The sequence below is a fragment of the Oncorhynchus gorbuscha genome, linkage group LG16 (genome assembly GCF_021184085.1).
Source record: "Oncorhynchus gorbuscha isolate QuinsamMale2020 ecotype Even-year linkage group LG16, OgorEven_v1.0, whole genome shotgun sequence".
Classification (NCBI taxonomy): Eukaryota; Metazoa; Chordata; class Actinopteri; order Salmoniformes; family Salmonidae; genus Oncorhynchus; species Oncorhynchus gorbuscha.
Genome location: NC_060188.1, coordinates 40,937,103 through 41,053,951, shown reverse-complemented (window position 1 = coordinate 41,053,951; position 116,849 = coordinate 40,937,103). Strand labels below are relative to the sequence as shown.

The 116,849-nt window shown below is 41.5% G+C and overlaps 3 protein-coding genes across 7 annotated transcripts; all 3 read right to left on the bottom strand.

Annotated features, from left to right (window-relative positions):
* Positions 1-8,686: 8,686 nt before the first annotated feature.
* Positions 8,687-60,333, bottom strand: shroom1 (shroom family member 1). Of its 3 annotated transcripts, none has more exons than XM_046306054.1 (8): positions 60,172-60,333; positions 15,875-18,665; positions 15,650-15,702; positions 11,424-12,041; positions 10,689-11,279; positions 10,320-10,425; positions 9,757-10,029; positions 8,687-9,046 (listed from the first exon to the last, which is right to left on the bottom strand). In XM_046306054.1, exons 2-8 carry the CDS (start codon positions 18,521-18,523, stop codon positions 8,714-8,716), a joined length of 4,623 nt encoding a protein of 1,540 aa, XP_046162010.1. In that variant the 5' UTR covers positions 18,524-18,665; positions 60,172-60,333; the 3' UTR covers positions 8,687-8,713. The 3 variants fall into 3 exon arrangements, with proteins under 3 accessions (XP_046162010.1, XP_046162012.1, XP_046162011.1); XM_046306056.1 differs by having other exon boundaries at positions 10,689-11,276; XM_046306055.1 differs by lacking the exon at positions 60,172-60,333 and adding an exon at positions 24,397-24,607.
* A 1,062-nt stretch (positions 60,334-61,395) lies between these two features.
* On the bottom strand, positions 61,396-98,053 carry LOC123999991 (AF4/FMR2 family member 4-like). 2 transcript variants are annotated; one of them, XM_046306058.1, is made up of 20 exons: positions 97,792-98,053; positions 80,207-80,333; positions 77,186-77,932; positions 76,970-77,014; positions 76,766-76,852; positions 74,107-74,140; positions 73,921-73,987; positions 73,619-73,717; positions 73,262-73,415; positions 72,214-73,086; positions 69,009-69,094; positions 68,660-68,912; positions 68,153-68,250; positions 67,798-67,861; positions 66,249-66,385; positions 65,756-65,827; positions 65,535-65,628; positions 65,312-65,355; positions 64,912-65,123; positions 61,396-64,591 (listed from the first exon to the last, which is right to left on the bottom strand). In XM_046306058.1, the coding sequence occupies exons 2-20, from the start codon at positions 80,327-80,329 to the stop codon at positions 64,464-64,466; spliced, it is 3,417 nt and encodes a 1,138-aa protein (XP_046162014.1). In that variant the 5' UTR covers positions 80,330-80,333; positions 97,792-98,053; the 3' UTR covers positions 61,396-64,463. The 2 variants fall into 2 exon arrangements, with proteins under 2 accessions (XP_046162014.1, XP_046162013.1); XM_046306057.1 differs by lacking the exon at positions 97,792-98,053 and adding an exon at positions 92,109-92,286.
* Positions 98,054-100,305: 2,252 nt separating this feature from the next.
* On the bottom strand, positions 100,306-103,777 carry LOC124000009 (zinc finger CCHC domain-containing protein 10-like). 2 transcript variants are annotated; one of them, XM_046306082.1, is made up of 4 exons: positions 103,384-103,752; positions 102,011-102,172; positions 101,482-101,526; positions 100,306-101,264 (listed from the first exon to the last, which is right to left on the bottom strand). In XM_046306082.1, exons 1-4 carry the CDS (start codon positions 103,572-103,574, stop codon positions 101,048-101,050), a joined length of 615 nt encoding a protein of 204 aa, XP_046162038.1. In that variant the 5' UTR covers positions 103,575-103,752; the 3' UTR covers positions 100,306-101,047. The 2 variants fall into 2 exon arrangements, with proteins under 2 accessions (XP_046162038.1, XP_046162039.1); XM_046306083.1 differs by lacking the exon at positions 101,482-101,526 and having other exon boundaries at positions 103,384-103,777.
* Between the last annotated feature and the right edge of the window lie 13,072 nt (positions 103,778-116,849).

The following is a 116,849-nucleotide window of genomic DNA, read 5'->3' as shown; positions in this document are numbered from 1 at the left end:
AAATAATTTGAAAAATATGCTGACTTGTCTTGGGAGGTGGGCTCAGCTAGCCTGTAGTCGTCAGCACATTATATAAATGTTAGCCTACTCCAACATTATTCAACGGTTAGCCAACAAAAAGTTTGAAAAAAATACAGAAAACACTAGGGAGTATCTGACCATTCACATACCTATTCCACACATGCATAGTATGCATTGATACATTTAAGTATTACAATATTCTAGGCAAAGGTGATGCAATGTTTCAAAAACAGTAGAAATGCCAGGCAACACTGTTTCAATACCAAAGACACAGGGTGTATTCATTACGCCGATTCTGTTGCAAAACATTTAGTCTGTTGCAAAAGTAACCTTTTACTCCAAACGGAAAATGTTTTGCAATGAAAACGAGAGTTTTGGACAAATTCAGGTTGGTCCCTCCCATTGATGGTCCCTCCCCATTTCGTTCTGTTTGTTCTGTTTGCTTCTGTTTGGGTCTTAAAGGCCCAGTGCAGTCATATATTTCCACTCTTTGAGATTTAAAAAACGGTGTTATTTTGGATGCAGTATTCGCAGCATACTGCAGTTATACTGCACTCTAACTGCAATCTTTAATCGTAAGGAATTAGTTCTGGGATTTGTCTCCCAGGAAAGATCTAACAGTGGACATAAGGAGAGATGAGACAAAACTAGCCAATTATAGAATAATGTGTTGAAGGACAGCTGAGCTGATTAAAGACCACTTAGGCTTGTTGATATTGTTTCCACGGTAACAATTGACATGACGTGATGAAACTTTGAAAATAAGTTGCAAGCTACTTTCGTAGCAAGGCGCTGTAAAACAAGTGTCTTATGAAACACTTTCCAGACACTGGGTCTTGCTATCTTGCCATAACTGACTTGACAGAGAAATATTAGCTAGATAGGATGGCCAAGAACTGAAGAACAAGGACATTGAAAATATAAATCTGGCTTGTTTTTTTATGCAGCGGCAGAACAGAATGGCAGCGTCTCGTAAACTCATGGGTGGGGGAGTGTGTCTCTTTGTTAATAGCTGGTGTGCAATCTCTAATAGGTTCTGCTTGCCTGAGTTAGAATACTCACTCTATCACAATTCGAGTGGGTCAGAAGTTTACATACAATAAGTTGACTGTGCCTTTAAACACATTGGAAAATTCCAGAAAATTATGTCATGGCTTTAGAAGCTTCTGATAGGCTAATTGACATCATTTGCGTCAATTGGAGGTGTACCTGTGGATGTATTTCAAGGCCTACCTTCAAACTCAGTGCCTCAGTGCTTGACATCATGGGAAAATCAAAAGAAATCAGTCAAGATTTCATCTGTTCATCTGTACAAACAATAGTACACAAGTATAAACACCATGGGACCACGCAGCCGTCCCACCGCTCAAGAAGGAGACGCATTCTGTCTCCTAGAGATGAAGGTACTTTGGTGCGAAAAGTGCAAATCAATCCCAGAACATCAGCAAAGGACCTTGTGAATATGCTGGAGGAGACAGGTACAAAAGTATCTATATCCACAGTAAAACAAGTTCTTTAACGACATAACCTGAAAGGCCGCTCTGCAAGGAAGAAGCCAATACTCCATAACCGCCATAAGAAAGCCAGACTACAGTTTGCAACTGCATATGGGGACAAATATTGTACTTTTTGGAGAAATGTCCTCTGGTCTGATGAAACAAAATAGAACTGTTTGGCCATAATGACCATCTTTATGTTTGGAGGAAAAAGGGGGAGGCTTGCAAGCTAAAAAAACACAATCCCAACCATGAAGCACAGGGGTGGCAGCATCATGTTGTGAGGGTGCTTTGCTGCAGGAGGGACTGGTGCACTTCACAAAATAGATGGCATCATGAGGTAGAAAATAATGTTCATATATTGAAGCAACATCTCAAGACATCAGTCAGGAAGTTAAAGCTTGGTCGCAAATGGGTCTTCAAAATGGACAATGACCCCAAACATACTTCTAAAGTTGTGGCAAAATGGCTTAAGGACAACAAAGTCAAGGTATTGGAGTGACCATCACAAAGCCTTGACCTCAAACCTATAGAAAACTGAACTGAACTGAAAAAGCATGTGTGAGCAAGGAGGCCGACAAACCTGACTCAGTTACACCAGCTCTGTCTGGAGGAACGGGCCAAAATTCACCCAACTTATTGTGGGAAGCTTGTGGAAAACTACCCATAACATTTGACCCAAGTGAAACAATTTAAAAGGCAATGCTACCAAATACTAATTGAGTGTATATAAACTTCTGACCCACTGGGAATGTGATGAATGAAATAAAAGCTGAAATAAATCATTCTCTACTATTATTCTGACATTTTACATTCTTAAAATAAAGTGGTTATCCTAACTGACCTACAACAGGGAATTTTTACTGGGATTAAATGTCAGTAATTGTGAAAAACTGAGTTTGAATGTATTTGGCTAATGTGTATGTAAACTTCCGACTTCAACTGTAGGTGCTGCATATCTGACAGGTCTGAGAAGACTTTTCACTTTCGGTCGTTCGTCCTTAATTTACATTTTTGGTTATAGGGCTCCTAATGGATTTGACTCAAGAAGCTATTATCTTACTGTTAATAGAAGGAGGTGGGTTGTTGAAGAATTCCGAGTTACTGTGTAAGTTCAAAGGTTTCCTGAACTGCGCTGATCCCTCAGAGAGGAAACAGCACATAGATCTATTCTAGTTCAACACTGTTGCCGTCGTGAAAGTAATTGAATATGTCAGGTATAAAAACAAAAAAATCAGCAGTTGTTTACGAGAAACAAATGATGTACATGTTATAAAGTCTGTAAGTGAAGAGGACCCAGAGCCAGGTGAATCCTCACCTGTATGGAACATCAAGCACAGTGCACATTCTCAAGGTGGAGGTTGTGAGACTTCAAGTCCTGAAAACCTCCAAGAACCTGTTATTCCAAGTGTCAGTGAATGCGTCTCAAATGACAGTGATGTGCATTCACCTATAGATCTGGAATTAAAAAAGGTGGATATCAAACCTTAAAGGCCCCTGAATTTCAACATAGACCATATGGCTGATGCACAGAGAGAATATAGCCCCTCAGGAACGACTGTGTATCCATGGAAGATAGAGAACCCTAATGTGCAGAAGCCATTTGCACTGACTTTACAAATGCCTCCAAACTTAAACAGAATGGAGATCCATAAACTAAAATCGGAAGATGATGATGACCCTCCAAGGAGAGGCTCACCTGACCAAGATGCCTTCAGCTCTTCTAGAACCAAGAGAAGACCATCCACTGACAGTGTGGGTTTGAGCTCGGCCATACCAAGGAGGGCTGTCAAGACGACCAAACCCTCAGAGGAGCTTAAGTACACATCCACTGTCCCCCTGGAAAAGGCAGAGCACGAGTGGCTAGTGATATCTGCTGCTGGACATTGGAGTTAGGTGTACGGCCTGCTCCTCAGAAACACACACCTGGCAGAGAAGAAGAACTTCATGTCTGGTTTCGCAGCCCTCCACTGGGCAACAGTGAGATGGTGGGTAAGATCATCGACAAATCCAGGCAAGGTGGAATGGACCTCGACGTCACTGCCAGGACATATGGAGGAGGGTACACGCCACTGCACATTGCTGCATTGCATGACCAGGAGTTTGTGTTGGCCATGCTGGTGCGTGAATATGGAGCGGAGTCCACCAGTCCACCTGGCCATGCTCCTGCTCCAGTTTCAACTGTTCTGCCTTACTATTATTCAACCATGCTGGTCATTTATGAACATTTGAACATCTTGGCCACGTTCTGTTATAATCTCCACCCGGCACAGCCGGAAGAGGACTGGCCACCCCACATATGCTCTCTCTAATTCTCTCTTTCTTTCTCTCTCTCTGAGGACCTGAGCCCTAGGACCGTGCCCCAGGACTACCTGACATGATGGCTCCTTGCTGTCCCCAGTCCACCTGACTGTGCTGCTGCTCCAGTTTCAACTGTTCTGCCTTATTATTATTTGACCATGCTGGTCATTTATGAACATTTGAACATCTTGGTCATGTTCTGTTATAATCTCTACCCGGCACAGCCAGAAGAGGACTGGCCACCCCACATAGCCCGGTTCCTCTCTAGGTTTCTTCCTAGGTTTTGGCCTTTCTAGGGAGTTTTTCCTAGCCACCGTACTTTTACACCTGCATTGTTTGCTGTTTGGGGTTTTAGGCTGGGTTTCTGTACAGCACTTTGAGATATCAGCTGACGTACGAAGGGCTATATAAATAAATTTGATTTGATTTGATGTGAATATAAGAGACAATTGTGGGAAGAAGCCATATCAAAGAAGCCACACAAAGGGATTTCTGCTGAGGTGAGGGAGCTACTTGGTGAACCTAATGTCCAGCCCCAGGATGTTATCCAACTGGAAAGGGAGGAGCTAGATAACTTCCCAGAACTCTCCAAAGGCTTGCATACGATAAGTCACCTCTTCAAAAAAGAAAAAGCACAAGCAAAGACCCACTTTTTATTCGCTGGGTGACGACCCGAGGGATGATAGAAATGAAAGTTAATCCATGCACAGAGCCACCTCCGATGTATTTAAGTGACATGAGTCTGGTATGAACTGCAATAATAGGCTATTATATTTTGCATGAAATCTATTTAATCATGTGTGCTTTTGAGGATTTTGACTCTGATATAGAGATGACAATATAAGGGTATAAGAGGAAGGAACATATGGGGGTACAGTATGTACATAAGGGTTTTATTCAGTTGTGTTGAACTCAACAAGAGCAACCAGCATATCATTCCAGTCCTCTCCCTTCTAAGCAATCAAACCTCAAGAAAACATATTATCAGGATAGGAGGTATAGTAAGTAACTTGTAAAATGTGGTACTCTCTGTTGTGTCATGTACATTGCATTCTTAGTGTACCAAATGTGTCACGTTTTATTTCATATTGAATTAGTAATGCATGACATACTAATGGGATTCAATGTTCATTTCAGCAGATCCTTGTCAAACTAAATCTCTACATGACCATTTCAACAACAGATTAGGAATCCATTTAAACATCATTGTGTTCCTGTATTAAACATCTGATTAAGAGGAGAATAGGGTATGAATATGGCTTCATGCCTGGACATTTATAGTGCCTTCACTCTCAGTGTTGGCGATTTCCATTTGTGTAATAATTTCCCTGTATAGTCGTTTAACTTTGAAATATATTATAGGTCATTTTCGATCGATTTTCTTTCTAAGAAATACATTTGTGGGAAGAGGCTGTAGTGCTGAATAATTGTGAAAATGAACAAGTGTACGTGGCCTAACTGTTCCAAGATTCCTGTAGTATGAATGTGTTATGATGAGTAAATAGTGATAAACTGTGAAAGGGTTGTGTTGGTAAAATGCAAAGACATACTTATGAAATCTCAAATGACATGCCTTTTGTCTTTAATCTGTGTTATTGCTCTCGTACAATACATACTTTACTAATACTAATGTAATTTGCCAGTGTTAGGAAAAAACAATATTTCATGAAGATAAAAACCATCTACTAAACTCTGGCATCCCAAATATCAGTTTGTTGGTTTCGTGGGTTCATATAGGCAGCATGAGATTGTGATTCAGCTAACTGAGCATGTGCTAATGTCAGCCTGGGCCCCTGAGGCTGAAGAGATGAGAAGTGAACAGGCTTACTCAAGCTGTGTCTCTGCCCCTCTCATGATGTCACCTCCTTCGCAGTGAAATGTCTGCGTCAAGCCAATTCTCACCCCAGGGCTGGAACAAATGTTCCCACTGCAGCAGGGCCAGGGGCGAGGACACAGTCACACGAATGACTCGTCACTGTCTTTTATTACACAACACTTTTTGGACCATTACCCACAGTCCCACACTACTGTAGCCTGAATATTCACTGGACCACTACCCACACTACAGTAGCTTGCATATGAGATCTGTATAACACAGGTTTTGCGATCCTTGTATATTGTAAATGTCTCTCAATTGTCAAATCCAATTTAGTTTTATGTCCTTGTTTGCTAAAGTATGCATATGCTTAGCTTGACCTTCTCTAGTAACCTTGGGAGTTAGTTAATGCTGTATTCTGGCATCTCTCTCTTGGTTTCTGGAGGGATTTGCCAAAAAAATCCTGTTTTTTCTCAAACATTCAATGCCTCATAATAGGCGTTTGTTGTTGTTCACAAACAAACTGGGCAGCATTCCATCAGAGCTGCTAACGAGGCCAGAGGACATGGGGAGACGCCTCCCTTCAACAAGCCGATCCAATCCCACTGAATTTGAGCTCATCAGCCTCTCCATATAACACATACCATATTGGTGAAGAGATTAACATCTGCTAACATTATGAATCTGTCATTTCAAAAGATGTTTCAAGAAGCATAAAATGAGTTAGATGTACCTTAGGCCATTTTTATTCAGATATAGCGAACGGTTTGGTGGAAGGAGAATGTTGAATTTATTCACTATATAACAAATGTCATGACAATTTCAAGCAACACATTAAGTAAAATTTCCACAAGGCAAACAAAACAACACAGGGAGGTGACAGTGAGTCAGACACAATGAAGACAGGCAGAGGAAATACAAAGGCCCATACTGTCATCCCAAGACTGGGATTGATTGAAAACCAATAAACGTGTCATACGTTGTGATTATCCTTTTTAAATGCATCCCTTTCCGGATTGCAAAACCCCAAAACATCAGTCCTGTTGTGGGATATTTATTAACACTTTTTGACAAATGGGTAAAAATAAGTGATAAGTTACTAACAATAATATATGTTTATATACATAGCAGGAAACAGCATGGGTCTGTTGAAAGCAAGAATGTCCTTTCTGTTGGTGACGCTCTGCCTCGGTTTCCAGGGACAGATCTTTCGCATGTCTCAGGAATTCCTTCAGGCCATATAAACAACGAGGCTCTGAGGCAGAATCCCACTTCACCTTTGTGGCTGTCCTCTATACAAAGGCCAAAACAAACACACATTTGTTTAGCAAACTGAAATGGACATCGCCGTAAATCTCCAGAGAAATGTGTAGAGTGAGACAGTTGAGAAACATTAGAATATTTTGTGGAAATGTGTATCGTTTGTGTTCTCAATTATTTCGCAAAAAAAAATAAAAAATCCATTCTGCCGATTAACAGTACATTGACATTCTTTCTCCTTCTTTCAGTTCTGCAACCATCATCAGGAAGTCCTCAAACAGAAGATCCACTCGTGGGTGAATGTAATATAGTAATATAGTACACGAGCACATGTATGAGAGCAATAATAACAATACTCATCTGTGAATTAATAGGACTGGGCAAACAAACAAGGATCAAAGAACACAAAGCAAACACACGGTACTGTTACTTAAACAGGAAAAGGTTTCTCTCATCCTAATCCCCTCACAATGAACACATACAGTATCAATCAGAGGGAAGCAGTGATGTAAGTAAGCTCTGCTGGATCATCAATTTAGCACAGGATCATAACAACGCTGTGCTTTCCACCTGGTCAAATATGCAAACAATATTGATCGTAGCAATACAGAAATCAACATCACACAAGGACCAAAGAACACGAAGCAAACATTATTATGCATTCATTTTTTTTTTTTGCATTATTATGCCAAACAAAAGGTCGAAAATGAAGATTTGTGGTTGTGCATTTCCACATAAGTCATGCCTCATGAAGGCTTTTCCTGGGGAATGTTGACATTGAAGGCCACCACAAGGATTCCATTCAAACGATTACTAGAGCGAGAACATATTCACTACTTCTAGAGTACTGTGAGAGAGCCCAATCAACAGTCTAGTGGAAGGAGGTAAAGGAAAGAGAGTTAAGTTCTTGGTCATTTCATTCTTGTATAATTTCAAGTCAGCGTAGTTTGTCAGATACAAAGGATATATATATTTCTTAATGATCTGGAATGGAAATGCTTCATATCTTTTTAAAAAGGTCCACCTCTTTGGTGGATCTTTGTCAGCATGAAACAATAAGACATAACATCTGTAGCCTAAATTGCAGTGGGCTATACTGTACATAATTGGCATCGTTGAATGTCATACATACCACCAGTGGAGGCTGCTGAGGGGAAGACGGCTCATAATAATGGCTGAAATGGAGCGAATGGAATGGCATCAAACACATGGAAACCACCCCAACCATTACCACGAGCCTGTTCTCCCCAATTAAGGTGCCACCAACTTCCTAAACGTCCTATATAAACCAGTTGAAAAAACAACATTGGATGGAGTAAGGCTTAGCTTTTGAATTTAGTGTTTTCAAAAGAAAAAAAAAACAGAAATGTGCAGTTACATATCAAAGTGCTTTTTTTCCATTCACCTTTTTGGTTTTCATCTATAGTGCCTTCATTTTAAACGCGTAAAAAAAAACAAAAAAAACATAAGGAGATTAAATCTACCACCTACTTTGACTGAGATATACAGTATTTTAGCAACCTTATCAGGCTATCCTCACTCACCAGGCTTCAGACAGACACATACAGTACAGTATGATTGATCAACAAGACTACTTCCAGGCCAGAATACAATCTTAAAGCTTATAATGTTTTTCAAAGTCACAGGCGGAGGTGAAAAGGACATAAAATTATAGTGATAATAGATATACTGAACATTCCACACTGTAGTCTTAACTTCTACACCCCTCTAAAGGCACACAAATATTCCTTATACATACATACATATGGACAGATGGAGTCTGAGGGTCTCCTTTTTTTTTTGATGAAGCAGAGGCAATTCAGGGCTCTATAAGCCCAGAGAGTTGATGGACAGCTGGGGGAGATGATATACTAGGATGGGGTCCTGATGGTGGTCCCCAGGGAGGGAGGGTGTTGAGCAGGGACTCCAGCTGCTCTTCCCCCAGACGCTGCCTCTCGTCCAGGTCCTTCATCCTGATGAGGAGTGAGGCCTTGGTCTGGACGAAGTGCTGGTAGCCCTGTAGCTGCTCGGCCGTCAGGCAGCGAGACAGGAAGTTAGACACCATCCTCTCCCGTCTGTCCAGGTTGTCCTTCAGGTCTTTGGCGTCCTCCCACTGCTTGCACAGCAGACGGTGACGGTTGTCCAGAGACTCCTGCCAAGGGATTAAAAAAGGTTGGATTATTCCCTAAATGTTTCAACATTATCCAATGTGTACTAGTAGTGTTTACGGAAAGGCATTTTGTGGTCAGCTGTTATGGAGAAACTGCCAGTCAAGTAAGCTCATGTTGCAGTTCCACAGTAAAGTGATGCAGTATTTCTTTTTGTCGACAGAGGGCAGGACAGATAGAAATTTGCATCGAAACTGGTTTGGAGTTTCGGTGACTCATTGTAAATACCAGCACTGCTGATAGCAGCAGAAAACACAAGCCACTAAAACACGCTCAATACAAAGGGCAGTCAATGTGAAATTCATAGAAATATTTCAACTATGAGCCCATTGAATACAAATATGAAGATCCAGGGAAACAACAAAACATCAGAATTTAGCATGGGCACTGAAGCAAATTTGAAGCACACAAAACTAGAACATTTAGCAAGAAACTATTGTGGAGATAATCAGAGGGGAATCACATGACATCAGGTGATGTACGCTTCAGTCTAATCATAACATCTTATTAGGAATTGACTGAAAAGTACATATCCAGCTGAGAAACACTGTCAACATGTTCATTACAAAACCTAATAAAGGCAATCAATCAAATAAACAACATCAACAATCGCTCTTCATTTCTCACAATTGCTCACATAAGGTGCTTTTTTTCAACCAGCATGTTCGCACGTTGCACGTTTGATCTCTCTCACCTTCTCCTCTTCGTCTGTGTGCTGGTCCACGGTGCTCAGGGCGTTCTGCACGCGGGCCAGCCGAGAGGATAGACACAGCAGCAGGCTGACCACGCGTTCCAGGTCTCCGATGAACAGGCCGTAGCGCTCAAGCTCCACGGGCGTACACCGCTCCCGAACCAGGGCCTCCACTGCCTCGCCCCGCACCCCATTCTCATGCACCTCCACCTGCAGGGCACCACAGGGCTCCTCCAGGGCCCGCAGGCGCTTCTCAATACACACCACCAGCAGCCTCTGTAGGAAGGGGAGGGAATTGGTGAGTTTGAGAGAGAACATTATACATGACATTGTGCTTTTGGGCTCTTTATGGTCAGCTCAAAACAAACAGGAGATAAGATAAGAGTCTGACAGTTTATCTGGCATCTCAATAATCAGGGCAGACTTCATCAGGTGATGCCAAACCTGCTTAGTTAAACTGCATCCAGATGATATTAAGATGACATCATCAGCTGGCAGAGATAAACTAAACCCACTTCTATTACAACAACAAAAAACATAATGCAGAGCTGAAAAGCAATAATGACCTTCTTCTCCGTGACATCCGCCTTGCTCAGTGGCTCTGGTTGGGGTTGGATTTGATCATCGTCAGGAGTTGTGGGACGTGCTTCAGGGTCATCCACCGCTTCAGAGCTTCAGGTAGAGAGAGCGGAAAAAGACACGGGCATGATACTGATGATAGTGATGCATATGGATGAGATTAACCTTGGAAAGATGTTCATCGGCCTTTAGCCATGAGATTGTCTTTTACACGTGTCTCTCAATCTAGTGCAATTTGGAAGCAGATATCTAGGCGCGTTGACATAACAGCAGGTAACATGGCACCTGCTGATCGAGGGTGTGGCCATCAGACACCTGAACCGGTAGAGTATAATGTGTCTAATAATGAGAGTCACCTGTCTGCAGCGTCTCTCTGCTCCTGCTTCTTCTTATAGTGCTCCTCCATCAGCAGAGTGTCCTCCGACAGTAGACGCTCCATTAGCATCAGCGCCGTCTTACGATTGGTCAACGGGTGCAGCACTCGAGCCAGCGATTGGTCCGCTGTGACCACCTCCTCCACCAGCTCCTCCCACTTTGACTCCTCTGTGGTGGGTGTCTTTTCTGGGCTCTCCGTCTCGCCTGCTGGGGTCTCCCCCTCCACCACATTGGTTTCCTTTTTTTCCTCTGGTTGCTCGCCCTCCCCACTCTGGGAAGTGTCAGTGTCAGGGTCTGGTGTGGTGGAGGAGGAGGAAATTGTAAGGGGCTCACAAGCTGCCGGAGCAGGGGCTAGATTTGGAGTTTCTCCCTCGGCCAGATGATCAGAAAGTGCTGGGTCCTCGCCCTCGTCTTTGCTCCCTGGTTCAGGTGGTATGATCCACAGAGTGGGGTCTGTGGTGACTCCACAGCTCAGGGAGACTTCCTGAGGGGACTTGGGACTCACACTGGGCTCGTCCACTGACTGCTCTCTCACCACAGAGTGGTGTAAAGGACGGGCATTCTTCACTCTGCTGGAATGAGAAAGACGTTAGAAAATGGAATTACTCAAATAATATCAACAGTGATAAATAGCCATTTATACAGTAACATTGATTTAAATGATGAGAATATCATATGCTGAATGAGGGTCACTTTATCATTATATGGTCATCTACCTTGAGCCAGTCTTGCTCTCTCTAGTGCCCCTGGGATTTGTGGGTATGGAGGGAGAAGTTGAGGTAGACTTGACCACTCTCTCACTGGACTCCTGAACGTTATGGGACGGTGGGAGTGGGACATCGCAGGAGAGCTCAGTGGTCTCGATCTCATCTTTAACGAGGGGGCCAAAGTCATATGATCTGGGGGAGCCGTCTGAGCGAGTCCTGACCCGAGACGAGGTTCTCCATGCAGGGGAGACAGACTCACTAGACTCTCTGGTGCTTTTAGTCATCTCCTCTTTGTCTTCCTCACTGCCCAGCTGTGGTGCAGATTCCTGCTTGAAGAGGGGCTTCCTCTTGGTCTGCCTCTGGGCTTTCTCCTGGCCCTCGCCAAAGAATGAGACGATCCTCTTCTCCTGGCCTGGTCCTGGGCCCATCTGCCTACTGCAGAGCTGGTCCAGCTGCTCAGAGCTCTTATTGAAGACCAGAGAGTGGCTGACCTGGGACATACCCAGCTCCTCCATGGACTTTCCCCGCTGGGCCACCACCCGGACTCGCTGACCCTCAGGGACCGACATTGCCTGGCCTCTCCTCATTACCACCGTCTCCTCATCTACTGGCCTCTGAGTCTGAGTACTGAAAAAGAACACAGAGATTGTGATGAGATTCAGATGCTTTGGAGACTGACGTGCCAGTTTCCTCTCAGATATGGTATGTTATCTTACCCTAATCATAGCTGATTAAAAGAGAAAAAGACTCCCTGAATATAGTTGTAATGTAGGTCTAATGTTTATCTTGATGTTACGTCTATATACTTCTCAGAATAGAATGTTGGCATGGTATACAGTGCCTTCAAAGTATCCACACCCCTCGACTTATTTCACAATATGTTGTGTTACAGCCTGAATTCAAAATATTTTTTCTCACCCATCTACACACAATACCCCATAATGACAATGTGATAACATGTTTTTAGACATTTCTTTTTATTTGATTGAAAATTAAATACTGAAGTATCTCATTTACATACAGTGCCTTCGGAAAGTACTCAGACCACTTGACTTTCTCCAAATTTTGTTACATTAAAACCATATCCTAAAATGGATTAAATAAAAATCCTCAGCAATCTACACACAATACCCCATCATGAAAAAGTGAAAACAGGTTATTAGAATATTTTGCAAATGTATTAAAATAAAAAGACAGAAATACCTTATTTCCATAAATATTCAGAAAATTTGCTATAAAACACAAAATTAAGGTCAGATGCATCCTGTTTCCATTGATCATCCTTGAGATGTTTCTACAACTTGATTGGAGTCCACCTGTGGTAAATTCAATTGATTGGACATGATTTGGAAAGGCACACACCTGTCTATATAAGGCCCCACAGTTGACAGCGCATATCAAAGCAAAAACCAAGCCATGAGGTCGAAGGAATTGTCCGAAGAGCTCCGAGATAGGATTGTGTCGCGGCACAACACAAACATTTGTGCAAAGCTTTCATCAAGGCAAAGGGTGGCTACTTTGAAGAATATAAAATACAACATATATTTTGATTTGTTGAACACTTTTTTGGTTACTACATGATTCTATATGTGTTATTTCATAGTTGTGATGTCTTCACTATTATTCTACAATGTAGAAAATAGTAAAAATAAAGAAAAACCCTGAAATGAGTAGGTGTGTCCAAACTTTTGACTGGCACTGTAAAATGTGATATTTATTTGTATTATTTTATATTTAATACATTTGCAAAAATGTTTTTTTAAAAAGTTTGTGCTTTGTCATTATGGGGTATTGTGTGTATATTGATGAGGGGGAAAAAAAACGATTTAATGCATTATAGAATACGGCTGTAAAAGTCAAGGGGTCTGAATACTTTCCGGAGGCACTGTAAGCATTCCTACCCCTGAGTTAATACATTTTAGAATCCCCTTTGGCAGCGATTACAGCTATGTGCCTTTCAGGGTAAGTATCTACGACCTTTGCACACAGTGTACAATATTTGCACTATTTATTTTAAATTCTTCAAGTTCTGTTAAGTTGGTTGTTGATCATTGTTAGGCTGAAATTTTCAAGTCTTGCCATAGATTTTCAAAACTGTAACTAGGCCACTCCAGAACATTCAATGTCGTCTTTGTAAGCAAATTCAGTGTATATTTGGTCTTGTGTTTTAGGTTATTTTCCTGCTGAAAGGTGAATTTGTCTCCCAGGGTTTGTTGGAAAACAGACTGAACCAGGTTTTCCTCAATGATTTTTCCTGTGGTTAGCTCTATTCAGTTTCTTTTTATCCTAAAAAAACACCCTAGTCCTTGCCGATGACAAGCATACCCATAACATAATGCAGCCACCACCACGTTTGAAAATATGAAGAGTGGTACTTAGTGACATTTTGGATTTGCCCAAAACATAATACTTTCTATTTAGGACAAAGTTCATTTCTTTGCAGTTCTACTTTAGTGCCTTATTGCAAACAGGATGCATGTTTTGGAATATTTTTTAATCTGTACAGGCTCTCTTTTCACTCTATCACTTAGGCTAGTATTGTGGAGTAACTATAATGTTGTTGACGCATCCTCGGCAACTGAGTTAGGAAGAACGCCTCTATCTTTGTAGTGGCTGGGTGTATTGATACACCACCGAAAGTGTAATTAATAACTTCACCATGCTCAAATGGATACTCAATGTCTGTTTTTTTTATCCATCTACCAATAAGTGCCCTTCTTTGTGAGGAATTGGAAAACCTTCCTGGTCTTTGTGGTTGTATTTGTGTATGAAATGCACTGCTCAACTGATGGACCTTACAGATAACTGTATGTGTGAGGTACAGAGATGAGGTAGTCATCCATGCAACTTATTATATGACTTGAACTACATGGCATTAATATGGAGTTGGTCCTCCCTTTGCGGCTATAACATTCTCCACTCTTCTGGGAAAGCTTTCCACTAGATGTTGGAACATTGCTGTGGGGACTTGCTTCCATTCAGCCACAAGAGCATTAGTGAGGTCGGGCACTGATGTTGGTTAATTAGGCCTGGCTCGCAGTCGGCGTTCCAATTCATCCCAAAGGTGTTCGATGGGGATGAGGTCAAGGCTAAGTGCAGGCCAGTAAAGTTATTCCACACTGATCTCGACAAACTATTTCTGTATGGACCTCGCTTTGAGCACGGGGGCATTGTCATGCTGAAATAGGAAATGGCCTTCCCCCAAACTGTTGCCACAAAAAAACAGCCCCAGACCAATATTCCTCATCCACCAATCTTTACAGTTGGCACTATGCATTCGGGCAGGTAGCGTTCTCCTGGAATCCGTCAAACCCAGATTTGTGAAGCGTGGTTCATCAATCTAGAGAGCGTGTTTCCACTGCTCCAGAGTCCAATGGCGGCGAGCTTAACTCCACTCCAGCCGGCGCTTGGCATTGCACGTGGTGATCTTAGGCTTGTGTGCGGCTGCTCGGCCATGGAAACCCATTTCATGGAGCTCCAGACGAACAGTTTCTCTGCTGACGTTGCTTTCAGATGCAGTTTGGAACTCTGTAGTGAGTGTTGCAACCATGGACAGATGATATTTATGCGCTACAGCACTCGGCGCTCCTGTTCTGTGAATTTCTGTGGCCTAACACTTTGCGGCTGAGCCGTTCTTGCTCCTAGACGTTTTCACTTCACAATAACAGCACTTACAGTTGACCCGGGGCAGCTAGCAGGGCAGAAATTTGACGAATTGACTTGTTGGAAAGGTGGTATCCTATGACAGTGCCACGTTGAAAGTCACTGAGCACTTCAGTACGGGCCATTCTACTGACAATGTTTATCTATGGAGATTGCAGGTGTGGCTGAGAAAGCTGAACCCACTCATTTTAAGGGGTGTCCACATTGTATTTAGGCTTGCCATAACAAAGGGGTTGAATACTTATTGATTCAAGACATTTCAGCTTTTCATTTTTAATTAATTTGTAAACATTTCTAAAAACAATTCCACTTCGACGTTATGGGGTATTGTGCGTAGGCCAGTGAAACACAATACCTCTATTGAATCTATTTTAAATTCAGGCTGTAACAACAAAATGTGGAAAAAGTCAAGGGGTGTGAATACTTTCTGAAGGCATTGTATGTGTTTTCCCTTTCAATGCCGCAGTAAATCAAGTTTGAGCAAGCATCCGTGTACAACACACATGGTTTACAGTAAACATTACAGGCACAGATACTCCCACTTTCCCAATAAACTAGTGAGGGCAACATACCTGGAAGTGTCCAGAGTATTCACTGGTGAAGGATCATTCATGTAGTTGTGACCCTGTAGCCAAACACATACCAATAATCAACATTAATAACACCCTTTGAACATTTATTGTGGTACATTCAGAAAAGTGACATGGGCCTCCATAAAATTCTATGAAATTCTACAAATACCATTAAAGCCTGGTGAGTGAGGCTAGTGTTCTGATGACGATGATGATGAGGCTTACCTGAAATGCGTGGGGAGTTGAGGTGGAACGATTTCTGAAGAACTCAGGTGGTTCAGGCTGGTCCAGAAGACTTTCCACAGAGGCAGACTTCCCCTGAGAGTGGCTGGGTAACTCTCTCCAGCTGGCCTGTTGGGAATAACCTCGGGCCTGGGTGGAGCTGGAGCTGAACTGCGAGTACCTTATCGAGCTGGAGGTTGAGTCCAGGATGCGACCAGCGGAGTGGGGCCTGTGCAGCTTCTTCTTGGGGCCTTCTTTATTCCCAGACTGAGGCCTGGGATCCCAGTCAGAAGGCTTCCCAGCCGTGGAGTGCCTCTGGCTGGGGACTTGAGAGGCTTGAGGGTTGGGCTGCTGGGACTCAGCCACCTTGTGTCCTGTCTTGCGCTCCATGTAGGCCACCAGGGCCTTGTGCTGGAGGTGCTTCAGGGATGTCTTGGAGAGGCTGGAGGCAGACATGGCCCTGCCTCTGGTTTCAAACATCTTTCTCCTAGCTGCCACCAGGCCCTGTTCTCCCAGCTCCCCCTCCTCACTTGAGAGCACTAGCAGGCCTCCTTCACTTTCGTTGCCCAGGGAACGGCAGGCTGCGTGGTGGGAGGGTGTGTCACCCAGCTGGTTTAGATTCTCCGGCTCTGAGTAGCACAGCTTCTTCTGCTCTGGAGTCAGGCGCCTCCTTCCCCTGATACGAGGCACCTGAGGCTGGGCAACATTCGCTGGTCTCCCGTTTTCCTTTTCACTGTCCTTCACCACCACGCTCTCTATCACCTTCTCAACCTCCTTCCCCGTCACCTTTATGTTCTCCTCATCGGTCCCCTCGGAGTGTGATGGGGAGGGGGTGAGTGTGTCTGTTGAGGTCTCAGAGTCCTGTGAAGAGGAGACCGTGTGAAGTATTGTGGGCCTGAGCTCAGGCCTCTGCCTCACTCTGTGGGGCCAGGACAGCTGCAGGTCCCTCCTCTTAAAGGAGGTCTCTCTGAGCACCTTAGACTGGGCGTCCTTCAGTTTCTCCTTGTAGTACTTCGTGAAGGCATCATCCTGGGTGTTGCAGGGGTGGGAGGTAGCCTCCACTCTCTCTTCCTTGGATGTTTCACCCCGTGGTGTCGTATCACTACAGCTAATGGGGGTGGTGTTCCGGCCTGCATCTTTACTTTTCACACTGACCTCAATGTCCTTTTCGGGCTTGTGCAAACTCAGCGCCACCCTGTTGGCTCCAGTGAGGTGGTACAGAAGCGGGGTGGTTTCCTTGTTGATCTTTTCACTGGCAACGTCTCCTAATAGCTGCCTCCTCCCTCTCTTGACCTGTTTGTATCTCTTGTGGTGGTTGGCCTGCTCCATGCTGATTGGTGGAGGGACTACCAGGTTGTGGAAGTTTGATAATGGAGGACAGTTCTCCTCTGGGCCACAGTAGAAGATGTGGTGGTTGGGGCTGTGATGCCTGCCGATAACTCTGCTCTGGACCTTGTGACTTTGTTCTAAGGCATCGAAACTGCGCGAGCCCTGGTTTGAAATGTGAGAGGGGCCGTATGAAATTCTACTCTGAATCAGTTTCTCCTCATCTTGACTCTTGGTGTAAAACTCCCTGTCATTGGTTGTTGCGGTGTCATGGGTGCTGTGCTGCATCTGTTGGGTGTTCCTAAACATGTTGTCCATGGTGTTGTGTGAACTCTCCATCTCCACCAGCCTGTGGGTCTCCACTGGCGCTGGCACAGGGCTCTCACTGCCCGCCTCTGGCACACACAGAGAGCCATGCTTCAGACTGGACTTACAAACACCTGTAACGAAGTAGAACTGGCCCTTGTGCTGGATGCTGCTGTTGACCATGTTCTGTGCCACATGCCAGGGACTGGCGGACCGCTGCTGCTCCGGCATGAGGGAGCCATGGGCCAAGTGCGCCCTCTTGCGCTGACCCTCCAAGTGCCCGCCATCGCCGCTACCGGACTGCTGTTTGGGCTGCTCAGGCTGACTCGTGTGAGGGGGTGATCCACTTAAGATGTTTGCTGACTTTTGTTGCTCAGTGTTATTAACTGTGTGGTCAGGGTCGACTGGGTCCCTGTGATAGGGCTGTGAAGCCCGGTGGCCATAGACTAGGTCAGGCTTGAGACAGGCAGCAACAGAATTATTTGTCTGGGGCCGTGGAGGTGGCATGTCTGCCAGCTGGCCCTCGGAGCCGTGCTGTGCCCTACAGTTCTCCAAGTTCCTGGTGGCTATGAAGCTGTCCATGCGGGCGGGGGGTGGAGGCGGCAGGGGAGGAGGGGGCGGTAGCATTTCCTGATTCTGATCACAGTACTGTGAAGCACTCAGGCAGCCATCGTTGTGGCGGTACTGATTTGAGATGGCCTCCACCGAGCGGTAGAGCTGATCCATGCTCTTGGCGTCAGAGTCGAGGACGTTGGGGTGGTAGATGGCCTTCACATACTTCAGGTCTGTGTAGTGCAGGCTGTGGTGCTGGAGGTCGTCTGAAAGGAGGGGGGACGGATATTCTGGGGCACTGGAGCCCCCAGAGAAGGAGCTGTAGGCCGAGTCGCCCTTGCCGTGCTGGTGGGTGATCTGGTCGATGCTGCTAGTGGACTTGGCTGGGGAGAGCCGACTCAATGGTAGGCTCAGAGGGTGCAGGTCCAGGTTGCTCATTCTCTCAAAGTGGAAATTATAGGAATCCATTTGGCATTGGAAACTGAAGCGTGGACCCAGGTGAATGGGAGTGATACGGACACATTTAGCTTAATCTTTCACTTCTGATAATTCAGGTCATTTTCTGCCTTCTTTTCTAAGCTTCTTCAGTAGTCTGCTTTTTCAATAACTCCTAAAATTTAAATAAAAACATATTTGTTATCTTAATAGAAATAAAATGTCATTTATCATGCTCTATTTCCTCCTCCTAGAGCTGGGAGTCAAAAATCCAACCTAAATTTGACGTAGCTTTTTCCTGCCAATGAAAACATACAGGAAATGGGGCATGCACCATGTGCTGCTTTCTCAGCGAGTATAGCTGACTGTGTTAACTATTAATACTATGTTTGTGTGAGATTATCACCATGGCATGTCTACTTGGACAACAACACTCAACACCGGCCTACTAGATCAAAGGTACAGCCACAGAACCTTTCAGCTAAATGCAATTAAGAAATTCTCAGAGAATTCTAACAACTATTTCTCTCTAAATATATTTTTGGAATTTCTGACATCTGCAATGCTGCATGACCTCTCTTGTTAGTGAGAGGTGGAAATCTAAGTTCCACCCTTGACAAAAATATGTCCTTTCCAAGTGCTAATGTACACCGTAGCACTGGTATCTGTAATAGTGCTAATGTACACCGTAGCACTGGTATCTGTAATAGTGCTAATGTACACCGTAGCACTGGTATCTGTAATAGTGCTAATGTACACCGTAGCACTGGTATCTGTAATAGTGCTAATGTACACCGTAGCACTGGTATCTGTAATAGTGCTAATGTACACCGTAGCACTGGTATCTGTAATAGTGCTAATGTACACCGTAGCACTGGTATCTGTAATAGTGCTAATGTACACCGTAGCACTGGTATCTGTAATAGTGCTAATGTACACCGTAGCACTGGTATCTGTAATAATATAAATGCGATTTCACCGTTCACTCCATTGATCTGGAATTTCTCACGAGAAAGACTTGCCCACTGCCCACTGCCCACACGTGCCCACTGGTCCACTGTCAGGATGAGGGCATTTCCATGTAAAAGGACCCATGAGCACCAACATGTGAAGTTCATAGGAGCATTGGTTATCAAATTGGGTGGCAAATTGGGTGTCAAATGAAAGCTATGAGTCCATATGTTTGATAAATTAAGGCATATATACATTTTTGAATCGTTATCCATCCTAAAAATGCAATAAGCAAAGGCTTTGATTTATTGTCAGACAGATATAAAATCTGTCTTATAAAACATTTACCAGAAAAAGTCTTAAAAAGGGATTACAGAAGATGTACATTAAAACACAATAATAAAGTAAAGACCCCTGCCAACTAATATCAAAACTTATATTTAGTTTAGGATATTTTGTTCTGCATTCTGTAAGTTTAAGAAACATTGACTTGAAATACATTTACCAAAAACTAGAGGTCGACCGATTAATCGGAATGGCCGATTAATTAAGGCCGATTTCAAGTTTTCATAACAATCGGAAATCGGTATTTTTGGACAACCAATTTTTTAATATACATTTTTTATTTTTTTACACCTTTATTTAACTTGGCAAGTCAGTTAAGAACACATTCTTATTTTCAATGTAGGCCTAGGAACGGTGGGTTAACTGCCTTGATCAGGGGCAGAACAACAGATTTTTACCTTGTCAGCTCGGGGATTCAATCTTGCAACCTTACAGTTAACTAGTCCAACGCTCTAACCACCTGCCTCTCATTGCACTCCACGAGAAGCCGGCCTGTCATGTGAATGCAGTAAGAAGCCAAGATAAGTGTAATGCTAGCTAGCAACTTATCTTGTAAAAAACAATCAATCAAAATCACTAGTTAACTACATATGGTTGATGATATTACTAGTTTATCTAGCATGTCCTGCATTGTATATAATCGATGCCGAGCGCTTTCATGAAAAAGGACTACCTAACCATAAACATCAATGCTTTCTTAAAATCAATACACAAGTATATATTTTTAAACCTGCATATTTAGTTAATATTGCCTGCCAAAATGAATTTATTTTAACTAAGTAAATTGTGTCACTTCTTTTGCAACAGAGTCAGGGTATATGCAGCAGTTTGGGCCGCCTGGCTCGTTGAGAACTGTGTGAAGACTATTTATTCCTAACAAAGACAGCCAACTTCGCCAAACGGGGGATGATATAACAAAAGTGCATTTGCGAAAAAAGCACAATCGTTGCACGACTGTACCTAACCAAAAACACCAATGCCTTTCTTAAAATCAATACACAGAAGTATATATTTTTTAAACTTGCATATTTAGCTAAAACAAATCCAGGTTAGCAGGCAATATTAACCAGGTGAAATTGTGTCACTTCTCTTGCGTTCATTGCACGCAAAGTCAGGGTATATGCAACAGTTTGGGCCGCCTGGCTTGTTGTGAACTAATTTGCCAGAATCTTAAGTAATTATGACATAACATTGAAGGTTGTACAGCAATAATGTAACAGCAATATTTAGACTTCGGGATGCCACCCGTTCGATAAAATACGGAACGGTTCCGATATTTCACTGAAATAATAAACGTTTTGTTTTGGAAATGATAGTTTCCGGATTCAACCATATTAATGACCAAAGGCTCGTATATCTGTGTGTTATTATGTTATAATTAAGTCTATGATTTGACATTTGATAGAGCAGTCTGACTGGGCGGTGGTTGGCAGAAGCAGGCTCGTAAGCATTAATTCAAACAGCACTTTTGGGCGTTTTGCCAGCAGCTCTTCGCTGTGCTTCAAGCATTGAGCTGTTTATAACTTCAAGTCTATCAACTCCCGAGATTAGGCTGGTGTAACCGATGTGAAATGGCTAGCTAGTTAGCAGGGTGTGCGATAATAGCGTTTCAAATGTCACTCGCTCTGAGACTTGGCGTAGTTGTTCACCTTGCCCTGCAAGGGCTGCAGATTTTGTGGAGCGATGGGTAACGATGCTTCGAGGTTGGCTGTTGTCGATGTGTTCCTGGTTCGAACCCAGGTAGGGGCGAGGAGAGGGACGGAAGCTACACTGTTACACTGGCAATACTATAGTGCCTATAAGAACATCCAATAGTCAAAGGTATATGAAATACATATGGAATAGAGAGAAATAGTCCTATAAATACTATATTAATGGAATATTGAAGTCTCATGTTAAAAGGAACCACCAGCTTTCATATGTTATCATGTTCTGAGCAAGGAACTTAAACGTTAGCTTTTTTACATGGCACATATTGCACTTTTACTTTCTTCTCCAACACTTTGTTTTTGCATTATTTAAACCAAATTGAACATGTTTCATTATTTACTTGAGGCTAAATTGATTTGTATTGATGTATTATATTAAGTTAAAATAAGTGTTCATTCAGTATTGTTGTAATTGCCATTATTACAAATAAATAAATAAAAATTGTCAGATTAATCGGTATCGGCTTTTTTTTTGGGGGGGGGGCCTCCAATAATCGGTATCGGCGTTGAAAAATCTTAATCGGTCAACCTCTACCAAAATGTCTTAAAGATATGTGAGTTTTTCTAAATGATCTCCCTCATGAGGAGGGAGGATAATGAAAGTTCACAGAAGTAACAAGTAAAGTTAGACCTACCAATTAGTGTTTTTACTAATATCAATTGTGTTTAGGAATTATTAAGTGATTCAAACTCAAAACGATGTTACCAAATCGGTGACAGAATTTCAGAATTTCTGCAACTTAATTGGCTACAATGGGAAATCATAGTTGGGTCACCTGCTACATTTCTCCCTTCCACTGGCATAGTGCATAAAACTTGTGAGAAATAAGATTTTTGTGCGTATGGAACATTTCTGGGGTCGTTTATTTCAGCTTATGAAACATGGGACCACTTTTCTTTGTTCAGTATACATTCAAACGCAAGGTGTCATGTTATAGCTGACACCCCATTCTTTCTGCAGACATCTTTGACTCTTAATTCGGCATACAATTTAAGTGAAAAATCTTAACGCAGTCTTAACGCAATTCTGTTACTGTAGAATTGTCCATGACTTCAACTATTAAGGTCTCTAAGGGCACTAAGTCCTGAGTTAGGAGGGCTCAGCCTCAGAGGAGAATAGGCCTTTTCTTGGCTAATCACGGAAATGGAGGGCTGGGAATTTAAATATCAGCCATTAAGCACAAGAGGCTAACAAAAGAACAGTTCTGCTTTTTTGCAATGCAAAGATGTTGACTGCATATTTTTTCCTATAGCAAATGTTTTTCACAGGAAAACAAAATGTATTTCAAATATAATTGTAAGGAAATGTGTAAAAAGTATCAAATACAACATTTGGAACAACATGTATGAGTTTGTAAGTCGATCTGGATAAGAGCGTCTGCTAAATGACTTAAATGTAAATGTAATGTAATGGAAAGCCTACATACAGCATGGAACACCTGTTAGAGGTGCCTGTGGAACCAGACCCCTTAATTAGAACCTTGAGGTGCACGTTGCACCGCTCCAAAAATGCCTGGAATTCCATATACATTTTGCAGACATATTTGAGGATTAGTCATGTGATAACTTTTTTTAATGGATTATCCACCACTGGAACACTGCATGTAGCACTGTGTGTTGGATTAACTCATCAGGAAACCAACCAAGCACATACACTGAATGTGTTTGAATGACTTGACAAATAGTATGTTTCTTTAAGGTCTAATCTAAGGTTTTAAACACCAAACACCATATCACAGCACAATTGGTTAGGCGCCCGTAAAACGGCTGCCATTTTTTCCTGGCGCCATCTTAATCTAACATTATATCATCTGTTGGGTGTTTGTCTGGTGTTTGTTAAAGAAAAGCTTTCAAAGGTAAATATTGTTGTTTATATGTCATGGTTCAATATCTCAGTGATAAAACCAAAGGCTTTTCCCCCCATTTTGTCGTAGCAGGAAGTCATAAGTTCCAAAGAACTTTGAATCGTCATCTTCAATAACGACTTGAATGTACAATTTCATGCTGACCTTGTTTGTAACGGAAGAGGGAGTCTGATTTATCTAGGTTTAGTACAGTGAAACTTCTCTTTCTGGCAAAACTGGTGTTTACAATACAGTTTTACCCAACATCAGAATACTGATACAAAGTCCACCAACAGGAAGCTGTAATGGTGGGTGATAGTACAGTTTAAGAAGAAAGCTGAACACAGGCCTTTGGTGATTAGTTTTCCTCCAGGAGGTGCATACCTGTCACGCATACACACAGATCAGTGTAGCCAACACAAATACAAGCCAATGAGATCCACAGTCCTTGATTCCGAACAGGTTTCACTCTCTCATGGGCCAACACAGACATACACAAACAAATTGGTCAAATACCAACCATTTAAGATGGCTGAGGTACCTCTGTTCCAAGCCACGTTGTACCAGAAACTGCAGTGACCATTCTGAGACCTTCAACGACCAAGTGTTATAGATCTCCCCCTTGTCCCCTGATTTGCAGCTGATGAAAATATGAAAACCTCCAGCTACCATGCACACTGACGTCCCGGGTCTAGTTAGTGATGTTAAAAGGGGTTTGTTTTCACGTGTTGTAGAGGTACACCTGATTCTCCATGTGCAGCGGCTGCCAGGCTTCTATCCTTGAACTGCTAGCACACTAACAGGGGAACTACAGGGGAGCGCTCATTTGAAAGTGATGGGGAGGCCAGTTAGTGGCAAATATGCACAGAGAGAACAGAGAGAGAAATTCCCAGACAAATACACTCACACCATTACCACAGCAAACTACACCAGAAAATTGAACTGGTTGGCTGGATAAACCATCACATAGGCTAGAGTCAAATCAACTCATACCAACAGGCCTAAGTGGAATACATTTTTAAGAGTACCACAAGGAAACTTGTAAGCAGCAACTTACCAAATCCTTTGACAAAGTTGTTGGTTTGAGAGCTCACACTTTTGATGCCACATTAAATAATGAAGAAGAAAAAAAGCAACTAACTAATTCCAAGTTAGCACTTGACTTTTAGATACAATTCAGATAGCTTAGCAGTAATCTACTGGTGAATCTATCGGTGAAAGAAGGACCAAAACAAGTTACCAGGAGGAAATGTAAAGTTCCAGTGAGTCCTTCTCCCCCAAGACCAAGACGAGAGGCGGCTTTTGCATGCCTGTGACGTCTGTCCGCCTAGCTGATGAACAATGAGCACCGCAGATAGTTAGTGCCGTAAAAAAAAAAAGGAAAAAAAAGGGCCTCGCATTCCTGGCTGGCTTCAAAGAAAGACAGTGCTCGGGCACCATTCATTCCCAGGGTCCTCGGCACATGGAGAGCAGCCAAGCAGCAGGGGTGGGTGCTGCTCTCAACCCTAAACACTCACAAAGACGGACAAGCCAGGGACCCCACCTTTTCCCTCCTCGCCCCTCTACTGCAGGCCCCAACTATCCAAACATTGGTCTTCATTTCCAAAACCTTGGGCCAAGAAGGTAGTTGTGTCTCAGTTGTTTCAGTGCAGGACATTCCATTTTACTCCAATCTCATTATGTTGACTTCTTTAAAAAACAGACTAAGGTCAAGGAGATGTTATGACATTTCACAACAAAGACATTCTGTTTGATTGGCTTAAGGCATAGTGCCTGAGGGCATTTCCATGTAAAAGAACCCATGAGCACCAAAGTGAAGTTCATAGGAGCATGTCAAATTGGGTGTCAAATGAAAGCTAAGAGTCTAGATGTTTGGGAAATGAAAGCATTGATACATTTTTCAACCACTTTCCATCTAAAAAAAATGTAAGGCTCTGATTTCTGAATAAATGGATGGAAAAAGGGTCTTGGAAAACCAATTGAAACATATCAGAAATACATCAAAACACAACAATGTTGGACGTAAAGACCCCTGCCAACTAATATCAACACATATATATATATTTTTTTTTGGGGGGGGGGGGTTTACCTTTGGTAAGTTTAAGGATAATGAAAGTCCACAGAAGTTACAAGTAATAATTGACCTACCAATTAGTTATAGTGATTTTACTGATATCAATTTTGTTTATGAATTATTAAGTGATTAAAACCAATTTAGTAACGGAATTACCAAAACATCCGTAACATAATTACTGTTGGCTACAATGGGAAATCACAATCCACAGTTGGGTCACCTGTTACTGTCCTCCCTTCCACTGGCATACTGTTATGTTCAGCTGGCCTTGATGTTGATGTTAACGTCCACAGACGGACCGGACCTAATCTGAACATATTATAGACGTATGTTCCACAAGTTTGTACAGAACAGCAAGTGGCACAGTAGAGTACAGTAAAATACAGTACAGTGAGTACAGTCCATACATTACAATACATTACAATAAAGAAAGGTAAAGTAGAAGAATGTACAGTATATTGTACTGTATTGTACTTGACGGTACTTTACTCTACTGCATTGAACTCTACTGTGCTCTGGTGTGGTGTGCTGTGATGTCCAAACTTGTGAAAGATGATAATGACACTCAGATCCACTTACTGTAGTTCAATAACCAAAAGAGATTTTTCAAACTCAAGGTGTCATGTCATAGTTGACACCCCATTCTTTCTGTAGAAATCTTTGAATCTTAATTCGGCGCAGATATTTAACAGTTTTTTTGGAAAACGTCATAAAAACCTGAGTGAGATTTTACCGGAATTCCGTTACCAAAGTTTGCATCTGCACGGTTCTTTCACTAAATTAGTTTGTGTAAAATGTTCAGTGCAAATTGTTAAAGGTAGTGCATAGATGTTTATGGTATGTTACACTTTGGAAACAATCTTTTTGTTTGGCATACATTTGCAAGTTAAAAAACATTTTTTCGTCAAAGAATAATTCTGTTACACTGGAATTGCCGCTGACTACTAGGCCTGTTTCACCTGTAGTGGTGTTTTCCTGTAAGATACAGTATAGACCTGTATTTCCCTGATGATCACTTGGCCATTGTGCTTTATGTTATGGGCTGGTTCATGCTGGAAGCGTCTGGTCTGAGGTTTTATGTGCTCTGTTGATATTGTCAAATCTTTGACCTGCTGCCATTCCCACCTGCCAGCCCACTGAATGAGTCACAAAGGCTTAGAGATGGGCAAGCAACACAGGAGAGAAGGGCTATTCTTAACACCACTCGGACACTCCCCACTGAGCCACAGTGCTGAATCCAACATCTACATGTTGTTTTTGTATATTTGTGCACATGACTAATTGTATTGACTATTGACACCCGCACAAAATGGACACGTGAATGGCAAGTTTAAGTGATGCAGCCATTTAAGACCCTACATTGACTTGATGTGCCTGATATGTCAGCTATACCATATGTCAGATTTAGCCTACTTAACTTGGTAACAAACCATTTTCTACCTGGCAACCAATCTCCGTTTCCCCCAATCATATACAGACATTCAATAAGGGAAAAGCGAGAAAGAGAAAGCAAGAGTTTAAAGTCATTGTTTTAAAATACTTAGTTGGAGGTGTCAGGGTTCAAAATCTCAGTAAGAAGATTTGATTGCTAGGCCGAGCAGGGCGGAATTCCACCAGTGCATTTCAGGCTTTCATTGGTACTTATTTTTTACAGCGTGACCTCAATTTGAATGCCGCGAGACCAGACCACCAGGGGCTCGGCATGCACTCTCTACCAGGCTGATGTCATCGAAGACAGCTAAGTGCACTAGTATTGACTCCAGGTATGCGGAGTCTGAGGATGATTGGATGAACGGCTGCTGACCGATAAGATGTCCTAACGGGAGCAGGTCGTGTGAATTACAGGGTGATTTTCAAATGTAAGGCAGTCCTATAGGTCTATACTAGGTCATTGGAGAGACCGTGAGGATCCAAGCATCTATATGGCACGTAGGCTGCTTCAACTCAGCTCAGGTTACTGCTGCAAGCCAACAGAGGTTGGAAGGCTTCCGGGCTCTAAATGTGCACATACAAATGTGCCCCTCCAGCCGAGCACCAGATTACACAAGTCATGTAAGCAAGTAAAGAGAGTTTTGAACCACTGACACAAACAAAACATCTGACTACAGCCTGAAGTGTCTGTCAGTTGAAGCTACTGTAACTTGTTTTGAAAGCTTATAGGCCTAGGTCAAGGATGGGCCCAACAACTGTGGCCTCAGAATTGGATGGAAACAGAAAATTAATGACACGGCAAGAGACACAGAAAGATAGAGAAATGGATAGTGGAACGCAGACTTTTCCATCCTGTTAAAACCCAGTTCTATGACTTTTTTCAAGGTCCCAGGGTAAGAGAGAATTTCACTGTTGAGGCTGATCAAACAAACATTAAGAGGAAGAGCTTTTTGAAAAGGTGGAGAGGTTGAGTTATTGCATAGGGGCAATTCCATGGTAACAAAATTACGCAGAGACTCAGATTTTATGTTTTAAAAGCACTATGTTGAACAATTTACACAAAATTGAACAAAACCACATTTACTGGAAGAACTGTGTAGATGCAAATTTTGGTGACAGAATTACGCTAAAAGGGGACGACAGGTGAGCAGCAACATGTGAAGATGTGTTTTCTCTGTGCTCCGATCCAGGGCGAGCAATTTACTATTAATACTTGACCAACACCTCCCCACCGTGCTCATCTTGTAACATTTAATTTGGAGTCGAACGCAATTTACTAATCTGGCTTTTATTTCTGAAAATGTTGGCCTTTTAATCGTAAAATGTCAAGACAACAATGGCAGCGGGCCAAAAAGGAGCAGGCTTCTGCTCAAGCCTCGTGTTCTGGCTTGTTAGGATGTTCAACAGAGGGTTACATTTATACAAATGTTGAATTTTACTGGGTTTGTTTTCCTATTTACTTATCTTATTTAATGAAATGTTTTTGGAGTATATATATATATATATATAAATAAATCTTACCTTTCAGCACGCTGGCCATTACGATCGTACTAAAATTAATTTCAGATTACTCCGAATATGCCTAATTCACAAGCTCCACATGCTGTATCAGCTGGAACATGAAAGGAATTAACCAGGTGCTCAAGCGTAGCTGAGTGTCTTTAGTCCTTAAATCTGGACATTGGTCTCTTGGAGAGAAACAATCTCTGGTCCAGCGACCATGATAAACTAAAGAGAGGATGGGTAGACCAAATATATTTCACTCCAACGTTGGTGCTGAGGCCACAGGGGCAGCCATCCTGTTTAGCACACAGGTTATTCTGGCCAACCTCTATGGTCCTAATTGGGATGATGCTGAATTTCTCTGACCTCATCGTAACACTTCCTGACCTTAACTCTCCACATTTGATTGATTCTGTATTGATTCTAGAGGTCGGCCGATTAATCGGAATAACCGATTAATTAGGGCCGATTTCAAGTTTTCATAACAATCGGAAATGGGTATTTTTGAGCGCCGATTTGCCAAATGTTTATTTCATTTTTTATATACCTTTATTTAACTAGGCAAGTCAGTTAAGAACACATTCTTATTTTCAATGTCGGCCTAGGAACGGTGGGTTAACTGCCTCGTTCAGGGGCAGAACGACAGATTTTCACCTTTTCAGCTCGGGGGATCCAATCTTGCAACCTTACAGTTAACTAGTCCAACACATTAACGACCTGCCTCTCTCTCGTTGCACTCCACAAGGAGACTGCCTGTTATGCAAATGCAGTAAGCCAAGGTAAGTTGCTAGCTAGCATTAAACTTATCTTATAAAATACAATCAATCATAATCACTAGTTAACTACACATGGTTGATAATATTACTATATATTATCTAGCGTGTCCTGCATTGCATATAATCTCACTGAGCATACAAGCATACAAGTATCTAAGTATCTGAGCGGTGGTAGGCAGAAGCAGGCGCGTAAACATGAATTCAAACAGCACTTTCTTTGCGTTTTGCCAGCAGCCCTTCGTTATGCGTCAAGCATTGCGCTGTTTATGACTTCAAGCCTATCCAATTCCCGAGATGAGGCTGGTGTAACCGAAGTGAAATGGCTAGCTAGTTAGCACGCGCTAATAGCGTTTCAAACATCACTCGCTCTGAGCCTTCTAGTAGTTGTTCCCCTTGCTCTGCATGGGTAACGCTGTTTCGATGGTGGCGGTTGTCGTTATGTTGCTGGTTCGAGCCCAGGGAGGAGCGAGGAGAGGGACTGAAGCTATACTGTTACACTGGCAGTACTAAAGTGCCTATAAGAACATCCAATAGTCAAAGGTTAATGAAATACAAATGGTATAGAGGGAAATAGCCCTATAATAACTACAACCTAAAACTTCTTACCTGGGAATATTGAAGACTCTTGTTAAAAGGAACCACCAGCTTTCATATGTTCTCATGTTCTGAGCAAGGAACTGAAACGTTAGCTTTCTTACATAGCACATATTGCACTTTTACTTTCTTCTCCAACACTTTGTTTTTGCATTATTTAAACCAAATTGAACATGTTTCATTATTTACTTGAGGCTAAATTGATTTTATTGATGTATTATATTAAGTTAAAATAAGTGTTCATTCAGTATTGTTGTAATTGTCATTATTACAAATAAATAGAAATCGGCTGATTAATCGGTATCGGCTTTTTGGGTCCTCCAGTAATCGGTATCGGCGTTGAAAAATCATAGTCGGTCGACTATGGAGTCACACTCAAAAATAAATTTGGAGTCACACTCAAAATTAAAGTGGAAAACCACACAACAGGCTGATCCAACTGTGATGTAATGTCCTTAAAACAAGTCAAAATGAGGCTCAGTATTGTGTGTGGCCTCCACATGCCTGTATGACCTCCCTACAACGCCTGGGCATGCTCCTGATTAGGTGGCGGATGGTCTCCTGAGGGATGTCCTTCCAGACCTGGACTAAAGCATCCACCAACTCCTGGACAGTCTGTGGTGCAACATGGCGTTGGTGGATGGAGCGAGACATGATGTCCCAGATGTGCTCAATTGGATTCAGGTCTGGGGAACGGGCGGGCCAGTCCATAGCATCAATGCCTTCCTCTTGCAGGAACTGCTGACACACTCCAGCCACATGAGGTCTAGCATTGTCTTGCATTAGGAGGAACCCAGGGCCAACCACACCAGCATATGGTCTCACAAGGGGTCTGAGGATCTCGCCTAATGGCAGTCAGGCTACCTCTGGTGAGCACATGGAGGGCTGTGCGGCCCCCCAAAGAAATGCCACCCCACACCATGACTGACGCATTGCCAAACCGGTCATGCTGGAGGATGTTGCAGGCAGCAGAACATTCTCCACGGTGTCTCCAGACTCTGTCACGTCTGTCACATGTGCTCAGTGTGAACCTGCTTTCATCTGTGAAGAGCACAGGGCGCCAGTGGCGAATTTGCCATCTTGGTGTTCTCTGGCAAATGCCAAACGTCCTGCACGGTGTTGGGTTGTAAGCACAACCCCCACCTGTGGACGTTGGGCCCTCATACCACCCTCATGGAGTCTGTTTCTGACTGTTTGAGCAGACACATGCACATTTGTGGCCTGCTGGAGATAATTTTGCAGGGCTCTGGCAGTGCTCCTCCTTGCACAAAGACAGAGGTAGCGATCCTGCTGCTGGGTTGTTGCCCTCCTCCGTCCTCCTCCACGTCTCCTGATATACTTGCCTGTCTCCTGGTAGCGCCTCCATGCTCTGGACACTACGCTGACAGACACAGCAAACCTTCTTGCCACAGCTCGCATTGATGTTCCATCCTGGATGAGCTGCATTACCTGAGCCACTTGTGTGGGTTGTGGTAGCATGAGACGGAGTCTACTAGAGTGAAAGCACCGTCAGCATTCAAAAGTGACCAAAACAGAACCACTCCTTTATTGGGAGTGTCTTGCTAATTGCCTATAATTTCCACCTGTTGTCTATTCCATTTGCACAACAGCATGTGAAATTTATTGTCAATCAGTGTTGCTTCCTAAGTGGACAGTTTGATTTCACAGAAGTGTGATTGACTTGGAGTAACATTGTGTTGTTTAAGTGTTCCCTTTATTTTTTTGAGCAGTGTATATTTGGCTAAGGTGTATGTAAACTTCCGACTTCAACTGTATTTACAGTACTAGAGAGATTTGGGTTTGGCCAGTCATTCCTTTCCTGGATTAAGATTTTGAACTCGTCCCCAGTGGCTTCTGTTCGCACCAACAATGTTACCTCCAGCTACTTCCCTCTCCACAGGGGGCTAGGCAGGGTTGCTGTTTATCCCCTTTCCTATTTGATATGGCTTTCCTATTTGATATGGCTATTGAGCCTCTTGCTATCGTCCTGCGGGCCGGAGGAGAGGATTAAGGAAATATTAAGAGACAATATAACTCACAAAGTGTCCTTATATGCAGACAATCTTCTTTTATACACCTCTAACCCTGTGGAGTCTATACCCTATCTCTTGGACATGCTACAAGGTTTTGAGACATTCTCTGGTTATAAGTTAAACCTAACAAAATGTGTGCTCCTCCCCATTAGTCAGTTAGCAGAAGGAATTGGGCATGCCAATTTCCCAATTTAAGGTGGTGCATCAGGTCTTTATTTATTTGGGGATAAAGGTCACACGCTCATTTATGGCTCCGTTTAAACATAACTTCAAAACACTCCTGGAGCGCACTAAGCAGGATTTCATAAGGTGGTCGTCTCTTCCCATTTCATTAGCAGGTCGCATTAATTTTGTTAAGATGACTGTACTACTTAGGTTTTTGTACTCATTCCAAATGATTCCCATTTTTCTGCCAAGTCGATGTTCAAACACCTGGACAGCTACATTTTCAACTTCATTTGGAATAAGTCAAATCCACAAATGAGAAAGGTATATTTAGAGAGACCTAAGCCTGCAGGCAGCTGGGCCTTCCCATTTTATTTTACACTCCTACTGGTCAGCAAATATATCTAAAATGTGTTTATTGGGTTTCTGCATTTGAAAACAAGGATGGCCCAACTTGAGTTACAGTCAAGCCTTCCAACTTCTCCAGTCTCATTCCTGTGCTCCCCAATGCCCATGAACCTTGGCACTCATGTTTTGGCACTCACCGAAGTCCGAAGTCACTTTAGCCTTAAACAAGCAAGCGGCTTCTCCCCATTAACATCTAATCACCTCTTCCCAGCGTCACAGATTGACACGGCATTCCAGTTCTGGCATAGGAAAGGTTTGGTGTTTTTGTTGTGAACTATTTGTTGATAACACATTTGTCTCATTTGATACTCTGAAGGGTTGACCATAATATTCCCAATCCCCAGTTTTTTAGAAACCTGCAAACTCGCAGCTTTGCCAAAAAACATTTCCCTTCATTTCCACTCGAGCCTACTAAGTGTCCAGTCCCCCTTAAAATATTTAGATGCACTATTGTAAAGTGTTCCACTGGATGTCATAAGGTGAATGCACCAATTTGACGCTCTGGAACCTAAATAACAAAGTATTGAGTATATCCACACATAATTTTGCATAAGGCATGGGCTTAAATCATTTTAAGGTTTTGCACCGTCTCCATTACTCAAATGACAGATTGGCAAAAATAAACCCAAATGTTGACCTCAAGTGTTTGAGATGCCACCTGAGTCCAGCGACTGTGGGACACATGTTTTGGTCATGCCAATCTTTGAGTGGCCTCTGGGATCCAATTTTTTTAGGCATTCTCACATACGTGTAATACAACTGTTAGCCCCAACCCGGTCACTGCCATTTTTGGGGTACTTCCCCTAGACCAGAATGCTACCGCGCATCAGGGTGCCTCGCTGATAGCTCGCCGCCTTGTCCTCTTCCACCGGAAGTCTGCAAAACCGCCCTACTTTATGCAGTGGTTTAAGGAGGTGATGTCATCTCTGCCTCTGGAGGAGGTTAGGTACACTGTGCATGGGTCCCGACAAAAGTTTGACTAAACCTTGTCTCCATTAATACAATATGTGGAGAGCCTGTCTTTTACTTATTGTAACTTGCATAGTTTGGTAAGCAGTCATGTCTGTTCTAGTGGCCATTTGTGCTGTTATGAATTTTTATTTAACTCTTATTTAATAGATGTTTTGTTTCTATTAGTTTCTGTTTTTCTTTCCTATTTAACTTACTTTTATAGATGCCTTGGTGGGTGGGTGGTTTGGAGGGAGTGAAGGGTTGGAGTGGAGGGAGGGGATACGTGGGGTTGGGGTTGTACTGTTTTTGTTGTTATGTCTGAAAATCTATAAATAACGTAAACATTTAAAAAATAATTACGGTAAAATTTTCCTCCGTTTTTAAGCGGCTATGTTTTCCAAAAACTGTTAAATATCTGCTCTGAATTAAGATTCAAAGATATCTGCAGAAGGAATGGGCTGTCAGCTATGACATGACACCTTGAGTTTGAAAAGAAATCTCTTTTGGTTACTGAACTATAGTAAGTGAGGTGGATTTACACATGGTAACAGAATTACATAATGGGTACTTCCCCTAGTCCAGGGGGGACTACAAAGAAATGCATAATTATGGATGTCATTATCTTCATGGTGAAGAGAATGAATTTGAGATTTGTGGTGATCTCGAATCGGTACAAAAAGGTAGAAATATGCGTCATCGTTTGCATATATGAGTATTATTCTATACACTGGCTATTATTTTTATTTTGTTTTAATGTAACCTTTATTTAATCAGGCAAGTCAGTTAAGAACAAATTCGTATTTACAATGAAGGCCTACCAAAAGGCAAAAGGCCTCCTGCGGGGACAGGGGCCTAGGATTAAAAATAAAAAATAAATTCAATCAAAATATAGGACAAAACACACATCACAACAAGAGAAACAACACAACAGTACATACAGAGAGACCTAAGACAACAACATAGCAAGACAGCAACACATAACAACACAGCATGGTAGCAACACAACATGGTAGCAGCACAAAACATGGTACAAATTGGGCACAGACAACAGCACAAAGGGCAAGAAGGTAGAGAAAACAATACATCACACAAAGCAGCCACAACTGTCAGTAAGAGCGTACATGATTGAGTCTTTGAATGAAGAGATTGAGATAAAATTGTCCAGTTTGAGTGTTTGTTGCAGCTCATTCCAGTCGTTAGCTGCAGTAAACTGAAAAGAGGAGTGACCCAGGGATGTGTGTGCTTTGGGGACCTTTAACAGATTGTGACTGGCAGAAAGTGTGTTGTATGTGGAGGATGAGGACTGCAGTAGATATCTCAGATAGGGGGAGTGAGGCTTAAGAGGGTTTTATAAATAAGCATCAACCAGTGGATCTTGCAGCGGGTATACAGAGATGACCAGTTTACAGAGGAGTGCAGTGATGTGTCCTATAAGGAGCATTGGTGGCTAATCTGATGGCAGAATGGTATAGAACATCTAGCTGCTCGAGAGCACCCTTAGCTTCCAATCTATAAATTATTGTCTGTAATCTAGCACGGGTAGGATGGTCACCTGAATCAGGGTTAGTTTGCCAGCTGGGTTGAAGGAGGAGCGATTACGATAGAGGAAACCAAGTCTAGATTTAACTTTAGCCTGCAGCTTTGATATGTGCTGAGAGAATGACAGTGCACCGTCTAGCCATACTCCCAAGTACTTGTATGAGGTGACTACCTCAAGCTCTAAACCCTCAGAGGTAGTAATAACACCTGTGGGAAGAGGGGCAATCTTCTTACCAAACCACATGACCTTTGTTTTGGAGGAGTTCAGAACAAGGTTAAGGGTAGAGAAAGCTGGACACTAAAAAAGCTTTGTTGTAGAGCATTCAACACAAAATCCACAGAAGGGCCAGCTGAGTATAAGACTGTATCATCTGCAAATAAATTGATGAGAGAGCTTCCTACTGCCTGAGCTATGTTGTTGATGTAATTTGAGAAGAGTGTGTGGCCTAGGATTGACCCTTGGGGCACTCCCTTGGTGACAGGCAGTGGCTGAGACAACAGATTTTCTGACTTTATACACTGCACTCTTTGAGAGAGGTAGTTAGCAAACCAGGCCAAAGACCCCTAAGAGACACCAATACTCCTTAGCCGGCCCACAATAATGAAATGGTGTACCATATCCAAAGCTTTGGCCAAGTCAATAAAAATAGCAGCACAATATTGCTTAGAATCAAGGGAAATGGTGACATCATTGAGGACCTTTAAGGTTGCAGTGACACATCCATAACCTGAGTGGAAATCAAATTGCATACCCGAGAGAATACTATAGACATCAAGAAAGCCAGTCAGTTGATTATTGACAAGTTTTTCCAAAACTTTTGATAAACAGGGCAAAATAGAAATAGGCCTATAACAGTTAGGATCAGCTTGATCTCCTCCTTTAAATAAAGGATGAACCGTGGCTGCCTTCCAAGCAATGGGAACCTCCCCAGAAAGGAGAGACAAGTTAAAAAAGGTTGGAGATAGGCTTGGCGATGATAGGGGCAGCAACCTTAAAGAAGAAAGTGTCTAAACCATCTAATCCAGATGTTTTTTGGGGGTCAAGTTTAAGGAGCCCTTTTAGCACCTCAGACTCAGTGACTGCCTGCAGGGAGAAACTATGTAGCGGGGCAGGGGAAAAAGAGGGAGAAGCATCGGGGCTAGTCGCATTAGAAGGGGTGAGAGATGAGGAAATGTTGGACGGGCAAGGAGGCATGGCAGAGTCAAATAGGAATCCTGACTTAATGAAGTGGTGATTAAAGAGCTCAGCCATGTGCTTCTTGTCAGTAACAACCACATCACCAACATTAAGGGACATGTGCAGTTGTGAGGAGGAGGGTTTATTCTCCAGGTCTTTAACCATTTTCCAGAACTTCTTGGGGTTAGACCCACAGAGAGAGAACTGCTCCTTAAAGTAACTAACTTTGGCCTTCCGGATAGCCTGAGTGCACTTCTTTCTCATTTGCCTGAACGATAGCCAGTCAGCCCAAGTATGCGTGTACCAAGCATTTTGCCAAATGCAATTCTTGAGGTGGAGTAACTCTGCAAGATCACGGTCAAACCAGGGTCTGAACCGGTTTTTAATTTTCTTTATGGGGGCGTGTTTGTTAACAATAGCAGGTCGTTTCAGTGAGCAGCCATTACGAACACAGGCTGTAAAACAGTGATCACTAAGGTCATTACAGAAAACACCAGACTGATACCTGTGAGGATAACATCAAGGGGAGTAGCATTTTCTGGGTGTTTGGAGTCATACCTTCTGGGATTGGTAATAATCCGAGAAAGATTTAGGGATTCCCATTGCTTTAGGACTTGGTCAGGTGGTTTAAGCATGTCCCAGTTTAGGTTACCTAGCAGGACAAATTCAGAATTGGTGTAAGAGGCCAGGAGAGAGCTTATGGTAGGTAAGGCACAGGTCGGTGCTTATGGAGGACGATAGCACCCAGCAACAGTCAACAAAAAACAATTTGAAAGTTTAATGCTTAAAACCAGCAAATCAAATTATTTGGGTACAGACTTGGTGGAGACAACTGAGCACTGAAGGTGATTCTTGGTTTAAATTGCCACTCCCCCAACTTTAGAAGATCTGTCTTGTCGAAAAAGTTATAATGAGCTCCGCCCCCAAACAAGAACTAATTTGGTTGGTCCGTACCGGACTAAATCTGAACCAATCATAGACATCAACATTTTACAAGTTTGGACATCACAGCACAGTAGTCCACAGTAGAGTAGAGTTCAGTAAATACAGTACATTCACTGTACTCTAGTGTGCTTCACTGTACTGTACTGTGCTGTCCAAACTTGTGAAACATAGATGCCTATGATTGGTTTAGATTTAGTCCGGTCACCAATCATGGATGTCTGTGTTTGGGCCAAATCACATCCAAATCCGCGCCAGACCGAACAGCTACGTCTGTAGATGTTTAAATGCAGGCCAGTTCGGACCGGCCCCAAAAACAACTGTGACTCTTAATTTTTATAAATGTTTTAATGCACATTATCTCTTCTCCTCCGCTCCTGACTGCATGTGCTGGAATTGAAACATAATTAATAGAACAGACATCCCCATTCAAGTCAATGATGGCATAATGGGTGGACAGGCATGGCAGCCATTGCGAGCGTACTCACAGGAGCAAAGCAGGAAGTAAAATATGTGCTAAAATAATATGCTGTGATTTGTTTGGACTGCAACCTGTGTGCTGCTGCTACATTGTGGGGGCCATTGCCTAGGCAACCAAAGACGATTTGCTTGTTTCATCAAGGTTTTGACTAGATGGGATGCAGTTTTTGTCAGATCTGACTTTTTGAAGCATGTTAGGAGAATTTACGCAGAAGGTTAGGAGAATTAATGGAGATTAAGAAAAGGGTTAGGGTTAGCGAAAATGCAACAACAACTAAATCTGCTTATCCCTTCTCGCCATGACCTTTCAGCAAGGAGCAACCATAGAAATAGAACAAATTCTGTGGGAGTAACAAAGTTTCATCATGGCATTAAGAGTCCATGTTACTGCCAAAACGGACCCAAACGCACAAAATCCCTGTCAGTCCCATCTTCAGTCAGCTGTTTGTTCCACACACCAAAAAAACATTGTTTTTTTTAGCATTCCATTTTACTTTCATGATGGTCTTCATCCAAAACCCTTGGTTACATAGTAATTGTGCCAGCCCTTATTTGTACCACTGTAGCAAATTAAATTGCAGTAATTCCGTTACAGATTATTTGGAAATTCTGTTATTGATTTGGTAACAGAAATATGAGTTTTAAGCACTTAATACTTTATAAACAAAAATTGATATCAGTAAAAACACTAACTAATTGGAAGGTCTACCTTTACTTGTTACTTCTGTGAATTTTCATTAAACTCCCTCATGAAGGAGAACATGTTTAAGATAAGTGTTTTTTGGTCATGGAATTACAGGGCTCAAAGCAATGTTTCTTAAACTTACAGAAGGCAAATCTTTTCTCCAAAACGAAATATACAGTGCGAAATGCACTAGGCAGTCCACTAACATCTCAGACCCTGGGTGACAGTGACAGGCTAACCGAGCACCACATTTTCACAGATTAATATTGCAATGTGCCCACCGAGCATGAAGGGGACATCAGCTTGACATTGTTGGACGGTTTCTGCACACACTGGTATGAGTAACCAGTACCGGTTGATATTTAACCTTTTTAGCACAAGGAGAGCAAGTTCAAACATTCTGCTCCATAAAAATACCATAGTTAAGCATTCTGAATCTTCCCAAAGCTGAAGCTGGTCAAACATTAACCAGTAAAGCATCATCTCCCAGAGCGTATGGATGAAAAAAGAGCAGGGTTATTACTTATGACATCTTATTACCTTCAAGTGGGCGCAGAAAAAGACAATTACTTTTGTATTAAGAGCATCCTGAGGCAGACAAATAGCAATAAGACACTACCAAGGGGGTAAACCTAGGTATTGCTGGTACTCAGGGCAAACAATGTGAAGCTGCGGGGAAGGGCCAATTTAGTGTATTTATCTAGCCATTTTCAGCTAGCCCCATAGACTTCGTGTCAGACAGCAACACAGAATTGGTCCATCTTGGGGGAATGGCGTCTCGCGGAAAACGTAGAAAACCCTGGGCTACAAGGTCAGATCATTCACAGTTCCACAGAGGATAAGACAATGACAGGATCCACATTGAGCATCACCTTATTCAAGAACTATGGTGATACAGCAGTGAAAGAAAAGGGCAATGGAAGGTGTGGAAGGAGAGAAAGTATGGCAGGATGTGGAAGACAAACAGCAATCAACTGACCCACTTCCTGAAAGGAGGCTGATGTAGGTCTAGGAAAGTTGCTCTTCTGGCTTGTCTTTTTCAAAACACCTCACAGCAGTCCTGTCCTTCCCCAAACCCCTCCTATACATTTTTTGTTGTTGTGCCATATCCTATATGAATTGGCTAAAGCATCTACTGATCTGAGACCAGGCAGCAGAATCAGTCCAATTCAGAAACTAGGAGAGTCCCCGCTCTATAGTGGTCTCTGAGCAGTTACATAAGTCAGTGTAATCTGTTTGGCCTGGCCATGGAGACACAAATGTCCCCCTGATGGCCCCATACCCTGCCATTGTGCCTGCAGCAGTGTGCCTGACTTCCCAGATAATTTATTACAGGGTCTTTCTGGGTAGTCAGTGAATAGGCTACTCCTAGATAGAACATATGTTACGCCAAAACACAAAAACAAGACAGAGGCCCCCGTCAGCGCTCATAATACTATCACACATTAGGTGAGCTATCTGTAACTAGCTCACAATGTACAATATTCTCCCCATAAAACAGTATTCTTATTGCCCATTAGAAACAATGTTTTTTTCAGTTGAAATATGCAATGTCTTGAGCTTAAGCAAAAGTAGGAGAGCAAATTAATAATGCTATTGCAGGACTTGGTACGCATGTATACCGAACAAAATTCTAAACGCAACAACTTCAAATATTTTACGGAGTTACAGTTCAATAAGGAAATCAGTCAATATAAATAAATGAATTACGCCCTAATCTATGGATTTCACATGACTGGACAGGGGCGCAGCCATGGGTCAGTATGCCAATTGCAGCACGCTCCCTCAAAACTTGAGACATCTGTGGCATTGTGTTGTGTGACAAAACTGCACATTTTAGAGTTGCCTTTTACTGCATCCAGCACAAGGTGCACCTTTGTAATGATCATGCTGTTTAATCATCTTTTTGATATGCCACACCTGTCAGGATTACCTTGGCAAAGGAGAAATGCTAACTAACAGGGATGTAAACAAATTTGTGCACAACATTTCAGAGAAATAAGGTTTTTGTGCATGTGGAAAATTTCTGGGATCTTTTAATTCAGTTCATGAAACATGGGACCAACACTTTACATGTTGCGTTTTTATTTTTTTCCAGTATATATTAACACCACATATAGTCATGGGATTGACAAAAGCCCTTATCAGTAGGCCTAATTCTCATGATTACAGCACACACCTCCTTAAAATGTACGTGTTGCATGGGCTAATTAAGTATACTGGAAAATAACAGTTTGATCGGATGAAGATCGAAACGTTGTTAATAAACGTGGTAATTGGGAGAATACACAGTGTGAGGGCCTTTCTGTTCTTGATATGTATTACGTTACACACCAGTTCTAGACAGACAGCAATCAATGATAACTGAGCCAAGATTTAAGACCAATTTATTTTTTGTTATAACCGTCCTCCCTTTGTTATATAGAAATAAAGTACCAAAAGTAAAGTAGGAGCACTCTCTGTAGCCTTATCAAAACTGGCACATTCGGCGTAATTAGTTTCACAATAGCAGGCCTACACCACGTTTGGGCTTTGACATTTTCCTTTGTCATCAGAGGTGGGAGACTAAGTGCCCTTATTACCAGGCTGTTCACACCTTGGTGCAGTGCCTGGAGGATCACGGTCAGATGTCTAGCTCCCTCCAATAACCTCTATTCAGCCATTTTACCACACACTTATCTCTGTATGTCTATTCTTAGGCTCAGGATAACAATCTCTCCTTCTCTCTCTCCGGAGGTAGTAAAGGAAAGTTATGTAAAACATGGAAAAAAAATGTATTTTTGAAGGATGGAATAACAACGGTTACCATTGTGTACAACATTGTGTATGGGGGTCCTCAAGGGAGATTAGAGGATTTCCACTCAACTGTGTCCACCTTAGTCACTGAATCCCAGTGGACAATGGAAACCCAAACCTCCAGTATGGTGGTTGTCAGGCATGGTGTTTTTCGTTAGCGTGGCAATGTAATGTGCATTACTGCATTTATGCCAACATGGCACTCTCACCCAAGCCTTATCACAGACACTTTACTCAGGAGCACTGGCACAGTGGCAATTACTGTACAGAAGGAAAGGAATGTGCTTGATAAGGTTGACTCAGGTAAAGCAAATAGGCTCTACTGGCACAGGTTGTATTACGTAACATCTCTATCTGGCATCTTATCTCCACTAGTAGATGGGAATACAAATACTGGCTTGGGTTCCAAACATTCCCCTCTCTGCCTTTTAGACAGGAGAACAGGTACGGACAGACCTGAGGGCTAAGGCCAGATTCACTCAAATAAAACTATGCAAGGGAAGAAGTGACAAATGAATGACTGCCACTGACGCCATCAGATTACCGAGAGGCTTAAAAAAATATCTGAGATTGGATCCAAAATAGTGCCATTCCCAATAGCCCCTATGGAGTGTTACCTCACGAAACCCAGGCAAAAAAAGACCATGATTTGGGGGATTATCACAAAATGGAATAGTCATTTGAAGGAAGGATTGTTGACATATATTTGTATCTAAAAGCATAAATGAGAAATAATTTATAATAATTACATTTGGCATATTTATGATATTTTGGCCTTACCCAGGCCTGATATTGTGTTATCTGTAGGTGCTACAAAGCAAAAAGTGTTGTCATATGTAAAAGGAGGGCTGTGATTGGTTACATTGCCTAACATGCAAATTTCTCTGTGTCAAATGGGCAATATCTTTAAAAATAGCATTGACCCCACTCTGGAAATTTGATATCATTTTGATAAAGCTTCATATGACATTTTTCTGTTGCTTTGTAGCACCTACAGGATGAAACATTATGGAGTCTTAAAGGAGGCCTGGGTAAGGCCCAAAATGTCATAAATATGCCAGCTTTGATTAAGTATTTTTCAATTGAATCCTACAGATGAAGAACCATATATGTGACAATTTTTCCATTTTAAGATAATCAGTTATTTTTATACTTTTAATTGTGTGTACATTAGGTGTTTTATGGTTGACAAATAATTCACCATACCCATATCTTCCACCAACAAATGATATTTATTTGTTATTTCAAAAAAATATTTTTTTTTTCCGTGATGATCTCAGTTTGTGGAAGAACAGAAAAATAACATTTTGCATGACTCTTGTAAGATGTCCTTTTTTAACACCTGATATGATGTTTAAAGTACTTTCAAGTACAGATGCCCTTCATGTAAATAACGTGCGTTAAACCCATGCTAAAGGCAAGACATGTCCTTCTGCACTGAGGTGACAGCAGTAAATAAGTAGTAACTGCTTAGAGTTCATGCTAAATGTGGTGACAGAGAGACGTACCGTATATTGTAATAAATTAAAAAAAGGGAATCAAGATCAAATGAATAGTCACATACTGTATGTGATGACTTATTTGGTTTTAATTCATTCAGATTAAAAAAGGTCCAAATGATCACACACAACATAAGTCTCAACAGAACACATTGTACATAACATTTTCTACACAAGGAACAACATCTTAAAATTGAATTAATTAAATATATTGTGCTGGTTCAAATCATACACAAATTGATTCACATAGACACCTACTATACATTTAATTTCCTACAATAGGGGTGACATGTCTTCTGAAATGTATTCAGATTCAACATACTATACCAGGTTCAGGAGATCATAAACTCACAGAAAAAAACGGTTAATTATGTAGCTTGGTTTAACAACAAATGATTCACTCTGCAGCGATTTATAAAAAGAGTGTGCAGCAGCTGGCAAGTAGTTGAGCAGGTCATCAGATCTTGGTACTTGTTTTTTTTGATGGGCAGAGGACTCTCATGTGCTCTAGGGCAGTGGCTTGTAAAATAGGAAGGTTGAGGTGTAGCTCCTTGTTTTGGTTTCGAGATCAGCCACGATTTCCATCCCTCAAATAGACTGTGGCTCTGTCTGGCGTACAGATTCCAAGGATCCTCAACTGAAATTAGAACTGAAACATTTTAAGTTCCTGACATCAATAACAACTTTCACAGTCAAGTATTAGGATATTTTATTGTTAGAACAACATGTTGCATGTTGATGGGATGTTAGTCAACTATTCTCTGTGCAATACCTGTGACTTTTTACCACCTCACTGAGGTGGTCTGTAGTCCAGCTGGTCACTTGAGGACAGAATCTGGGAGGTGCCTGAAGTCTTCACATTGCATCCTCATCACCTTGAATGGTTTTGCTGGTTGTGCTTCAAGTATCTTTGAAACATCATCAGGTGTATGAAGGACTGACACCTTGCGCCTCTTCTCCATGGTGGCAAAAGATCGATCACAAGGAAGAAAAGAATGACCAGAGACCATGAACTTCTGCTCAACTTGGGTAAAGTAACCCATAGAGACGAGCTTCGACATCAGATTGAATATCCGCCAGTTGTTATTCTGCCCACAGCATCTGTCACTGAAGATGATCAACTTGCGCACCTCTGGTTTGGTGAGTGGCGTGAATTTTGTCTTCACCCACTTCAATATTGGGCGGCAGGGTAGCCTAGTGGTTAGAGCGTTGGACTAGTAACCGAAAGGTTGCAAGTTCGAATCCCCGAGCTGACAAGGTACAAATCTGTCGTTCTGCCCCTGAACAGGCAGTTAACCCACTGTTCCTAGGCCGTCATTGAAAATAAGAATTTGTTCTTAACTGACTTGCCTAGTAAAATAAAGGTAAAATAAAAATAAAAAATAAAATATGCAGCTTGCCACCTCAATGGACCCTCGGTGTGCAATCCCCTCATGCCAAACACACATGTATGCAGGTGTAGCCATGTCGAATCATCCGGTGGATGGAGAAAAAGTAGCTAGCTATGTTTCTTCTATACTCTAGCAGTAACATTCGTAACGATAATGTATAAGTTAGTAGCCAACGAACTTTAGCTAATATGTTCTCTATAGTTACAAATTAGACAACCCAGAACATACGTTAGTTACTGTACTCCATAGCTAGCTAGCTTGATTGTTTGATATCCGGTTCTTCCACATACCTCTTTTGGACAGCTTTTCCCAGTTCTTTCTTGACCCTTACGATTTGTATAGGGTTTTCCCACATCCCGTAAGATCTTCCTTTGCCTGTCTTTCCATTCTTTTAGTTTTGTTTTACGTTTCTTTCCCACATTTCAGCAATTTTCATCAGCAACAGAAAAGTTGTGCGCTTGTCCGTCCATTCTGAGTGGTGCACATAAACGGTTATTCTACGAGACCCCTATCTTTAAATGATTGTTAATTAGCGCGTGGAAAGCTTGTGACACCGGTTCACTGTCGAAAAACGGTGTCCAATAATGATGTTTCATGTCTCTTTTTTTTGTCACATATATAGTTCTTCGTCTGTAGGATTCAATTATGCTTTTAGATATAAATGTCAAATATGTGAACAATCCTAATTTATTCAACATAAAACATATTAACATCTTAAAAGTAGCCGTTTTTATTTTGTACATTTTTAAGACATATTGTTTGGAACAATATACTATACATCACATTTCGAGTGGGCTCCCCTAATTCTGAAGTTCTGATCAATTTTATGAGCACCACCAAATGAAACAAGTGAACTACTCTGTCCCATTCTGATTTTCAGGCTGAGTTAGTTGTCACAAAATGGGGCAAAATTGGCTCCAACGATCAAAACACACCTGACCAAAATGCATGGCTTTTCTTACAGATTTAGAGAGAAATCCCTAGGAAACTACTCCAAATATGATACTGTACAACACAATGCATTTTCTTACAGTCCATAGTAGAGGTCGACCGATTAGGATTTTTTCAACGCCGATACCGATACTGATTATTGGAGGACCATAAAAAGCCAATACCGATTAAAATCGGCCAATTTAACATTTTTTTGGTAATAATGACAATTACAACAATACTGAATGAACACTTATTTTAACTTAATATAATACATCAATAAAAATTTATTCAGACTCAAGTAAATAATGAAAAATGTTCAAATTGGTTTAAATAATGCAAAAACTAAGTGTTTACATGTGTCATGTAAAAACATGTTTAAAAAAGTTAACGTTTGAGTTCCTTGCTCAGAACATGATAACATATGAGTTGGTGGTTCCTTTTAACATGAGACTTCAATATTCCAGGTTAAGATGATTTAGGTTGTAGTTAATATAGTATTTATAGGACTATTTCTCTCTATACCATTTGTATTTCATATACATTTTACTATTGGATGTTCTTATAGGCACTATAGTATTGCCAGTGTAACAGTGTAGCTTCTGTCCCTCTCCTTGCCCCAACCTGGGCTCGAACCAGGAACACATCAACAACAGCCACACTCGAAGCAGCATTACCCATCGCTCCACAAAACCCTTACAGAGCAAGGGGAATAACTACTCCAAGTCTCAGAGCGAGTGACGTTTGAAACGCTATTAGCGCACTCCCAGCTAACTAGCTAGCCAATTCACATCGGTTACACCAGCCTAATGGCTGATAGGCTTGAAGTCATAAACAGCGCTGTGCTTGAGAAGAGCTGCTGGCAAAACGGCCAAAAGTGCTGTTTGAATGAATGCTTACAAGCCTGCTGCTGCCTACCATTGCTCAGTCAGACTGCTCTATGAAATCATAGACTTAATTATAACATAACACACAGAAATATAAGCCTTTGGTCATTAATATGGTAGAATCCGGAAACTATCATTTCGAAAACAAAACGTTTATTAGTTCAGTGAAATACGGAACCGTATTTTATCTAGTGGGTTGCATCCCTAAGTCTAAATACTCTTGTTACATTGCACAACCTTCAATGTTATGTCATAATTACGTAAAATTCTGGCAAATTAGTTCCCAATGAGCCAGGCTGCCCAAAATGTTGCATATACCCTGACTCTGTGTGCAATGAACGCAAGAGAAGTGACACAATTTCACCTGGTTAATATTGCCTGCTAACCTGGATTTATTTTAGCTAAATATGCAGGTTTAAAAATATATACTTCTGTGTATTGATTTTAAGAAAGGCATTGGTGGTTATGGTTAGGTACAGTCGTCCAACGATTGTGCTTTTTTTCGCAAATGCGCTTTTGTTAAATCATCCCCCAGCGTTGCATCAATTATATGCAATGCAGGACACGCTAGATAAACTAGTAATATCATCAACCATGTGTAGTTATAACTAGTGATTATGATTGATTGATTGTTTTTTATAAGATATGTTTAATGCTAGCTTGCAACTTACCTTGGCTTCTACTGCATTCGCATAACAGGCAGTCTCCTTGTGGAGTGCAACGAGAGGCAGGTGGTTATAGCGTTGGACTAGTTAACTGTAAGGTTGCAGGATTGGATCCCCCGAGCTGACAAGGTGAAAATCTATCGTTCTGCCCCTGAACGAGGCAGTTAACCCACCGTTCCTAGGCCGTCATTGAAAATAAGAATGTGTTCTTAACTGACTTACCTAGTTAAATCAAAATCGGCGCGCAAGAATACAGATTTCCGATTGTTATGAAAACTTAAAAATCGTCCCTAATTAAATCGGTCGACCTCTAGTCCATAGTTCCGACAGAGGGCTATGAATTATTTTTAAATTATCATCAACATCTGCTGACTGCGTTCCCTACTTATCTGAGCAACTAAACACGTTACCTCATGTACTATGTGTGTGGTGTGGGACAATGCTTAGGTAGCATGTTCAAAGTCAATGAAAAAAATACAGAGGGACATGCATGGATACATGCTGCTGAAGTAATGTCCAGTCAAAACAGAAAAATTTGTCAAGATAAAAATGGGACATTACCGATATGTTGCTTAACTGTGCCAGAGGATACGGAATCTCTCCTTTACATGTATGAATGAATAACACTTTTGAACATGAATGCACAATAAGGCAACCTGTCACACTGGCCTGTTCACAGCGGCAGGTCAGCATAATTTGCCTAACGTTGCATCAGATTTGAATTGCAAAACATGGCAGCAACCAGGAAAAAAAAGACTGTTCAAAAGTACTTCCCCTGCCCAATTATGGCTGAAACTCCTCTGATAACGGATCACTAACGGATGACAAAATGGGGTCGACTTCAATGAACCCTACTGCTAAACATATTGATAGGCTGTTTTTACATTGTCAGTCTGCTTCCTGATGAGAAGCAGAATTCATGCTAATGTCAGCGACTCGTCACGGGGCTGTGACCACGCCTATAAACAGGGATTCTTAGGCTCTCAGTTGGCTGCTGTTTCAACAGTACTTATTCCATAGCGATAAAGCAATCAGAGGCCTGAAAGAATGTAAACGCTGTCCCTTTAATTATAGTTCCACCTCCAACCATAGTCCTAAATTCTCAATTGATTCCCATTGTAAAACCATCACATGATTAAATTAAACTCTTGCAAGCCACACAATGGCTGCTTTAAAAAATACATAAACGTAATAACCATTCTGAGGAGTCAAGTGATTTGTAATCTCCATTGTGTGCAGTCTCCTTGCGTGGCTAATTTTGGCTGATCACAAAGGCCAACTATTAGAGCAATTTCCTTCATACAGAGCGGAGCCAATTAGAGGGAGAAGGCTAGGAAACAAAACACACAGAGATTAAACTTCACCCTGTAGCATTGCCACAGTGCAACACTGCCTGAACTTTGTATCCTGGAATGAATGAAAGAAAGCGCAAGAGGCGAGAAAAACAGATGAGAAGAATTTGATGAGTCTCGAAAAAAAATAGGGGAAGAGAGAATAGGCCTCTTATATGAGCTAATATGACAACCATATTATTTCAGCCTCAGTCCTGGTGACAGGCCTTCACAGGAAAGCCTTTTCGTCACAGCCTATGAAAACTTACCTTCCCCCTGGCGGCCTCACTGCCAGCATGTAGGGAAGTAAACTGGCTTACTCCCCACGGCCCTCTCAATACATTACAATGGCTGAGACATGGGCTTTGTCATTTTAAAAAATATCAACAAAGTCCAGACCGTTTCAGTTGGTTTAGTTGTGGGCAAAGAGTAGAACCTGTTAGTGAGGCAGTTGAAGGCTTTACAGGCTCCATTAGCAAGGTCCTAGGAGGGCTGCATAGCTGTGGACACACGTGGACACAAGAAGCTTGACCATGCAGATCACATGGAGGTTCCTTTGGGTACACAATACGCTAAATAGACCTACGTCCATCACCCCAGGCCTCGTATTGACCACTGATGACTTTGTTTTCTCATTTCTAGATCTATTCCACAAGAACCCTTTTTATTTATCTCACAAAAGGGATCAGACAATAACTCACAGCCACTGACTGATTGCCAGGTTTAGATACAATGGCTTTCCTCCGGATGAGGGCCTGGGCTCTATTGAAACTGCAAAGAGGAACTTAAAGGTGGGGAAAGGAGAGAAGATAAAGGGGGGGGGTTCTTCTATGAGACACTGACCCTTTTGAGCAGCACAGTGCTGCCTGAGAACTGTAGGTGGTGGTACTTTCTCCTGTCTCCAGGAGTAGTGCGCACAGCCAAGTGTGTATGGAATGTCAGACATTCTGGTCTCCCCCAGCGGGCCTCTGTCAGTCCCAATCTCTCTCAGGGAGATACACTCAACACGGCACTCTGGAGGGATCCCCCATGCTGCACCTTGTCAAAGCCAATCAGCACGAGCTACTGTTAGGGTCTGTCACATTCCTGCAGTGATGGGTCATGAAAGTGAGAGGATTCTGGATATCAAGCCTCCACACACAAGACCACTCTGGACATCAGTTACAAATACATTTATTCACCTATCATTTTAGGAGTTCATCACTAATCGACTGACTGCGAATGAGACATGGAGGTATTGATAACAGCGTCTGCTAAATGACTAAAATGTAAATGAGTACAAATCCCACTTCCAATTCTAGAGTGCTAGTGGAGCACTCTTAACAACTGTCATAAACAATTCTGCCAATGGACTATTGAAACTGTCTTATCTACTGTTTTCCTCCTTATGTCAGTCAGGTGATACCATGAGTACATCAATATTGTGTCAACCGTGTCATAAAAGCCCTGGACCCCGGTCCATTATACATGGGGCAGGATTAACAGACATGCAGCCATCTACATTCCTCTCTATTGCCAATAGCTGATCTTTGCTCTCTCGAACTGTAACTCACACATACACCACAGCCTAGATAATCAAATTACAGTGTCCAGACATACCCACTGTTAATGTATCTGTTTATTTTCTGTTTTCCTGTCATTCTGATTGCACACTGCACCCTGTCATGAGTTAATAGGAGAGGATAGCGGTGACAGATGTGTGTCGGTGACTTCATTAACTCTTTCACAGAGGGACAATGGGAAGGGTTAGGGAAGGTTATACAATTTGAGTAGAGCCATGGGTGTTTTAGGTAAACTGATGCCGGATGATGAAATACGAACTCTTGCTGCACTGAAATGAATCGTGCCTCTGCTGTTATGGCCTGCAGAACAATAGCTGATCTATTTGACATGGAGGCTGGTCCCTGTTCAACAGTGGGAAAGTACTCCAGGCGACGCTCAGTGTTTGTGCATCTAATTATGTTGGTTTAGTGACTTTTGTTGTGGCATTTGCCATGGCATTTGCCATGACTTACTGGTTTGGCATCATCTCATGTAGTGGATTTGGCAGCAGTAGGATGGTTTAGGGGGGTTTTCACACCAAATTGGTTTGGTGCGGTTTTTCCAAACTCTGGTGCGTTTACTCCTTTAGTTCGGTTCGATTGGACTGGTGTGAACACTATCCGCACTAAACAACACACTGTGGTTTGCTCAGAAATGGTGGTTTCGGCCCGATTCAATTTGTAACGTGGTGCGGTTCACTGCAGGTAAGAAGACAGTCTGGACCAAACACAGGAGAGTCACACATTTGATGAAATGCACAAAACATCATAACTTGATATGTCTGAAACATTCTGTGAGTAGCAGCATATTTATGAGCACATCCGATGCAGATTAGGGGATTGGGGACATAGCCTATTCACAAAGCAGTTTGAACAACATACTGGAGGAAATAGTTGCTCTAAGACCAAAGTGAAAGTAATATGAAGATTGGGACACACAAAATAATAAATCAAAACACTTATGGGCTTGCCTGTTTTGCATGTTATTTATGCATTAACACCTGTCACATATCAGTTTGCAAACTATGAAGAAAAAATGTATATACACGAGTTAATAAAGCTGCATACAAACATGGTTTCTTTTTTGTTTTCTTGAGTAAGGCAGCACCAAAACGCAGGTGTTTCAGCCTAGCTCAGTGCTTTCTGTGGTGGTGGGGCAAGCCAGCAGACAATATGGAGCATTGCGCCGTGATTGGCTCAATGTTCTGTCACTCATAGGGACACTACGTCACCGCCAAGGGTAGAGCTAGAAAATGCAAGCCCCTTCGGTGCTGCCATAGAGTTACATAATAATAATAATATATGCCATTTAGCAGACGCTTTTATCCAAAGCGACTTACAGTCATGTGTGCATACATTCTACGTTAGAAGGGCCCATCCATGAAGGCTTAAGGCCATTGCCCACAGATAAAATTGTCAAATCACGTTATATGTGCAGTAGCTTTCATTGAACTGATGTCAACATATTTTGCAAAATCTTTGCTAGGAGTCATCATCATGAATCAAGTTGAAAATCTATTGGCCAATCATTTTTAATCCTTGTTATTTGAAGAGAAATAATTATGATATATTATAGATAAAAATATCGGTGCTCATCGGCCAAAAACATTACACAATCATTTGGAAATTGAAAATTCCACAAGGAACGGTTTGGAAGGAATCAGTGACAGTGGCTAACTGGAAGCATTGAAAAGTAATCACTGGCTTGCTATTCAGTGGAGTGCCTGCGTGGTCCCAAATCTCAGATTAAGGAGCTATTTTACAAGTTTAAAATGATAAAAATTCAACATTGGCCATGCTGTCAAATAAGCATGATTTGTGCAACGCTCAAAACAACTTGACTCGGAAGGGAGAAGTCTTGAACTCACTGAAGTCAAGTTAACTGGGAATTCATGAATAAACAATCTCTGACTGGGAAAATATGCTTAGAATGATAATCCAAATCGGAATAGTAAATCCGGCACCACCACATCATCATGGTTCGACCATGTTTTTTTCTGAAGTCCCTATTGTTTTGAAAGCACCATCAATCCAGAGAATGCCAGACTTTGATGACAAAAATTTGCCCACGAAGGACCACCTGTTCAAGTGAGCACAGCACAACAAATGTCCAAAAATGGTATATATGCTGCCGCATAAACTATGTACTATGCCAGGAAGATAGTATTACTTTCTTAGCTACAATATATATGTATGTGTATGTTGTGTAATAAGATGTTAGTAGCCCATATGCCTCACGCTAATAATTTGGTCTATTTACCCCTCTTAATTTCACCTACTGTTCTGACTTGGTGGTGCACATGTCGCCTATAACCTGTTTTAGACAAATGTAATCATTGAATATTGCAAGAGCTTTCATTGTCTGATATATGCCCCCTTTATTTAGCCTATGGTTCTGAGTTGGTTATAGAGGTAGAACACTAAGAACGGCTCATGTTCTGAATTCCGTCACTGTACATTTCAAAAGTGCTAAACAAATAGTTATATATATTAACTACATCTGTCCTAGCTTGCTCATTAATTCTCTTTTTTTAAATTGTACCCCTTTTTCGTGGTTTCCAATTGTTAGTAGCTACTATCTTGTCGAAGGTTGAAAGTCATACGTCCTCCGATACACAACCCAACCAAGCGGCACTGCTTCTTAACACAGCGCGCATCCAACCCGGAAGCCAGCCGCACCAATGTGTCGTAGGAAACACCGTGCACCTGGCAACCTTGGATAGCGCGCACTGCGCTCGGCCCGCCACAGGAGTCGCTGGTGCGCGATGAGACAAGGATATCCCTACCGGCCCAACCCTCCCTAACCCGGACGACGCTAGGCAAAATTGTGCGTCGCCCCACGGACCTCCTGGTCGCGGCCGGTTACGACAAAGCCTGGGCACGAACCCAGAGTCTCTGGCGCCCTTAACCACTGCGCCACCCGGGAGGCCCCATTAATTATCTTAATTGAAATCTTATCCGCTTGTCGTCCCCTTATGCCATAGTTTGTACATCTCAATTGTCATTAGAAATCCAATTTGTTTAAGCAAGTCCGCCATGTTCTTTTAAGGACAGTAAATGAGGCTGAATGAACTGTTTCGCTGCCAGACAAGGCTCTGCTGATAGCCAGGTTCCGGCGCCGACTGAGATGGCCGCCTCGCTTCGCGTTCATAGGAAACTATGCAGTTTTTTGTTTTTTTACGTGTTATTTCTTACATTAGTACCCCAGGTCATCTTAGGTTTCATTACATACAGTCGAGAAGAACTACTGAATATAAGATCAGCGTCAACTCACCATCAGTACGACCAAGAATATGTTTTCCGCGACGCGGATCCTGTGTTCTACCTTACAAACAGGACAATGGAATGGATCGCATGCAGCGACCCAAGGAAACGACTCCGAAAAAGAGGGAAACGCGGCGTAGTTCTGGTCAGACTCCGAAAAAGGGCACATCGCGCACCACTTCCCAGCATTCTTCTTGCCAATGTCCAGTCTCTCGACAACAAGGTTGACGAAATCCGAGCAAGGGTGGCATTCCAGAGGGACATCAGAGACTGCAACGTTCTCTGCTTCACGGAAACATGGCTTACTGGGAAGACGCTATCCAGGGCGGTGCAGCCAACGGGTTTCTCCACGCATCGCGCCGACAGAAACATACATCTCTCTGGTAAGAAGAGTGGCGGGGGCGTATGCCTCATGACTAACGGGACATGGTGTGATGAAGGAAACATACAGGAACTCAATCCTTCTGTTCACCTGATTTAGAATTCCTCACAATCAAATGTAGACCGCATTATCTTCCAAGAGAATTCTCTTCGATTATAATCACAGCCGTATATATCCCCCCCAAGCAGACACATCGATGGCTCTGAACGAACTTTATTTAACTCTTTGCAAACTGGAAACCATTTATCCGAGGCTGCATTCATTGTAGCTGGGGATTTTAACAAAGCTAATCTGAAAACAAGACTCCCTAAATTTTATCAGCATATTGATTGCGCAACCAGGGGTGGTAAAACCTTGGATCATTGTTACTCTAACTTCCGCGACGCATATAAGGCCCTGCCCCGCCCCCCTTTCGGGAAAGCTGACCACGACTCCATTTTGCTGATCCCTGCCTACAGGCAGAAACTAAAACAAGAGGCTCCCACGCTGAGGTCTGTCCAACGATGGTCAGACCAAGCTGACTCTACACTCCAAGACTGCTTCCAATACGTGGACTGGGACATGTTTCGTATTGCGTCAGATGGAAATATTGACGAATACGCTGATTCGGTGTGCGAGTTCATTAGAACGTGCGTCGAAGATGTCGTTCCCATAGCAACGATAAAAACATTCCGCCCAGTCACGGACCAGGATGTCTTGCTCCCAGGCAGACTAAATAACTTTTTTGCCCGCTTTGAGGACAATACAGTGCCACTGACACGGCCTGCAACGAAAACATGCGGTCTCTCCTTCACTGCAGCCGAGGTGAGTAAGACATTTAAACGTGTTAACCCTCGCAAGGCTGCAGGCCCAGACGGCATCCCCAGCCGCGCCCTCAGAGCATGCGCAGACCAGCTGGCCGGTGTGTTTACGGACATATTCAATCAATCCCTATACCAGTCTGCTGTTCCCACATGCTTCAAGAGAGCCACCATTGTTCCTGTTCCCAAGAAAGCTAAGGTAACTGAGCTAAACGACTACCGCCCCGTAGCACTCACTTCCGTCATCATGAAGTGCTTTGAGAGACTAGTCAAGGACCATATCACCTCCACCCTACCTGACACCCTAGGCCTAGACCCACTCCAATTTGCTTACCGCCCAAATAGGTCCACAGACGATGCAATCTCAACCACACTGCACACTGCCCTAACCCACCTGGACAAGAGGAATACCTATGTGAGAATGCTGTTCATCGACTACAGCTCGGCATTCAACACCATAGTACCCTCCAAGCTCGTCATCAAGCTCGAGACCCTGGGTCTCGACCCCGCCCTGTGCAACTGGGTACTGGACTTCCTGACGGGCCGCCCCCAGGTGGTGAGGGTAGGCAACAACATCTCCTCCCCGCTGATCCTCAACACGGGGGCCCCACAAGGGTGCGTTCTGAGCCCTCTCCTGTACTCCCTGTTCACCCACGACTGCGTGGCCACGCACGCCTCCAACTCAATCATCAAGTTTGCGGACGACACAACAGTGGTAGGCTTGATTACCAACAACGACGAGACGGCCTACAGGGAGGAGGTGAGGGCCCTCGGAGTGTGGTGTCAGGAAAATAACCTCACACTCAACGTCAACAAAACTAAGGAGATGATTGTGGACTTCAGGAAACAGCAGAGGGAACACCCCCCTATCCACATCGATGCAACAGTAGTGGAGAGGGTAGCTAGTTTTAAGTTCCTCGGCATACACATCAGACAAACTGAATTGGTCCACTCACACTGACAGCGTCGTGAAGAAGGCGCAGTAGCGCCTCTTCAACCTCAGGAGGCTGAAGAAATTCAGCTTGTCACCAAAAGCACTCACAAACTTCTACAGATGCACAATCAAGAGCATCCTGGCGGGCTGTATCACCGCCTGGTACGGCAACTGCTCCGCCCTCAACCGTAAGGCTCTCCAGAGGGTAGTGAGGACTGCACAACGCATCACCGGGGGCAAACTACCTGCCCTCCAGGACACCTACACCACCCGATGTTACAGGAAGGCCATAAAGATCATAAAGGACATCAACCACCCGAACCACTGCCTGTTCACCCCGCTATCATCCAGAAGGCGAGGTCAGTACAGGTGCATCAAAGCTGGGACCGAGAGACTGAAAAACAGCTTCTATCTCAAGGCCATCAGACTGTTAAACAGCCACCACTAACATTGAGTGGCTGCTGCCAACACACTGTCATTGACACTGACCCAACTCCAGCTTTTTTAAAAATGGGAATTGATGGGAAATTATGTAAATATATCACTAGCCACTTTAAACAATGCTACCTTATATAATGTTACTTACCCTACATTATTCATCTCATATGCATATACTGTACTCTACATCATCGACTGCATCCTTATGTAATACATGTATCACTAGCCTCTTTAACTATGCCACTTTGTTTACTTTGTCTACACACTCATCTCATATGTATATACTGTACTCGATACCATCTACTGTATGCTGCTCTGTACCATCACTCATTCATATATCCTTATGTACATATTCCTTATCCCCTTACACTGTGTATAAGACAGTAGTTTTGGAATTGTTAGTTAGATTACTTGTTGGTTATCACTGCATTGTCGGAACTAGAAGCACAAGCATTTCGCTACACTCGCATTAACATCTGCTAACCATGTGTATGTGACAAATAAAATTTGATTTGGTATAGCAGTGGTAAGGTGTTGGGACAGCTTTGTGTAGGCCCTAACAGTTTGTGGGCACCATTCGTCACCGTTATAGTGTAATTAATAGTGTAATTAATTAATTACACTATTAATTACATTAATTAATTAATGTATTGTATGTATTATGTATTATGTATTATTATGTATTAATGTATTGTTAGTGTTGTGTAGTGTCTTTGCTGGCATGCTTCCCACTTAATTTTTTTAACCTCTCCAAGATTTACATGCTAAAATTGCCATTGCACACAAGTGGTGCTGCATGATAATCATAAATAGATTTAATGAAGCATTTTTGGACAATAAACAAATGACTTGCAAGGACTTGGTTTTCGTTAAGAATTTTAGTTCATTTGGCATTTGGCAATATGAAAAAAACTATGTAACAAATAGTCTACCTCTGAATTGAATTAGAGCTCAAAAAACTCTCTAAAACGGAACCCAAACCGGCTGCGCGCGTGCACAATCGTGCATACATTTATTTTGTCCCCCCACAGCAAATGCATACATTTATTTTGTCCCCCCTGTGCAGCCCCTAAACTCATCCAGAACGCCGCAGCCCGTCTAGTGTTCAACCTTCCCAAGTTTTCTCACGTCACCCCGCTCCTCCGCTCTCTCCACTGGCTTCCAGTTGAAGCTCGCATCCGCTACAAGACCATGGTGCTTGCCTACGGAGCTGTGACGGCACCTCAGTGGCTATAATCCACCTATCAAAACAAAACTGTTCTCTGAACCAATTATATTAATACCTTTGGGATGACTATTGTAAAGTGGTTGTTCCATTGGATGTCATAAGCATTAAACATTTATGGAGATTTAAATGTAAATGTTTGCAAAACAAACTTGGACCAATTATATTAATTTGGGGACAGGTAGCATAATTTGTTTAGCTAGTTTGGTTGCTAGCTAATTTGTCCTATTAGGTAGCTTGCTGTTGCTTGCTAATTTGTCCAGGGATATAAACATTGAGTTGTTATTTTACCTGAAATGCACAAGGTCCTCTACTCTGCCAATTAATCCACACATAAAACAGTCAACCGAATTGTTCTAGTCATCTCTTCATTCCAGGCCTTTTCTTCTCTGGAGTTTATATTGTGATTGGCAACTTAAATAAATTAGGTGCATTACCGCCACTGACCTCGTCTTTCAGTCCCCCACATGGATATAACCAACGGGGTTCCTGCTTCTATAAACCAATGAGGAGATGTTTTAGACCTTGGTAACGCAGACGCTCGTTGGCGCGTGTGAGCAGTGTGGGTTCAATAATTGAATAACAGATTTCTATTTTTATTTTGCAGCGCTAGCACACGCGACGCGGGTGGTGTAGTCAGCCTGTAAGATGTGAGCTCATCGGTCTGTGAGACCCCAAACCGATCCAAAAGTAGCAGGCATCTTTATATTAGCCTACTTTCTTTCTACTTTCAGAAAATACCTCATCTTGTGACAACCGATGCGTCTTCTCCTTCAGTGTTGAACTAAGCATGTAACTATGTTGAGTCTTTGATCAACAAGTAATTTTGCATTCCGAACAACCCAGGCAATATCAGTAGCCTACTCAAACTGCGCACTGTGTCCTGCTTTGCGTGCTGACCAATGACAGTTAGGCCGCATGTCACCTTCAGCAGTCAAATGTTTGTAAAATGGCTTGCGTAATGTTGGGCTTTATTAGGTGAGTGCCAACCAATGTAATTCGCTAGGTTATTGTTATCAAATGTGCTGTTGAAAATGGTGTTTTACCGGAATAAAGTAGCCTAAGCTACCGCCTGAGAAACGATATCCTATCTGCTGATCGAGGCGTAGGCTACATTCGATTTTATTTTGAATATTCAGGTTCACCATAAGCAATAGTATTGGTCGTTTTGCTTTAAACAATCAGTGTAGATTTTTAGATATACAGGGTAAGTTTACAATTTCATAACAAGGATAGAAAAGTTCTTTGTAAAAATGTACAAACGGTCTAAACCATTTGATTTTGAGATGGGGTGAAATACAAAGTTGTGCTATATATTCATTGGCCATGTCATAGCTAATTAAAAAATATATATATATATTGATACATGAATAGCTCAAACACTATGATAGTGAATTCAGATCAAAGGTGGGTGGACAAAACCTTTTCAGATGATAGGCATACTCAGCAGTACAGAATACCGACTGACTGACCCAGGGTGATCAGCCTTTTCAGATGATAGGCATACTCAGCAGTACAGAATACCGACTGACTGACCCAGGGTGATCAGCCTTTTCAGATGATAGGCATACTCAGCAGTACAGAATACTGACTGACTGACCCAGGGTGATCAGCCTTTTCAGATGATAGGCATACTCAACAGTACAGAATACTGTACTTGAAAGATGAGCTGCTGCATAACGTAGGTATGTACTGGTGAGACGGACAATGTCAGGGTGAGGGAGAATGTGACAGAAAATAAGTGCCAGAGATAGCGTGGGGGACGAGAAGTATGCTGCATGTGTTTCGCCTATGAGTGTGTGTGTTGCATGCGAGTGTGTGTGTTGTATGCAAACGCATTCCCTGGCAGACCTGTGGGTGCAGAGTTGTGTCCTGACCACTGCTGAGCGTTCCAGACCGGACAGGACACAGAGAGGCAGTGTTCACCACGCATGAGTGATTTAGTTTCAGCATCAGGACAAAACCCCAGTGTCTGGTTTCCCCCAAAACAACACAGAACAATGGGTGTCATTTTTGTTCCCACTTTAAATTAAACATACAAAAGTCATTAGCCTAAAAGGCCCTCCTTGCATTATTCAACCAGATCTAAAGTAACAGCATTCCTTCAATTTGAGACATGATATGTTCATAGACTGGCCCATCATTACAGAACTAGTCTACACTATAGTTAAATTATATTAGTTATAGCCTCATGAAAATACAATAAATATATTATACACTAATAATACATAGAATTATTAAATGGTATAGTGGAGGAGATCAATACATTGCTTAGGGATGGTTTACAAATACACCTCTTGAGAAATTCCTTTGCTAAATCAATTATCGATCTCAACTTCCTAAGTATGATCAATTAGACTATAATCTCAGTCCCATTAGCAGACACATTAGCAGATCTGAAAATACTTAAGACATCTGCCTAGGTGTAAAGCAAAACATTGTACTTGGATGGTTACAATTACTATGTAGTTATGTAATTTGACCATTTAATAAATATCACAACAGCAAAAATGCTTCATTATACTTATGTAGATACAGTTTGGGAAATATTTTCAGTAAATAAAGCATTTTGAAAACAATGATACAATAAAAGTGCAATTTTGATCATTTTTATCAAACGATAGGGTCTCTTTACATTAAGCATCACTCTGTCAAGGGAAATATTGTATTGTTTCTAACAAATATATATAATAATAACAAATATATATATATAATATCTACATATATTTCAGGATGTTGTGTATCCCTGGAAATATTACAAATTAATGTAAATATTATACTTTTTAAAACATAGCTTGTCCCAAAAAAAGTATACTCTTGGCATAACTTATGGGTTAAGTTGAGTCAATGGGCCAGGGTAAGTTAACCTACACATTTCTGTACTGAATAAAATATTACCACTACCTTTTTAAAACCATGTCTATCTTTACTTCTCAAACACAATTCAACACAATCACAATTGCTTTTTTGTCTTTTAAGCACAATTCAACACAGGCTTAACACCTAACAAACACTTTGTACTTAAAAATAAATCATTGAAACATAGGCCAAGACCTGTTGTTAACTCATATTCCAATGATAATGCCTTGAATTTTTCCTGGGAAGAAAACACTTAAATTTGCTAAACTTGCCATGGGCTTACCCCATGGCCATTGGCTCAACTTGCGCAGGGCAAACATTTTGACGATAAGGACACATTTATGCTAGGTTTAGGACCTCATAATGAAGCTTAGAGACACCAACCGATTTATAGAACAATCTAATAGCTGCAATATGTATTTTTTTGGGCAGCCATACCAAATTCACATAGAAATGTTAGTTACAGATCTGTCCTTTTCAATGAAAGCAAGTCTAAGAAGCGGTAGATATGTTCTATGTGCAATATTTCTATGCTTTCCATAATTAAGTTGAATTTGTCCTTTTGGTTTTGCACACTAGCTTCAAACAGCTGAAAATACAATATCATAGGTTATTGAAAATATATATTCACAGCGGTTTAAATGGTACAATGATTCTCTACACTATGCTTGTTTTCCCACAAACTGAAATTAGGCGAACTATTCAAATTTTTGCAACCGGGAAACGGCAGTGTGATTTCTGCATATTGCACATTTAAAATGATCTACTTCGGTTTAGTTATAAGCATCATGAAACCTCTAACACAATATATTCATTTGACTTGGTGAAAATTAGTTTTTTGAATCCAACTTGTTTACCACTTTCTCCATGAGGTTTTTTCCATCACAGACTTCTTGAAATGATGACCTCTTCTTAAATATTTGGTCTAATGATTAATGTTGCATATGGTTTCATAGAAACAATGGTGGCTGAATTGAACCCTTTGGCTCAATTTACCCCACTCTTCCCTACAGCTTTATAGTCAGTATCCTAAATAGCAAAACTATTCCTGGCCAGGAGGACCGAAACTGTAACAGGTTGGTGGAGAGTACGATACCGATACACCTGCTAAACTTCATAATAATAAACATACCTGGGTGCTCGACGTTGGCGGTATCTGCGAATCCTTGTGTCGCTCAGGTGAGATTAATGTTATTTTTTACTCGAACTGAATAAAAACTTTCACCTGATTGAAAATATGAAAAAAATGGTCTTTGAGAAAGAACACAGCTAATACGCTTCCCGTATGGCTACCTTGGCCACACAGGAAAGAAAAGCCTGAAAGGTAATAGAATTGCATCCAGCCCAACCAATGGGCAGATGAGTGGGCGGGGCTTTCCGAATACTAGCCCTTGTATGAAATATTCCGCTAAGAAATTGATTGGATTTGAACTCCTAACTCCTATCACATTTCAAATTATTTATTCAAACATAAAGGTGAGTTTAAATGTTATTAATCTCCAACCCATAGAAGTAGGTTATACAAGCTGAAGGTCATCGGACAGGTTAATTAAGAAATGCCTGTGGAATGTTTGTACAATAAGCAACAAGGTTTCTTACACACCATAAAGGCCAACTACAGCCTGTTCTTGTCTTTAATTGTAAGACATTACCTTTATTTAATTAATAGGGAAGCCCTTTAGAAATTAGTGTGCATATAATCTGAACATCAGTGTCTATTCCCTTGGCACAAAAGGGTTAATGTTCCTCAAGAAGTGCAATGTGGGTTGAAAGTAGCTAATCATTTTTAAGAGCCTTTGCATACTAGAGCTATACAAACGACTTTGTTTCAGTAATGCACGGCCTAGCATCGTTAAGCACACACTCTATTGCCGAGGACCCAACAATGTTGTTAAACCACTTACAGAGAAAGTAACCATGCAGATGCATGGTCACTCCAGAACACATCTATTTTTACTGTTGATCGGTTTTGGGATACTTCCCCTCAGATGACCAGGGGACTTTGTCAGGCAGATCAGAAAGCCCCACTTGGCATTTTAAAATGTTTCCAAGACAGGTTCCAAGGTAAACACAGTCAATGTAGTGACATTACAATTCATGTCCACAGGGTGGCAATTCAGGCCTTGGAACAACAGGTACAAGAGCCAATATTACTAGCCTTAAAGGGGGGGGGTTCCAGATATGTGGGGTTTCTTAAGAGAAGCCAGCTGCCATTTAAGGGCTCGGTCTTAAAATGTGTTGTGTGTTGTGTTCAATGAATGAGGTTTCTACAATCAACCAAAATCACATTCTTAAATACATCTACATCCAAGTGTATTGACATAATGGTACAATGTATTGGAAACCCACAGGTAAATGAAACATAACCATATATATTTTATTCTCAATACAGTAAAATACAAATTATATTCAGGACAGACTCAGAAATCCCATTAGTAACAAGTAATACTTCACAAGAGATTTTAAATGACATGTTATTCCAAGTTTGAATAACAAACTCATAAGAGTACCTTTACTTAATATTGCATCCATAATACATCTGTTATCAATAGTTTAAAACTAACCCAATTAAAACTACTGTACTTTGTATGCTGATGAGACAGTTAAAAATAAGTACAACATACTGTATAAACTTCTACAACTGCTTGACATACAGACATATCTCAAAAGACATCTCGGATCAATTTCAAAAGGGCTAGAGCTTTCTCACGTAAAGTAGAAACTGAGATGCTTTTCTTATGATCAACTGTACATCTCACACCAACATCCATCCATTCAATCTGATCAGCAATATACATTGCATGGATTTAAATGTCTCCATATCAAATACAGAAAAGACAATATTAGCACTTGATCTAAAGACATCAATGATGATAATGCTTATGACAATGACAGACATTGGTGAAGCAGGAGACAAGGCATACAATACAGTAACAAAAATGATTAATAAACATATTGATATACAGTGTTCAGAGACTCAAGTGTCACCTAACATTTTTTTGAAGAAAAAAAGCTCAGAAAATGTGCATATAATCTCAAAATGTATTTACAACTTAATTTCAATACAAATGTTAAACTGTAGTATAAATTTACCCTAAAAGAAATATTTTATATACAATTTATACATATTTGTATTTAAATAGAGACATGCAAGTGTTAAGTCTTTCTATTGAAGGTCAGAACATTTCATTTTACCCTGGATTTATTCAAGTTATAACTAACTATACTTACATTGAAATATGGTATCAAACAACCCACACAATATCTTCCAAACACTTAAAATAGTCAGTAAAAGCCAAACAAAGGAAATAAAATGGTTGACAAGCTAAAGTGGCAGAAAAACAAATCCATATGAGTGAAAGCCTTGTGAGAAATGTACATCTGAATAGGATGGAACACAAGCCTTGCAGCTGTACTTAAAAGTTTACCAGTGTATGAAGACATGGCTACATGAACACACACACCCAGAGAACTATCTGAGAAAAGTGGCCTCCAGCTTAAGGTATAAAATGGCTTAAGCCATCCATGTTTGGTTACAAAAGCAGATGTATACCAGTAAATCAGTGGACAAGCATGAGGCATAAGCTAAAAGCATTGGACATTTGTGTCAAACAAAATAGGTTTTGGCCAACAATTAAAAAGGGGAAATTCCTGATTTCAAACTAAAAGCCAAAAAAGGATTTACAAAGATTTTACTTTAAAAAAAATCCTGCATAGATAAAACATCTTCCATTACTCTGAGTGCAAGAAGAAATAACAGTTTCCCCAAAATTAAAGACCAGGGTGCCAATGAGAAAAAGGTACTAGTGTTTCCAGCATGTGTATATTATACATGGGCTAATAGGAAAAAACCCTTCATCATACAATACCACTTATGCATCAAGTTCACTTTTCTGTTGCCTTGTTGCAAAACTAATGACAATACAAAATAACATAAATATTAGGGCAGTTTACCACTATAGTAGCTCAATCTAACCTGTACCATAAATATAGACCATAGATTACATTTCTATATTTTGTAATACACAAATTACTATTACGCTATGTAGAGAACCCAGGAACAACTTTTAAACATTAAATTAAGTATGACAGTTTCATATTCAATACAAATACTTTGCATTTCAAGCCTAATAATCTGAAAGTGAACAACTTTGAACAGAGTAACTGCTTGGTACATAAATAAAATATATATTGGCCATGTACTTTGTGATTGGAATATAACACTTACAAGTCGATCTATGTATGGCTAATAAGCACCACCCAATGTGTATGCTATTTAACCTATAAAAAGAATTGTAGTCTTAAAATGCAAGTGCATTCATGTCCTTCCTTGCAGTAAGTATCTGCTTTTGCCAGGCAATTTTTGAAGAAACTATACAAATAATTACATTGTGTTTCAAGGATAACATTTGCAATACCAACCACACACCCTGCTGCGCCTTAGAAAAATACAGCAACCCTTTCCGGTACAAACCTATAAGGAATCAAATAGAACAATAACACCTTGTTTAGAAATGAATGATCTCTCTGGGCAATTCATCAACAACAAAAAACCTTTCCACTACAGTCAAACTAGATTTCATAGGAAGAAGAACTCATTGACAAATAGGAAATGTTTCTTCAGAGCGATGAAAGTAACTTAAACAAAATCAATTGAATGGTGTATCACAGGCGAACGCCAAATGTGGTCATCTGTGCGCTCACCTCCCCTTCAAATGGCAACTGTTAAGAGTAATGTGTGCATGTGTCAGTGATATCTGTCAGGCAAACCAAGCTCTCGGTCACTTCACACACCATCAAGACTGTTTTCAACCCACTGATCACAGCTAGCGTCCAGTACAATTCCAAAAAGTTACATTTGGAAGCCTGAAATAACTCTTTAAAATGTCTCCAAATTTGATTTGAAACAGTTGATTTGATCAAACCATTTAAATCCCCACCAACTTGGCTGGATCTGCATTTCAACACATGGTATATTCTAGTTTCCTGTAAATCAGATACAAGGCACAAAAAAAGATAAGAGACAAACCTTAGTTTTAAAGCACCTTTGGTTTGAAGGAAGTACTTTGGTAAAAAAAAAAAAAAATCTATATATAAATAAAAGTAAAATGTGAATAATGTGCTTATAGCCTATAGAATTGTGTATTTCATCTAAAATAATTCTGCAGAAGCGTTGTGCCAAATAGAACAGTGACTTTCTTTTGCAAAACCCAAAGATATGACAAAGACCACTAGTAGTGGATTTGCTAGTATGTACAGATAGCTTAATCCCAACCCCCCCCCCCCCCCCACCCCTGGGATAGTCGTAGATCTAAGATTCTCAATATCGCTCAGTTTTTTGGCAAGCTGGTGTAGAAAATGGACACAGTGTTATAGTTCATGTGTGTATGGAGGGGCAGTGGGGATGGGGGGTTATAGCATCCTTCAGGGAATGAGGTTAGCGTCCAGCCGCAACCAGTGTAGGCCCTGCCGTGTGAAGCGCACCAGTTCAGTCATGCTGCTGGTGTTGAAGATCAGAGGGCCCATCACCTTGTCCAGTTCCGTGAAGAACTCTGTAAAATAGACAGGTCACAGCCAGGGTAAGCAAGGTAAACACTTAACAGTAAAATAGACAGGTCACAGCCAGGGTAAGCAAGGTAAACACTTAACAGTCAGAGACCTCTTGCCTAGGAATGGCTTGCCAGCTCAACACTTAGTTTTTATCTAATAGTAGTATTCAATTATTTTATCTAACGTCTTAAAACAAGCACTAGATAGGATATTGATGCCTTGGAAGTTGGGCTAACACTGCCATATGCATGCTATATAGGAGACAACCCATCTAGTTTCTTCTTGTGCTGATGAAGCTGATAAGAGGGAGTGAGTCAGGTACCTTTCTGCTCTTTTGCCAGCTGCTCTGCTTGGTCCCACACCTCGGTGGCATAGAGGAAGTTGGAGGTGACCTGGACGTAGCTGGCAGCCATCTGGTGGATGCGTTGGGGAATGGTGACCGAGGAGCTGCCGCTGGATGTGCCTGACGAGTAGCTACCGGCACTACCTGGGGACAGCTTGGGAGAGACTGGAGAGGGCATGCCAGCCGCTTTACTGAAAGACAAAGGTAGATGCAGATGGATGGTAAGAGGATCATCATAACCGCTCAAAATTAGATTTTTCCACCATGATTCAGCATTATGTCTGGACCATTAATTGATGACTCTCACTTCCTCACAAGTGAAATACATTTAAGAAGACTGTTGGTCTCAAGACAGCATAAAACACCGAAAATGTCTTACTTTCCCATTCCAGGAGAGGGCGCTTGGGTGTTACTCAAGGAATTCTGAAAAACGCAAATTGAAATGCAGAATAAACACGAGCAATTTGATATAAACAAATAAACATAAGCAATGCAACATGAATGTCTGTCATTCTTCTGATCCATACAACAATAAATTAAGGGAATGCACACTTAAGCAAAAATATCACAACTCTGAACTTGTACCAAGGATAATAAATTACCTTCAGGTGCTCCGTGAGTGTTTTAGAGTATTTCAGTGCACTCTCCTTCCTCAGCTTGAACAGTCGCAGGTAGAGGAGGGACTGGCATCGCAGGCTGGAGTGGGAGGGAGGTAGGGATGAATGAACTTTAGCAGAGTGACTCAATGAGCAGTAGCACAATGACACTAATGTCCATACACGTTCTAAATGGAATCTATTGAGTGATGAGTCAGGACACCTACCACAAGACGGCTAACCGTTTATCTGCTGACGTAGCGTCTGGGGCCATGTAGCTCTTTAACTTCATAGTGTACCTAAGACATGCACACAGACAGAGACAGAGAGAAAGAGAGTGAGAGACTAATGACTGGTTCTCAGTAGGTCTGTCTGGCAATGCCACACAAGCACTCTTAAGAGGTTTCATAATATTATGGTATACTGTCAATTCAGTTAATCATTTGTCCATTTGTACAATTTTGGGTACATTGTGTCTTTATGAAAAGGTAATTGCTACTGTGAAGATCATTTCTACTTGATATCAAATTGTATTGGTCACATACACACATATTTAGCAGATGTTATTGCAGATGTAGCGGAATGCTTGTAAAACAAAATAATGGAAAGTTGCTTTGGAGCTAGAAGCAGAGCTGCCATATCTGTCAGCGATATCATGTTGAAAATATGTTAAAACATGTCGTAAAGAAGTTGTCGAGAAACGCAGCAATTTGTTCTTACTTGATGAGCTCCACGGTCTCGGCATACATGGGGAAGGGAGACTTAGCCTCCTGAGCACTCTTCTCCAGTGCGTTTCCGCACTCAATAAAGGACACCACAGCATCCAGGTAGTACACAGCCTTCTCAAACCGGTCCATCTGCACACAGCAGCAACACACATTAGGAAAACCGACTCTTATGCAACTGATTCCCTCTCACTAATCGAGTAGACAGTTAGTAGCAAGGGGAACGCTTCATGACCAATGCTTGTGGTGAAAGCAACGTTGTAATAAACATGGCAGACTTAAAATGTCATGAGTATTATGTAGATTTCTAATACAAATATTTGATGGTTTCCCTGGATACCTGAGAATAGGGCTAGACAGGCTCCCGTCTCCCAATAAGAACAGTGAGATACACGTAAGTATCTGATGATAATCCCCAGGTGAATTATTGATACCAAGTGTGGACAATTATAGCTCATCTAGCTGCTCCACTTTCAGTAGCCAGAGGACCCAAAAAGAGGATGCAAAAGCACGGAATAGTAAAACCATTAAACTCTTCTATTCCAGAGAGTGTGTCCAAAATAATTACTAAATTCCCTAGCTTTTCGTGAAAAACAGTTGTCATACTCTAGGCCCTCATATTCAACTCTGGATCTCAAAGCCAGTTGCACTGCTTTTTTTTCTCCTCTATTATTTCCCTCTAATCAAGGACTGACTTGGACCTGGGACACCAGTTGTGTGCAATTACCTATCAGGTAGAAGAAAAACCATCAGGCTCCGGACCTTGTAGGGTAAGCGTTGAATGCCCCTGCTATAGGGTGTCCAAACAAAAACGCATCTTTTGACCAATGGGTCAATGTCTCTATCGTAATCCGTTCAAAAGTTATTGGAGTGTTTAACCTTGTAGGATGGCCAGAATTAGGGTGAGGGAAAAAAGTGGTCAAAAATCTGGAAAATTGCATCGTGTCAGCAAAGGCTGGATTCTGGGCTACTGGCTATCTGACAGGCTCACTTTCCCGTTGAACTCGGCAGCTTCTCGAATTCGTAGGACAGAAAACATTATAGAGGTAAGATAGATATCGATTTTGAGTCATCATATTTTAGTATAAGCTTTTAATATTAATTCGACATTCCTGTTTGAAAATGTCTCACAAAAACAAGTATCTCTCTGAAATGTCAACGGACCACTGAGCGTATACCACGCTGCTTATTTTCAAAGCCTTTCACATTTAACTCAGCTCGTGTCATGCTAATATAGATTTTTGCAACAAACAGAAACAACGTTGAAGATGACAACCACAAATTGTGAAACCTTCAAAAGTTGTTACAAGAAACCCGCACCGCTATGTCAGAGCTCGGTGCTTATTATCGGATGTATTAGGTTACGTAATCCGACTTCTTGGATATAAATGCTAAGTTAGAGAAAGAACCCACTGAACAATTCAGAACGTGACTAGTCATATTTGTCTTGGTAAAATAAGGAAATTACATTTCATCAACCAAAGAGCATTTTCAGCCCTACATGCTCTTGGTTTCATATTAGAGCTAACACAACCGTTTCTTACCAGTGCATCTGCATTGTGTTTCAGTTTCTTGGCCTGTTGTAAGTAGTGATCCGCAGAGTGAACCCTGAAAAAGAACAGGTTCCCCAGTCAGTTATTGCATTTGTTTCCTGTATGCCCAAACGTAGAAAAATAACATACAAATGTTTGAGTATACTCTCTAAACAACTATGCACAAGGTTTCTTCGCCACAGCAAGTGGACGGACCCTTCCCACTGAGCTTTTAAACTGGTAATGTATGGCATCTCTGTTTTACACTGGCACATCCATTCCCCATATCCCAGGCAACCCTATCCCCTGCAGCTCTACATGCTGACCGGCAGTGGGTTATCCACAGTGGAGAGATGGCTCTTCTTACCTGTCCTCAAACAGCAGTTTTGATCTCAGGGACTTTGAGCCGTCCGAGGAGAGCCGTGGCACAGCAAGCTTGTTATCAGAGCCCTTTGAGGATTTCTCCTGCGGAGAGACAACGTTTATAATCCTATTCCTACGTGGGCTATTTTATGTGACAATGTGATGGGAATAACAAATCATGCCGTGGTGAAAGTGGTGAGCTACAAATATTACATTTGTTTCCTTCCCAAATGTATTTGCAGTCGGTGGACATTTTGTGTGACACTTGAGCCAGAATAATACTCAGTGCAGCTGGTAAAGGGCATCCACACCCACACACACACACACACACACACACACACACACACACACACACACACACACACACACACACACACACACACACACACACACACACACACACACACACACACACACACACACGTTTGGATAAAATGGTGTCAAAAGTAGAGCATGACAGTGTGCAGCCCACATAGACTGACAGGCAGACTAGACTGACACACCCACATACCTTGCCCTCCCGGCTGCTCCTGCCCTGCTTGTCCTCGCCCTTCCTGTGTTTGGAAGTGGAGCTGCTCTTGGTGCTGTGGCCTCCCTCCTTACCGCTGCTGGCTCCGCTGGACAGGGAGGTGGAAGACTGGCTGACCGTCCGCTTGCGGCTCTGGTGCTCTGCCTTGGGTGTTCTCTGCAGCCCTCCTGACCCTGATATGGAGGGAGAGGGCACCGGCTCTTCCTTCACTTTGGCCTCCATTGCCCTCTTAGACCTGGTGTGGGTTGTTTTCAATTTTAGCATTCAATGTTCATGTTGGGTTGCAGAATTTAAGCATGTGATGGTATGGTTTGAATAAAAAGTCACTCACTCTTTGCTGCTGTTCTTGTGATGAGATGAGGATTTGTCTTCAAGTCTGGACTTCTTGCTATCAGGCTTGGTGCTCTCGTCATCATTCTAAAGTGAATAACAGGGGAGGGGAAAGGATGATTTATTGTGGGTGCATTTGAAAGGCTTGTAAGGAATGGGGTCCTTGGTATTTGACTGGGTATCAACTGAACATGAAATATCACATTCTATTCTCTAGGTCATAAACATTAGGAAGATGGCCAAAACGTATTGACATTCAAGCTTAACCCATAAGACTCAAAGCCCTGTCTAAGCACGGGTGGGGGGGTGTTTTGAGAAGGATAATTTTGCCATTTGATTTGGAGTTGTAAGATCCCTTGTATAACGTATAAAAATTATATTTGGCCTTACTGCTATTAGCCCATACAAACACATTGAATAACATATTCACTACAAGTTTGGTCTGAAGTATCTATCCAATATCAGAGATTTAAAAAAATGCTGATTTCATTTTTATTACATGTATTTAAAATAACTTATTTGTGTCACTAAACAGTCTCCATATATTACTTCCATACATATTTTGACTGGTTTTTGCCTATTTTGTTAGTTAGATCGAGTTCCAAACCTCTGCCAATAAGGCTAATTTTCAGTTTTCCTCTTCCCACTCAGACCACTCCCAAACAGTCCTGGCAAAATTATTGCTTGAGAAATTGGTCTTTGTGAAGAAACAATTTTTGTTTTCAATTAAAATGGTCAAATTAAACAATCACAGTAAGGTACCTATGGGTGTATTTATACTTGGTCCCTTTCAGCTAATTTGTGAACTCATTTTTTTGTGCAGTGCGAACACTCCAAAGTAACTCAGACCCCCCAAAAGAGCCGCCGAAGCGAACGGAGACCATCTTGAGAGGTGGTCTGAGTTTGGTTCGCTTGACTGCAGTACGGTTCCCTTTTTTAGGGCAATCTGAACACAAAGCTCCGCAGGTTCCCTTGTCATTATTCCTGCACCACACACTTGACTACTGCAACACCTTTTCCCCTGCCATAAGCCCTGACATTGAGCCACAAAAGAGAAGATGATGTGCAGGTTCATGGAGAAAAAGAATGTGGCGTTTTTGGATAAAGATTAGCGATTTTCAAGGATGCACAGAAATGCAAAAATATGTTTTGTACTGGTACAATGTTCAGATTATGTGATCTATAGGCTAAGAGAGCTTCATAAACGGTTTATCTGATTTGAATACTTTGAGAAGACAAAATTTGGTGAGAATCACAACATAGGGTACAAAATCAAGATCCTTGCAATCTGGAATCCTTGGGACATCCTATCTCTGACGTTATCCTATTGAAGTTAACCATTGTAAATATTAAGGTAAGAGTTAAGGTTAGGTAAGGGTTCAGGTTAGGATTTAAGGTATGGACATCCGAAAGAGCCCGGATAGCACTAACCACAAACCTACATTCAATTAAAGCATTATTTAATCTGCATTATTGGTCTGCTATTTATTCTGTTACCAATGATTTTCAGCTGTTCGAAGCTGGTGTAGAAAACCAAAAGTAAAAGAATAAAAAAACTAAACATAAGGGGAAGCATAGAAATACCGCACATAGAAAAATATCTACTGCAACTTAGACTTGCATTCAAACGAGAATGGCAGATCTATAACTCACATTTGTATGTGAATTTGGTAGGGTCGCCCAAAAGGTTACATATTACCGCTTTAAAGGATAACAAATAAATAATTAAACCTCATTCATCATCTCCAGCATCACCCCAACGTGTGAAAATGGCACATTTTTATGTTTTGTAGTAAAAAAGATACAGGAACATAAATGTTTCCAATGACATCATCAACCAATAAATAGACCATTAGTAGGCAATTCCTACTCATAACTGGTTAAAAAAATCACATGACACACACTGAATGGAATCTTCCCTCTTTTTTTACTACAAAACATAGAAACGCGCCATTTTCATGTTGATGTTAGTTAGGGTGGTGCTGGAGATGACTATGAAGTAGAAAAATTGCAAAATGTCCCTTTTACTAAATGCAATCTACACTATATATACACACACAAAATGATGTGGACACCCCTTCAAGTTAGTTGATCTGGCTATACACCGGTTGCTAACGGGTGTATAAAATCAAGCCCACAGCTGTGCAATCTCCATAGACAAAAAGTGGCAGTAGAATGGCCTTTCTGAAGAGCTCAGTGACTTTCAACGTGGCACCGTCATAGGATGCCACCTTTCCAACAAGTCAGTTGGTCAAATTTCTGCTCTGCTAGGGCTGCCCAGGTCAACTGTAAGTGCTGTTATTGCGAAGTGAAAACACAAGCTCACAGAACGGGACCACCGAAGTGCGTAAAAATTGTCTGTCCTTGATTGCAACACTCAGTACAGAGTTCCTAACTGCCTCTGGTAGCAACGTCAGCACAAGAACTGTTAGTCTGGAGCTTCATGAAATGGGTTTCCATGGCTGAGCAGCCGAACACATGTGCAATGCCAAGCGTTGGCTGGAGTGGCGTAAAGCTCACCACCATTGGACTTTCGAGCAGAAGAAACGCGTTCTCTGGAGTGATGAATCACGCTTCACCATCTGCCAGTCTGGGTTTGGCAGATGCCAGGAGAATGGTAGCTGCCCCTATGCATATAATGACATTCTAGACAATTCTGTGCTTCCAACTTTGTCACAAAAGTTTGGGGAAGGCCCTTTCCTGTTTCAGCATGACAATGCCCCCCACCGTGCACAACATGTAAGTAGGTATATCTAGCTGTTCGATAACACATTCTGATGGACGGGCTTGTCCTGCACTTTGTAAAAACCCAGAGTGCATTGAATGAATGTTGGAAAAAGATCAGGGTTCCTTTCTAAACATAGCAATGTGAATGCAAAAATGACTTGGACCACAAAATAGGTGAAATAGTGAACTGGCAAAAGCATCGAGTCCTCTTTCAAATTCAAGAGCAGTGTGAATACAAAGAACTGAGTTATTTTGCTTCTTTTTTTTTTTACCCCAGAGTTTACTTTAAAAGTATTGGTCCTCGTTAAAGAGGACTATATGTGAAAACACCCTAATAGTTACCCAGAAATTATTTGATATTGAGATAAAAACAGCCGGATTGGAAATGTAACAGACCTTGTCATAACAATCTTTTTCACCAATGTGAATAGGAAAGTCCTAACACGGCATGAAGAGCAGTGTGCTGTGGCAGGCCATACCTTGTGTTTCCTCTTGCCCTTACCGGAGCTCTTCTCAGAGGGCTGCTTCTGGAAGTCCTTGTCTCTGTCCAGGGAGCAGTCCCTCTCTACTTTGGGCTCTAGCAGGTCTTTGTAGGGCCGTCCAGGAACGCGGGAGAGCAAGCTCAGGTCGATCTTCACCATGAGCACCTGCTGCTGCCTGATGGGAAAGCGGTCATCCGGATCGCTGAGAGGAGAGAGCAGTTCCTTCTCTTCCATAGGAGAGAACACACACACTGGAGTCCTGATGCTCTCTGTGTACTTGGGGGTCTGAGACGATGAGGGAATGCTGTCGTTCTCCTCCGATTCTGAGGAGGAAGAGTCCGTGTCCACAAACTCCCGGGACTTCTGGGAAGTCTTGGTGGGCGCCTTGCTCTTTCGCTTGTCCACAGCCGGTCTGGGTGAGGACTTGGGCTCCTTCTTGATGTTTGGTTTGCGGGAGCCCTTGGTGGCGGCCTTCGGCCGATGGGGAGGGATCTCAGGAGCGGGTTCACTCTCAACCCTCAGCCCCCCCTTTGGCTCCTCCACCACCGGGGGCTTCTCAGACTTTTTCGGCTGTTTTTTACCCACTGTTCTGCGCTGACCCGGGCCACCCTCACTCTGAGCGGGAGATTTCTGCCGGCCACGGCCGCTCTCTGAGCCCTTCTGTGCTGCCCTCAGGTCCCTGCTAGGTGTAGGCGCCCCTGAGTCTTTAGACCCGCCCTGCCCACTGTAGCCACGGCCTGAGCTCTGGTCCCGCCCCTCCTTCTTGTACTTGGTGGGTACATTACTGTCCACTGGGGAGGCCGGGGAGAACTGCTTGGCTTTCTTAAACCAGTTGTCCAACTGCCATTTATTGGCTGTGGCTGGTTCAGGCTGTGGGGAGAAGTGTAGAAATTTGGACTGGGATCTACTACATCATATTCTGCATGCCTTATCAGGTCAGGTGCCAGAAGGTAAACATTACTGACAAGTGACAACCCTTGGTTATAATACAATAATGTAATAACTGGTCCAGAAGATGGTAGGTGAAAAGGAAAACTAGGCCTACCTCTGGTGATGCCGGGCGAGGGGGCTCATTGGCCTCGCTATCCGTGGAGCTGCTCTCGCTCTCGCTGTCCGACCCTGAACTGCTCTCTGAGCCACTGTGACTGCTGGAGTCGTCCCGCGAGTGCACCGCTCCCTCGCTGTTATTACTGTTGTTACTGTGGGAGAGAGACAGGTAAACGCAGTAAGTTAGTGGACAGTAGGCCAGGGCCGTTCATGTGGAGGCATCCTCAGTGAGTAGTTACACGTGGAAATAGCAAGCTATTCTTATAGGATTTATTTCCAGTTCTGAGGGGGGTGAATCGTATCAAGAACTTGAGCTCCAATGAGTCGCAGTCTGAGAGACGAATAAGGCCACTACCTTGCTGATGCGTTTCTGGAGGCGTTTTTGGCCGAGTCCTGTTCTCCATCACTGTCCTCATCACTGCTGAGCTTCAGGTCATCTTCCAGCAAAACATTACTGGAACATTACAAGGCCGTGGAAGTTACACATTAACAACACATATTGCTTCATTACCACACAAACAACTACAGGGAGAACTAAGCAATATGGCTCCTATCCTGTGTCCCTCAATGTTTGTGGATCCTCTGTCAACTGTGTCACGATCATTAAGCAGCTAGCCATAATGTTCTTAGAGATTTACAGGGTGAAGGGACACTCACTTGGCCTGATCTCCATCGCATGGCGCTGCCTTGGACTGGTGACTGCTCGATGTTTTGGTTGGTCTCTCTGGAGGTGAGGAAGGGTGAGAAGAGAACTCATTACCATTATGACAATGGTGAAATCAACCTGCATCCAGAGGTTCAAAATGTGTGAGACTTGAATGTAAAGTGCTGGGAAATACTTACTGTGTGCACCAGGAAAACTTGCGTGCTGGGTGTCCTAAAAAGATAATCAAGATATTTGTTGATACAGAGACATTACATGCCTTTATAAGTTCAACCACACTCATTACTACAAAAAACAGCTACTTTTTGATTATGATAGTGTTTAACTATATGGCATTTTCTTTATTCCAATATTTCACTGAAAATACATATTGCTTTGTTGTGCTTTTCACACTCTCTCTCTCATGTCATCTACGACATGTTTTGACTAGTCATTGGTACAATAAGATACATTTTTTTTAATGGATGTCTGAATAGCATTTGTTAGGCCTACATAAACAGTACCAGTCAAACGTTTGGACACACCTACTTATTCCAGGGATTGTTTTATTTTTTAAAATATTTTATACATTGTAGAATAATAGTGAAGACATCAAAACTATGAAATAGTTAGATTTGCACACTCTTGGCACACTCTTGGCATTCTCTCAACCAGCGTAATGAGAAATGCTTTCTCAACAGTCTTCAACCTCTTGGATTTAGGGGGCGCTATTTTAATTTTTGGATGAAAAACGTTCCCGGTTTAAACAAGATATTTTGTCACGAAAAGATGCTCGACTATGCATATAATTGACAGCTTTGGAAAGAAGACACTCTGACATTTCCAAAACTGCAAAGATATTGTCTGTGAGTGCCACAGAACTGATGTTACAGGCGAAACCCAGATAGAAATCCAACCAGGAAGTGCTGCATTTTTTAAAACCGCCTCATGCCAATGACTCCTTATATGGCTGTGAATGAGCTACGAATGAGCTTACGTTTTCCAAGTATTCCCCAAGGTGTCTACAGCATTGTGACGCCTTTTTAGGCATTTCCATTGAAAAATGGCTGTCAGGGACCATATATAGCATGTGGTCACATGGTGTCTCCCGCAGAAAACCTTGCGCAAAATACTGAGGTAGCCATTTTTCCAATCGCTTCTTATGAGAAACCAATTGCCTCGACGGATATATTGACAGATATACATGTTAAAAACACCTTGAGGATGGATCCTAAACAACGGTTGCCGTTTCTGTCGATATTATGGAGCAAATTTTGAAAAAAGTTTGCCGTTATAGTTGTAGCATTTTCCGGTCGATTTCTCAGTGCTGTTGATGAAGAAATGATGAAGAAACGGGAGCTATTTCGCCTACAAAAATAATCTTTTTGGAAAAAAGGAACATTTGCTATCTAACTGGGAGTCTCCTGAGTGAAAGCAGCTGAAGTTCTTCAAAGGTAAATTATTTAATTTGGTTGCTTTTCTTATTTCCTTGAAAATGTTGCCTGCTGCCAGCAGAGCCTAGCATAGCATTATGCCATGATAAACTTACACAACTGGTGGCTGTAACGCATATTTTGAAAATCTGAGATGACAGTGTTGTTAACAAAAGGCTAAGCTTGTGTTTGAATATATTTATTTAATTTGCGATTTTCATGAATAGGAAAAGTTTCTAGGGGTATTTATGTCCGTTGCATTATGCTAATGCATTTGAGGCTATGATTACGCTCCCGGATACGGATTTGCTCATCGCAAGAGGTTAAGGAGTTCCCACATATGCTGAGCACTTGCTGGCTGCTTTTCCTTCACTCTGCGGTCTAACTCATCCTAAACCATCTCAATCGGGTTGAATTTAGGTGATTGTGGAGGCCAGGTCATCTGATGCAGCACTCCATCGCTCTCCTTGGTTAAATAGCCCTTAGCCAGCCTGGAGGTATGTTTTGGGTCATTGTCCTGTTTGAAAAACAAATGATAGTTCCACTAAGCACAAACCAGATGGGGTGGCGTATTGCTGTAGAATGCTGTGGCAGCCATGCTGGTTAAGTGTGCCTTCAATTATAAATAAGTCATAGACAGTGTCACCAGCAAAGCACCCCCACACCTCCTCCTTCATGCTTCAAGGTGGGAACCACACATGCAGAGATCATCCATTCACCTACTCTGGGTCTCACAAAGACACGGTGGTTGGAACCAAAAAAAATCACAAATTTGGTCCCATCAGACCAAAGGACGGATTTCCACTGGTCTAATGTCCATTGCTCATGCGTCTTGGCCCAAGCAAGTCTCTTCTTATTATTGGTGTCCTTTAGTAGTGGTTTCTTTGCAGCAATTCGACCATGAAGGCCTGATTCACACAGTCTCCTCTGAACAGTTGATGTTGAGATGCCAGATTGACTGACCTTCCTGTCTTAAATAATGATGGACTGTTGTTTCTCTTTGCTTATTTGAGCTGTTCTTGCCATAATATGGACTTGGTCACAACACAACTGATTGGCTCATCAAGGCAAAGGTTGACTAAAGAATAAATATGTTTTGATTTGTTTAACACTTTGGTTAATACAGGATTCCATGTGTGTTATTTCATAGTTATGTCTTCACTATTATTCTACAACGTAGAAGATAATATGAATAAAGAAAAACCCTGGAATGAGTAGGTGTCCAAACTTTTGACTGGTACTGTTTATGTAGGCCTAACAAATGCTATTCAGACATCCATTCAAAAAAAATGTGCATCTTAATGTACCAATGACTCGTCTAAAAAGATTGTGGCAGCTGAATAGATGACTTTCTAAGAGATAGTAAAATATGACAATTTCTATGCTCAGCCTCTGTACGTCTCTAAGGCATGCACTGCTGTCTGACCTTGGAGGGGAATGGAAACTTTGAAGGCTCTGTTTTGCAGGGGGTGTGAATGGCGGTCAACGGAGGGGGCCAGGACTGAGTCATTTCCTGGAGGGAAAAATGGAAAAAGTGAAGTTGAGTAAGACCTCAATGACGGGAAGAAAAAAAAACATTTCTTACTCAGATTACAGTACATGAGATCCTCTGAAAAAAAAGTATTCTTACCTTTAAAATCTCATCAACACAATTCGCATCCCCAGTCATGGGACCCTACAAACATCAAAGATTGTACCATTGTTAGAAGAAGAAGAAAAAGGCTCATAAATAACAAACGTTAGTCACTAACAAGATGAAATATGACACACTAAGTCACTAAGTTTTATTCTATAGAATCTCTAAAATTTAGATTCCATTGAACTCATTCTAGTTCTGTGGTTTTACCTCAACAGGCTGCGAGGGGATCTTGAGCTTGGAGAGCGACGCCTTGCCGTTGGACTTCATCTCCCCCATGGTGCTGCTGTGGGACTGGCCACTGTACATCGCTGATGAGGTCTTGGGCTCCACCGTCTCCTGGCCATCCATGGGGCGCACGTAGGCTGTAGGCTTCTGTAGCATGGAGCTGGGCTTGGACATGAGCGAAGGGGGGAAGGCCTGGCTGGAATGCGGGCCGCTGGTGAAAGATGTGTGCACACGCGACGGGGAGTCCCAGTTGGCCTCGCGCTCACGTGGGGACTTGGAGCGGTAGCGCTCCTTGCCGTGGTGCTCAGCACCCAGTGACCGGGAGTGACTGGAGCTCAGGGAACCCTTGGCTGGGCTAGACGTGTGGGACTTGGAGTGTTCTGAGCCATGCTTGCTGGACTTCTTGTGTTCCCGCTCGTGTCTTTGGCTACTGCTGCTGCCACCGCTACTCCTGCTACCGCTGTGGCTGCCCTGGAGGCTGGATCTCTTAGAGGACTGGGAGGACGAGGTGCTGGCCGCTGGGCCTACTGGAGTCCATTTACTGTTCTGGCCACTGCCACCGCCACGCTGGTCCCCAAACAGAGACTGGCCAGACTTCTCCTCGGAGGACGACGAGCCTGAGGGTTTGCCACCGAGTTTTGGAATTGTGTCTCCGATAGGTTCCTTCATCTCGTCGTAGTTTCCAAGCATACTCTGGATACGACTGGACAGTTTATCTTCTTTGCTGGACTGCACATACAAAGAGAGAGTGAGAAAGAAAGAAAGAGGGTCAGCTTCAGGACAGCAGTTAAGCACTTGAATTAATTGCTTTTAGTCTAATACATTAATTAAATATGCTACCCAAACTTTGGATTTATTCTGGTGAAAACTTCTGAAAAAAACATCTTATAACATTAAAGAAACATTGACAATGTATTTTTGTTAGGGAAATTATACTATTAGCCCTCTGATATGAAGCTTAAAGTTTAAGCAATATTGAGGAGAGGGCGGCCCTCTCAACTAATAACACAAGAGAGACGATTGGCTTATTCAAACTCCCCTCCTGACCAGTGAGGCCATCTGCATGAGGTGATAAGGGCCTTCCATGGCTCCATTAAAGAAGTTAAATCAATCACTCGGAGGGGCTCCTGCTACAGACGACAAGAGGTAAACCACAGTGTGTGTAGCCTATCCAATTTCACATGGGGGCCCCCAAACCGATTCTTTCTGACAGATACCCGTGTGGGGTGGGGAACCATCTGTTATCTGTAGCAGGAAATGTAGAATATGTGCTACACAAAGCTTTGCTGGTCTGGATAGAAAGCAGAGAATATCCATCAGAGCCCATTCACTCTAGTAATTGGGTTTGCCTTGCAATATGTTGTGTTGTGTATGTGTACAATGCATAAGTGTGCCGCCATGCAAGGCCTACACTTTGATAGAAGGGCTCTCGGTAGCAAACAGAGCAAAAGAAGTAACACCTAACCCCCATCTTTCATAATTCATGCACCAGTTTTAAACTACATTTACAATGTTATCAGGAGAGAACTTCAAAATGATATAATACACACGAAAGTGGAGAGCAACATTTAAAAAAATGGAAAAGCTATAGGCCCTGACAAAAATACGTTTGAAGTGCATATTGGAGTCATTATACTACAAAAGCCATTTAAGATCAGCATTTTTCTGCCTGGGGAAAGATGAACTGCATCTGTGCAACCCGTGTACAAATGTTACCACGCTGCTATAAATTGTAAAAGTTCAGTGGCAGATTTGTTTAGTGGCTCTTTTAAATAAACAGACGTGGAATTTACAGGAAGAAATAGTAAACAAATGTTACTGGACTATGAATACTATTTATTGGTCAGGGCTGATGTTACATAACTCGCTGGAAACTAATCACAAAGAGGCATTCTACTGCCTACATGAGAAGATTGAGTTTTAGTTATCCAGTTGATGTTTCACATTTCTACATTACATGACCCATTTTGTAACTGCATGAGTAAACAAGCGGTGGCTTCTCTAAAAACACAAAGTGGACTCAGGGCTCTGAGAGCTGTGGAACACAACATGGCTGCCATGGCTGGTGGTGGGAGGGCAACTTCCCTGGGTCCTATTCTTCATCAAAGCCCCCTGATTACCTTTCACTCTGCGGGGGCAAGAGACAGCTTGGCTTTCCATGTCGAACTCACCTCTCACCCCTTTTCATTCGCTACATGTCTGGACACGTTCAAAATCATCTGTTGATTGGTCCTCTAACTAAGAGAGGAGCCACTTACCTCTGCTTATATCTGGTTAGTGGCAAAGATTAGACTGAGCCAAGGTCTGAAATCCTTATAATCGAGTTGGTGGGATGGGAGATCTGGCTCTGGCCCACATCAATGCTCATAGAAAATGTGCATCCCTAAACCAACTGCTTTCTGTTGTTTAGTTGACTACAGAGGCCTGGTAAGCATCAACATCAATAAGGGTTAGGTCTACTACTCAACCACTATCTATGATAGGGGACAGTGCCATACAAGCATCCTAAAGTTATCAAGACTGCATATGAATGCAGGTCCCCTTTAGCTGTGGGCTGTTTACACAATGATATAGCAATTTGATGGGACAAAAGGACTAGCTGTTATGCACTTACCTCAGGCTCATTGTGAGAAGGACTAAGAAAGGACCAGATTAGATAAAGGGACAGAGGAGACTGATTTGCAGCGTGGACAGGGTGGGCATGAAACCTCAGCTTGCAAGGCCCGGGCCCTAAATTCCTCCTGAGCAGCCAGCAACAGACTTGAGCCCACATTAACTGCAGCTAATGCAATTCCTCTAAACAGTGCACTTACCTCCAACTCTCCCTGCCACTGTTCAGATATAAAAACACGTAAGCAGTTCTCTGGGTTTAAAAATAGTTATCAATGAATCCTGCAAATCAATCATAGCATAATGGGAATACTTATAGGAGAAGCAAGTATAAACTCTAAGATGTAACTAAATGACAGAAGCAAAACAAAATGAATAACAAAATAAACTTACAACTTTATAAGGTTCAGGAAAGAGAGGGGAGTGAGCTGGAAAGGCCTCTCCTCCCTGCTGGATTTCTTGATTTCGCCTTTCTCTTTCTTTCATACGAAGCACATTCCGGTCTTCACGGTTCATGTTGCTAACAACAGAGACACAGTCACTAAGCGTGGAGAAGAGAAAATAGCAGCTTCCAAATACTTCGGTCTACATTAAAAAACACCAAGTGATACTGCAGAGTACACAAAAAAAAAAAGATAGGGGGCAACTTAGGGGGAGGGCATTTTTCAATGGCTTAAAAGGGGAGGGACAAGAACATCTACACACCCCTGCAAGTCTAAAGCGTTATAATGAATGGGTGATCAAAAGCTACTGATTGTAGGCCTATGTGTTGGAAACACTGTGGGACAGAGATAGCACAGTTAAGTCAATGTAATAAATGAAATTAGCATATGAACAGCTAGGCTATCTAGTAATAGGAAGGCATATTCACTGCCTTCTAACGACCCACTTTTCTACAGTACATATCCCACCCTCAAAATTATCAATCCAATAACAAGACCACAAATCGTAATTTCATGTTTTTGTTTCTCCATCTCATGAATACAGTGTGTCATTTATTGTAATATAGTCGCTAATATTTCTGATGGCATGTGATAAGCTTTTAGGCGCCCCGGAGGCAATCTGCCAACAGGACCATCAACATAATTTCTACTAACAGCTTCTAAATAATCACTGCAAGTAGAGCTGGGCGACATAGAATGAATTATATTAATTTGAATGTACGTTTTTGCAAGATATACCAAATGCTTGTATAGCAAGAATCATGTAACAAAATGTTTTCTCGTTTTTATGAGCGCTCATGTCTGCTTGTTTTCGTGTTGTCTTTTTGGTCTTGTCTCCTTTGATGCTCCTATGCTGGGTGCGCCTTCCCATTTACACCAGAGATCTGTATATAATGATGAGATGCTCATGTATCAGCTCTAACAAATGGTAGTTATTGTCCCAAAGGAGGGAAGGCAGGCGACAAGCTTAGGTCAAAAATAAGTCCATTGAAACACATCAAAACCTCTCACATCGCATCTTCCTCTTGGTTTACACACACACCCTCCCTGTTCCACTCACACAAAGATGAGAGATCACTTCTTCCCTGACAAGCAGTTCCAACTGACTTTTAGCATTTGAGTTTTGGTCCAACAGAATCGGTCATATGGACACCGAAACACATTGAGACATTTTATTGTAAAAGAGAAGTTACTTTTTATAACATTACCCTTTTAATGTCTCAACTGCTCAAATTGCCTGCAGAGCAGACACTCCTAAAACAGGATTATCAACAAACATTGATTTTTGGAAAATGTATGCTCAGTTTGTCACGCGCGACATTGTGGTCCCAGGTACCGCTAGAAGCATTTTAGCCAAAGACTTATACTAGCTGTCTAGTATGTTTTCAAAATGTGCACTAAGCAGAAGACACAATTATATAAGGATTTGGCTACTTGTTCTCATTCTGAGAAATAAGGTAGGCCATTTGATTTCAACATCAGAACAAAGTGGACACACTGTTTAAACTAGAGGTCGACCGATTATGATTTTTCAACGCCGATACCGATTATTGGAGGACCAAAAGAGCCGATGCCGATTAAATCTGCCAATTGTTTTTATTTATTTGTAATAACGACAATTACAACAATACTGAGTGAACACTTATTTTGACTTAATATAATACATCAATAAAATCAATTTAGCCTCAAGTAAATAATGAAACATGTTCAATTTACTTTAAATAATTCCAAAAAAGTGTTGGAGAAGAAAGTAAAAGTGCAATATGTGCTATGTAAGAAAGCTAACGTTTAAGTTCCTTGCTCAGAACATGAGAACATATCAAAGCTGGTGGTTCCTTTTAACATGAGTCTTCAATATTCCCAGTTTTAAGTTGTAGTTATTATAGGAATTATAGGACTATTTCCCTCTATACCATTTGTATTTCATTAAACTTTGACTATTGGATGTTCTTATAGGCACTTTAGTATTGCAAGTGTAACAGTAAAGCTTCCATTCCTCTCCTCGCTCCTCCCTGGGCTTGAACCAGCAACACAATGACAACTGCCACCATCGAAGCAGCGTTACCCATGCAGAGCAAGGGGAACAACTACTAGAAGGCTCAGAGCGAGTGACGTTTGAAACACTATTAACGCGCGTTAACTAGCTAGCCATTTCACTTCGGTTACACCAGCTTCATCTCGGGAGTTGATAGGCTTGAAGTCATAAACAGCGCAATGCTTGACGCACAACGAAGAGCTGCTGGCAAAACGCAAAGAAAGTGCTGTTTGAATGAATGTGTACGCGCCTGCCTACCACCGCTCAGTCAGATACTTAGATACCTGTATGCTCAGTCAGATTATATGCAACACATGACACGCTAGGTAAATAAAAAGGTATAATAAAAAATATATATGTAAAAAAAAAATATATATATATATATTTTTTTTTTTATCGCCAAATTGGCACCCAAAAATACCGATTTCAGATTGGTATGAAAACTTTCAAATCGGCCCTAATTAAATGGGCCATTCCGATTAATCGGTTGACTGTTCTGCCTTGTCAGCTAGCAAATAGATCCAAGTTGGCTAAACTTGAAATATAAAGATTCCTATAAAGATTAGATGGCTACTCACTAGCATATGTGCTTGTGCTTGAGAGATTGTTTATGAGACCCGTGTTCATTTTCTATAATGCCTGCTATGTGAATGTGCATTAAGCATGGTTCTGGTTAAATTTATTAAGAAAAATGCATTTTTATAGAAAAACTTGGAAAGCGAGAACAGTGATTACAAAAAAAAGCAGGTTAAACTATTTTGATAAATAATTTTTAGTAGTAGCCACCCTTTACACACTCTTGGCATCCTCTCAGCCAGTTTCATGAGAAATGCTTTTCCAACAGTCTTGAAAGAGTTCCCACACATGCTGAGCACTTGCTGGCTGCTTTTCCTTCATTCTAAGGTCTAACTCATCCTAAATCATCTCAATTGGGTTGAGGTCAGGTGATTGTGGAGGCCAGGTCATCTGATGCAGCACTCCGTCACTCTCCTTGGTTAAATAGTCCTTAGCCAGCCTGGAGGTGTGTTTTGGGTCATTGTCCTGTTTGGAAAACAGATGATCGTCCCACTAAGCACAAACCAGATGGGATGGCGTATCGCTGCAGAATGCTGTGGCAGCCATGCTGGTTAAATGTGCCTTCAATTATAAATAAATCACAGTGTCACCAGCAAAGCACCCCCACACCGTCACCTTCATGCTTCACGGTGGGAACCACACATGCTGAGATCATCCATTCACCTACTCTGTGTCTCACAAAGACACGGTGGTTGAAACCAAAAAATCTCACATTTGGACTCATCAGACCAAAGGACAGATTTCCAGGGGTCTAATGTCTATTGCTTGCGTTTCTTGGCCCAAGCAAGTCTCTTCTTATTATTGGTGTCCTTTAGTAGTGGTTTCTTTGCAGCAATTCAACCATGAAGGCCTGATTCACGCAGTCTCCTCCTGAACAGTTGATGTTGAGATGTGTCTGTTACTTGAACTCTGAAGCATTTATTTGGGCTGCAAGCTGAGGTACATTTCACTAATTAACTTATCCTCTGCAGCAGAGGTAACTCTGGATCTTCCTTTCCTGTGGTGGTCCTCATGAAAGCCATTTTCATCATAGCGCTTGATGGTTTTAGCAACTGCACTTGAAGAAACTTCAAAAGTTATTGAAATTTTCCGGATTGACTGACCTTCATGTCTTAAATAATGGACGGTTGTTTTGTCTTTCCTTATATATGAGTTGTTCTTGCCATAATATGGACATGGTATTTTACCAAATAGGGCTGTCTTCCGTATACCACCCCTACCTTGTCACAACACAACTGATTGTTTCAAAAGCATCAAGGAAAGAAATTCCACAAATTCACTTAAGGCACACCTGTTCATTGAAATGCATTCCAGGTGACTACTTCATGAAGCTGGTTGAGAGAATGCCAAGAGTGTGAAAAGCAGTCAAGGCAAAGGGTGGCTAATTTGAAGAATCTTACATATAAAATATAGATGTTTAACTTATTTGGTTACTACATGATTCCATGTGTGTTATTTCATAGTTGATGTCTTAACTATTATACTACATTATAGTAAAAAATAAAAACCCTGGATTGATTAGGTGTGTCCACACTTTTGACTGGTACCGTGTGTCCTTCTAAACACGAGTTCTATTATTGTGGCTTCAAAAACAAAGCCATTTGCCCTTGTATTCCATCTCTAGTGATTGGCGTCCATGTTGTAGAGTGAACAGTGATTCAGAATAGGTCTAACTACTGTTCACAGTGAACTGTCAACAAGATGATTTTTTTAAACAAAAAACTAGGCCTATGTACTAAGAGGGAAATGTGCTCAATGTCATAAGAGGTCAGGCATCACCTGAAAAGTGGGTTCTATTAATGGAGATCTCCATGAAGTCAAAGGTTTAGTTGGTAGTTCCTCAAAAATAAGCCAGCACTTTGACATACAGGCCTACCCCTCTCTGTTGCTTTTAAGGGTATAACAACAAGTTAAGGAGTGTTGAAAGAGTAAGATTAACCTGGCCTGTCCCCACACCTTCCCTCAAAACACAGGGCACAGCATCTGATTAGACTAGGCTATATAGGGCATATGCTCTGACTGCTCAATACACTATAAGCTACAGGATTGAGTCATCACTGAACGCAGATGGTTTTCTACCTTCCATTAACCAGGAACAGAAAATGCCACAGTCACAACTGGTATGATACGGTCATTTAACGGTTACAACTCCATTTACACCACTCACTCTTATTAACACATTCGACCCCATCACGTGGCCTTTCAGCATACGGTCTGAATAGTGAGAAACAGGAGATTGGCAAATTGTAGGAAAACAAGAAATCCTACCAAAGACCTTCACATAAGGAGTAGACAAACCTAACTAAAATAGTTCAGAAACTGATGGTGAGGGAGGGCTACCATTTGAATTTGTAGATGCAAATGACCCCATTCGGAATGGGCCTTGAGTAAATGTGTGAATGGGCTGTTTAGTCAATACATTTGATCACTCAGCTTTGTTTATGTCCTGGCTCTCTAAACGCTCCCCTCGCCATTAATCATTAATCCATTCTAATCACTGCTGTGTATTATGAGGCAAGTGGAGGCTTAAGGCATCAGCATACTTCAGTTCGACTGGCGGCTAGGTGAACCGAATGAGTGTGCTCGCATACTCCCTTAAAAAGAGCTACGCTTTAAAAATGAGGGGGGCATTTTGAGATGCAGTAGCAAGTATATACTTCCTCAAAATAGTCCAAATTAATTTAAGATCTCAAGAATGACAAGAAATTTTTAATTGCTGAGGAGATCTTAGTCGCACAATTTTACATCTAAGATGTTTGGTGCAGTACTCAATGAAAAACATTGCTTTAAAACGAGTTGTCTCATTTAATGACAACAAAGACTTTATTGAATAATCACTACGATTGACCAATCATTGACGAAGGGCCGTATTATTCTGCTACCAACTTTGGCTTGCCTCAAGAAAAAGATGTGTGCATACGAACAGCCCCAAAAAATCTAAAATAGAAAAATGTCAAAAACAGGTCACAATACATTCTAAGATGTGCAAACTGTTCCAGATGGGAGGCATGCGGACGCCTTCAGAGAAAATTGGAAGAGCATCAACAACAACTCTATTATGAGTGTCAATGGTACCTTTGCATACATACCAGTAGTCAAGTGTTAACAGTAGACTACTACCGAGCCAATATAACAAAGTATGTGAAACTAGAATGAGGCCTAGCAATAACTTTGACTCAACCATGCATAAATTGAAACTGGAACAAGGCACTGTAGCCATAAGCCCAACCAGCTGGCTCTGATCTACATTACTAAAGAAGACAATGCTACCAAACAACTGGGTGATTCTCATGAAACAAGTTAACCACGGCAGTAGAAGTTTAGTTAGAAAGCCATGGTGCATCTGCAACAATCCAGTATCTTTTTGTTGCTACATTATGCCAAAGTGTCGTATTTGAAATAATTTAACATTTCCATCCCCATATTCTCACTACCGAAATGCATCCGGATTATATTCTCGGGTTATTTTATACAATTTATTATACAATTTATACAGATGATGGTTTAGCCCAGTGGGGGGGGGGGGGCAATTTTTTTCCCTCTGCCCCCATTCCACCATTGGGGATCACCCCTGACACCAACCATAAAAGCTGTCAGTGAAGTCAACAACATGATTTTACTGTTTTACATATATTTCCACATTATGACGTTGGAATAGTATTGTGAAAATGATAACACTCTTTTAGTGTAAGAGTGGTTTGCAAAGACAGCCTGAAATGTAGGCCCATTTTCATGGGATGGAGTATTGGCGTTCCATGGTGACATCACTGTGAGGTAAATTAGTTAATAAACCAATAAGAAAGAGCGTTCCAAACCTCTCTGCCAATAACAGCTAGTTTTCCCCTCACCACTTAGACCACTCCCAGACAGGCCTAGCAATATTCTTGCTTGAGATATTGCCCTTTGCGTCAATATCATCTTTTCGCACTATTTTAATTGAAAACAAATCACAGTATGGTACTTAATTGTTACCGAGAATGACTTAATATTGAGAAACAGATGCATTGGACCTTTAAGATTAGGTAAAGTAATAAAAAGTATCTTATTTCCCAAATATTCTAGCCTATGAAAGTGTTGTCCTAAAGTTGTGGCTTTCAAAAATAACAAGAATTAAAAAGTCTATAGCATAAGCCCAGGTATAGGCTATTTTCAATCACAGCTTAATGATAGACAAAACAAACAATATTATTTATTTTCATTTTACATTAGAAGGCTAATAAAAATTAAAAAGTATCCCGTTCTGAAGACGGTAGACTGCTTCTATCTAGCCCATCATGTCACTACGTTAAGACAGCCCGTTCCTAATAAAACTGTCATTGCTCCATGACAGCGAGCCACATAGACACCAACCTGCTCCATGCTGAAGCTCCTCAGCCAGAAAGGAATATTGGAAAAGATTTGCCTGCAACACTTACACTATCATTCGCTATGATTCGTCCAGTTGCATTCGATTTCACACTATAGCCTAAGTGCCGTTTTAGCAGTTTGTTACTTTTTCCACAAAAATGTTTTACAAAAACAATGGTTGGCCAATAGCATCATCTATCAATGTTTTATGGGTAATATTCACGATAAGACAAAGATTGACATCGCTTAACCCTAATACTAGTTGAAGTTCACATTAAAATATATTATTTATTACGTATAAACCATGTAGACATGTTTCTCATCACGTAACACTTTCAAGTTCCTGTAACATCTCCAATATATTTTTTAACAAAGTTATTCAGCCATGCATGATGCATCATCTAGAGGAGTAATCCTTAGATGTCCACAAGTTCATTTCATTACATACATGCCTTCTGAAATCAGGATATTTTTTCTCAAAACACCCCCTTTACCACACTTGACCTTCTCATTACTTCAATGACTAAAAAGCTCAAATTGGGAAAAACCCAGAGAAACATTAATTTACCAACACAGAGGAATGAATGGGCTTTGTAGATGTGGTCAATTGTTTGCTAACTCATAATGGCAGTCTACAGATTGAGAATCACCTGGATGATTGAAAGACAACATGACAATGTCCCCACACAAAAGTGCATGAGTAGTCACCCAATAGTAATCTTCTTGACCCTCAGTGGTTTCCATTTTTATCCACCACTTGTAGGTCTTCCATCCCTGACATCCTTCAACCCTGACCTTATTTTTCTCTCTCTGCATCAACGACTACCTGTCCAGTACAAATGTCTTGGAGTACAGAGGTTTCTAACTGTTCCTAATGTTGGTAAAGCCACCATGGCTAGATGCACAATATGCATAACTGTAGTTTGTGTGTTTTAATCAACTTAAAAATCGGAAGAAAAATAACATTCATGCTCACGTTCATTGAATATTCGGGATCTCAACATATTATCCCCATGCGTTTCAACGCAAACCCGGGCTTAATAGGAGCATACTGGGCTCAATTGGAACAGGGATTTATAGTGAAAAAGAGAATAGAAAAGTCTACTTGTAAAATATTTGGAAACCAATGGTTTAGGGTATATACACTATAGACTACAAGATAGTACTGAAGAACATTGCATTTTGTCATTTACATTCTGTAGAGGGAGTGCTTTTTGTGACACTGTACCCTTTAAGCCCACCTGAGACAGTCAAATTTACAAAAATGGCATGTATAGCAATGCAAGGTTAATTTAACAGTAAAATAAGAATCCATTCAAAAATGTAATCTATGAATGTCTGAAATATATTATCTGGTTATAGTTCACCAAGTTGTTGTTACTGTGAGACTGACATGCAGGCATAACTGCTAGTATGAAAACTCCATATTTTCAATTGGCAAAAAATAGTAATGAAAGCTCATGAAATATGCTATCATGTGCACATATCACCACATTCATCTCTTCATTTTAGATGAAGTTTGAGAAGGTAAAATATCTGGAAAATGTGTAGGGTAGCCTCAACACCAAACATTTCTGCAGCTTTGAAAATTGACCATTAGTGGGCACTTACACATAATTGTCAATAACGTAATACAAAATCTGATTAACAGAAAAAGTTAGATTTTATCTATACTGAACAAAAATAAAATGCAACACCCTGTTTTTCATGTGCCGAAATAAAAATATCCCCCAAAATTTCCTTGTACACAAAAACCTTATTTCTCTTACATTTTGTGCACACATTTGTTCACATCCCTGTTAGTGAGCATTCCTCCTTTGCCAAGGTAATCCATCCACCAGACAGGTGTGGCATATCAAGAAGCTGATTAAACAGCATGATCGTTACAAAGTTGCACCTTGTGCTGGGAACAATAAAAGGACACTAAAATGTGCAGTTTTGTCACACAACACAATGCCACAGATGTCTCAAGTTGAGGGAGCATGCAATGGGCATGCTGACTGCAGGAATGTCCACCAGAGCTGTTGCCCGATAATTCAATGTTCATCTGTACCATAAGCCGCCTCCAACGTCATTTTAGAGAATTTGGCAGTACGTCCAACTGGCCTCACAACCGCAGACCACGTTTAACCCAAGACCTCCAGATCCGGCTTCTTCACCTGCGGGATCGTCACACCAGCGACCCGGACAACTGACGAAACTTTGGGTTTGCACAACCAACATTTCTGCACAAACTGTTAGAAAACACCTCAGGGAAGCTCATATGCATGCTCATCATCCTCACCGGGGTCTTGATACAGTTTGTCATCGTAACCGACTTCAGTCGGCAAATACTCACCTTTGATGACCACTGGCACGCTGGAGAAGTGTGCTCTTCACGGATGAAACCCGAGCAAAGAGCAGACAGCATCTATGGGGTTGTGTGGGCGAGCAGTTTGCTGATGTGAACTTTGTGAACAGAGTGCACCATGGTGGCGGTGGGGTTATGGTATGGGCAGGTATAAGCTACAGACAACGAACAATTTAATTTTCCAATGGCAATTTAAAGGCACAGAGATACCGTGACGAGTCCCATTGTCGTGCCATTCAACTGCCACCATCACCTCATGTTTCAGCATTGATAATGCACGGCTCCATGTCGCAAGGATCTGTACAAAATTCTTGGAAGCTGAAAATATCCCAGTTCTTCCATGGCCTGCATACTCACCAGACATGTCACCCATTGAGCATGTTTGGGAAGCTCTGGATCGACGTGTACGACATCGTGTTCCAGTTCCCACCAATATCCAGCAACTTTGCACCGCTATTGAAGAGGAGTGGGACAATTCCACAGGCCACAATCAAAGGAGATGTGACGCACTGCATGAGGTAAATGGTGATCACAATTGACTTATTTCCTTATATGAACTGTATCTTTGAAATTGTTGCATGTTTCATTTATATTTTTGTTCAGTGTAGTTTTTCATTTGAATCCAAAGATGGAAGTGGGCTTAAAGGGTTTGCTTACCCTATATAGTATTAGTTTTCTGTTTGAAAATTAGCATGGAGCTGCAACTCAGAGTATTTCTTCATCCTATGTAATGTATTCTCATTAATTTTTTTCCCACCGTTTCAGATAAATTAGTCATTGAAGTTATTGGATTAATGTCACATTCTACATTCTGATATTACCATGTTCTGACCACTAGATGGCACTGTTCCTGCTATTAGGGAATTATTTTATGAAGAATCCTCCCCACATTGCTGAAGGGGCAGTTCCCCCAAATTAAATATTGGTTAACAATAGTTTTTTTTAGGTATCATAATAGCAGGAATAACGCCATCGAGTTGTCAGAACCTGTAAATATCAGGATGTAGGATGGGACATAATCCCAAGAACTACAATTACTAGTTTCTCTGAACTGGAAAAGAAAAACGTCATCAAATTCACAGAGAATACCTTACACAAGATAAAGAAACAATACTCAGAGCCGCAGCTCCATACTACTTGACAAACGTACAGAACTGATACTATATACTCAATATTGGTGTGGGATTGGCGTGGGATTGGCGTGGGGTTAGGGTGGCTTTTGACCACTTCTTTGGATTCCTCATGCCTTACTCATTTTAAGAAAAAAAGTTTGGTCCAAATCGGATGGAAGATTGCACCTAAAAACTATTTTGGTGTTTGTTTCAACAAATACCAAAAGATAGTTTTTGGGAGGAATTTTCCAATAAGTACACTTTTGACTTAAATGCATTCACATAATTACAGTACTTATACTAAAATAAGGGGTATTTTGGGATTAACTAACGACAGTTTGATGCATTTGGTTACTGAATCTCTAATAGAGCTTAGTACAGTTTTTTAACAGGTCCTAATCTTAGTGATCCAAGAGGAATTATGGCAAGTGATCCAAGATACATTTTTTGGTCTAGCTCCAGTTGTGAGAATCACCCAACTATGAAATATAAAACACCATACCTGCCCAATTGTGTTTTATCTTGAAATGGTCACTTTTACTCACATTTTAGCACTGGTACAATGATAAACTGTACTACCAAACAAATTTGGAGAAAATAATGGTCGTGGGCAAGGCTACCAGTCAAGCAATGTGTTTTCATACCAACCTTAGTACCTAACTGTGCAAATAGAGATCGCCAGCTTGTAGTCCTAATTTTTTTTTAGATTAATTACCTCAAGTTCATTCAGCCATTCCTATGGAGGAAATTGGGTTTTGGTATAAGCACCAAAAATAAGGTCTGAGGTTAACACAGGTTTAGGAGATCTTATACGTTTTCTGCTATAAGATAACAGTCAGTTAACATAACCTCTATGAACTATGAAGCCTTTCTGTGCTTGTTTTGATTACATAAATGCTTCAAAGTTATTTTTAAAAAATGACTTGAGCTGATGAAGATCATCTCAGAACAAAACATATAACATCTCCTAAGCCTGTCATTACCACAGAGATTTTTTTCTGTGTTTATCCCAAAAAACATGAATTTCCCCAAAGGCTCTGGCCGACGAGCCATGGGGGAGTTAGTGCTTACAAAAATCCGCCATTACTATTGCTCTCTATTACTAAAGAGTGCAAAGTCTGAGTCTAGGGAGTTGAAATGTTAACTGGGGGGAAGGGGGGGGGGCATACTGAACTGGTAATTAAGGCTTCATGACCTCACTTCAGATAGACTAAGAAAAGAATGAAGAGGTAGATAAGTGTCTGAACACCATGAAAGTAGGACCTTGCTTCTTTGAGAAAAATACATTTCCACACCTCCATCATAACCCTAACTATCACAATTTGTTAATGAAGTTGTGACAGTCTGACTAGTACAACAGTTAGGCTAACGCTATTCACAGGAAATGTAGCCAGAACACCAACAAGAGAAACCAAGTAGTTGTGTTGCTTACCCTGACAGAGAGGCCATGGCCCAAAGCACTTAAACATTGGAAATGAGATTCAGTGAAACTCCATGGGGTTCAGAAGTGTTGTCATACTCTGCCGGCCTGCTCTCTGGTAGTACTCCTTTAATGATGACAGGCGTTGTCAAAACTGGGTTTCTTGATCTACAGCATCGACATTATAGTATTTCCTTGGAGTAGAGATACATTTGACTCAGGGAGGGGAGGTTACTGTTCCCTCACGGAAGATACCACCCTGCTGAACAGCGGGTGTGCTAAAGGCAGGGGACAATAGGTGAAGTTGAGAGGAGGCTCTGTGTGTGTGATGGGGGGTTGCACGCATGAGTGCACAATGTGCCGTACACTCTCAGAGGTGTTTGAGATATTATAATTGGAACAAACCGTTGTACTGCCGCAAGGCAAAATAGTACTGACAGGAGCTTAAGAATCTTTGGAACAGTGGTAATTAGGACATAATTTTCAAAGTGAACAAGAGACATTCTATCACTGTGCTAGGTCAAGTTCCCTTTACATCACAAAGCCTTCTCTAAACAAATTAATCTAAACAAGATCAGTACAGTAAAAAGACAATAAAAGGAATATGAATAGAAGGAATATGAGTAGGCAGGAGAAAAACAGGCCTGGGCCTAAAATAATGGAACAATAAACTTGATGTCTCACACTTTAGAGAAGAAAAATAAGGAAAAGGTGTCTACAATAAAAAGAACAGCAACCTCTTCCGGAAAATGGAATAGTCCACCTAGTTCCATAAAAGGAGATGTTATTTTATGCCACTGAGCCTCTCCTCCTTGTGATGTCATGAGCCACTCTGAGGATGCCAGAGCCAACCAGAGCCTGTCTCCCCGTCAACAACCTCCCTCCCCCACTATGCCCTGGAGCACTGGGTAAACTAGCAGCAATTTCTTTAAAGGGACAGCTCCTGTTTTCTACTTGAGATGGAAACAGGGGAAGCCCTACTCAAGTCACTAAAGGCATTTCCCAGACAGATATTTTTCATCGGCAATATGATGACAGCCTATTGCCCAGAAGTGGTATAGCCCAACTATTTGAATGGCTGTGGCAGAAACCAAAACCTAACTAAATAGCTGAATTGAACACCATTGGATGAGTAGTCTACCATACAAGATTCAAAGAATTGTCAATAGAGCAGTAAGCTAATTGAATGCAATGAGAGTTTAGGCCTACACATAGTCCACTTTAGCCTGATCCCAGATCTGTTTGTGCTCTTGCCAACTCTATTGCTCATCGTCAAGTCAAGGCCCAATAAAAATAAAATTCCTGGAACAGCATTTTGTTAGTGACGTTAGTGATGACAACAGCTGTGAGCAGCAGGATGTGTGCCAATCTCCATATGGAAACACTAGCCCTAAATGGACTTTTATGACATGAGCAAATCCATTAAGACAGCTTGGGAAATATTATTTCAGATGCTTTAAATATATGAAAATTAAAGGTGGACCGTCAGGAGTTTGGGGAGTCAGTTGGCCTTTACATTCAGGGAATAAAATTAGGCCTAGTCTATATCAAATAACAGTTAGGGAAACAAAAGTAAGGTAACTTTTTAACCCTTCAAATAACCCCTTGCCTATGTGTCACATGGTCAAGCTCCTTCTCACTAACATAATGATAAAGGCTAGCCTAGTTCAGTCAAATATGCATAATGCAGTCTCAATTTAGCTGTAACTTCCTAGCATTAAATCATAATAGTAATTTGTTTTAGTATTAGACCTAAGGCAAGGATAAGTTAGGATAATGTACCCATTTTCTCTTTAAAATATGTTTTGAAGAAACGACAGGCTTAACACCAAACATGTTAATTGGATGAACAAACTAAGCAGGAGTCTTTACAAAACCTGTGTTTTATTGTTTAGGGAAATGACAAGAACCAACAGCTCAAACAAGCCTTATCTAGCCAGAGACAACATGGAAATTCCTGTATTATTCAGAAGGCGGTTTCCCTGTTCCATCAGACATAGACTCCATACTGACCAACCAGTTGAAGAGGCTATATTTGGAACACTTGCATATCTGTTGGACTTGAACTACAAATAGAAACCTAAATAAGGCTCACCAAGCCTAGTACTGTACCTCTATGGTATTTAGACAACATTAAAACAGACATTTTCACTCCTCTGCCAGCCTATGAACATCTAATTTATTGTTTTGCCAAATAAAAACAACAGGACAGTGTGACATTAGAACAAGGTTGTAGGCCACCTAGGCTATATGATGTAAGCCAGGGCTCTCCAACCTTGTTCCTGGCGAGCTACCGTCATGTAGGTTCACTCCAACCCCAATCTGGCACACCTGATTCTAATAACTAGCTGGTTGATAAAAACAGAACCAGGTTAGTTTCAACTGGGTTTGAAGCGAAAATCTAGAGGACAGCTCTCCGGGAAGAGGGTTAGAGACACGTGTTGTTGAAGGCTATGCGTTCAATAAAATAGCCTGCATGATATGCTGCCATACAAGATAATTGTATCCAGAGTCAAAAAAGGAACAAAGGTTGCAACAGGGGCTGGTGCGCAGCATATTTTTTTGCTTTGACCCAAGAGCCCTGAGGAAGCAACTGATGGCTTATTAGTTTCAACAAGAGCTTTCCATAGGCGATGTAAGGGCCTTAAACTACCCTCCTATGACTACAGTATGCGGTATAAAACCAATTGACCAGGCTTGATTGTGTTAGCGAAATAAATACGAACACTTACAGAGATCTAGTCTGACTAAAAATAAACCGTGTACACAGCAGTGCATCCAGGTGCTGGTTTTGGCAGGAACAACTAGTATTCAAAAACAAGTGTTTAACTACTAGTCTAGTTGGACTGCTTTAGAGACGGGGGTTTCATCAATCCTTGTTTGCAATAGCTTATTTCCCACCTGAAACCCACCATTTACAGCATTGTTAAAAATACATTTAAAAAAGGCTACATTTATGGTAGACTAGTTTTTGCCATCTTGGATGAATAAAATTGTCCACCGCATTGTCTTGCAAGATGCAAATAAACACATTTAGGCTACATTCATTGCTTGTACATTTGTAAAAACAAAAACTGTACCAAGATTGCATAATCCTTGCATCACCACCAGCTGAAACAATAGCCTAAATATTTCTGTCATAACTCGGCTGTAAAACCACATTTTTGAGCAGTTGAACCTTGAGCAGTTGGCCTTGGAGGAAACAGTTCGGCTAGCTGAAGCCATAGAGCAACCTAAACAGGAAGTTGGGAAGACTTCACACAGAAGCATATGTCTATACTGTAGCACTTATTATGCTTGCCAACAGAGGCCATGCCTCAGAGAAATTGGTAATTATGTAGCAACTATGTAGACTTGAGCTGCCCTTTCCTCACTGTAGCACCTAAAATGGAGTCCTAGACCCAGCAAGTCAACTGTGGATGGAGAAAAATACAACTATTTAGCTCTGTTTAGTATTTATTTATTTATTTATTTAAAAAAAAAGGGACATAAGGGAATTTACGGGAATGTATAACATGCTTATTGTTACAGTAGTGCTCATGTAAAGGGCACCAACTTAACACTATCAAAAAAAATATTACGAGGGCTACCTACACTGAACAAAAAGAAAAACAACATGTAAAGTGTTGTTCCCATGTTTCATGAACTGAAATAAAAGCCAGAATTTTTCCATATGCACAAAAATATTAGATGTTAGAGAGCATTTCTTCTTTGACAAGATAATCTACTCAATTGACCGGTGTGGTATATCAAGAAGCTGAATAAACAGAATGGTCATAACACAGGTGCACCTTGTGCTGGGGACAATAAAATATCACTCTAAAATGTGCAGTTGTGTCACTCAACACTATGCCATAGATGTCTCAAGTTGACAGCATGCAATTGGCATGCTGACTGCAGGACTGTCCAACAGAGCTGATGCCAGAGAATTTAATGTTCTGATGAGTTTTTTAAAAATTATTCTGTAATAAAGCCCTTTTGTGGGTAAAAACCTCATTCTGAGTGGGTGGGCCCCTGCCCGGTGATGTGAAATCCATAGATTAGGGCCTCATTTATTTCAAATTAACTGATTTCCTTCTATGAAATGTAACTCAGTCAAATCTGAAATTGTGAAGGTAATATTTTTGTTCAAAGGTGAATGGTAAAGGCAAATAAGTAATCAACATTTTAAAATAAATAGATTTGGTAGACAGTTTCATTAGTTTGACCACCCCACAGTTCAATGAAGAGGAAGTGTAAATTCTAAGTCTAGTAGCTAGAAAGGCATCTTGGTGGTATAATTTAAGATAATTTCCAGAAATTTCACAGTTTAGCATGGAGCTGAGAGATTTGAGGGTTTCAAAATATCCTGCAATTCTATGTACCTTTCCATGGCTAGTACTGTATTTCTCTGCTCAAACATAAAAATGGCATGTGTTCTGAACGCCCGGTTTTCGGAATTTTCTATTTTCCCGGACTGTCTAGCTTTTATTTGATTGTTAGTTCTCAAAAATGGGATTATTAAAAAAAATATATATATCAATATCTTTCTGTTTGCTTTTCATCTGGTTTTGGTCGTTTAAGTTGACAAATTGTTCTTCCATGCTGTTATCATGTGTTGCTGCCATGCCATGTTGTTTTAGGTCTCTCGTTGTGATGCGTGTTTTGTCCTATATTTTTAATCCCAGCCCCGCAGAAGGCCTTTTGGTAGGCCGTCATTGTAAATAAGAATTTGTTCTTAACTGACTTGCCTAGTCAAATAAGTGTTCATTAAAATAAAACAAGACAGATGACCCGCCTAAGAACACAGATTATTTTTTTTAAATGTCCAATGGCTAATTTCCTCCATATTAAAAGGGATAGTTAGAGTGACAATGAACCCCTTTATCTAATTCCCCAGTCGAATGAACAGGAACAGAAAGTATGCACACTGTTCCCGAAGACTTCCAGTCATTGCGCTAACGCTAGTTAGCATTCGCTCGTGAAACTACCAACAACTTTCTTCATACTGGGCACAGCAACACAAAAATGATATCCACGAAGGTATAGAATAAGTATTAAAATACGTTTCACCCCCCCAAAAAAAAGAAATATTCAGGGACCCACTGTAGTACCTCCGCGGACCCCAGTTTGAAAACCCCTGTAGTAAACAGTCCTCCAATTATTTTTAAGACGCTAGCTAGCTTGCTACAGGACCCATCCATTTCGGATACATTACTGTCAATCTTGTTTTTTTTTTTTTTTTTTTACATGTTCTAAGACTTCCAAATAAGCACCTGTGATTGTGTTCAGTATGACTAGAGATTTTGGCAGATGTCTGAGACTACTCATGATCCAGGTAGCCAGCTATTTAGCCACCCAAGCGTCCATGCTAACTGACCTATCAGCTAACTTTTCCACTAAGCCAAGGTCGGCAAACGACTTAATTCTGTCAACTAACGTTAATTTAATAGCAAATTGTCGACGGTACGGAAACTTTCAATGGGGTGTCACCATGGATAGCTAGCTAGTTAGGCAATGCTAGCTAACGTACAATGTTAACTAGTTATTCCGTTGCCAACTCGTCTACCACTTGCTCGATATTACTGGCCATCTATCTTTATTAAACACGCAATAAATAGCTAAATTACAATGCACAGGAATTGTTACCATAACCGCTAACTGGTAGCTACATAACAATAAAGATTTTAGTTAACATTTTGTTTAAGACACTTACCTCTTCTCTTCTTTTTAGGCCCAAACCATTCTAGCTATTGGAAAGCCCTTTCTCTTTGTCTTTTCCACTTTCCAGTTTTAAAAAAAATGGACCCGACAAAAATGTTACAATAATAGTTAAAATACTTCAAACATGAAAAGACTACATCCTCTCTATCAAGTATAGCTGTAACAGCAGAAAACTATTCGTCATTATTTTCTCTATCCATTTTTACAACAAGGCTAGCTAGGCAGAGATGAGTGGATGCATGCAAGAAAGCAGCTGTGATGACTTCGGTTCCCTAAACTTGATCACGTGATCACGGCGTATTCGTAAGGTTCCGATCATGAATCCTACAGTATCTTGGAAAGTAATATTTTGTTGTGTATTTAAATACAGAAATTAGACATTTTGCAATAGTTGTTAAAGTGAACTTATTCTGAATGCATTCAAGGAATTTCATAATTTGACCCAGGTCAAACTTCATTATGTTGAAGCCTGTTTTTCCTGACCTTTTGGCCCCCCCACTGCTGATAAATTGACTTGAATGGGGACTCGGGTTCTATTCCTATTAATTTAATCCTCTCCAATAGGCAGAATCCAGATAGAAAACCTTTGGAAAACTGGGCCCGGGATGGCATGATCAGGACTCAAACACAGGACATGGATTAAGTAGCTTTGCCCAGGTCCCTGCCACCGACACCTTATAGCACTGTAGCCATTTTATTGAGGTCCGAAAGTATTCAGACCCAATGACTTTTTCCACATTGTTATATTAGTTCCCCCCCTCATCAATCTATACACAATACCCCATAATCACAAATACATTTATAAAATAAATAAAACAGGTTTTTAGAATAATACTTTTTAAAGAACAAAACATTTACCTAAGTATTCAGACCCTTTACTCAGTACTTTGTTGAATTCCCTTTGACAGCAATTACAGCCTCGAGTCTTCTTGGGTATGATGCTACAAGCTTGGCACACCTGTATTTGAGGAGTTTCTCCCTGTTCTCTACAGATCCTCTCCATCTCTCCAGAGATGTTCTATCTGGTTCAAGTCCAGGCTCTGGCTGGGCCACTCAAAGACATTGAGATTTTCCCCAAAGCCACTCCTAAATTGTCTTGGCTGTGTGCTTATGGTCGTTGTCCTGTTGGAAGGTGAACCGTCACCCCAGTCTGAGGTCCTGAGCAGGTTTTCATCAAGGATCTCTCTGTACTTTGCTCTGTTCATCTTTCCCTCGAGCCGGACTAGTCTCTCAGTCCCTGCTGCTGAAAAATTTCCCCACAGCATGCTGCCACCACCATGCTTCACCGTAAGGAATGTGCCAGGTTTCCTCCAGAGGTGATGCTTGGCATTCAGGCCAAAGAGTTCAATCTTGTTTCCTTTAGGTGCTTTGGAAAACTCCAAGCGGGCAGTCATGTGCTTTTTACTGTTGAGTGCCTTCCATCTGGCCATTCTACCAAAAGGGCCTGATTGGTGGAGTGTTGCAGAGATGGTTGTCCTTCTGGAAGTTTCTCCCATCGCCACACCGGATCTCTGTCAGAGACCGTCGGGTTCTTAGTCACCTCCCTGACCAAGGCCTTTCTCCCCCAATTGCTCAGTTTGGCCAGGCGGCCAGCTCTAGGAAGTCTTGGTGGTTCCAAAATTCTTCCATTTAAGAATAAGGGAGGTAATGTTTTCTTTGGGACCATCATTCTGCAGAATTGCTTTGGCACACTTCCCCAGATCTGTGCCTCGATGCAATCCTGTCTCTGAGCTCTACAGACAAGTCTAGGACCAAAAAGCTCCATAACAGCTTTTAGTTTATTTGGTAAATATTTCCTTAACTATTCTTGAACTGCACTGTTGGTTAAGGGCTTGTAAGTAAGCATTTCACGGTAATGTCTACACTTGTTGTATTCGGCGCATGTGCCAAATAAAGTTTGATTTTACTTGCTTTGACCTCATGACTTGGTTTTTGCTCTGACATGCACTGTCAACTGTGGGAACTTATATAGACAGGTGTGTGCCTTTCCAAATCATGTCCAATCAATTGAGTTTACCACAGGTGGAGTCCAATTAAGTTGTGAAACAGCTCAAGGATGATCAATGGAAACAGGATGCACCTGAGCTCAATTTTGTAATTATGGATTATTGTGTGTAGATTGATGAGGAAAAACAATGATTACATTAATTTTAGAATAAGGCAGTAACGTAACAAAATGTGGAGAAAGTAAAAGGGTTCAAATACTTTCTGAATGCGCTGTATTGTAGCGAATATGGCTTCAACTGGGACTTGAACTCAGGCCCATCGACTATCAACCCAACACCTTAGTAGTTACGCCAAGAGATCCATTCTCTACCCTCCCGTTGGGAATCACACCCCTAAAACACTTCTCTCTTAAGTACAACGCCCAGGCACACCTTTGATGGCCTCACAGTAGTTCCACCCCACTTGACACCAACGCATACAATTTGCTACACTTTGCTATAATGGTTGACTTTGTTCCATCTGGACAGAAAGAAAATACAAAAAAACACCAACAGGTAAATACACTTGCAACTGACTTTTTATTTAAATTATTCAATGCTGTGACACTAGGTAAAAAAAAAAAGTTTAAAGCATGACCAACTTACGGGTGGCAGGCATACATTGGCATGATCACAATTAGGCTGTGCCTAACAAAAGAGACCATACAAATGTCCTTAAAATGGGAAGTTGAAATGACTTAAATGTAAATGTAAATGTCAACAACATATCAAAAGGATGCCAAAATCAATAACACACTTCACAAAACAACCAAAGCCAAGCTTTACTGGGCTGGTAATGTTTCTGGAATCGTACTAGAAAGAATATGAAAAGGAAAATGAATGAGTAAATGTGTCTACAGCTGCTGCAGCAGCCCCCACCCCCCCCCAAAAAAGTATTTGTTACATATCTTTCAGTAGCAAAAGTCATAACAGTAGATACATAGCTGTACATGTATGGAGTCACTCAAAAACATTAGAAAGTAAGGAACTACAACATGTAAGAAGCACATACATTTCTCAATTTTAATCTAGATAAATTTCCTAACTTGTTTTGAGACCAAGTTGAGATATGACCACACCTTTCCACTGACTTTACAGGGGGGTTAATGCAGGGGAGAGAACACATTCTGACAAATGCTGAATACCTCACTGCTTGTTGATTACAATTTACACCATATCATTTTTAAGACAGCTCCTTAACAGCTAAAGGGTCCGAGTTTAGCTCAGGTTAATGCCATGGTGGAACACAATACAGCTCAGCCTTCATTTCTTCTTCTTTTTCTTCTTGGGAGGACCTTGATCCGAGTCGCTACCTTCAGATGAATCGGAACCCGAGCTGCTTGAGCTGCTAGAGGAAGAGGAGCTAGAACTGTCATCACTGTCATCCGACGAAGAGCTTGAGGAATCACTACTGTCAGACGATGAGTCACTGGAAGAGCTGTCAGAATCACTGCTGCTACTACCACTTGAATCCTTTGACCTGAAAGCAAATAACACAACATACAAAACCATTGCATAAGCAGAATAGTGAGTACATTGCAGAAGGCATAGTGCAGGCAATGTCAGGCACAGCCTAGATCTCTATTGCATATAATAATAAAAATTACTTCGCTCTACCCATTTAAGTTATATCTGCAACCATCAATGTTAGAACCATTTTATGTGGTTAGAGCTGAAAAGTAACCTGTGACAGTTACCTTTTCTTCTTAATTTTTTTCTCACTGGAGTCCTCCTTTCCTGGTCTGAATACAGATGAAAATAGTAACATGTCATGGCTGAGAAAATTCCAAAGATTATTCAAAACCAACCAGGGGAAATTAAAAGTGAAAAGGAACTTTACAGTGGATATGGCCTCCCATTGACAAGTTCTACTGTAACACCTCTTGATGGCAGTGCTAGACAATTATGAGGTTGGATTACAGTGCTAGCCTCAAATTCCAAACCGATTACCACTGTATCCATGCAGCGAACCATTCCTGTATGCTTCTGAGAACAGGGTGGCTCACGAGGCTATTGCAGTACATGGTACCCCCCCCCCCCCAGCAACATCATCATCCTCCTCCTCCTCCTCCTCCTCCGCACCTCCCTCTATTGGTCACGAGTCCCAGGTGACTCTCCAGTGTTTAAAACATCTTCAGAACAACAACAAAAAGTTACCCACTGTCAAGCTGACTTTGCTGTACAGCTCTCATCCAAAACAAATTAAATACATCATGGTTGACCTACCCTGTGGTATTGACCTGTTTATTTTCATTTTCTTTCAGTTTCTTTTTCATTTCTGTTGTTCTTGATGGCCTGTGAAGGTATTTTCGTTTACCAATGCACTCATATGTCCAGTGTCCAAACTCCAAACATTTCTGACACCGAACATGTTGTTTATTTGCCTCCCTGTATGAAAATCAAATTTCGTACAGTTTAGCAGATGTTGTACCAGGTGCGGCGAATTGCTTTTTTACTCACTCCTAACAATGCAGTAAAATGTCAAACAGTACACACGAATCAAACAATTTAAATATGAACTCAAGAAATGTCCGAAAGAATCCAATTTAAAAACCAAAACCAAATAGCACTGTAACAGTAATCTAAATTCAATCTATATGTTTTACACCGGATGAATTTACACAAGATATACTAAGAATGGTCTGTACCAACAGTAGATTTATTAGTGAGCTATGTCAAGAATCCAGTGTATAAATATGTGCGCACAAACGGTGTAACTAAAATGCAATGTAAAGTAGTAGAAATGTTAGAAAGAGCCATGTTGAGTATACATTATTTAAATACACAGTACAGAACCCCATGGCAAAATGGATAGAATTGCAGGAAATGTTAGTGCCACTGAATTAATTTAAAATATTGATGGGAGACTCTTACGGAGTGTAAATGTTTTTTAGGCTGGATCATTTTGTTGTACGTTTTAAATCTGTAAATGTATTGATTGTTGCCACTTTCTTGGCCAGGTCTCCCTTGAAAAAGATTGTGTCTCAATGGGCTTTTCCTGGTTAAATACATCGTGTGTGTGTATGTGTGTGTGGGGGGGGGGCATTGACATGAGTATATAATTATCAATACTGGAATAGCTGGATAATGCCAGCTGTTTCTTGGGCAAATGGTTACCGTGGTCTATTAAGTGCACATGATACTTTTTCGGAATAGAGTAACCTCCCTGACTGGATCTGAGTGTCTACGGCCTGTTAAGAAATATTGAGACCAATGTAGCACTAGTAGTTGCTGGCTAAAGAACTGTGCCTGTTCCCCAGACACCGTGTTGCACTTCAGTAGTAACGTAAAGTTAGCTAGCGCTAGCTAACTTATGTGGGGGCTATGAAACATGCAGACAGGAGGGAATGCATGCTTGTTAGACCAATGTATACTATATGAAGTGTAACTATTTTGTTAACATGGTACATCATTATTGCCTATATAATCTCAAACAAATGAAAAAAAATGTTGTAGCCAAGTTAGCTAGATAGCGTTAAGTCAGGCAAGTATTATTAGCTCGCTATTCGAAACTCAGTCTTAACATGGCGATCTCTAAATACTCTGAATCGAGTAAGTATACCAAAACACCTTAGCATGTTAGCAATAACCAAACTTACGCTTGTCGACGAGCAATAACTCTGTGCATGGGCGTCGCCATATTGCAATTTATCCAAAGATAACTAACCCAAGACAAACCACAGCCTGTCGTTTCCAATGGGAACAAATGAATCATAGTGGGCAGAACAGGCAAGTTTGAAGGGCAGAGGCAAGCACGAGCTAGTGAGATCCTATTGGCGCGCTCTAGCATGTATTTGCATATTTCCAGTAGCGAACGCCTATTCTGTGAAGTACGCGTGTGCAATAACTCAATTCGACCTTGCGCTCCAAAACAACGCAACTTTGGTAAAGGGTAATGTCTACAAAACTTAGTCCACCCTGGTCGTAACACGATTATAGTTTTGGGAAAAGAACACTGTATTGAGATAATTGTTTCATCAATGAGAAAATGAGAAGAATGTCGACCAAAATCCATCTCGCTCTTTCTTCTCCCATTGGGCTTCCTTTTATCACCATATTTGTCGGTGAGTGGAAATGCCAACCGGATGCTTCAGATTTATACATCCGGCAAAAATCTGCCTCATTGTTATATCAGCGGTTGAGCTACTTCATTTTCTTCAGTGGGGTTTAACAGTGGTTGGCATCCAATATTAACGTTGCATTACCGCCACCAACAGGACTGGAGTATAAATCATTATACTTTTTGATGCAAAAAGAGGAAAAGCAAAACAAAAATATACCTTTTCATCTAATCCTACTACTGCCATCACAAACCCACCACCCCATTATACTATTTGACCCCATCTAATCTTACACCAGGCCATTGGCCTGGGAGGATGTAGCCCAATATTGGATTAAAGAAGCCTAACCTTACTCATTAGTACAAGGACCTTAAATGTTCTGTTCAAAGGGTGAATTTGCTCAGGAAGCAAAAACAGCCAAATAATACATCTAAACGTGAATTTATTCTCAATTGCGGTACGGTTCTAAAATCCCTCAACTTTCATATCACATAAAAAAGTATCATATTCCTCTACTTTCATATCACAAGGCAGTTAACCCACTGTTCCTAGGTCGTCATTGAAAATAAGAATGTGTTCTTAACGCACTTGCCTAGTTAAATAAATATCAAATATTATTTTTTTTTGAAACACCAAAATAACTTCACAAATGCTAAATTCACACTTACTGTACGGTGTTTTAACAGTTGCAGCCACAGTATTTTTCAGTGACAACACGTTTGTGACGTCTATCTTCCATTGACACACATGTGTTTGGAGACATAGATAGCTAATTAGCACAGGGAGTCCAAAGGAAAACAAGACCTTTACAGGAAATATGCCCTGTGGGGATCCTAACCCTATGAACGTGTCTATCAATTTAACATTTTGTTTTTTGAAAGGCTGCGGTGCGTTCTGTGTACCTACCGCATGCGCTCAATATTTTCAATGTATGCGTTGCTGTATAGTGTGGTGGTACAAACGGAAGACTGTAACTACCAATTGGATACTACGAAATTGGGGAGAAAAAGGGCTAAAAATAATAATAAAAATAATAAAAACTAAGATGAATAAATAAATATGAATTTTAAAAATATTTTAGCTAGTTGAATAGCAAAGCACATATTAATAAAAAAATATATTATGAAGTACAAATTACAAGTGCATAACTCTATCATTAAGAAACCTTGTTGGAAAAACAATTTGCATCATTATTTTATTGCAATGTGATCATAAACCATGTTCAATATTTGATTGACAATAAAGAAAAGCCTCATGTTGATGTTGGTCACATTACTGCTAATTAATGTGAGCTGGTCATGCTGCGAGCCCTGTGCAGTTCCAAAACAATCCAAAGGGTGGCAGTTTAGACCACAAATTAATGTTTCGCCTGAAATAATGTTCTAGTTACCTGCAATAGCGCAGGATTGGGATTTTAGTTTGCCATTTTTTGGATTATGTTGGAACTGCGTGATCTCACTTTAGCAGTAGGCTTGTATTTTTACTGTAGGTGGAGGGGGCAGATCATTTTTGCAGATATGTACAAACTCAGGCACCAAACGCACTTGGACATAATTATTTTATTATATCTGTGGTAATAAATCACAGATTCCAAGGTCAATTCGCTACAGGACAATAATTCTACCTATTTAATTACACAAAAACACCTCCAACCCCCCTGTAGTAACAACACTTCCAACTAAATAGTAACAATGTTTACGAGTTATATTACACAGTACTAGGATTTTAGGTTACTGAGTGGTGCAGCAGTCTAGGGCACTGCGTTGCAGTGCTAGAGGCGTCACTACTGACCCTGGTTCAATCACGGGCTGTATCACAACCGGCTGCGATTGGGTCCCATTAGGTGGCGCACAATTGGGCCAGCGTTGTTCGGGTTAGGGGAGGGACAGTGACAAAAACATATCAGGGTCTAACAGTTTATATAAACAGGACATGTCAGAAGTGGCATCTTTCTTTTTTTGAGAGGTAATGTTTAGCAAGAACTACTTCTTCTGGCTGGAGAGGAATATGACATGTTTGTCTTGTGTGGGCCTCCCCTCGCCTGTGTTCTTTCTGTCCTGTATGCTTCTCTCTCTTCCTTGCTGTCTGAAGTTCTGCTTTCCTGAATCTCCTATATCATTACAGAGATGGCATAGTATCAGTGCCGTAGCAATACGGAGTATTCTGAACAGACAAAAACACACAGAAGCAATATGCGCGTACACACACACGCAACATGTCCATATTACCTCAACTAACCAGTGCCCCCGCACATTAACTCTGTACCGGTACCCCCCTGTATATAGTCTCGCTATTGTTATTTTACTGCTGCTCTTTAATTACTTGTTACTTTTATTTCTTATTCTTATCTGTATTTATTTTTAAACTGCATTCACTGTATTCGGCACATGTGACTAATAACATTTGATTTGAGCAACAGGCAAATAATATTTACCTGAATTGAGCTAAAGGTCAAATCTGGGAAATTTCTGTTCCTTAATCCTTGACCCTATCCCCTCCTCTCTTCTCCAGACCATTTCCGGAGACCTTCTCCCTTACCTCACCTCGCTCATCAACTTATCCCTGACCGCTGGCTACGTCCCTTCCGTCTTCAAGAGAGCGAGAGTTGCACCCCTTCTGAAAAAACCTACACTCGATCCCTCCGATGTTAACAACTACAGACCAGTATCCCTTCTTTCTTTTCTCTCCAAAACTCTTGAACGTGCCGTCCTTGGTCAGCTCTCCCGCTATCTCTCTCAGAATGACCTTCTTGATCCAAATCAGTCAGGTTTCAAGACTAGTCATTCAACTGAGACTGCTCTTCTCTGTATCACAGAGGCGCTCCGCACCGCTAAAGCTAACTCTCTCTCCTCTGCTCTCATCCTTCTAGACCTATCGGCTGCCTTCAATACTGTGAACCATCAGATCCTCCTCTCCACCCTCTCCGAGTTGGGCATCTCTGGCGCGGCCCACGCTTGGATTGCGTCCTACCTGACAGGTCGCTCCTACCAGGTGGCGTGGCGAGAATCTGTCTCCTCACCACGCGCTCTCACCACTGGTGTCCCCCAGGGCTCTGTTCTAGGCCCTCTCCTATTCTCGCTATACACCAAGTCACTTGGCTCTGTCATAACCTCACATGGTCTCTCCTATCATTGCTATGCAGGCGACACACAATTAATCTTCTCCTTTCCCCCTTCTGATGACCGGGTGGCGAATCGCATCTCTGCATGTCTGGCAGACATATCAGTGTGGATGACGGATCACCATCTCAAGCTGAACTTCGGCAAGACGGAGCTGCTCTTCCTCCCGGGGAAGGACTGCCCGTTCCATGATCTCGCCATCACGGTTGACAACTCCATTGTGTCCTCCTCCCAGAGCGCTAAGAACCTTGGCGTGATCCTGGACAACACCCTGTCGTTCTCAACTAACATCAAGGCGGTGGCCCGTTCCTGTAGGTTCATGCTCTACAACATCCGCAGAGTACGACCCTGCCTCACACAGGAAGCGGCGCAGGTCCTAATCCAGGCACTTGTCATCTCCCGTCTGGATTACTGCAACTCGCTGTTGGCTGGGCTCCCTGCCTGTGCCATTAAACCCCTACAACTCATCCAGAACGCCGCAGCCCGTCTAGTGTTCAACCTTCCCAAGTTCTCTCACGTCACCCCGCTCCTCCGCTCTCTCCACTGGCTTCCAGTTGAAGCTCGCATCCGCTACAAGACCATGGTGCTTGCCTACGGAGCTGTGAGGGGAACGGCACCTCAGTACCTCCAGGCTCTGATCAGGCCCTACACCCAAATAAGGGCACTGCGTTCATCCACCTCTGGCCTGCTCGTCTCCCTACCACCACTGAGGAAGTACAGTTCCCGCTCAGCCCAGTCAAAACTGTTCGCTGCTGTGGCTCCCCAATGGTGGAACAAACTCCCTCACGACGCCAGGACAGCGGAGTCAATCACCACCTTCCGGAGATACCTGAAACCCCACCTCTTTAAGGAATACTTAGGATAGGATAAAGTAATCCTTCTCACCCCCCCCCCCCCTTAAAATATTTAGATGCACTATTGTAAAGTGGCTGTTCCACTGGATGTCATAAGGTGAATGCACCGCACCAATTTGTAAGTCGCTCTGGATAAGAGCGTCTGCTAAATGACTTATATGTAAATGTAATCAAATCAAATGTATTTATTAAGCCCTTCTTACATCAGCTGATGTCACAAAGTACTGTACAGAATCCCAGCCTAAAACCCCAAACAGCAAGCAATGCAGGTGTAGAAGCATGATGGCTAGGAAAGACTCCCTAGAAAGGCCAGAACCTAGGAAGAAACCTAGACAGGAACCAGGCTATGAGGGGTGGCCAGTCCTGCTGTGCCGGGTGGAGATTATAGCAGAACATGGCCAAGATGTTCAAATGTTCATAGCAGGGTCAAATAATAATAATCACAGTGGTTGTCGGGGGTGCAACAGGTCAGCACAACAGGAGTCAATGTCAGTTGGCTTTTCATAGCCGATCATTCAGAGTATCTGTCCCGCTCCTGCTGTCTCTAGGGAGTTGAAAACAGCAGGTCTGGGACAGGTAGCACTTCCAGTGAATAGGGCAGGGTTCCATAGCTGCAGGCAGAACAGTTGAAACTGGAGCAGCAGCACAGCCAGGTGAACTGGGGACAGCAAGGAGTCATCAGGCCAGGTAGTCCTGAGGCATGATCAGGTCCTCCAAGAGAGAGAAAGAAAGAAAGAAAGAAAGAAAGAAAGAAAGAAAGAAAGAAAGAAAGAAAGAAAAAGAAAAAGAGGGAAAAAGAGAGAGAGAATTAGAGAATTAGAGAGAGTATACTTAAATTCACACAGATCGGATAAGACAGGATAAATACTCCAGATATAAGACTGACCCTAGCCCCCCCTGACACATAAACTACTGCAGCATAAATACTGGAGGCTGAGACAGGAGGGGTCGGGAGACACTGGCCCCATCCGACGATACCCCCAAACAGGCTCTGTCCTTAAGGATATTAGCAGTTCACTCAGTATTAAGCCTGATTAACACTAAACTGTCTTACCCTTCACTAACAACAATACCCATGTTCTCTCTGTTGCTTTAGCAACTAAATCAACATGCGTTCAACCATGGGGCAAAACAAATGAGGTTGGTTTAGATAGTTGACAACATGTAACTACATTTCATCTCCTATATTTATTGCAAACAAATACATTTGCACAATGACCACTTGTCTCAAATACATAATTACAGTTGTTGGTTAGCTAGCACATTTGAGCCATATTTACATTGATATGAAATCAGTCAAAACAAGACATGGTTTCAACAACGATGACACATGCTGAAATGAGCCATTTAAGATTCCTCACATGGCAGTTAATCATTCTTGCTAGCAACCCGGCAATCCAGAATCACAACAGGCTGACTTCCGCCCCATGGAAGCGAGCACATAATTTCTGTGATGTTGTCAGCCAACCCATATATGTAGCTAGATGCTAAATAATTGTATTGTAAACACACACACAAAAAAAAATCGATTAACTTACTCTAACATATTTGGACGGTGACGTTACTTGATTAGACGGTAATTGGTTAGGTAGTGATACTTGTGGGTGGAGAACATAGTTCAGTTTCTAGATAGCTTATCAATTATTGTCAAAACCCTGCTCATAATATGTACTAGGTAGCTAATGTTAACAGCACTCCTAGCTAAACTGGGTAACGTTAGTCCCTAACGTTAGTTAGTTTAGCGTTCTGTCAGTGCAGTTCTTGAGTCAACATGTTGAAATGTAAGTTAATCGAATCTGGCAATTTAAGTTTCACACGTTTGAGGGATTTATAAAATTGTAACAGTTAAACGAAGAAGAAAAAAATCCCACCCCATTTACATTGTTAATATAATATCTGTCCAAGAGAATAATAATGTTAATAAAATAGTTAGGATTGGAATTACAACGATAAGCATAATGCCAGTTAATATCATCAGAGGTAAACATAGGTAATTCTGGAGAATTTATACACAACCATCCATGAATTTCAATCCATAGTTTACTAGAATGGCAGCATTAAAAACACATGCTCTATAGATTCTGAATCATAGGAACAAAAAACACAAGGTATTTTGTCAAAATTGAATATTTTGTGCAATAAATCATTAACAGGGTAGATGGAAGAAAATATTTTAAAATGTGTTTCTTTAACTTTAGGTATAACTGGACAATTAAGGTAAATGGTAGTCAGTCATGTTTGACCATAGCATGGGTTGGTCACTTCCATAGCAATATATTGAATTATAATCACCAATCGTATCCACTTATTGTTGAATTTGTTATTCAAGATTCAAGTCATTAATTTGGAAAAGAGGGAATAACCTCATAATTTAACAGTGTTCTTAATACGTCCAAGTAAAGGAAGTGGAATTGCTTTGCAAACCTTCTTATATTCTCTGGGTAATATTAACATGAAACAACATGAACTCATCAAACGGCAAAGCGCTCTCTCCCTCAGAGATTGAATAGTCGCCAGTGTGCGCCGAAATATAATTTATTTTGGACGAATCAAAAATGCCTTTGGAAAACCACTTTGACTCCGTCTCCTAAAGTGCCACTGTGCACATAAATGCTGGGTTTAGGCAGCACTAAAAAGGCCAGGAGGAACAGGGCTCATGATTGGAGTAGTCAGTGTAATGCAGTTTAGCCTAGTTTGTTTTTCATCATCTCAGCAGGGCAAAAGACTCGGGACTGAGAGACAAAATCATTCGTGGCTGAGAGACAAAATCATTCGTGGCTGAGAGACAAAATCATTCGCGAAAGCCACGGTCTGGTGACGTCAATGGCTCCTACCACACCTATTTTCTAGTGACGTTACGTTTGATACCGGACCTCTGATGCATTCGTCGAAATCGCTCAACCGGTTTACTTCAAAGCAGTGTGCAGATACATTTATCGCTTTATCAGAAGCACGTGATCAATGACGTCCGACGATTCGTTTCATCGAACGACCACCTGATTGGTATGGCATTGGGCTCGTTTGCGTGGTAAGGCGAAAACAACAGACAAGTCAAAAGTCGAGGAGTGAAATTGGGGGGGGGGGGGGGGGGGGTGCTTCTGTGACAGCCAGACACTGATGGGGTTTTCCAACAGCAAGGCTCAATGGAAAATAGCTGTGTTGCCATTGTTTATACATTTTGTATTTATTATGTAGAAATAAGTATGTCTCCAACCCCCATATCACACACACTGAAATATGTACAATATTGTACAATCAATTGGTGAGAGAGAGACTCATATCACATTACCTTGTACATATCCATTGTAGAACTGCGTTAAAGTTGGTTCCTATTTCAGGCACTTCTTTGGTCACGTTCTGTGGGTCAAACAAAAACACCATGATTGGTTGACAATAGAGCCTCCAATAATGCAGGTGATGGCTGCAGGATGACGTTGGTGAAGAGCAACTGCAGAAACTTGCAGTCAAAACTCCATGACCTTTGATCAAACTTCATGTGGTCGACATGTAGACAGACGCAAGTCAGACCATTTTTATATAATAATGCAACACACTTTGAAAAGTGACAAGATGGCGTCCCGTCATCTATAACAAAGATTATGGATATACTGAGAAGACGTACAGATCTCTCCACCCTAACAATGGGAGTCATCCACAAAGCGTCACGGCAGGCTGTCTAGCTCCCTCCTATCCTTTCTTTAGATTGGTGGATACATCTTATTATTGTAATTATTTTTGAATATTCAATGGTGGTTGTTGACGTTAACTGCCAGTATCCACTGGAGAGTGATGCTATGTGACTTGCCTCATATCATGAATATGCATAGCCATCTCAAGACAAATCCAATATAAAGTGTTTTTTTCTTCAAATTGCTGGGATGTCACATGTTATACTTACACAGGTACATTCCACAACTTATCTAGAAGAAAAATAAACACACACCTATTTAGGCGAGGTGCTGGCTAACGGAGTAGAAAACCTGAAAATAAAAGAGAGCCGCACACTCTAGGAGCTCAGATGCAAACATTTAATTACCAACGTTTCGACAGCCAAGCTGTCTTCATCAGGGTATAATCACAAACACTGCGGGATGACTCGTTTATGTAGTGTCAAAAGACACAGGTGTCTGTAATCATGGCCAAGAGTAGCCTAATATCATTGGTTAATTATCAAATACAGAACAGCATACAAACAACAAATGGATGGCATACGATCATAAATTCATTTGACTACACAAGCTTACAAACAATTACAATGGCAAAGTCACAATAATCACAAGAATGGCTTCAGATCAAAGTCTACGTTGAGACCGAAGGGCGCAAGGGTCTTTAAGTTAAAGATCCAGGCAGCCTCTCGTTTTAAAAATAGATTATCAAGGTCACCCCCCTCTCCTAGGGAGGGAGACATGTTCGATGCCAATATAACGCAGAGAAGAAATCGAGTGGCCTGTCTCCAAGAAAAACACTCAACAACTTAAGCATTATGAATCTTCTATCCGGGTATCTGTACTTTACTTTACTATTTATATTTTTGACAACTTCTACTTCACTTCATTCCTAAAGAAAACAATATAATTTTTCTCCATACATTTTCCCTGACACCCAAAAGTATTAGTTACATTTTGACAGGAAAAGGGTCCAATTCACACACTTATCAAGAGAAGATCCTTGGTGATCCCTACTGCCTCTGATCTGGTGGACTCACTAAAGACAAATCCTTCGTTTGTAAATTATGTCTGATTGTTGGACTGTGCCCCTGGCTATCCGTCAATAAAAAACAAGAAAATTGTACCGTCTGGTTTGCTTAATATAAGGAATTTGAAATGGTTTATACTTTTCATTTTGATACTTAAGTACATTTTAGCAATACAATTTACTTTTGATACTTAAGTATATTTAAAACCAAAAACTTTTATACTTTTACTCAACTAACATTTTACTGGGTGACTTTCATTTTTACTTGAGTCATTCTCTATTAAGGTATATTTACTTTTACTCAAGTATGACAATTGAGTACTTTTTCCACCTCTGGCCGCAAGGCAGGTGATTCCTGTGGGTACAGAGTAACGCAGTTCACTGGTGGACTGAAGAGTGTAGAGAAGCAGTATGAACAGGGCTTCCAGAATGTTGAAAAGGTCCCATAATTACCAGTACCTGATTCAGTATACACAAGCACAAGCAGTAGTAAGAACGATCATTAGAACAGCTAAGAGGGAGTATTGGCGCCAGTTCTGTGGAAACATAGGCAGGACCGCTTCTGTGGGAGAGGTATGGGGGAGGATTAAGAGGATGAGTGGGGTCTGCTGAAATTGGGATCTCCCTGTGCTGAAAATTGGGGAAATTAATGCAGTGAGAGATAAGGAGAAGGCAGAGATGTTAGCCCAGGTATTTCTGAAGGTCCACAGCTCAAATACTTTGATAGAAAAGGGTCAGTGTGGGAGAGAGCTGGTCAGAGGAGAACATCCGGAAGTCCTGGATCAGAGAGCAATGGTGGGAGATACATTGAATGTTGGCTGAGATGAAGAGCGCATTAGCTAAAGCTGAGGTAACATCTCCTGGGAAGGATGAGATGTGTTACATCATGATGGCTCATCTCAGTGACACTGTAATAGGGAAAGTATTGGGCCGTTACAATAATCTCATGTATGTAAATTTATGGAAAGGATGATAACGGAAGACTGAAGTACTTTCTAGAGAGTAGAGGAATAATGTCACCAGATCAAAGTGGGTTCAGGAAAGGCAAGGGAATGATGGCTCCTCTACTGTGCCTTGACTCAGTCATACAGAAGACACAGGCAAATTAGAGTTGATGGTAGCTGTGTTCTTTGATGTGGAAGAGGCTTATGACATGATGTGAAAGGAAGGCCTACTTATCAAGTTGGATAACATGGGGGTTGGAGGAAGAGGTTTAACTGGATAAATGATTACATTTTTGGGCGATCAATGCAAGTGAGGTTGGGGAGCTATGATGTAGATAATGGTACCCCCTGCAGGGAATTGCTCAATCTAGGTGGTTCCAAACTTCTTCAATTTAAGAATTGAGACCACTGCATTCTTGGGGACCTTCAATACTGCAGAATGTTTTGGTACCCTTCCCCAGATCTGTGCCTTGACACAATCTTGTCATGAAGCTCTACAAACAATTCCTGCGACCTCATGACTTGGTTTTTGCTCTGACATACACTGTCAACTGTGGGAACTTATATAGACAGGTGAGTGCCATTCCAAATCATGTCTAATCTTTCGAATTTACCACAGGTGGACTCCAATGAAGTTGTGGAAATATCTCAAGGATGATCCATGGAAACAGGATGCACCTGAGCTCAATTCCACAAGCATCTCATAAGCAAAGGGTCTGAATAATTACATAAATAAGATATTTCTGTTTTTATGTTTTATAAATTTGCTAAAATATCTAAAAACCTGTTTTCGCTTTGTCATTATGTGGATAGATTGAGGATTTTTTCCCACCCATTTTACAATACGGCTGTAATGTAACAAAATATGGAAAAAGTCAAAGGGTCTGAATACTTTCCAAATGCACGGTATATAGCGCTGTTAAGGTCATCACTAGATTATGGAAGTAATCAGCAGCTCAGACATCTTTAAAAAATATGTAATCCAGGCCCAAGCCCTAAGAATATGTTGTGGAGCACTCAGGACCTTCCCGGTGGTAGTGATGCAGGTAGCTTTGGGAGAGATGCTGTTAAAGTTAAGAACAGATGGCCGTGACATGTTGAGTAATTCTACAAGGACATAAGGTTACACATCCTACAGAAAAGGTACTCCTAGACTACTGGGAAGATGAATGAAATCTGAATACAAGCCTTGGGTGGATAGGCAGTGGCATGGCCAGAGAGATGGGGTTGTTTGGGAAGGAGTTTAGCCCCTCTGTGGTTCTTCCTGCTATCCCACCTTGGTTTCTCTCTCAGCCACTGACATATCTAGGGTTGCTTGATAGGGTAAGAGATGTTGAGGAAGGAGTAGATTCAGTTGTAGGTGAATATTTACAAACACAATACTATGCTTTCTTGAATATATTCACATATGGATCTAAGGACCCTAAAACAGACAGGACAGGTGCAGCTTTTAGTGATCCTGAGTTTAAGGTGGCAGTGAACGAAAGAGAAACAGATCATGTATCTGTTTACACAATGGAGTTGTTGGCAATACTTTTGGCTGCACAATGGGTGGAGGAGGTGAGGCCAGATAGAGTAGTCATCTGCTCTGACTCCTGTGCAGCGCTGATGAGCTTAAATGCATGTGTGTCTCAGAGCAGACAGGATGTATTGTATGAGTTTTTGCAGTGTGTGTATACAGTCGTGGCCAAAAGTTTTGAGAATGACACAAATATTAACTTCCACAACGTTTGCTGCTTCAGTGTCTTTAGATATTTTTGTCAGATGTTACTATAGAATACTGCAGTATAATTACAAGCATTTCATAAGTGTCAAAGGCTTTTATTGACAATTACATGAATTTGATGCAAAGAGTCAAGGCAATCCGCCCTGGCATACTGTCAATTAACTTCTGGGCCACATCCTGACTGATGGCAGCCCATTCTTACATAATCAATACTTGAAGTTTGTTAGAATTTGTGGGTTTTTGTTTGTCCACCCGCCTCTTGAGGATTGACCACAAGTTCTCAATGGGATTAAGGTCTGGGGGGTTTCCTGGCCATGGACCCAAAATATCGATGTTTTGTTCCCAGAGCCACTTAGGTATCACTTTTGCCTTATGGCAAGGTGTTCCATAATGCTGAAAAATGCATCGTTCATCACCAAACTATTCCTGGATGGTTGGGAGAAGTTGCTCTCTGAGGATGTGTTGGTACCATTCTCTATTGTTCTTAGGCAAAATTGTGAGTGAGCCCACTCCCTAGACTGAGAAGCAACCCCACACATGAATTGTCTCAAGATGCTTTACTGTTGGCATGACACAGGACTGATGGTAGCGTTCACCTTGTCTTCTCCGGACAAGCTTTTTTCCGGATGCCACAAACAATCAGAAAGGGATTCATCAGAGAATCATCAGCAGTCCAATCCCTATACCTTTTGCAGAATATCAGTCTGTCCCTGTCCCTGATTTTTCCTGGAGAGAAGTGGCTTCTTTGCTGCCCTTCTTGACACCAGGCCATCCTCCAAAAGTCTTTGCCTAACTGTGCGTGCAGATGCTCTCACACCTGCCTGCTGCCATTCCTGAGCAAGCTCTGTACTGGTGGTGCCCCGATCCCGCAGCTGAATTCAATTTAGGAGACGGTCCTGGCGCTTGCTGGACTTTCTTGGGCACCCTGAAGCCTTCTTCACAACAATTGAACCGCTCTCCTTGAAGTTCTTGATGATCCGATAAATGGTTGATTTAGGTGCAATCTTACTGGCAGCAATATCCTTGCCTGTGAAACCCTTTTTGTGCAACACAATGATGATGGCATGTGTTTCCTTGCAGGTAACCATGGTTGACAGAGGAAGAACAATGACTCCAAGCACCACCCTCCTTTTGAAGCTTCCAATCTGTTATTCGAACTCAATCAGCATGACAGATGGATCTCGAGCCTTGTCCTCGTTAACACTCACACCAGTGTTAACGAATCACTGACATGATGTCAGCTGGTCCATTTGTGGCAGGGCTGAAATGCAGTGGAAATGTTTTTGGAGGATTCAGTTCACTTGCATGGCGAAGAGGGACTTTTCAATTAAATTCCTCTGATCACTCTTTGTAACATTCTGGAGTATATGCAAATTGCCATCATACAACCTGAGGCAGCAGACTTTGTGAAAATTAATATTTATGTCATTCTGAAAACTTTTAGCCATTACTGTAGGGTGAAACAGATGGGGTATGTGTGATGTTCCTCTGGGTACTAGCTCATATGGGAGTAGAGGAGAATGAGGATGTGGATGTCATCGCCAAGCAGGCTCTTAGACAGCCTTATGTTGACATGGAATTGTCAATCAGTAAAGCAGAAGCCAGGGGGTTAATAAGAAATTGGTGAAAAACAAATGGCAAGAGTTGTGGAACAGGGAGAGAAAGG

What these genes read in the sequence shown, in the direction of transcription:
- shroom1 (XM_046306054.1), bottom strand. Translation starts at nt 18,523, where the DNA reads ATGGATTCCTATAATTTCCACTTTGAGAGAATGAGCAACCTGGACCTG. An exon ending in CGGATGTCACGGAGAAGAAG is followed by an intron (nt 10,030 to 10,319) that starts GTCATTATTGCT and finishes CCCTTCCTACAG; the next exon opens with AGGCTGCTGGTGGTGTGTAT. An exon ending in ACACAGACGAAGAGGAGAAG is followed by an intron (nt 9,047 to 9,756) that starts GTGAGAGAGATC and finishes ATCCCTTGGCAG; the next exon opens with GAGTCTCTGGACAACCGTCA.
- LOC123999991 (XM_046306057.1), bottom strand. An exon ending in GTGTTGATGAGATTTTAAAG is followed by an intron (nt 76,853 to 76,969) that starts GTAAGAATACTT and finishes TTTTCCCTCCAG; the next exon opens with GAAATGACTCAGTCCTGGCC. An exon ending in AAGTTTTCCTGGTGCACACA is followed by an intron (nt 73,988 to 74,106) that starts GTAAGTATTTCC and finishes CCTCACCTCCAG; the next exon opens with AGAGACCAACCAAAACATCG.
- LOC124000009 (XM_046306082.1), bottom strand. Translation starts at nt 103,574, where the DNA reads ATGCTAGAGCGCGCCAATAGGATCTCACTAGCTCGTGCTTGCCTCTGC. An exon ending in GTTATTGCTCGTCGACAAGC is followed by an intron (nt 102,173 to 103,383) that starts GTAAGTTTGGTT and finishes ATTTTCATACAG; the next exon opens with GGAGGCAAATAAACAACATG. An exon ending in AAAAAAATTAAGAAGAAAAG is followed by an intron (nt 101,265 to 101,481) that starts GTAACTGTCACA and finishes ATTTGCTTTCAG; the next exon opens with GTCAAAGGATTCAAGTGGTA.